The sequence below is a fragment of the Triticum aestivum genome, chromosome 2A (genome assembly GCF_018294505.1).
Source record: "Triticum aestivum cultivar Chinese Spring chromosome 2A, IWGSC CS RefSeq v2.1, whole genome shotgun sequence".
Lineage (NCBI taxonomy): Eukaryota > Viridiplantae > Streptophyta > Magnoliopsida > Poales > Poaceae > Triticum > Triticum aestivum.
The window spans coordinates 258,674,960-258,819,138 of NC_057797.1; positions in this window are offsets into that span (position 1 = coordinate 258,674,960).

The window sequence follows — 144,179 nt, forward strand, 5'->3', positions numbered from 1 at the left end:
GTCGTTGTCGCGACAGCGAAAGGATGAAACAAGGAGCCTGAACCCGCCTCATCCCTGCCTCTGCCAAAGGCGTGAGGAAGGTGGAGCGAAGTGGGGAGACGACAAGGCCTGTTGCCGGGAAAGGAAATGTTTATCTTGAAGATATGAAGGATTTACTCCTTGTTGTGGGTTCCACCAGCAAACAAATGACCCGGCAAGCATCCCTTTTTCATTAAAAAAACATTCCACTCAGGTACAGTCCATAGGGAATGAAAAACATGAATGATGGGATTACAAGTTTTGAATTCAACAAAGGTCTGAAGGCTTTCAAACTAAAAAGAGATAAGGTGCCCGTAATCCCTTTCTTGTCCCTCTCCTCAGGAGGCAGGTCAAGGAGGCGAAAGGGACAAAAGGAGCGCCTAGGCGAGCTACGGGTGGCAGAAGACATGAAGAGAACATCTTGGTGGCCGTCCAAAGGCTGGATGGTGATGGCGGCGCCGGAAGCAGAGCTCGAAGACGAGGCGGCAGGACGTCAGCACGCGTCGAAGGCATCGGTGCCCGCGTGCTCCGACTTGACGAACTTGCCGCCCGCCCTCTTCCTCTTCCGCAGCCTCCCAACGCCAGTCGCCCAAGGAGACGACCCCGAGAAGTTCAGGGAGCCGGCGATGCGGATGATGGGGTCGCCGGAGCCGCACGGAGCGGCACCCGACACCTAATCGGACCCGTCATCCTGCCGCCTACTACCCTCGTCATCGCTGCCGCTGTCCTCCTCATCACTCCCGCCCGAGGAGGAGTCTTCACTATCAGAAGAGCTCTCCACGCAGCACCTTGCACGGGTCCCAAAGCACCCGAAGACCTTGACGGAGAGAAGGCCACCCTCCATCAGCTTAAAATGGAGAGTGAGCCCCTCTGTCAAGCGGTGGATATGAGCAAACGTCTTCCATCCCCGACAGAGATACATCACGTGAGGGGCGGGGAAGTCGACGCGGACCCGCGTGCCCCTGATCTTGCAGCCCCTCATGTGCAGCCGCAACGATTCTGGCGGATCCAGCTCCATCTCCCACGCAAATGGAGTCGGGAGATGAAGGCGACGGCGCGGCAGCCAGCGCAGCCTGACGAAGACCTCACAAGGGTCATCCCCAATATGGCCCTCCATTGGAGGAGGCGCGCCACCCCGTCCTCCTCTTCCTCGAGCGCCCCGACCTCACCCACCGCCTCGCCCCCTCCCCCTTCCCCTCGCGGCTGGCTCTGCCACCGCAGGCGTAGGAGAAGGAGGGACGCATTCTCGAGCGGTGAGCCTCGCCACCACTGTTGAAGGACCGGGATTCCCTCTCTCCATGATGGATGGAAGGGAGAAGGAGAAGCTGAAGGAAGAAGAAGATGAAAGAATGTGGAACGCCATCCCCCTCCCTCTCTTTATAAAGGACCGGGGTTGGGGCTCGGCCGCCCCACTCGGCCAATCAATATACGGAAGGCGCAGGGAGCCAGGACCGACCCGCCGCCCCAACCAGCGACGGCCCGGTTTCCCGCCTCCATCGTTTGCCACCCCGGGCGCATGGGAGACACGTGGCGGATGTGCAGAACCGAGGGGATGGGTGAGACGACCACTCCCCACCCCGTGATCATGGGGAGTGGACGCCTTGAAGACCGCACCTCAGCCCCATTCAGTAAATGGGTCGCGCGTCCACACGTCCCTCCGTTTATGGGGAAGGCGCAAACCGCCCCTTTACTACGATGTGACGCATGCCTACGGGAACCAACCCCACGCATGCTGCCCACGTCACACGCACCTCCCCACGCCGCGCCACGCGCGAGGGTCATGGGAAGCGCAACGCGCGAAGAATCTTACCACCGTAAAAACCGCCCCGCCTGCCCGCACACCGTTTTTGGGCCTAGCCCAACAATGCATTGCGCTTATGTGTGGCCCAGGCCCGGGGGCTCCTCTCGGTGTACAAAAAGAGGGGTACACTATTTGTACCCCTATAACTATGCACGGGCAGTCTGAGCCACGGGCGCCACCACACCAAGCAAGGCAAGGGAGGTGAGACAGGGTAAGACCGAAGCTCAAGAGAACTACGACGCCAAGGCCAACACCGCGAAGAGCAAAGGGGACGAAGTGGAATCCCCCGGTAAGATCCTTGTTGGGAGACAGTTCTAGCTGCCCCGGCAAGACCCTTGCCACGGCGACTCGTCTCGCGCCTATGGAGCAAATCACCATTGAGTCCACTGCCCCCAAAGGGCAAGGATTTGGGAGACATCCTCGTGGCAGCATGCAGATCTTTGTGAAGACATTCAAGATCAGATACGCACTAAGGAGACGACAACCCTTGGTGGGATCCTAGCCGAGGAAGACCACAAGGCCCCCGGCAAGCGCCTTGCCGGGGATGACAGCAGGCGCCCCGGCAAGACCCTTGCCGGGGCCCTGGCAAGGCCCTTACCGAGGACACCCGCAGGGCCACCATCAGGCCCACGCTGACTAAACCTCCACCGCCGTTCGCATGCAGCTGCCGACCCAACCAGCTGGGCAGGCACCTACGTGGCAGCATGCAGATCTTCGTGAAGACCCACCACTGCGCCACCTCAGTTGCCTGCCTACCTACGTGGCATCGCAGGCGTCGCTGGCCAGGGCGCGTGTCGACACAAGAAGGAGCGGCGATGGACAAGACATGTTTCTCCCTCGTCCTCGATAAAGCAAGGACACATAAGCAAGACGCATTAAATGTGCCTTGTCATGTAATGCGAGGGATAACCTTGCATCACTGTACCCTTTCCACCTCCTATGTGCCACTGTGGCAACCCCTTTTTTCTATAAAAGGAGGCCCGAGGCGACCAGGAGAAGGATTTGGCTTTTTGGAGCTCCTCACACCCCATAGCAAGCTCAAGAACACAGATATACAGTCGACCAAAGTAGGAGTAGTGTTTTACGCATCCTCGCTGCCCGAACCTGGATAAACGAACCGTGTGCTACCTGTTAGATACGCTCTTCTCACGACCCCGCGCCCCGCTAACCATAGTAGGGATTCTTGTGATCCCATAGGTGTCGATCCCACCGACACACTGCATCATCTCTTTTGGGGCTCTCAATTTGTTCAACAATGCTGGGATTTCATTTTTCCAACAAGAACGCCAAACTTGTCTGTGTTAGAAGCGTTCCAATATCTTAAAGACAAACTAAGGTATCCATTTTACATGGAGATAATCATTCTTGGAGCATGGGCCATATGGATAGCCAGAAACAATAATATTTTTGAAAACATTGCACCTTCATTTCAAGGGTGGAAGTTCATTTTTTTGGAGGAACTGAAGCTTCTAATGTTTAGAATGAGGAAGAAGCATGAGAGACAATTTTTAGTTTGGCTTCAAGGCCTTTTGTAATTACTCTGTTCTTAGGCTAGTAAGTTGTTTGTTTTCTTAGTCTCTTTCTGCTCTTTGGGCTTACCTCAAGCCTTTCAGACTTTTTGTTACTTTGCTCTCTCTATTTATAAAAATTGCAGTGGGGTTTTACCCTACTGTTTATAGTCAAAAAAGCGTGTCGGCTGCTTAGATGAACGCCTGCACGAGTTCAGGTAGAGCCAAGAGCTAACGTAGGCAAGGGCTTCTAGTCATGGTCTCATGGACGCATTTTATTTTTTTTGAGTCATCTCGACATAGATAGCTATGTATTCACAGCAATCATAGTATTGCTTTATTTATTCTTTTGTTTCAATGTGTGTACTCTGTTTTCCTTTCTTATATGTAATGTTTCAATGTGTGTATATACGCTCTCCATCATGTATATGTGGATCATAACAGCTAGATTCAAATTAGCATACAAAAACAGATAGAAAATGGAATTCATAATATATATATATTAATTGTTCATTAGTTCATCACAGAATATATATATATATATATATATATATATATATATATATATATATAATATCATCACATATACGTGATGATACTTAACGACAAGCTACAATGCATAAAATTGAAAACGAACAATACTAAAACTAATAATCCCTCCTGGGGCCAGTATTCCGGCAGCCCCTCGCCAGCAGTTCCCTGGAGCGCGGCGTCTTCCTAGTGCGGAGGCAGTACTCCGCCTCCTCCGCCTCACAGCGCTTGATGTACCAATTTGCCTCTTGCTGGCGGATGCGCGCGAACTATCCTTCCATTTTGTTGGGCGCCCACAAGAGCTCCTCGTGGGTGGCACGCTAGAGCTTATCGGCCCACCTCCACGCAGCGACGAGGCGCCCAGCGCCCATGACCTTCAACGCAAAGTACCCGTCTTCGTACACCTCCTCGGCACGATGACGCGCCCGCCCCCAAAGCTCCGTCGCATCCTTTTACCAGGCGGCATCACGGGCTTCACAGGCCGCCTGGTACCTGGCTTCCTCCTCCGGCGTCTCCTTCTTGAATGCCACTTGCCTGGCTTTCTGAACCGGCCTCAGCGACTTCTACACACAAAGATTGTACTGGCCCCAAAACCAATCTGAAGTTGGGGGGTCTGGCGCAACCTCGTCCGGCGGCGCGTAGGGGTCCTCGTCGCTGCTATTCGAGTGAGCGTCCTCAGGGAGTGGCGACTCCTCGTCGGCGCGTGGGCAGACCGGTGGTGCCATGGAAGAGATTTGAGAGAGAGAAAGAGAGACAAAGGGCGAGTGAGGGGAGGATGTAGATGAGAATGCAGGGGGATGACATGAGCAAGGTAGTATTTATTGGCGGCCGGAATCTAGATCGATGGCGACAGTACACACGTCGGAATTTACGAGTACTGTAGTTTGAATTACACATTATTCCCGCAGCAAAATCCTTGTGTGAACATAATAGCTTTCGGTTTCCAAGACAGAACCCTGTCTGATTAATGATCCCCGCCACTCACCTACCAAATCTCGAGCCGCGAGAAAGAGTGCCAATGGTGTGGGGGTCGGTTGTTTTGCCAGATCTTTACATTTTCTTTTTTGAGCACCAGATATTTACATTGTCTGATGATTTTTTAACTCGCACACGAATACACAAAAATATGATTTTTCAAACCATTATAGTTAGGCGTTGCATGAAGATGTAGTTCAAATTTGAATTACGATCATTAAATGGCTAGAAAAAATCACTTAAATGTCTTTAAGATGTCAAATGACCCCTGAAATTTTCCAAATTTTCACATGACAGTTGTATTAGTGCATGTTAAACATAGAAAAAAATTTGAAGGCCATAACAGGAAGCTATCTCCCATTCGTCAACAAACATGCAATGTTCCCTCTCCGAACCACAAACCTTCTAGTGAGTTGCTCCGGATTGTGAGGGGTGTGTGTCCTAACTTTCATCAAATAGGCCAATTTTTTTACAACATCATCTTGGCGGCATGTCATTAAATCAAGCAAGGTTTCATGTTTTTCTAATCATTTTTTAATTTTTTGGAATTAAAATGCCATGTCACTCCATGCATACATATGCATGTGTCCATGTCGTGATACAAATATGTTTGAAAATTCCTTCTAATTTACTACACATGGAATTAACTCGCACACAAGAAACGGGCAGCTAGATGAAGGTGTGTGCGAGATACTGTATAAGGTTCACTCAGATGAATTGTTTGTGATTAGGCAACACAAAAGAAACAACAACTAGATGAAGGTGTGTCTATGTACAACATATGGTTCACTCGGATGAACTATTTGTGATTAAGCAACACAAAAGAAACGGTCAGCCAGATCAAGGTGTGTGTGATATACGGCATGCGGTTCATTCGGATGAACTGTTTGTGTTGAGACAAGAGATACGAAACGGTTCAATATAACAAGATCTATGTGATACGCGGAAAACAGCTCTACAATCAGAAATGTGTATGAAGACCGATAATAACACAGACGGTTGCTCCTAATAATATGTATGTCATATGCTCTGTCTCCACAACATCTGTTGGCCATTCGGGGATGGGCGGTCATCCGGATACGCCATAAGGATGCGAAGAGGCATCCTATATCAGCAAGGACTAGGTATTCCACCAGTAGCTCATGTAAGAGAACTCTCAAGTTAAGTGTGCTCAGGCTGGAGCAGCCATCAAATGGGTGACTGAATGGGAAGTTGTGTTGATGTTAAATTAACTGATGGGATGGGTCATATTTGTCAAATTAAATGACTGATACAATGCATCCCATGAGTTAATTTAACCTCGAGGTCCTTGTTTATTTTTATTTTTATTTTCATTTTTCAACACATGTTAAAGAAGGTCTACCGCATTACTTTTTAACAATGTGCGATACGTGGCATAGAGTTGATCCATCCGACCTATTTGGATGGAATAAGCCATGTGTGTTGTGGGCAAACGGTTGCTAGTATTCAACCGTTTTCGATTGATGAATTCATCACCGACGGGTTCCCTAGTGTGGTCCGTGTTCATCTGATCATCATCTACTTCTTGTGCTAGCACGATGTTCCTTCTAAGCTAAGTTTCCATTATTTGATGGAGTTTTATGAACACGCCACCATTTCCCGCCACCCAGCGATATTGCGCATAAACCTAGGCGGTGCGCTACGCACGGAGGCGACAAGAGTAGCCTGTAGCACATCCACCTTTTCCAAGCATGCCAACCCACCAAAGCGCTACCTCTGCCACCAACCTCGTCGACGTGGAAAACGAGCAGGCGCCATGGACAATCAAGGCCAAGGCTCTCCCCGGCAACGCGATGGACAACATGATCGATGGTTGAGCAGACCTTTCACGCATGGCGCTTGAGCACCGCGGATCAAGAAAGGCATGTCAGCACCGACAGGCTGTAGCTCGCCGCACAACATGATCGATGGTGCACCACAGAGCAAGCTAGGTGCATCCGCGCTGATAGGCCGCGGCTCGCCGCACGGCGATATCATTGGAGCGCCGCAGAGCGAGAGGCGCGGTGCGCCGCAGAGCAAGAGTGGATCTATCGGTGCTTTCCTGCTGTCAACATGGCGTCGCAGCTGGGTACACGTCCCATCTGTACCCCCATTCCTCGCCAGGAGTGGGTAGAGGCCCTCAGCACCGTACTTGCACCAGAGGCCGGTCGCGCCGTACATGCATCGGACGCCCGCCGCGCTGTTCCCATGGGTGGCGCCGTTCGCCTTTGTCCGCGGCCCGTTGGATGCCAACGCGCTGGTCCGTATGCTCGACCGCCTCCTTAGCCCAGATGTGCACCTGGGCGCAGTAGAGGAACATGGCTGTCGCATCCTCGAGTTAGTGATCTCCGATGAAATAGCCAACTTGGAGCTCGAGATCATGCTCCAAATGTACCACGAGCGTGTCGACCGCTTAGACGAACGCCTGCACGAGTTCAGGTAGAGCCAAGAGCTAACGTAGGCAAGGGCTGCTAGTCATGGTCTCATGGACGCGTTTTATTTTTTTTGGGTCATCTCGACGTGGATAGCTATGTATTCACAACAATCATAGTATTTCTTTGTTTATTCTTTTATTTCAATGTGTGTACTCTGTTTTCCTTTCTTATATGTAATGTTTCAATGTGTGTATATACGCTTTACATTCTGTATATGTGGATGATAACAGCTAGATTCAAATTAGCATACAAAAACAGATAGATAATTGAATTCATAATATATATATATATATATATATATATATATATTAATTGTTCATTAGTTCATCATAGAATATATATATATATATATAATATCATCACATATACGTGATGATACTTAACGACTAGGTACAATGCATAAAATTGAAAACGAACAATACTAAAACTAATAATCCCTCCTGGGGCCAGTATTCCGGCAGCCCCTCGCCAGCAGTTCCCTAGTGCGCGGCGTCTTCCCAGTGCGGAGGCAGAACTCCGCCTCCTCTGCCTCACAGCGCTTGACGTACCAATCTTCCTCTTGCTGGCGGACGCGTGCGAACTATCCTACCATTTTGTTGGGCGCCCACCGGAGCTCCTCGTCGGTGGCACACTGGAGCTTATCAGCCCACCTCCACGCAGCGACGAGGCACCCAGCACCCATGACCTTCATCGCAAAGTACCTGTCTTCGTACACCTCCTCGGCACGACGACGCACTCGCCCCCAAAGCTCCGCCGCCTCCTTTTTCCAGGCGGCATCACGGGCTTCACAGGCCGCCTGGTACCTGGCTTCCTCCTCCAGCGTCTCCTTCTTGAACGCCACTTTCCTTGCTTTTTGAGCCGGCCTCAGCGACTTCCACACACAAAGATTGTACTGGCCCAAAAACCAATCCAAAGTTGGGGGGTCTGGCGCAACCTCGTCCGGCGGCGTGTAGGGGTCCTCATCGCTGCTATTTGAGTTTCCTCGGGGAGCGGCGACTCCTCGTCGGCGCGTGGGCAGACTGGCGGCGCCATTGAAGAGATTTGACAGAGAGAGGGCGAGCGAGGGGAGGATGTAGATGAGAATGCAGGGGGATGACTTGAGCAAGGTAGTATTTATTGGCGGCTGAATCTAGATCGACGGCGACAGTACACACGCCGGTCGTCGGAATTTACGAGTACTGTAGTTTGAATTACACATGATTCCTGTAGCAAAATCCTTGTGTGAACATCATAGCTGACGGTTTCCAATACAGAAGAGATTTGAGAGAGAGTGGGCGGGCGAGGCGAGGATGTAGATGAGAATGCAGGGGGATGACATGACAAGGTAGTATTTATTGGCGGCCGAAATCTAGATTGACGGCGACAGTACACACGCCGGTCGTCGGAATTTACGAGTACTGTAGTTTGAATTACACATGATTCCCGCAGCAAAATCCTTTTGTGAACATAATAGCTGACGGTTTCCAATATAGAAGAGATTTGAGAGAGAGTGGGCGGGTGAGGGGAGGATGTAGATGAGAATGCAGGGGGCTGACATGAGCAAGGTAGTATTTATTGGCGGCCGGAATCTAGATCGACGGCGACAGTACACACGTCGGTCGTCGGAATTTACGAGTACTGTAGTTTGAATTACACATGATTCCCGCAGCAAAATCGTTCTGTGAACATAATAGCTGACGGTTTCCAATACAAAACCCTGTCTGATTAATGATCCCCACCACTCACCTACCAAACCTCGAGCCGCGAGATAGAGTGCCAATCATGTGGGGGTCGGTTGTCTTGTCAGATCTTGACATTTTCTTTTTTGAACACCAGATATTTACATCGTCTGATGATTTTTTAACTCGCACACGAATACACAAAAATATGATTTTTCAAACCGTTACAGTTAGGCGTTGCATGAAGATGTAGTTCAAATTTGAATTACGATCATTAAATGGCTAGAAACTCACTTAAATGTCTTTAAGAGGTCAAATGACCCCTGAAATTTTCCAAATTTTCACATGACAGTTGTATTAGTGCATGTTAAACATAGAAAAAAATTTGAAGGTTGTAACATGAAGCTATCTCCCGTTCGTCATCAAACATGCAATGTTCCCTCTCGGAACCACAAACCTTCTAGTGAGTTGCTCCGGTTTGTGAGGGGTGTGTGTCCTAACTTTCATCAAATAGGCCAATTTTTTTACCACATCATCTTGGCGGCATGTCATTAAATCAAGCAAGGTTTCATGTTTTTCCGATCATTTTTTAATTTTTTGGAATTAAAATGCCATGTCACTCCATGCATACATATGCATGTGTCCATGTCGTGAGACAAATATGTTTGAAAATTCCTTCTAATTTACTGCACATGGAATTAACTCACACACAAGTACACAAGTATGATTTTTCAAACCGTTATGGTTAGGCGTTCCATGTAGATGAAGTTCCAATTTGAATTACTGTCATTAAATGGCTAGAAAATTACTTAAATGTGTTTAAAAGGTCAAATGAACTGTAGAATTCTTCAAAATTTCACATTACAGTTATAGTTGTGCATGTTAGACGTAGAAAAAAATTGAAGGCCAAGAGAGGAAGCTATCTCCCGATTGTCGTCAAACATGCATTGTGCCCTCTTAGAACCACGAGCCTTCTAGTGAGTTGCTCCTGTTTGAGAGGGATGTGTGTCCAAACTTTTGTCAAAGATGCCAATTTTTCTTACCACATCATCTTTGTGGCATGACATTACATCAACCAATGTTTCATGTGCTTCTGATATTTTTTTAATTTTTAGGAATTAAAATGGTGTGTCACACCATGCATACATATGCTTGTGTCCATGACGTGAGACAAATATGTTTGAAAATTCCTTCTAATTTACTGCACATGGAATTAGCTCGCACACAAGTACACAAATATGATTTTTCAAACCGTTATGGTTAGATGTTGCATGTAGATGTAGTTTCAATTTGAATTACGGTCATTAAATGGCTAAAAATCACATAAATGTCCTTAAAAGGTCAAATGACCCCTAGAATTTTCCAAAATCTCATATTACAGTTGTAGTACTGCACGTTAGACGGAGAAAAATATTGAAGGCCTTAAGAGGAAGCTATCTCCCGTTCATCATCGAACATGCATTGTTCCCTCTCGGAATCACGAGCCTTCTACTGTGTTGCTCCAGTTTGTGAGGGGTGTGTGTCTAAACTTTCGTCAAACATGCCAAATTTTTTACCACATCATCTTGGTGGCATGACATTACATCAACCAAGGTTTCATGTGTTTCTGTTTTTTTTAATTTTTTGGAATCAAAATGCCATGTCACTCCATGCTTAATCGTGTCATAGCCTTTAGGCCAATATGTTTGAAAATTGCTTCCAATTTACTGCACATGGAATTAAATCTCACACAAGTACACAAAATGTTAGTTTTAAAACCGTTATGGTTACCTATTGAGTGTACATGTAGTTCAAATTTCAACTACGGTCATTAATTGGCTAGAAAATCACTTAAATGTCTTAAAAGGTCAAATGACCTCTGAAATTTTCCAAAATTTGACATGACAGTTGTATTAGTAGTACAAAATTTCTCGTACATTTAAAACACCATCCATTGTCACTTTACTCCAAATTCGTCTTTCACAGCTAATAAAAATATCACACACAGTTGTTATCTAATAATAATTTGTCATGAAAATATCTGGGTCTACTTAAGTCTTCCTCCTTAAGCTTCGCCGGCTCGTCTGCTCCAGTGCTGGCAACCCCTGAATCTATGAATCTTGATCCCCATTCTTGCACCCCTTCTAGCAAACATGACGTCGTGGAGACGCTTCGTGAATGCCCGTATGATGGTCGCGTCCCCCTTGAGCGCCGACGCCTGCACCGAGAGCGCGGCCTCCTACGCCGAGAGTGCCGCCGCATCCGCATTGAGCGTGGCCGCTTCCACCGAGAGGGCGTCTGCGACAGCCGACATGGCAACTGCAGCAGCCGAGACGGCTGGAGCTACTGCTGCGACGACGGCTGCAAACGCCAAGAGTGCTCGAGCTGCCGTCCATGCCGCCGATGTCACATTCGCCCAGGTTAAGGCCATCCATGCCAAAATCGAGGATGCACATGCCAAGATATTTCCAGGCCACCTCGGACTCCAGCATGCAACCCACGTCCGAAAAGGCAGAGGTGGCCATGGCGCACCTGCTTCCTCATGAGGTCACCGAGCAGGAGCTAGAGATGCAGGAGGCGGTGGAGATCGAGAAGCGAAGGGAGGAGGAGTTGCGCATGGCCAAGGACAAGGTAGAGAAGAGTTTGTCTGTCGAGGAATTGGTGGTGGAGTACCAACGCTAGCTCTGGCGCAACCACTACTGCGAGTACTACAACCTTGAGGGTTGTGCCGACGACGAAGACGAGCACGAGGATGCGGTCAACTTCAGCAATGGGGACGCGGAATTCATCGACGTCTCATCTCACACCGGCAATGCATAGGCTGGCACGGCGGCGGATTTGTTAAAATTATGCATACTTAGGCTTTAGTATTAATGTTGGTCTTTTGTTAGAGCAATGTTTAGGTCAACTGGCTCTGTTTAATTACTAAAATTGCTCAATTCACTATGTGTGGTCTATCTCCTGTATGCTCTTTTGTGTGCCCAAATTAGCAAGCGATGTTAAATTATTGAAATTTCCACCAAAATTTGAATTATCAAACTGATCCCATGTGCGTAAAGAAGAAGAATCATTTGCGATGCACACAATCTTTCAAAGTGAATGGTCCGGCGGCACCGCCGCAATGTTTCCCTCCACATTTCCAAAATTTTGGCCTACCACCAAAATATCTACCCCGCCCCCTCCCCCCTTCCCCACCCCCTTTTCTACCCGACCAAAAGTCACATTTCCCTTGTTTTCTCCTTCCTTCCTTCCATCCTTCCTACGAAATAGGTGGTTCCTCGGTCTCGCCGTCTCGCATCCTACCGTCGGGGTCGCCATAGTCTTCGTCAAAGACCTCTCCAACAATTCCTCCTCCGGCGACGACTCCTTCACCACCCGCGTATGCCTCTCTTCTCTCTCTCGGGCTATGACTTGGAATGAAATATTTTTACCTGGTGGTTAATTTGAGTCATTTCTTCCTCTTGTAGCTCCCTAGGACCATTAGTGGCAACAAATGGAGCGGGGTGGCTGAAGATCTATCTGCTCGTTGTCACCATCAATCTCCATGCGTGAAGCTAGTTGTGTTTGAATATGTGGACAGTGGGACAAAGTTTCTGGCACGTGCAGAGAAGTTTAGACCCTCTTTTGAAGTTACAAATCATTTGTTAGATGTGATTTAGACACTGTCACAGTCCCAACCCATTCATACCACACCTTCAACCAAACACATCCTAACATAGTGTCACAGTTTGAACCGAGTATCTTAAATTGTTGCCATCTCATCAGCGGTGCCATTAGAAAATTATTTGGCACCGCTTTAGTAGTTTGTGCAGCCAACTTTGGTCCACGCATCCGAGCAGCCAAGTAGTATAATACTAAATCTTTATGGCACGAAGGAACTAGGCATCGGAGCAAGTACGTGCTCCGGAGTCTGGGTCTCTGATTTTTTTCCGCTGCATCAGCTCGCCAGTGTAGGCCACCAGTGCGAGATGTAGCAACGGTTGTCCTTACCCAGTTTTGGCATACATAGTGGACGGCCTTAGTGCTGTTAGTTCTATGTTACTAAATTTGTGCATGTACATACCTGTTAGTATCAATTTCCCGTCATCCTAACACTGTCGTTATGCTGTTGTAGTTATATTTACCTTCCTCATAAAATGTTCAATTTGTTATTTATTGTACATGAGTATGAACTTGTAGCGTTGTTGTAGTTAATTATAGCTTCTGATTTTCCAGAATTTGGTTGTTTTCTTAGTAGCAATTAATACATTTGCACATTGATATTTTTGAGAAGATATGTCATAATTAAGTTGCTTCTTCAGTTTTTCAAAATAAGCATTGGTGATTATCTATGTTGCTATAAACCCATTTCCCCTAGAATTGTTATTGATCTAGTTTTAAATATTATAGGATGAACGACAGTGTTCTTACTTGGAGTGGGTTGATCAAGAGTGGCCATAGTCCTTGAAGATGTGCCTAGTGAAGCTCTGGAGCGTGAATAAGGAAGAGAACAGATGTTGGCTTAGAGAACCCGTCGTCAATGCTGAAGAATATTTGAAGATGCGGGATAAAAAGAGGAAGCTAGAGAATGACCTCATATTTTTTAAATCAGACTTTGCTAAGAAGGTGCGAAGGAGGAGGCACTTTCCCAGTTGGCCGGTACAAAATGGTTCTTACTGAACTAAAAGCAGAGGTGAATAAGACGAGCCTGGATATATTGTTCTTATGAAGTTGAACTAGCTATATGTTGTACTGTGTTGTTTTCATGTAGCTATCGTACTATGATGTTATAATATATTTATGTTCCTGATATGAAATTGGAAAATAGCTGTTAGATATGAAATGTGAATTTGCGTAATACTAGAATTATTAATTGTAAACTAATAAACCTGCTAATGTGTCATGGAACTTTGCAAATGGTTCTAGCAGTAAAAGCGCTTGCGATGGATAGCCCAATGCCACACAGTTTTCTTCATCAAATCATGTGTGATGTAGTTGATAAAAGAAAACAGTTAACCAAGGCAGACCATGTCTGATAGTTACACCTTTCGCACACGAGCATACACATAAAACTATGTGGGATGTACATACGAACGAAAACGTTTTCCCTCAATTGACTGTGTGGGATGTACATAAGAACGGACACATATTCCTTCGATTGACTATTTGTGATATACATACCTACATAAATGTTTTTCTGGGATTCACCATGTGGGATGTACATACCAACGGAAATGTTTTTCTAGGATTAACCGTGTGGGATGTACATACCTACGGAAATGATTGGGTTTCGATGCCTCGCCCGATTGCACAAGACCCCAGCCTTTGTCCATGGAGGGCCTATCCCTGACGATTTTTGGGTCATGTGGGAAGGACCCCCCTATCGCCCACACTCACTTGGCGACGGTTCCAAATGTCGTCGCGGAAAGGGGTTAAAACCCGTTTGTATAGCACCGATGCGTACTAGTGGCACATCAAGTTCACATGATTACTTGCAACAAGATTTCTCCCGTGACTTCAAGAACAAAAGTAACTACTAAAAATGATGATCATGCTCAAGATCAGAGGGGTATTAAATATCATAATGGATCTGGACATATAATCTTCCACCAAGTAAACCATATAGTAATCAACTACAAGATGTAATCAACACTACTAGTCACCCACAGGTACTGATCTGAGGTTCTGGTACAAAGATTGAACACAAGAGATGAACTATGGTGTGAGAGAGAGATGGTGCTCTTCAAGATGTTCATGGAGATTGGCCTCCCCAAGATGAGAGGGTTGTTGGTGATGACGATGGCTTCGATTTCCCTCTCCGGGAAGGAAGTTCCCTGGCGTAGCGAGGAATCGCTCCGCTAGGGGAAAAAGTGCTCTCGCCCAAGTTCCGCCTTGAGATGACAGCACTCCACCATGAAAGTCTTCCCCCTATTTTTTCTAGGTCAAAATGACTTATATACGAGAAGGTGGGCAGCGGAGGTGGGCTGGGCTGAGCACACCCCACAAGGGCGCGCCTGGGAGTCCTGGCGCGCCCTGTTGTCTTGTACTCACCAGGTGCCCCCCTGTAGTGGTTATTTTCTCCATTATTTTTTATATATTCCAAAACAATTCTCCATAAAGTTTTAGCTCATTTGGCAATGTGCAGGATAGGTAACTCTAACATAGCTTTTTTAGGTTTAGAATTCTAGCTGCCGGCATTCTCCCTCTTCATGTAAACCTTGTGTATTATCAGAGAAAAGACATTAGAATTACTCCATAAAGCATTATTATCCATAAAAACATTGTAAATAACAGTAGGAAAACTTGATACAGAATGGACGTATCACGAGACTGTCGCGTGGCAATATATCACCGCCGTCTCGCTCTTTCTCATACATTGCCACATGGCCCTCTCCATCCTCGAAATCTCCCACTCGTTGTCAAACCAAGTAAGGATCTCCTTCAACATGGCTAACTTTCTCTGGTCACCACCGGTGATCTGTCCGATTCGCTGTTGCATCCTCTCCATAGATGTGTTGTGAGAGGTCCGGTGCTAGCTTTGGAAGATGGGAGGAGAGATGGTGGTCTTGCAATGGATATGACGGCGAGGTGAGATGGTGGTTTTGCAATGGAGCAGATGGAGAGTAGAGTGGTGGTCTTGCAATGGAGAAGAGGGAGAGGCGAGATGGTGGTCTCGCAATGGATATGCAGATCCGTTGACTAAGACGCTTCCACAACCCGAGCATGAGGGGCACATTAGAGCTATGGGCATTCGATGTCTATTTGATTGACTCTAGTGCAAGTGGGAGACTGTTGGAGATATGCCCTAGAGGCAATCATGTATGATGATATTTCCTATGTGTCTATGAATAAAGTTACTCCTTGGACACTATCAATGATGTGTATTAGCAAGTATGTGACTTGTTTGTGGGACTATGCATTGTATGATGACTATCCTAAAAGGTCCCTAGTCGAAAGGGCTGTGTGGACGTGCAGCCAACTAGATTATCATATGACACGGTCGATGGTTTGGTCTCACTAGTCATGGAGCATTGGATGCTAACCGGATAATATGGACTTGAAAGGATCTGGTCGGATTCGACGTTGTCGGATCCTCCAAGTTGAGATAAGGTCCGAGTCGGAGAGACTCTACTATGAGACGTAGCGATATGTCATATATGAGTCTCTAGTACAACATATGTTCTATGTCCTAAGACCTGAGCTTACGCATGTACTCGGGATGGTGACAGACTTGCTTTGGGCCGACCAAATGCTACTCCGTAACTAGGTAGCTATAAACGTAGGTTTCGGGTTTGTCCAGAACCATGATGCGAGACGTGGTCGAGCAAGATGGGATTTGCCCCTCCAATCAGGAGAGATATACTCTGGGCCCCTCGTGTGATCCGACCAGGATAAGCATGGCCATGCGATAAGGATTATGAGATAATCAGGTTTGTGGTCGGTATCATTGGAACGATAAAGAGGTCGGGCTAGCACAAGGATGTACAGGTTCGCCTAACCAGTTTCATAGTCTGTTTGGTGTTCGGCATGCCTTGCTAGAGGCCGCTACCAACTGTGCAGTTCGGAGGTGATCCGAACTGCGACCAAGCCGGCTTGAACCTAAGGGGTTGCACGCTTAAGGGAAGGAACCTAAGAGGTCGGATCTGAAGACACTGGTCGGATGTGATCCGAGTTGTATTCAGATTGTGGCCGTGTAGACTTATGGGCCTTAGGGTCTGTGCGAGGCTCAAGGGTTGAGCCCGCGACGGACACCAATATAAAGTGGAGGTGCCACCCAATCACGCGGTTGATCACTTCGGCGCTGTCACTAGGGTTTGCATGTGTTGCGAACAAACACCACCACTCGCCGCCGACTGTGTGATCGGACCTAGCAGTCCACCACATGGTGTTCCTCCTGCACGTGCAGATACTGTTAGAGGCAGTGCACTTGCGCCGCTCTAGCGAACCTGTACGTGGGAACTGACTACCGGCTGTATGAGGGGGATCGGACGAGGAGGAGACAATTCACATGGACACGTTGCCCCAACTCTTCTTCCGCTGCACGGCACTGCGTGTATAGTGGTAACGAACTGTGATCCATCTCTCGTAGCATGTTCTTGGTTGTTCTGCGCATAGGAAAATTTTAAGTTGCAGTCGACGCACCCTACCATAGATCCCAACAGTGGTATCAGAGCCTCTGCTATAGGATTTGGATTCAAATTGTATACATATTAGATATGTGGAGGCGATAGATGAGATCTGTTGTCCTTGATGAGATCGGCTGTGTGCACGGTTGATGAGAGCAATTGCAATGGGAATCGATGTGGCTATGTTTTCTGATGATTGGAGTCGATGAGGTCATGACACAACCTATCCCTATCTGTCGGTATCTGCCATCGGGGTTAACAGTGAAACGTAAATCCGAATCAGGCTCGCGATGATCGATAAGATCGGTCAGATCAAAGAGTTCGACATGATCGGAGTTCAGATGTGATCTGTGATTTCCAAAAACGTCGGGCGCTGCCCGCACCCGCGAGGGACCGCCGTGTGCATAGCGCCTTGTATTTCATACACGATCACTCAAAACGGTAGAACGCGATTCTATGCGTAACTTTGTTTTGCAGGTTTGATGTGAATAGTATGGCTCATGTGTATGGTATGCATTTGTGTAAATTATACATGGCCTGTGTGTCATGTTTGTCAGCCGGCAGGAGCCAAAGTGTTGTCATTATATTGCATAACAACCTGCGTGTCGACTTGTGACTCTATGTAAAATTCATTACTAGTTGTAGTAGTTGGATAATAGAGATCAGGTTGGCGGCTTGGCCGCCCGACATGACAAACAAGATGGAGATTCTAGATGGTCATTGGAGTTGGAGCTGACCTGGAAGAACATCCATGTAGGAGCCATACTATTTCACAGTATATGTTTTATTTGTGATTGTTATGCTTGTTGTTTTCTATGCATGTTAGAATGATAGAAATATCCCTTGTTAATATTAAGAAATTTTCCATTCCTAATGTTGCACCTTCGCACGTCAAGTACGTCTAGTAGTGGGCTCTTAAAATTGGGGTGCTGCTAGGTGTCCTTGAACTGAAGGGTTCATGTCAGACATGGACATGCACTGCATTAGGTTAACTTGACAAGGCTATCAAAACGGTTTTGGGCCTTGTGGCAAAAGAGGTCGGGAGCCGAGGTATGAGATACCTACCCGACTGACAGGAGTCATATAGAGATACGATTACCAAGGAGTTGCTTACCGGATAGGCATGTTGTCTAGCAGTGATGCTAAAGCTCACTAGTCGCATGTGCTAGTCGGATCCTGAATCACCGAGAGTTTGCGGAGGGATGCTGACTTCAGTAGGAGTATTTTTGTTTAAGGCTAGAATTACTCTATGTAAACACAGTTCCTCTGGAAAGACATCCGGAAAGTCACGGACTACCGGGATATCTCCAAGGTCTGGAAGAGGGCTGGCATTAAGAGAATAGAGCTGACGCTTTGCAACTCTAGTGGAGACGGTGACTATCTTGCCAGATGGGTGTGTAAGTTGAACAGATCTTGTGTAACAATCAACCTTGGCATGATGAGCTGTCATCCAGTCCATACCCAAGATGATGTTAATATCTGAGGACTTGAGGGCTACAAGTGATGCAAGGAATACAAGTCTATCAACAAGGATTTTATTACCATGGCTGATTCTGGTGGTCTGCCATCTAGACCCTAGGGTTTGGATTTCAAGCGGAGTTGGCATATCACAAAATGACATGTCGTGCAAACGAGCATAGCCTTCAGAGATGAAGGAGTGAGATGCTCCAGTATCGAATAGAACTGATGCTGGGTGACAATTGACAAGGAGGGTACCAAGAACGACATCTGGATCATCATGAGCGTCTTTAGCTGAGACGTGATGCACACGTCCATGTTCAGTAGGAACTGACTTGACACTGATCATCTTGCATGATGGCTTAATACAGCCAACAGTCTTCTCGGGCTGGGGTGGAGCATAACTAGTCTGAGAGCAATCACGTGCATAGTGTCCTGGCTTCCCGCATGTGAAGCAAGTCCCTGAGGTTGGACGTGGACCCGCACTGACAAGCGGTCTACCAGTAGGCAAGGGTGGAACATACGACTGAGCTGCGGGAGGCACCATATGGAATGGCCTCGGTGTATATCCGGAAGGAAGAGCGGAGTTTGGAACCCAAATCCGGCGTTTCTGGGAACTAGAACCGGAGGAAGATCCCAAATCACGGGTGTGCTTACGAGACTCCTCGTAAGTGAGTTGAGCTGTCTCTGCATTAATGGCCTTGTTCACAAGGGCTTGGAATGTATCACAATGATGCAGGTGGAGATCACGACGCAACTTGGGGTTGAGACCCTTCCGGAACCTAGCCTGCTTCTTGGCGTCCGTGGACACTTCTTCTGTGGCATAACGAGCAAGGTTCTCGAACTCTCTGCTGTAGGCATCAACAGCCATCTTATTCTGAGTGAGACTACAGAACTCCTCTCTCTTGCGATCAAGGAGGGCTTGGGGAATGTGATGCTCGCGAAAAGCCTCAGTGAAATCCTTCCAGGTAGGAATCTGGCCAGCTGGAAGCATAGTCTCATAGTTCTGCCACCAAAGACTAGCAGGACCTTCCAGGTGATATGTGGCATAAGTGACTTTGTCATCTTCAGCTACGTTTGCGGAACGCAGCTTATGGGTGATGCTACGGAGCCAGTCATCTGCATCGAGTGGCTCGATGGAATGATGAAAGGTAGGTGGGTGCAAGCGAATGAAATCATGAATGGTAGCAGACCCTTTGAACTGATGTGCGGTGTTCTCCTCGATACGTGCCAACAAACGATTAGACTCACGCTTGTTCCTCTCCATCTCTAGCATGAACTCTGTCAACGAAGGCGGGTCGGGAGGATCCTCATCCCTACCATCCCCGTGGTTCTGGCTACGAGCAACGGAACTTCGCCTAGCTGATGACATCCTGAGAAAACGAACCAAGGACGGAGTCAACATTAACTATAGGCTATGGAATGTAGGACAAGGAATTAGTATCTCTCGAACTCCTAGGAAAATTTCGACAGCATAATGGCAGTAGAATGCTTAGAATGAGACATCCTACTAGAATGGGGTAATAACATACTCATCAACATTACTCAAGGTTCTGAGATCATGCTAAACAGACTACACCGGAAATACTTAAAACTGGGGTATGACTCTGATCAACCAATCCTATGGGACTACGGAGTAGTATCACGTGATCCTGATAGACGGAAGAGAAAGCCTAGTTCCTTAATCCCGTCGGAAAGATAGGACGACTCAGATCAGAAGGTCATGAGGTATAAGGAGTAAAAAGAGCCTTACGTTCCTTCCCACAATCAATTCCCTTACATAACTAAAGATTTTCTAGACTCAACTTCGACCAGTTTGGCTTGGTAATCCTGCAGGCAGTCAGGCTCTGATACCAAAACTGTCAGGACCCCGACTCAATGCCACATCGATCTAGCATGTAACGCCTCATATCACTTTGCAGCCTCACGCACGGTATTCCCACGGGTGTCGCCTTACCTTTGCCCGGGACCGTTTGCGCATTTTGGCACACGTATATGATGGTGTCGCTAGCATCCATATGATAAAGAGCCCGGGCTGACATGGCTAGTTGTAAACCCAAAGTGGCACTAACTTACAGGGACAGGCATCCATGACCCAGCATCGAACGTGTCGGTCATCAACGAGTGAATCCAGGCTGTAGCACTGGGCTAACAGGACTCCGGTGAACCGGGCTGTAGCGGGCTAGCAGGACTCCGGTATTCATCGCGTGACATTTCCCCGAAGGGACAGACACAGGATCGAAGAAGGACACATGCCGGCCTGCCTAAGTGTTCCGGAGCAGTAGCAAGCTACCAGGGCTCAGTGGAAGCACTAGGAGACATTTCCCGGTAAGAGAGGCTACTGAGAATAAACAACTAGATAGTCAGATCCCACACATAGCAATACACATTACACGTACGCATAACATGCAAGTATGTGCTGTACAACATGGCATCACAACATAACTTAACAATCATATAGATAAAGGCTCAGAAGAGCCATCACAACATTATTACAAGCAGGGGTCACATGACTCAACAGTCAGAGCAATCAAGCAACAAGCGGAAGCATTACATGTCTGAGTACAGACATCTACAAATGAAAAAGGCTGAAGAGCCTGACTATCTACACCATCCAATCAAGATCGTAGCTGAGGTACTAGCTACTAGTCGAAGTCCACGAGAACACTAGTAAGACCGAAGTCTCAGCTGCAAAAACATAAATAAAGCAACATGAGTACAAAGGTACTCAGCAAGACTTACATCAGGTCCTATCGTACATGCATTTGTATCAAGAGGGTAATGTGGGGTTTAGTTGCAGCAAGCCAGCTTTGACTCTGTGGCTATCCTATTCTACGACTACCAGAAACTCTGGAGGTGAAACAACGTACACGAGTCCACTAATCACCACACAATACACTACTATGGATTAATCCCCGTCTCCCTACGAGAAGGCCATCCATAGCACTCACACTTGTCTTGAGCATTTTAGAGTATCCACTTCAAGTTGTGTATGTACCATGTAAGCATCCAAGAAGTCCATAACCGCGGACCCGGCTATTCGAATAGATCATGTTAACCCTGCAGGGGTGTACTTCTTCACACACGCTCTCGCCACTTACCGCCATGTACACGTCATGTATCTCGGCAACCTTCAAGCGGAAGCCTGGCGAGCGTGTCGGCCACGACCTGACTAACCACACAAGACTCTAGTCCAGGTTTATCGCCTATTCGGGTTCCATCCGCAAGGAGATCCGGCCGGGGTGTCGCTTACGGCCCCAAACGATGTGTACAGGGTTCCCGAGCCCACCAACCGGGTGCCACTCGGTACACCAGGCCACGTGTGCCTAGTTTGTCCCAAGCCCACCCTGCCGGGTGCCACTTGGTAGAAAAATAGCACTACCTACAAACACTAGAAACTAGTTGCGACTCCTGGACAGAGATCAAGTTGGTTAATAAGTCGAGAGGGCTTGGAGCGCCCGGAGCCCAATGTGTGGTAGTATCGAGTCATTGGACAACATACACAGAACTCAGGGCTTAAGGACGGTTCCAGTGAGACAACCCACCATGTACTCCTACATGGCCCCTCACCGCTGCCTTTACCAAATCGTGTTCGCACACTTAACTCTCAGCAACAGAACATATCGTGACACTCCAATTCATTCCCAATGAACCAGACCTGACACACTCTAAGCAATAGCAGGCATAACATGGTAGGAACACATCAGTGGCTTCAATCAACTCCTACACATGCTAGTGGGTTTCAACTATTTACTGTGGCAATGACAGGTCATGCAGAGGAATGGGTTCAACTACCGTAGCACAAAGTAGCAGATGAACCGTTGTTGTCCTAATGCAGTAACTGAGAACAGGAGCGAGAGAGTAGGGTTTTATCGAAATGAACAAGGGGGTTTGCTTGCCTGGTAAAACAACAAGGGAGGCACTGCTTCACAGACAGGTACTCTGGAACGTCTCCGGAGCAGGACCTATCGAGAAGGAACGGTGCCGGCAATCAATTCACAATCATATGCAACAATATGATGCATGAACATGGTATGTAGATGTGATGCTGTTTGAGCTAATGCAACTAGTAAACATTTGGTTTGAAGTCCATTTGAACCAAAGGTTCAAATGCATTTCTAAATTAAGTCTCTTATATATGTCCTAATGTGCTTTCCCATATTCAGCATGTATAAGTTGGGTTTTCATGCATGAAACTAGTACAGATGGAAAGGTTGCATTTTTCTGATAATTTTTCATATATAAATTATTTTAATCTGAGCTACGGTTGAATTGTTATGAATTTTTGAAGTTTAAATCATTTTCTGGATTTTCTGAATTATTTTAATTCCAGAAATCATATTATAGCGCCAGCATGACGTTAGCACGACGTCAGCGGTCAACTGGGCTGGTCCGGGTCAAACCTGACGTGTGGGACCCACACGTCAGTGATAGGGGGGTTAACAGGGGTTAATTTAGTTTAATTAAAAGGTTAGGGGGCACCGGGGCCCACTGTCAGTGTCAGGGGGGGGTTAGTTAATGGTGATTAGCACTAAGCTAATCACCTGACTGGCCGGCCCCACATGGCAGGGCTCAGGCGATGGGGCTCGCCGCCGGCGACCTCTGGACACGGCGGAGTCCGCGCCACAGGCCACGGGGACGGCGTCTGAGAGCACCGGGGCGTAGCCCGGGCTCTCGCGCATCTGGTAGGGCAGGTGGAAGTAGCGGGGGAGGCCGGAGCTCGCCGGAGCGAAGCTCGGGGCGGCGGCCGGAGTTCGGGCGCGAGCGGGATCGGGCTGCGGGGCACGGGGAGGCCACCTGAGGGGCTCGGCGGCACCCTCGTGGCACCAGGAGCGCGAAGGGATGCTTGGTTTGGGTGGAGGCGGGCCGAGACGGCGACGGCGACATGGACGGTGGCGAGAGGCTTCGGCCGTGGTGGGGAGCGGCGCTACGGCACGGGAACGGGAGGGAGAAGAGAGGGGAACGGTGGAGGAGCTCACCGCGGATCCAGCGAGCGCGAGGACGAGGTCGGGGATGCCCGGAAGCTCCCGAATCGACGGCGAGTACCCACGGCGGCCGGAGGCGAGGATGGCGACGGCGATGGCTCCACGGGATGCTCCGTCTTGCTTGGCTCGACGAGGAGGTAGAGGGGGTCGCGGCGGAGCTCGGGGGCTCTACGGAGGGGCGAGGGGACGGCGGGGAGCGCGTCGGTGGCGAGCTGCGGCGGCGGCAGTGCTTCGGGTGAGAGGGAGAGAGAGCAGGGGGAGAGGAGGAGGGCGAGGGAGAGGGAGTGAGAGCGGTGCGGGGCAGCGCGTGGCGACGTTCCGGACGTCCAGGCGTCGGGGGGGGGGGGAGGACAGGCAGGCAGGTGCCGTGGCGGCACGGCGGTGCGCACGCGCCGGCCACACGCCTCTGGCCTCCTGGCGGGAGGTGGAGGACGACTGGCGCTAGCCAGTCGGCTGGGCCGGCCAGCTGGGCCGCACAGTGCCAGGCCTCAGGTGAGCACAGGTAGGCATTTTTTTTTAAATTTTGTTTTCTAAATTTTCTGACATTTGTTTTGATTTAATAAATATATCAAATCATTTAATTTTCTTATGCCAATTTTTGCAGGAACTAGATATATTATTCCAGAGCTCTTTTATAATTGGCATAATTTTTGGACCATATTTCATATATATAGAAATATATTTCCAATACAAATATTTATCGAATTAATCCAAATGGCCAAAATAAATATCCATGAGCTCCTAAAAATATTGTTTTGATTTTTATCTCTGTCCAATATTTTCAGAGGCAACATGAGCATTTTCTTGGACCCTTTTGGAGAAATCTTTATTTGGGTCATTTTAAAAAAAGATTCTGAGGGTTCCACCAATCCTCATTTCAAATTTAAATGAAATTTAAATATGATGCACAACTGACTAGCTAGTCTAGGTCATACCAGACTAGGGATGTGACAATGGACTCCTAACTTCGAACGACTTTGGGTCGTTCGAGACATGCGAATCATGCTTGCTCGGCAAGATGACTAAGTCTCATTTCGCAAAGAGTTGTGAGAGGGCATCCGAGCTGTTGGAACTGATACACAGTGATGTGTGTGGACCAATGAGCAAAACTGCCAGAGGTGGCTATCAGTACTTCATGAAATTTACCGATGACTTGAGTAGATATGGATATATCTATTTGATGAGGCACAAGTCGGAAACTTTTGAAAATTTCAAAGAGTTTTGAAACGAGGTTGAGAATCAGCTCGGCAAGACTACAAAACTTCTGCGATCTGATCGTGGAGGTGAGTACATGAGCCAGGACTTTGGTGATCATAAAAAAAGCAGAGGTATAGTACCTCATCTCACACCTCCGGGTATGCCACAGAGAAATGGTGTATCGGAACAGAAGAATCGTACCTTGTTGGACATGGTTCGAACTATGATGAGAAAATCGGATTTACCCTTGTCATTCTGGGGATACGCTCTAGAGACTGCAGCTTTCACACTTAATAGTGTACCATCAAAATCCGTAGACAAGACACCACATGAGATGTGGACCAGGAAGAGTCCCAGTTTGTCTTTTACAAAGATTTGGGGTTGTGAAGGATTTGTCAAGAAACTTATGTCAGACAAGCTTACACCCAAGTCGAATAAATGCATATTCGTGGGATATCCTAGGGAAACCTTGGGATATAGCTTCTACAACCGGGAAGAGAACAAAGTGTTTGTTGCTCGGAACGGGGTTTTCCTTGAGAAAGAGTTTCTCAGTCGGGCGGCTAGTGGGAGGACGGTCCGAATCAAAGAAATTCGAGGGCCACTCGGGGACGGCTCGACTAGTGATGAGATCATACCAGAGTCTGTCAGGGAACCCATAGTGGCAGCGTCACCGGAACCACAGAGGTCAGAGAGATTGCGCAGAGTCCGTGATGTATTGTCGTGATGTATTGTTGCTAAAAAGTGACGAGCCGACCACGTATGCGGAAGCGATGATGAGACCAGATTCCGAGGCATGGCTGGAGGCCATGAGATCCGATTTAAGGTCCATGGACGAGAATCAAGTCTGGGACTTGGTTGATCCGCCGCCTGGCGTAACGGGCATTGGTTGCAAATGGGTCTTTCAGAAGAAAACCGATGTGGATGGAAATGTTCATATCCACAAAGCTCGGCTTGTCGCTAAGGGTTATGGACAAGTTCAAGGAATTGACTATGACGAGACTTACTCGCTGGTAGCAATGTTGAAGTCGGTGAGGATCTTACTAGCTATAGCTGCATATTTCGATTACGAGATATGGCAGATGGATGTCAAGACGGCTTTCCTTCATGGAAATTTAACCGAGGACGTGTATATGTTACATCCCGAGGGTTTTGTCGATCCGACTAGCACTAGTAAGGTATGCAAGCTCAAGCGATCCATTTATGGGTTGAGGCAAGCATCTCGGAGATGGAACATTCGTTTTGATGAGGTCGTCACTGGTTTCGGTTTCATCAAAAGCAAAGAGGACTCTTGTTTATACAAGAAGTTAAGTGGGAGCTCGATAGTGTTTTTGATCTTGTATGTGGATGACATACTACTGACCGGAAATGATGTTTCGATGCTAAACTCGGTCAAGGAATCATTGAATGGCAAGTTTTCAATGAAGGACCTTGGTGAGGCAGTTTACATTTTAGGCATCAAGATCTATAGAGATAGATCGAGGAGGCTGCTTGGCTTGAGCCAAAGCACATACATAGATAATGTGTTGAAGTGGTTCAACATGAGTGAGGCCAAGAAAGGTTTCTTGCCTGTCTCACATGGTATAAGGCTAAGCGAGACCCAGAGTCCTTCGACATCTGATGAGCGAAGTAGGATGAGTAGGATTTCGTATGCCTCGGCAATCGGATCCATCATGTATGCCATGATATGTACGCGGCCCGATGTTGATTTTGCAATAATCCTAACAAGTAGATACCATGCCAACCCAGGTGAGAGTCACTGGGCAGCGGTAAATACTATTTTGAAGTACCTGAAAAGTACTAAAGAGATGCTCCTAGTTTATGGAGGTGAGGAAGAACTTGTCGTAAGGTGTTACACCGATGCCAGTTTCCAAATCGACAGAGATGATTTTCGATCACAGTCCGGATTCGTGTACGTCATGAACGGAGGAGCAATGAGCTGGGTGAGTTCGAAACAAGATACGGTGGCCGATTCTACTACAGAAGCCGAATACATTGCGGCTTGTGAAGCTGCAAAGGAAGGTGTTTAGATCTAGAACTTTCTGGATGATCTTGGTATTTTCCCAGCCTCGGTAAAACCGTTGGACCTTTATTGTGATAATTTTGGTGCCATCGCACAAGCCAAGGAGCCGAGGAATCACCACAAGGCCAGACACATAGATCGGAAATATCACCCGATACAAAAGACCGTAAAGAGTGGTGATGTAGAGTGATGCAAAATTCACACGGATGCAAATGTTGCGGATCCGTTGACTAAGCCGCTTCCACAACCCAAGCATGAGGGGCAGGTTAGAGCTATGGGCATTCGATGTCTATTTGATTGACTCTAGTGCAAGTGGCAGACTGTTGGAGATATGCCCTAGAGGAAATCATGTATGATGATATTTCCTATGTGTTTATGAATAAAGATAGTCCTTGGACATTATCAATGATGTGTATCAGCAAGCACGTGACTTGTTTGTGGGACTATGTATTGTATGCTGACTGTCCTAAAAGGTCCCTAGTCGAAAGGGCTGTGTGAACGTGCAACCATCTTGACTAGCTATGACACGGTCGATGGCTTGGTCTCACTAGGCATGGAGCATTGGATGCTAACCGGATAATACGGACTTGGAAGGATCTGGTCGGATTCAACGTAGTCGGATCCGAGTCGAGATAAGGTCCGAGTCGGACAGACCCAACTATGAGACGTAGCGATATGTCATCTGTGAGTCTCTAGTACAACATATGTTCTATGTCCTAAGACCTGAGCTGACACATGTACTCGGGATGGTGACAGACTTGCTTTGGGCCGAACAAACGCTACTCCATAACTGGGTAGTAATACAAGTAGGTTTCGGGTTTGTCCAGAACCATGCTGCGAGACGTGGTCGAGCAAGATGGGATTTGCCCCTCCGATCAGGAGATATATACTCTTGGCCCCTCGTGTGATCCGACCAGGATAAGCATGGCCATGCGACAAGGATTATGAGATAATCCGGTTTGTGGTCGGCATCATTGGAACGAGAAAGAGGTCGGGCTAGCACAAGGATGACAGACTCGCCTTGAACCCGACAACATATATCATGTGGCAAAACGAATGGAAGTATGATGTATAGGTTCGCCTAACCAGCTTCATAGTCTGTTTGGTGTTCGGCATGCCTTGCTAGAGGCCGCTACCAACTATGCAGTCCGGAGGTGATCCGAACTACGACCAAGCCGGCTTGAACCTAAGGGGTCGCGTGCTTAAGGGAAGGAACCTACGAGGTCGGATCCGAGGACACATGATTGGATGTGATCCGAGATGTATTCCGATTGTGGCCGAGTAGACTTATGGGCTTTAGGGTCCGTGCGAGGCCCAAGTGTTGAGCCCGTGACGGACGCCTATATAAAGTGGAGGTGCCGTTAACTCACGTGGTTGACCGCTTCAGTGCTATCACTAGGGTTTGCATGTGTTGCGAATAGACACCTCCACTCGTCGCTGACTTTGTGACCGGACCTAGCAGTCCATCGCACGGTGTTCCTCCTATATGTGCGGATACCGTTATGTTGGAAATATGCCCTAGAGGCAATAATAAAAGCATTATTATTATATTTCCTTGTTCATGATAATTGTCTTTATTCATGCTATAATTGTGTTATCCGGAAATCGTAATACATGTGTGAATAACAGACACCAACATGTCCCTAGTGAGCCTCTAGTTGACTAGCTCGTTGATCAACAGATAGTCATGGTTTCCTGACTATGGACACTGGATGTCATTGATAACGAGATCACATCATTGGGAGAATGATGTGATGGACAAGACCCAATCCTAAACATAGCACAAGATCGTATAGTTCGTTTGCTAGAGTTTTCCAATGTCAAGTATCTTTTCCTTAGACCATGAGATCGTGTAACTCCCGGATACCATAGGAGTGCTTTGGGTATGCCAAACGTCACAACGTAACTGGGTGACTATAAAGGTAGACTACGGGTATCTCCGAAAGTGTCCGTTGGGTGACATGGATCAAGACTGGGATTTGTCACTCCGTATGACGGAGAGGTATCGCTGGGCCCACTCGGTAATGCATCATCATAATGAGCTCAGAGTGACCAAGTGTCTGGTCACGGGATCATGCATTACGGTACGAGTAAAGTGACTTGCCGGTAACGAGATTGGACGAGGTATTATGATACCGACGATCGAATCTCGGGCAAGTAACATATCGATAGACAAAGGGAATAGCCTACGGGATTGATTAAATCCTCGACATCGTGGTTCATCCGATGAGATCATCGTGGAGCATGTGGGAGCCAACATGGGTATCCAGATCCCGCTGTTGGTTATTGACCGGAGAGTCGTCTCGGTCATGTCTGCTTGTCTCCCGAACCCGTAGGGTCTACACACTTAAGGTTCGGTGACGCTAGGGTTATGAAGATATGTATATGCAGAAACCCGAATGTTGTTCGGAGTCCCGGATGAGATCCCGGACGTCACGAGGAGTTCCGGAATGGTCCGGAGGTAAAGAATTATATATAGGAAATGCTATTTCGGGCATCGGGACAAGTTTCGGGGTTATCGGTATTGTACCGGGACCACCGGAAGGGTCCCGGGGGTCCACCGGGTGGGGCCACCTGTCCCGGGGGGCCACATGGGCTGTAGGGGGTGCGCCTTGGCCTAGATGGGACAAGGGCACCAGCCCCTATAGGCCCATGCGCCTAGGGTTTCCACCATGGAAGAGTCCATGTGGTGGAAGGCACCCTTAGGTGCCTTGGGGGGGAGGGAAACCTCCCCTTGGCCGCCGCCCCCCCAGTAGATGCCATCTACTAGGGCCGGCGCCCCCCTGGCACCCCTATATATAGTGGGGGGGAGAGGAGGGATTTTACACCAGCCCCTGGCGCCTCCATCTCTCCCCGTTACGTCTCTCCCTCGTAGTCTCGGCGAAGCCCTACTGCTGTGACGCCCTGCATCCACCACCACACCGTCGTGCTGTTGGATCTTCATCAACCTCTCCTCCCCCCTTGCTGGATCAAGAAGGAGGAGACGTCTCCCGTCCCGTACGTGTGTTGAACGCGGAGGTGCCGTCCGTTCGGCGCTGGTCATCGGTGATTTGGATCACGTCGAGTACGACTACATCATCACCGTTCTTTTGAACGCTTCCGTGCGCGATCTACAAAGGTATGTAGATGCATCTAATCACTTGTTGCTAGATGAACTCCTAGATGATCTTGGTGAAACGAGTAGGAAATTTTTTGTTTTCTGCAACGTTCCCCAACAGTGGCATCATGAGCTAGGTCTATGCGTAGTTCTTCTTGCGCGAGTAGAACACAATTTGTTGTGGGCGTAGATTTGTCAACTTTCTTGCCGTTACTAGTCCTTTCTTGCTTCAGCGGTATTGTGGGATGAAGCGGCCCGGACCAACCTTACACGTACGCTTACGTGAGACCGGTTCCACCGACTAACATGCACTAGTTGCATAAGGTGGCTGGCGGGTGTCTGTCTCTCCTACTTTAGTTGGAGCGGAATCGATGAACAGGGTCCTTATGAAGGGTAAATAGAAGTTGACAAATCACGTTGTGGCTTTAACGTAGGTAAGAAAACGTTCTTTCTAGAACCCTAATTCAGCCACGTAAAACTTGCAACAACAATTAGAGGACGTCTAACTTGTTTTTGCAGCAAGTGGTTTGTGATATGATATGGCCAAAGTTGTGATGAATGATGAATGATCTATATGTGATGTATGAGATGTTCATGCTATTGTAATAGGATTCACGACTTGCATGTCGATGACTATGACAACCGGCAGGAGCCATAGGAGTTGTCTTTATTCTTTTATATGACCTGCGTGTCATCAAGAAACGCCATGTAAATTACTTTACTTTATTGCTAAACGCGTTAGCCATAGTAGTAGAAGTAATAGTTGGCGAGCAATTTCATGGAGACACGATGATGGAGATCATGGTGTCAAGCCGGTGACAAGATGATCATGGAGCCCCAAGATGGAGATCAAAGGAGCTATGTGATAATGGCCATATCATGTCACGTTTATTATTTGATTGCATGTGATGTTTATCATGTTTTGCATCTTGTTTACTTAGAACGACGGTAGTAAATAAGATGATCCCTCACAATAATTTCAAGAAGTGTTCCCCCTAACTGTGCACCGTTGCGACAGTTCGCTGTTTCAAAACACCACGTGATGATCGGGTGTTTTATTCAGACGTTCACATACAACGGGTGTAAGATAGATTTACACATGCAAACACTTAGGTTGACTTGACGAGCCTAGCATGTACAGACATGGCCTCGGAACACAGAAGACCGAAAGGTCGAGCATGAGTCATATAGTAGATACGATCAACATGAAGATGTTCACCGACGTTGACTAGTCCGTCTCACGTGATGATCGGACACGGTCTAGTTAAACTCGGATCATGTAATACTTAGATGACTGGAGGGATGTCTAATCTAAGTAGGAGTTCATTAATAATTTGATTAGTTGAACTCAATTATCATGAACTTAGTCTAAAATATTTTACAATATGTCTTGTAGATCAAATGGCCAACGTAGTCCTCAACTTCAACACGTTCCTAGAGAAAACTAAGCTGAAAGACGATGGCAGCAACTATACGGACTGGGTCCGGAACCTGAGGATCATCCTCATAGCTGCCAAGAAAGATTATGTCCTACAAGCACCGCTTGGTGACGCACTCATTCTCCCTGCAGAACAAGATGTTATGAACGCTTGGCAGGCACGTTCCGATGACTACTCCCTCGTTCAGTGCGGCATGCTTTATAGCCTAGAGCCGGGGCTCCAAAAGCGTTTTGAGAGACATGGAGCATATGAGATGTTCGAAGAGCTGAAAATGGTTTTCCAAGCTCATGCCCGGGTCGAGAGATATGAAGTCTCCGACAAATTCTTCAGCTGTAAGATGGAGGAAAACAGTTCTGTCAGTGAGCACATACTCACTATGTCTGGGTTGCATAACCGCTTGACTCAGCTGGGAGTTAATCTCCCGGATGATGCGGTCATTGACAGAATCCTCCAGTCGCTTCCACCAAGCTACAAGAGCTTTGTGATGAACTTCAATATGCAGGGGATGGAAAAGACCATTCCTGAAGTATTTGCTATGCTGAAATCAGCAGAGGTAGAAGTCAGGAAGGAACATCAAGTGCTGATGGTCAATAAAACCATTAAGTTCAAGAAAGGCAAGGGTAAAAAGAACTTCAAGAAGGACGGCAAGGAGGTTGCCACGCTCGACAAGCAAGCTTCCGGGAAGAAACCAAAGAATGGACCCAAGCCCGAGACTGAGTGCTTTTATTGCAAGGGAAGCGGCCACTGGAAGCGGAACTGCCCTAAGTACTTAGCGGATAAGAAGGCCGGCAAAACAAAAGGTATATGTGATATACATGTAATTGATGTGTACCTTACTAGTGCCCGTAGTAGCTCCTGGGTATTTGATACCGGTGCAGTTGCTCACATTTGTAACTCAAAGCAGGGGCTGCGGAATAAGCGGAAACTGGCAAAGGACGAGGTGACGATGCGCGTCGGGAATGGTTCCAAGGTCAATGTGATCGCCGTCGGCACGCTACCTCTGCATCTCCCTTCGGGATTAGTTTTAAACCTTAATAATTGTTATTTAGTGCCAGCTTTGAGCATGAACATTGTATCGGGATCTCGTTTAATTCGAGATGGCTACTCTTTTAAATCTGAGAATAATGGTTGTTCCATTTTTATGAGAGATATGTTTTATGGTCATGCTCCTATGGTGAATGGTTTATTCTTTATGAATCTCGAACGTGATGCTACACATGTCCATAATGTGAGTACCAAAAGAAGTAAGGTTGATAATGATAGTCCCACATACCTGTGGCACTGCTGCCTTGGTCACATAAGTGTCAAACGCATGAAGAAGCTCCATGCTGATGGACTTTTAGAGTCTCTTGATTATGAATCATTTGACACATGCGAACCATGCCTTATGGGTAAAATGACCAAGACTCCGTTCTCAGGAACAATGGAGCGAGCAACCGACTTATTGGAAATCATACATACTGATGTGTGCGGTCCAATGAGTGTTGAGGCTCGCGGTGGCTATCGTTATGTTCTCACCCTCACTGATGATTTAAGTAGGTATGGGTATATCTACTTAATGAAACACAAGTCTGAAACCTTTGAAAAGTTCAAGGAATTTCGGAGTGAGGTTGAAAATCAACGTGACAGGAAAATCAAGTTTCTACGATCAGATCGTGGAGGAGAATACTTGAGTCACGAGTTTGGGGCACACTTAAGAAAATGTGGAATAGTTTCACAACTCACGCTGCCTGGAACACCTCAGCGTAATGGTGTGTCCGAACGTCGTAATCGCACTCTGTTAGATATGGTGCGATCTATGATGTCTCTTACCGATTTACCGCTTTCTTTTTGGGGCTATGCTTTAGAGACTGCCGCATTCACTTTAAATAGGGCTCCGTCGAAATCTATTGAGACGACACCGTATGAATTATGGTTTGGGAAGAAACCTAAGCTGTCGTTTCTAAAAGTTTGGGGATGCGATGCTTATGTCAAGAAACTTCAACCTGAAAAGCTCGAACCCAAGTCGGAAAAATGCATCTTCATAGGATACCCGAAAGAAACTATTGGGTACACCTTCTACCTCAGATCCGAAGGCAAGATCTTTGTTGCCAAGAATGGGTCCTTTCTGGAGAAAGAGTTTCTCTCGAAAGAAGTAAGTGGGAGGAAAGTAGAGCTTGATGAAGTATTACCTCTTGAACCGGAAAATGGCGCAACTCAAGAAAATGTTCCTGAGGTGCCTGCACCGACTAGAGAGGAAGTTAATGACAATGATCAAGATACTTCTGATCAAGCCCCTACTGAAATTTGAAGGTCCACAAGGACACGTTCCGCACCAGAATGGTATGGCAACCCTGTCTTGGAAATCATGCTGTTAGACAACGGTGAACCTTCGAACTATGAAGAAGTGATGGCGGGCCCGGATTCCGACAAATGGCTAGAAGCCATGAAATCCGAGATAGGATCCATGTATGAAAACAAAGTATGGACTTTGACTGACTTGCCCGTTGAGCGGCAAGCCATAGAAAATAAATGGATCTTTAAGAGGAAGACAGACGCGGATGGTAATGTGACCATCTATAAAGCTCGGCTTGTCGCTAAGGGTTATCGACAAGTTCAAGGGGTTGACTACGATGAGACTTTCTCACCGGTAGCGAAGCTGAAGTCCGTCCGAATCATGTTAGCAATTGCCGCATTCTATGATTACGAAATATGGCAAATGGACGTCAAAACGGCATTCCTTAATGGTTTCCTTAAGGAAGAATTGTATATGATACAGCCGGAAGGTTTTGTCGATCCTAAGAATGCTGACAAAGTGTGCAAGCTCCAACGCTCGATTTATGGGCTGGTGCAAGCATCTCGGAGTTGGAACATTCGCTTTGATGAGATGATCAAAGCGTTTGGGTTTACACAGACTTATGGAGAAGCCTGCGTTTACAAGAAAGTGAGTGGGAGCTCTGTAGCATTTCTCATATTATATGTAGATGACATACTTTTGATGGGAAATGATATAGAACTCTTGGACAGCATCAAGGCCTACTTGAATAAAAGTTTTTCAATGAAGGACCTTGGAAAAGCTGCTTATATATTAGGCATCAAAATCTATAGAGATAGATCGAGACGCCTCATAGGTCTTTCACAAAGCACATACCTTGATAAGATATTGAAGAAGTTCAATATGGATCAATCCAAGAAGGGGTTCTTGCCTGTGTTACAAGGTATGAAATTGAGCTCAGCTCAATGTCCGACCACGGCAGAAGATATAGAAGAGATGAGCGTCATCCCCTATGCCTCAGCCATAGGTTCTATTATGTATGCCATGCTGTGTACCAGACCTGATGCTAACCTTGCCGTCAGTTTGGTAGGAAGGTTCCAAAGTAATCCCGGCAAGGAACACTGGACAGCGGTCAAGAATATCCTGAAGTACCTGAAAAGGACTAAGGAAATGTTTCTCGTTTATGGAGGTGACGAAGAGCTCGTCGTAAAGGGTTACGTCGACGCTAGCTTCGACACGGATCTGGATGACTCTAAGTCACAAACTGGATACGTGTATATTTTGAATGGTGGGGCAGTAAGCTGGTGCAGTTGCAAGCAAAGCATCGTGGCGGGATCTACATGTGAAGCGGAGTACATGGCAGCCTCGGAGGCAGCACATGAAGCAATATGGGTGAAGGAGTTCATCACCGACCTAGGAGTCATACCCAATGCGTCGGGGCCAATCGAGCTCTTCTGTGACAACACTGGAGCTATTGCACTTGCCAAGGAGCCCAGGTTTCACAAGAAGACAAGGCACATCAAGCGTCGCTTCAACTCCATTCGTGAAAATGTTCAAGATGGAGACATAGAGATTTGTAAAGTACATACGGACCTGAATATAGCAGATCCGTTGACTAAACCTCTCCCTACAGCAAAACATGATCAACACCAGAATTCCATGGGTGTTCGATTCATCACAATGTAACTAGATTATTGACTCTAGTGCAAGTGGGAGACTGTTGGAAATATTCCCTAGAGGCAATAATAAAAGCATTATTATTATATTTCCTTGTTCATGATAATTGTCTTTATTCATGCTATAATTGTGTTATCCGGAAATCGTAATACATGTGTGAATAACAGACACCAACATGTCCCTAGTGAGCCTCTAGTTGACTAGCTCGTTGATCAACAGATAGTCATGGTTTCCTGACTATGGACACTGGATGTCATTGATAACGAGATCACATCATTGGGAGAATGATGTGATGGACAAGACCCAATCCTAAACATAGCACAAGATCGTATAGTTCGTTTGCTAGAGTTTTCCAATGTCAAGTATCTTTTCCTTAGACCATGAGATCGTCTAACTCCCGGATACCATAGGAGTGCTTTGGGTATGCCAAACGTCACAACGTAACTGGGTGACTATAAAGGTAGACTACGGGTATCTCCGAAAGTGTCTGTTGGGTGACATGGATCAAGACTGGGATTTGTCACTCCGTATGACGGAGAGGTATCACTGGGCCCACTCGGTAATGCATCATCATAATGAGCTCAGAGTGACCAAGTGTCTGGTCACGGGATCATGCATTACGGTACGAGTAAAGTGACTTGCCGGTAACGAGATTGAACGAGGTATTGGGATACCGACGATCGAATCTCGGGCAAGTAACATATCGATATACAAAGGGAATAGCGTACGGGATTGATTAAATCCTCAACATCGTGGTTCATCCGATGAGATCATCGTGGAGCATGTGGGAGCCAACATGGGTATCCAGATCCCGCTGTTGGTTATTGACTGGAGAGTCGTCTCGGTCATGTCTGCTTGTCTCCCGAACCCGTAGGGTCTACACACTTAAGGTTCGGTGACGCTAGGGTTATGAAGATATGTATATGCAGAAACCCGAATGTTGTTCGGAGTCCCGGATGAGATCCCGGACGTCACGAGGAGTTCCGGAATGGTCCGGAGGTAAAGAATTATATATAGGAAATGCTATTTCGGGCATCGGGACAAGTTTCAGGGTTATCGGTATTGTACCGGGACCACCGGAAGGGTCCCGGGGGTCCACCGGGTGGGGCCACCTGTCCCGGGGGGCCACATGGGCTGTAGGGGGTGCGCCTTGGCCTAGATGGGCCAAGGGCACCAGCCCCTATATGCCCATGCGCCTAGGGTTTCCACCATGGAAGAGTCCATGTGGTGGAAGGCACCCCTAGGTGCCTTGGGGGGGGGGGGAGGGAAACCTCCCCTTGGCCGCCGCCCCCCTAGTAGATGCCATCTACTAGGGCCGGCGCCCCCCTGGCACCCCTATATATAGTGGGGGGGAGAGGAGGGATTTTACACCAGCCCCTGGCGCCTCCATCTCTCCCCGTTACGTCTCTCCCTCGTAGTCTCGGCGAAGCCCTGCTGCTGTGACACCCTACATCCACCACCACGCCGTCGTGCTGCTGGATCTTCATCAACCTCTCCTCCCCCCTTGCTGGATCAAGAAGGAGGAGACGTCTCCCGTCCCGTACGTGTGTTGAACACGAAGGTGCCGTCCGTTCGGCGCTGGTCATCGGTGATTTGGATCACGTCGAGTACGACTACATCATCACCGTTCTTTTGAACGCTTCCGTGCGCGATCTACAAAGGTATGTAGATGCATCTAATCACTCGTTGCTAGATGAACTCCTAGATGATCTTGGTGAAACGAGTAGGAAAATTTTTGTTTTCTGCAACGTTCCCCAACACGTTAGAGGCGGTGCACTTGCGCCGCTCTGGCGAAACTGTACGTGGGAACCGACTACCGACTGTACGAGGGAGATCGGATGAGGTGGAGACGATAAATGCAGACGCTCTGCCCCAACTCTTCTTCCGTTGCATGACACTGCACGTCTAGTGGTGACAAACTGTGATCCATCTCCCATAGCATGTTCTTGGTTGTTCTGCGCGTAGCAAAATTTTAATTTGCAGTCAACGCACGCTACCATAGATCCCAACAAATAGTGACACTAGTGGAAGTCAACCTGCAGCTCCTCTTGATGATTTAATTCTTGCCACTTTTTCTGTAGTTCACATGAAATGAAGCAAAGACTGCATCATTCAGCTAGCAAGAAGTACTTGCTCTTGTTAGCTGACAAGTTCTTCTTTAGTACTTGCACAAAAATTGAGCAACATTAAGGTTGGGTGTCCTGCTCATGTAAGGTGAAACTATAATTTTGTTATGCTTTTCTGCAGTTCCACTAAAATAAAGTACCATTGTGGTGACAGTGATGGCTCATCTTGCAAAGGCTAATAAAATGTTGCACGAGATTACCCACAGAATTTGACGGAGATTTTGGAAACTCCAATCACCATTTTGTGCAGTTCCACAAAATTGAGAGATGTCCCCCACATGACATTTTAGTTGAACTGCACAAGGCACTCATTCCGAAAAATTGTTTTGTGCAGTTCACCAAAAGGTCACAATAGCAATAAGGTGAAATGGATATCCCTATCTGCACAAAAATATAGAAAGTAAACAGTTGTTGGTCAATAAGAAGATACGAAACATACACAAAATGAAAAGAAGCATCTTAATTATGTTCATGGCAATCATGCAAGGACAGTAGAAATTTTAAAACGTCATCAATGCTTCATGTTACCGGAAGCATTACGATCAACAATGACATTTCTCAAATATGGGATTACTTTAATGGTGGCATTGCTTGTTTACCAGATATAGTAAATCAACAACAGCTAAAGAGTTGGTTTAAGCGCATGGGACCATGGGGACACTAGGACACTCAGCAGCGTAAAGAAGCAAATTATTTATCATACTGGTGAAAATAGCAGGAGTGCCATTTGTAACACAATTTAATTGCATCATATCACTGGAGGCATTGGAATAACACTGGTTAGACATGTCCTTAAGGTAATAGTGTGATTGCTTCATTTTACATGCGCCCTTACATCAACAACAGGAAAAAGTTGGTATAAGGACATGCGACAGTGGATGCATCAGCACAATGTACCTACAAGGAGGCATAAAGTGGTGATGCCGAGTTTGTTCATGCTCAGTGAGGGCAGCAAATCTAATCCTAGAGACCTTTTACTATGTGAGGGCAGCAAATCTAATCCTGGAGACCTTTTACTATGTGAGGGTAGCAAATCTAATCCTGGACATACTCTATTTACTTGTCCACAAGCCGCCACTTTCTACCCTTTTTTCAACCAATAATAGATCTGCTCCTTAGCTAGTTTGTACTGTGTTTTTCCCATTATATCCCTTTTCAACCAAGCGACCAGTTGGGTATCCGGTCTCTACTACTTTCCCCATGTTATTTCCTCTTTGAATGAAGTCCTAGATTCATGGTACGACTTTCCCCCTTTCTTCATTGTTTGAACCAAGTCCTAGATTCGAATGCATGAAGTAGATTTACCCCTAATAATACTAAAAATTTAGCTGGCTTTGGAAGAGCTGATGGAAGTAGAAAAAGATGCACATGTAGACATGTGGGGAGCTGGGGCAGTATAGCAAGGCCACTTTCGAAGAACTTATACCCGAGGGTTGTCGGGATGTCGGCGGCGGCCGGTTGGATCTGCGCACAATATCGCAAGGAGGAAGAAGGGTCAGAGGACCTCCCGAGCCGGCGCTGTGTCTGAGAGAACGTCATGGTAGAGAATCGCGCCCCGCTGGTAGCTGTGGGTTTCCTCTGTCACCGACGATGACCGCGTGAACGATGCACCTAGTCATCTACACATACCGACCAGATTTGTGACCATCGGTGAGCAGAGAGAAAATGTCTCTACCACTGTCTTGTTTAGATCTGGAGAGGATGAGGGAATGAAGAGAGAAACCCTAGTAAAGCAAGCGCTCAGGCCCCTGCCTACATATATAGTGTTGTGATTAGCTTTCTCTCTCCACAACAAGCTAGCGTTTCAATTTGTGTTTGTGGCATTAAAGAAAACAAACTCTCTATTTAACGTGAGTAACTGTACGACTCCTACTTACTGGTAGTAGTATTGTTCACTTGTGCTCCCTGGCCCTCCATTCATTGAACAGCCCCACGGGTGAATAAACATACAGTACTAGTATTTATATAGAACGAACAAGCTCGAACTATTTTCACATAGTTAAGAGTTCAGTGCGGGGATTTTCCTGGGCAGTACGCGCGGCAGTTTTCACATAGGCGGTTTGACAGAGAGGCGAGGAGGGTGAGGGAGTAGCGAATTCAACTTACTTACTACTTGAAAGGTCGGGCTATGCGATTTGATGGCGCGTTACTGCTGGAAAGACTTGTGATATGACTACTCACTATAGTCATGAATTACTAGCGCTACGACCGGGGTGATGCCCCCCTTCTGTTCCCCACTCTAATCTGGTGCATAACATGTTGACCCGGATGCTGGCTCTCCCACATGTCGCCGAAGTACGTAAGAAGGAGCAAAGAATCATGTGGTATATATATTTTATATACTAGTACTAATACTCATGTCGGACGAGTGCGAACCACGACAGCGCATTGAACCAGCAGGCGATAGGCCATACTCCTCTTTGTTTGGATCCCTGAGTGAACTAGTAGTGCGAACCACGGCAACCCAGTGAACCAGCATTAGAAAGCAATGTGGTGATATGGCCATAAAAAACAATGTGCTATAGTCCAATCTGTAGCATGTACAGGACTACTCCTCTTTGTTAGGATCCCTAAGTTACAGCTAGTTTGGGTTGAAATAGCCTCAAAGTATCCGAACAGGAGGGGTTAGTTTGAGCTGGTTTGCTCTAACCCAGCTAAAAAAACTAGCCCGGTGGAGAGGTTCTAATTGGGTTAGTTCTCCTTAGGCCCACTAAAAGAGAACTAAAAAAATCTCTCCTGCCCGCACCAGATCGCTCCCTCCGCACCCCCCCCCCCTCACACGACTCCTCTCTGTTCTCCATCGCGCGGCCCTCCCAAGGAGCTGCTCCTCCACTCGCCCTCGCCCTCTCCCTCCGGCCTCCGACGCCCTCCTCCAGCCGCCCTCTCCCTCCGGCCTTCAATGCTCGCCCCACTCCCCCTTCACCGGTCGTTTTTCTCCATCTGTAGTACGCGGCCGCGGCGCATCTACCAGGGAGGTCGGGAGAAGGGTGTGTTTGTTCATTTCTTCTCTGTCTCGTAGCCATATCACTGATCTTGCTTACTCTAGTGCTAATTCTGATTTGGAAAAGTAGATCCTGATTAAACTTGGTATAGATTGTGGTGCATGCATGGAATTGTTTGATGTTGCTTGAGGAGGTAATAAATCTTTCTAGAGGCCCAAAGATTTAGTTCACCTTTCTTGGTATTTCAGTTTCATCCTAGCATTATTTCTAGAGGCCCAAAGATTCAGTTCACCTCTCTATGTATTTCAGTTTCAGGCTTGCGTTATCTCTAGTGGCCCAATGATTCGGTTCGCAGTTGTCGGCAAGCGGCCTGCTACCCATGACAGTCTCGACCTCAACTAGCAAGCGCCGACGTCGGAGGGGGTCCTGGGGCTTGGCTCTACAGAGCCTTCCTCTAGAGCGACGATGACGAGCTCCTCCCTGGGCACGTTAGGGGCTCTGGGCTCCCTCCCTATCGTGAATGACTTCTATGATGAGTTAGCTCATGCTTTGTTTCATGGAGTGTAATTTTTTTTGTGAAGCTTGATTAATGACTTGTATATTTAGGTGGGCTATCTCATTTGTATGGAAAAAATAAAATTTATCATGTTTTGTATGCTTGATTTGTAAATTGTGAGCGGGAGGAGGCCACACAACAGCCGGGCAAACCAAATCCGGCAGGAAATAGGGTCCAAAGTAGTGAAATGATTGAGAAAGAGCATTTATTGTCAATCTAACCCTGCCATCCAAACATCTCTTTGGTTAGAGTTAGTTTAGGGTTAGTTTAGGGTTAAAATGTAACTCTAACCTCTAACTCAGTTAGAGTTCTCCTCGTCTCGGTTCTTCGCCATCATAGTATCCCGCGAATCAAAGAGGCCCTTAGACTGGTTTAGGTCCGGTCATTTTTTTATAAACTTGTTATGTCCAAAATTTAATGAACATGCTTCAGTTTCTACGAGAATAATATGGTTTCATGTAGTAATTTATTTATTCTTCTGTAGGGGGTTTGCATGTAATTCGTGAGGTCTGAAATGTAAAGTACCCCGGCATCATTGCATATGCTCCGAGTCATGCATGCACTATGACCCACATGCTCTATGTCCCACATGTTGGCGAAAGGGAGCACGTGGAAATAGCCTAGGAGTACTTGTAGGAGGATAAATGTTTGAAAAAACATGTACTATGAAGCGTAGCTGCTGTTCAAAAAGGAGACCTAAAGTGAGAACAAGTATAGGTCGCACACACCCAACTAGTGGTACTATACGTATGACTACTTTTTTCCCTTAAAAAAGTGGTACGAGTGCTCAGTACTCCTATTCTACCAACACGAGTGACATCTGTGAATAGCGTCCGTGCTACAACTAGCTCTTATCCCTCGTTTCTCTCTTCTAATTCTTAGCTCAGCCGACGCGCGGTGGGCGGGGTGGGGATTTGCCGAGGGTCGGTTTGCTCAACTGCAGCCCCACCTCATAGTGAAAACATTATGACTGGAATAAAAATGCCATATAGTACTAATAAAACATTAAGGCCACGAGGCGATGCAGTGCCGGTTACAGGAGGCAAGAAGAAAGATGCATCTATCAACGATGTCCACCTCCTCGACTCAGGGCGCCGGCCCACCGAACGGCGGCTAAGTAGCAGCGGCTTTCGTGGCCACGTCGTAGTGCTTCTGAACAATGGCGTCCAAAGATTCCAGCCGCTGGAAGTAGGCCGATGTCTTTCTGTCCTTGCTGCCCTTATAGTGGCCTATGTAGATGGTTTCCTCTTAGACATGGATGTGCAGGTCGACGGTTTCTTGCGTGGCGAGGTGCTACACGGCGAGCGCGGCCTCGAGGTGCACATTCTTCATCGCGAACTCCGGCACCTGCAGGGCCACCAGGTCTTGAAAGAGTTTGTCACCATGGAGGCCGATGAGGATGGCAGGCAATAAGGAGCTTGGGCACGCGGGCTGGAGCAGTACGGCAAGGTCGTCCGCGCGCTTCTTGACACCAGTAAACTTGCGGATGGAGTCGACCATCATCTGGCACATGTGAGAGGCGAAGCCGGTGTCGACGAGGGTGGCGGGTTACAAGGAGTATACTACTACTTACTAGTCTCTTTTTGACACGCATTTACGTTGATACGGCTTGAATGCCAATGACGTAGAGGGTAGCGGTTCCCGAAACGTTGAACTGTCAATGATGCCTCCGCATTCAATTAGCATGCAGAGGTAGTAGTAAGTAATTGGAGAAGCAGAATGGAGCCAGCACGATGTGAGCGAAGAGGAAAATGAGCAAATGACGTATGTATTTTACGGTGTAGACTCACTCATTTTTCTCCATATGTACTCATTTAAGGTGTAGTCACTTGTTGAAATCTCACGAAAGGCAAATACTACTTCCAATTAAAGGGCTATACTAGCAAGTACTACAATAGTGGGCTTATAGCTTTCTTACATAGCAATTTTGTCTCATGCAAGAGCCTGGCTATATGTGTGCTCCAAGGCTCCGCACCATGCCCCAACCCTACACAAAGACTGCCACGCGAGCATTAACAACTGCCACATCTGGGTTGCGCTTGGCTCTTCGCCTCATCGAGAAGATGAACAATGATGTTACTACTTCTACGATATCGAATCAACTGTTGCATGCCCGTCCACCGCGTGCAGGAGGGATAGCTTGTTGTAGTAAGCAAATGTGTGTCCTCGTCAGCGAGGCACCATGTGCATGAGAGAGGGAGAAGGCGTGTAGTAGTAAGATCAAGCTTCTCCTCATTGTACGATTTGATGCGACACAGCATAGCACTGGCCCCACATGCTTGTCTCTAAACATGGCTTAAAGACCGGGAGTGTACAATATATTTGCTGCAACCTCTAACATTTCCCCAACCACAAATTAAAATATATATTCCTGTATTGACCAGATGAGCTTGGAATATACAATCACCAGGATGACAGGTATGGCCAGAAGATTATTTTAATCAAAAAATGCTTCGAGACGGCCTCATAGCATGGAGCTCACCCCAACGATTTTAAGCTTAGAGGCACGATACATGCTATCCTAGACTACTCTACACATGAAACTGCCACACCCCCGTACGGGTTGCGCTTGGCTCTTCGCCTCTTCGGGAAGTCGAACAATGATGGTACTACAGCAGTGGAGTACTACAGTATGCTTCTGGCCATCTGACCCCGAATGAACTGCTGCATGTCCAGTGCGTGCGGGAGGGAGAGCGTGTAGCGAAATCTCCTCCTAGTCCTGCGAGCCACCATGCTCATGGGCGAGGGAGAGGGCGTTGAATCAAACATCTTGTTGTTGTACGAGTTAAAGCGACACATCAAAGTAGTGCACTTGATATATTTCAATAATTTGCGTTTACTGATGCATTAATTACAACACATGCATGCATGTCATGACTTTCCTTTTGATACTTGCATGTGTTGAATTAATGCACCATGAAGTAGTATGAACATGTGAAGGTAAAGCTTTGTAATGCCCCGTCCCTAAAGCGAGAGATGGTTGTGCATGAGGAGGGCGAGATCATGCCAACGGAACAAGACCTGACGATGGAGGTCTATATGGTCTATATGGACCTCACCCTGCTCCACTGCCCCTTATGCCTCCGCCCCTTGAAGCCTCCAGTGTATGAGGTTCGAATACACCTCGTCCATTCGGCTGATCAAACAAGGTGCAGGTTTCTTGATTGATGTGTTGTTTGATTGATTTGTGTAGTGCAAGGGAGGGCACCTGGCCTACGTGTACTGCCGCATCGAGCACCCCGGGAACAAGCGGCAGTGCCAGAAGTGTGAGCGCAGCGGTGGCTTCGATGTGCAGAACACAGTGGTGGACGTTGTCCTCTCCTCACTGAGGTGGAGTATCGCACGAAGGTTGTGGGCTCTATGTCACTTACCACAAGCTCACCGATCACCAGAGCTTGTGTCCACTCGCGCCCTACAAATTCCCCGTGCCCGTCTGCGGCAACGAAGGCCCGCCACCGGCGATCTGCTACCACATTTGCACCATACATCCCATGCCCATTCACAGAATCCAATACGGCAAGGTGCTCCAGCTGCAAGTGCCACTATCTGAGCCTCGACTCCTGCTATTCATGAAGGAGGACAGTCGTGCATTTTTCTTGGTTGGCGACGTGCTCGACATTGGCGCGCCTATCGCCATGTCGTTCATCTGCATCAGAGCGGGGGTGTCCCCACTACTGCACTACGTGGCCAGGCTGTGGGCGAACGGCCCGTCGGGAGAGCCCAAAGGCAGGACCAACGCCATCAAGGTGGAAATGAAGGTGACAAGCAGCAAGCATCCCAGCGATGTCGCCGTGCAGCAGCTAACCTTCTTCATAGTTCCGCCTAAGGTACTGGCTGGGGCTGGGTTGTCGAGGAAGGTGTCCCTCCACATTCAGATTGACAAGCTCACCTCCCAAATTGTTCTACAGTGCCTTCTGTTTATCTTAGTAATATGCTAATATAGAGTTTAGCCCAGTCTACTTTAGCTTAAGAGATGGTGGGTTTTGGTGGCGATGCAACAATTACTTCGACATCAGGTCCACAATTAATGTAATTTCCAATAGTCAAACGGATATTTTGTGTCTGTTGGATATAAAGATCCTTTGGGTTAGAAGTATAACAGCTTAAATGCTTGTTTGTTCAGGAAGTGTTGCATGCTTGTGTGTGTTGACGCGACACATCAAAGTAATACTACTACTAGTAGTACTCCCTCCGATCCTAATTTTTCTGCGCTTAAGTCGAGGCACAAATACCAAGGAGGTCCTGGTTGTGTCTATACTTGGACAACTCAACGAACTGCGCACCAGGCAGACAAAGCTTGTGTCGTGTTCGTGCCGTGTGCAGCCCACACATTAACCAAAACCTTGCGCCTCCAGCTTAGCCTCCGCATTTTAAACTTCTCAATCTCAAGGCCGAGGAGCAACAGGAAACCTATGATAGATCCAATCGGATGGTTGAGAACACTACAATTCGTAGCTATAGATGCATGTTAGAGAGAGGACGTGTGCAAGTGTATGTGGGTTCACTCGAACTAGGGAGCTAGAAATGGTGCGTGCGAGAAGTCCCGAGAGATAGGTGTGTGCGTGGGAAAGAGGGAGAGAGATGATATGTGTCGATGTAGTGTGTGTGAAAAAAGGCTAGTCTATAGCTCGCCACAAGGCTATTCCTGTCGAACGCCCCAATAACCGTAGGATATGTATCCGACGATGCCAGTTATTGCACGTACACAACAGTAAAAAAAGAAGTACCATGCCATATGCTACACCACGGCCGAGAACATGTGCCCACGTTACGCCATCCGGGAATAGTGCCGCACTTTGAAACTAGAACCGTCAATAAATTTTGAGCTTGCGTCTCGTCACATTTTAAATTACTACCATGCTATATTTAATTGCAAACCTGTTCACACCGATCACAACCTAAACGGTATCCCACTTAGGAGCGTATTAGTACTCGGTTATAAATACTACTATGACAAGATGACTGCACATTCCTCCTCAACTCCACATCCACAAAAACAAACAAGTCATTCATCATCCTTCCCTTGCGTCTGCCATGGCCAGTGTGAGTTCTGAGTGATTACCACTAGGGAGAGGTGAGCATGGAAGCGGACGCATGAGAGATGTCCCACCTCACCGTGAAAGCAGCCAACATGTCCCGCCGCACGGAAGTAGAAGCACAGAGGTCCCGTTGTGCTGCCGAAGCAGCACAGAGGTCCCCCGCGTCGTCGATGTAGCAAACTGGTCCGGCTGCGCCGCGGAAGAAGCTGAGATGTCCCTCCGTTCCACGAATGTAGCAGAGATGTCCTGCCGCACCGCGGCGTCTTGGGAAAATGTCTCACGGGCAGGCGACGACTCATACAGGCGCATGCATGCGATCGTCCATAGCCAGATGGATCAGATCTCCGGTCGGGCAAGGATGCAGGACGACATGAAAGCCTCGTTAGAATAGGCTGCCTGCCTCATCCGGCAACTAAGGGAGGGCAATGAGAAGCTCCGGCCCAAGCGTGACCTGCTGAGGGCGAAGATCTTCGGAAGTGCAGAGTAGCAGGAGGAGACGAGTGCCTTGTTGAAGAGGACCGGCGTCATCGTAAAGAAACTTATGGACGAGAATGACATGCTCCGCATCGAGTGCCAAAGGCTGGTGGAGGAATCTGTGGATGCTCTCAAGCAACATCTTGACAACACGAAAGAGCTCATTGTCGCTTGCCGCGGAGACTAGTTCCCGCGGCCTGCAGCAACGCATCAAGAAAGTAGAGATCAGCGAGCCAGACCGTTGTCTTCCTTCTTCTTTTGCCCTTGTGTATTTCGGGCGTAGCCGCATGTGGCTTTTTAATTAATTTCCTAATTATTATCCACATGTGGCTTTCTATAAGTCACAGTAGATGCTATATAGGTCCGTCGGATCTTCCATCAAGATCCATGCAAAATTTTCTTTTCAGATTTTCTTTTTTTTCTCTTAAATCTCAGTCGAATGAGACATAGCCACGCCATTAAACAGGGGTTTGGGCTCCATTAATGGAAAACTTGGGAGAGAGGTGGGCGGCAGATGGAGGTCAAAGGGCTCTCCTCTTAATAAGCATGTGCAGGGGTTTGCTTGCACGCCTCCCATACTCAAATAGCTACCCTGTATGGTGCCTCCTAGCTAATAAAAAAAGGGGACACGTGGCAGCACATAAATTGTAAGTAGAACGCCCATGGTTTTAATAATACTTGTGTTTCCGGTTGTAACGTGACAACACTTGTTCCAAAATTACTTTGTTGATTGTTAATCTATGCGCCTTCACAAATCGGACAGCAAAATTACCACAACATGTTGGTGCCATGTCATGACACCAAGCCAAGTTTCATGATTTTCATGTGTGTTTTCGATTTACAGGAATTAAAAAACCAAGTTTCTCAATGTTTCTGGCCGAGCCATGATGCCCAGATGTTTGAATTTCATTCCCATTTCTTGCATGAGACCTAGAAATTTACCTAAGGACACACATGTGATTTTTCAACCAACTTTGGTGCACTAGAGCATGTGCTTGTAGTTCAAATTTGAATTATGCACATTAAATGACCAGAACGTTAATTAATGTATAAAAAGGCCAAACGAACCAAGAATAATTCCAAAATTTAACATGGCACTCATATAGTTCTATGTTCCCTCTGTAAAGAAAATCAGGGGGCAACCTATATCGTTTCGTACACAAAGGTGACACGTTCCCTCTCAGAATGACGAGCATTGTTGAGAGAAGCTACGGTTCATAAGAAGCTTATACCAAAATTTGTTCCAATTCGGCCAATTTTTTTACCACAACATGTTAGTACCATGACATGACACCATGCCAAGTTTCATGATTTTCAGGCGTGTTTTGGATTTACAAGAATTTTAAAACCAAGTTTCACAATGTTCTCAGCCGAGCCACGATGTCCAGATGTTTGAATTTCATTCCCATTTCTTGCATGGGAGATAGAAATTCAGGCATAGACACACGTGTTATATTTCAACCAACTTTGGTGCACTGGAGCATGTGCTTGTAGTTCAAAATTGAATTATGCACATTAAATGACCAGAAACTCAATTAATGTATTAAAAAGGTCAAACGAACCCGGCCTAATCCCAAAATTGAACATGACACTCATATTGTTCTATGTTGCCTCTGTAAAGCAAATGGGGGGGGGGGGGCAGCGTATATCGCTTCCCACACAAAGGTGACACGTTCCCTCTTAGAACCACGAGCCTTCTTGAGGGAAGCTCTGGTTTGTAAGAAGCTTATACCAAAAGTTATTCCAATTCGGCCAAGTTTTTTACCACAACATGTTAGTGCCATGACATGATACCAAACCAAGTTTCATGATTTCCAGGCGAGGTTTGGATTTACAGGAATTTGAAAACCAAGTTTCTCAATGTTCTCGACCGAGTCACAATGCCCAGATGGTTGAATTTCATTCCCATTTCTTGCATGGGACCTAGAAATTCACCCATGGACACACATGTGATTTTTCAACCAACTTTTATGCACCGGAGCATGTGCTTGCAGTTCAAATTTAAATTATGCATACTAAATGTCTAGAAACTCAATTAATATATAAAACGCCAAACAAACCCGAAATAATTCCAAATTTTAACAAAATGTAAACTTAATTAATATATTCTCTATGTTGGGCATTCAATAAATGTCTATTATATATGTTTTCTCCCTATTCAAATTTAGTAGATACGACAGTTTGATGCTCTCACATAATCTATTATTGGCCCTATAGGGGATGTTGATTCCAATAAACAACCATATCCTAAAGTTTAAAAAAGGTACATAATCATCATCTCTATTTTGCACAGTGCACTACCAACCCCTGTACGATGATGCACATTAAACTGTTGATACGGGTTTTATGTAAACTAGAGGCTTAAAGTTGATTTTCATATTGTTTGAAATTGTGTCAATAAAGATTTGTTTAAGAATATTGTTTGCTGATGTTTTGGGATGTGTGTATGAAAGATGTTTTTCCCTCCTGGTGCAACGCACGGGCATGTTTTGATAGTGTATAAAAAAGGCCTAATGAACCCGGAATAATTCCAAAATTTAACAGGGCAGTCATATAGTTCTATGTTGCCTCTGTAAAGAAAATCATGGGGGAGGCCGCGTATATGGTTTCACACACAAAGGTGACACGTTCCCTCTCGGAACCACGGGGCTTGTCGAGAGAATCTCCGGTTTCGCATGAAGCTTATACCAAAACTTGTCCCAATTCAGCCAAAAATTATACATATGAAAACAGGGTTTAGATTATGCCAAAGATCTCGCTACCTAGACCAATGTACTGTGATTTGAATTCAACATAAAAATAGATATAAATATTTGAATTGGAGATCGTATGGTACATGTAGTTCATAGTGAAATATGATTACTACTATATGCATGTTTTTTTGTTATCAAGATTATATTTCAATGATGGTATAACTTGACAACAATCATATTCAAATAAGGAAAATTGATTCAAATTTTGTCCATATGGTAGACGACAATATATATGTTCATCGGATGGAGTAAAATGTTCATATATGATGGAAGATCAAAATGTAGGACTACATCCATTATAAACCATAAGGTCACCTAACGATATATTCGAATTCAACATAACATGGATTCAAAAATCTGCGAAACCCCACGCTCCTCCCATACATACACCATACGTACACCAAGGCCGCCAAAACCTGCGAAACCCCACGCTCCTCCGTCGGCCTTCCGATCGCCGTCCAGGTGGAGATTCTTCCATGACGACGTCGTCCACTGCAAGAGCTCGCCGTCCCTCATCCATCGCAACGGGTGAGGATCCATCGTTGATCTCATCATCCCACCGGATCAGCCGCCTGGTCCTCCACCTCCAAGGAGCTTCTCCGACATTCGCCTCGTCTATCGCGCGACCTCCATCCCCAAACCGCCATCTTGACCTGCCCCACCGGAACCACAACACCCTCACCAATTCCTCCGATGAAGCCGAGACCTACTTGGCGCCACCAAGGAGGTTCTACACTCACTGATGCATTTTATCTTTTATTCGATCTCACGGGTCTGCCGGTGCTCGATTTCAAGCAGCCATGGCAGGTCTCCATCGATGGCGTTGTTGCCGGCCACTTCATCCACGGCGTCTCTCCCCCATGTCATTGCTTCGTCAGCGATGACTTCAAGAACGGCTCTAGCTGCAGCTACTCCAGATCTCACTCGCGCTGCTGCTGCTGCTCCTCCGGCTCTCACACGCTATGGCTCTGTTCTTGTTGTTGGTCACGCTGCTGCACTACTCTTGCTTTCGTTCATGCTGCTGCTCTGCTCTGCTATTGTTATCGGTCGCGCTACTGCTTCGCTCTTGCTCTCATTCATGCTACTGCTCTACTCTTGCTCTTGCTCGCGCTACTGCTACTGTTGCGTGACCTCCGACAGCTACAGGAGTTGTTGTTTAGCACTCGCTCACGGTGCTACTCAAGACTTTCTCCATTCTAGTGCGTTCCCTACTCGAGCTGTTGTTGATTTAGATCACTGCTTCTCTACTACTAGTGCTCGTAGTCCCTAAACATCTATTGCAATGCTCTGCTACTAGTTCAATCAATTTCAGCAATAAAATTTAGTTTTGACTATAAAGTTCAGTTTCTTCAGTTAAGTTCAGAGTGAACAATATTTTTTTGTAGTGATGGGTTTACCAGCATGTGTCCTTCTTTGCTCCTATGTTTGTCCCCTCGGGGAAATGTCATGTTGTGTTCACCGGAGTCCTGATAGATTGCTATAGCCCGGCTACACTCGCTGTTGATCGACATGTGCATTGTTGGGTCATGTATGCTTGTCCCTATAAGTTTCTGCCACCTTGGGTTTATGACTAGTCATGTCGGCCCGAGTTCTCTATCTTGTGGGTACTAGCAACGCAATCATATATGTGAGCCAAAAGGTGCAAACGGTCCCGGCCTAGTTAAGGCTGTAGCTGTGGGAATACTACGCGTGAGGCCAGAAAGTGATATGATGTGTCGCATGCTAGATCGGTGTGACTTAGCATCGGGGTCCTAACATCTTTGTATTAGAGCCTGGCTGCCTGTAGGATTACCAAGCCAAATTGGTTGAAGTCGAGTCTAGAAATGCTTTAGTTATATAAGGGAATTGATTGTCGAAGGGAACGTAAGGCTCTTTTTACTCCTTACACTTGTGCCTTCTGATTCTGAGTGACCATCATCTTTTCTACTGGGTTAAGAAGTTAGGCTTTCTCATCTATGTATTAGGATGACGAGTTACTAAGCTAGAGACTTGTAGGAATGATGGATTCATGCCTCAGTTCAGCTTCTAGTACTTCCATGTGTTTGCTGTTGGTTTCAGAACCTTGATATTGTGATGTTGAGTGGTTATCCAACCATTTTGCAGGATGTCTCAAAATCTTTTTTGAGCAATTACAGCCGTTATGCTGTCCATGTTGTCCCATGTTTCTAAATAATCTGATGCATTTGCAAATCTTTCCTCCCTGTTCCCGATGTGCTTTTGGGTCAGATTAAGAACACTAGCCGGTGTGTCGAGGCACTCCACTACCTCTACATATGTGTTGAAGCTATTATTATGAAACTAGGATATCATAGATACCCACCCAATAATCTAGCGATGTTTCATGTTCCCAGTGTGTTCATTCTGACCACCATTATTGAAAGCATCTCGTGATTTTTATTTAGTGTGTAGGTATTCTATATTTGGGTTCTTGAACCCAAGATTCACTCTACTTACCTTGTGTTGATAGTGTTTTCTCATTCCTTTAGGATATTAGTAACCTTTGTGATAGCCCTCGATGTTCCTAGTATATCATTCTTCCTAATACCATGAGCCATCGTTGGCGTAAGTTCTTTTGAACCAGAAGATCACAATAAGAGTGCTCTTCATGAGTTCTTGATACTATATTGTGAATCTGCCAGTCCTACCTTACTGCATGGGTTGTCCAGAAGAAATATGTTGAACTTGGTCGACATGCTAATCTATGCATCCACAAGTCAGAAAACCATATGTTCTTTGAGTTGTTCCTCTTCATATGTATTCCGACCATCATCTATTAGTTGATAGTTCAGAGTAGTTGTGGATTCATGTTCATCGATGCCTTTCACTCTAGTGGTCCGTCAAGCCATTCTATTCTAGAATGACTAGGAGAAACAACATCTAGCACCTCATCCATTTCTTGGATTGGGTCAAAGCGATTGTATTCCACAGATAAAATGCTAATCCAGCTTTTGTTTTGTTATACCTTGGAGTATTACCTTCTTTTGTCAGAAATATCATGGGAATTGCACACTATCCATCATTATTCATACCTCGGTCCCCGTGTTGTTGCAACCGGAATACTGACAAATGAAATGTGATGTGTGAAATTAACACTCCTAGCAACCCCATTACTTGGTATTTAGTGGACAATAAAATCTCATTCTTAGTGTGTTGGTGTTTGAATTATGATTCTAAGATTGATCGTGCCACCTAGTCTGTATTTTTGGTGCACTCTTTGATCAATGAGTTAGGATATTCCCTATCTCTATTGATCATATCCTCTTGTTCTGAAAAGCAAGATTGTTCTCAAGCTAAATAACATATACGCGGTTCATGATTTTCTGAATGTCTTCTTAGAAGTATTATCATGTTGTCCCCTGACCGTTATGTTGAGTTCGCGATCAAGTTGGTTTATCCCTATAAACCATCTCTTCTCCGAGAACCTGTGTTGGATACTCCTGAGCTAGTTGGTTAAGCTAAACAACAACTTCGAGAGCTGGAGGATAAAAGCTTTGCCTAACTTAGTTCACTTCGAAGGGATATCTTTGTGCTTGTGTCTCTATATTTAAGAAAGATAATATCTTCATCGACTGATCTTCATGATCACTTGTTGAATCTATTATCTTGTCCAAACTTTGATTTGAGTGTGGGCTATTATCAAATCAAATCAGACCCAATGATGTTTGTAATGTTGTCTTACTAGTGGATGTTTTCCTCGAGCATACACCATTATATCTTTTGGTCTCATCAATGGTATCACCTTGTTTACATAGTCTTAGCAATCCATCTTTATGGGAATTTTGATAAATTTTTGTTATGTCCATCAGCAACATCTCTATCTTTTCAATGATTCATGTTAAACATTAAACCTAGTATTGGAAACTTGTGTAAGCATTTTCTTCATGCTAGTTCGTGAGGGATATGTTTGATGTAAGAAGTGACTTTCTCTAGTTCACGTGTATCTAATGAAAGTTGCCGCCATGAATTCGAGCAAGCTTGTTTTTGCTTCCCAAGTTAGTCATGCATCTGTGAAGTATTATGTGGTTTGATATTCTGGTCATATCCATTCCATATGTATTCCCTAGCACACCAAGCCACTGATTGACTTGTTCAAGGAAAATAAGTTCAAGTGCTAATCACGGAGGGCACAAACGGACATGCATAAGGCTTCGTTATCTTCAATGATGATCCCCAACCAGAACTCGATAGTATTTTGTTGTAAGACTTCTATGAGGTCATGCCGTCTTCGACGGTGTGTTCATGTGTCTCTTGGGAACCAGCTCATGTTTTGGAGTTGTTGCTGTAGTTCATCTCCCAAGAATATCGCAACGTCTTCTCGCGATTTGTGTTCTAAACTTTCTTTCAAACATGCTGATTTTGAAGCATCTTGTCGCCAAGAAGATCTAAATCTCAAGCAGATATAATGGTTTGAACATTTTCTAAGAATTATGATATTGGTCTTTCTAAACCGGTAAAGTGGAAGTTGTGGCCAACAAACCTAGCCAGAAGACCTATTATTCTAGTATCTTGATTGAAACTTGGATGCTTCTCCCATGAGGATTTCATATGACTTATTCTAGAAGTTGTTCCTTATGGATCTTTCATGCTTCCAAAGTACGACTTTACTTGATGACCATATTGATGCTACTCTGAAGCGTGATCGTACTATCTAGTACGTCAAGGAGAACATTAGTAGCAAAGTGCTAAATGTCTCTCGGTCGATCGTCCAGATTTTATTCCTTGGCATTGCTAAGGTAAAATCTGAGAAGGTGTTTTTTCTTCCTTGCATCTGCATCCTCCATCACTATTCATCATGGTAGTATGATGTGTTGCCAGGATCCCTGGCATAGATGTTGGTAAAGCTCCGATGAATATGGAAATTCTCAAGTTCCTGAAAGCACGCCCGGTCATTGGGTTATATCCTCGGTATCAATGGTTATGTGCCATCCATTATTCGATTGTTCTGTAATCATAGTTTCCATTCCATGCTGAGTATGCCATTATTTCAAATTCCTTCAAACGATCGATTGTTAATTGCCTCAAGCTGGTATGAAGAGTTCCAATGATTTATGTATCAAAAGTTATTCTTTTTGCCACTTAAGGGAGTAGTTCGACGAGTCACCTTCCCTAAGGTGGCTATTTTGGAATCATGTTAATTATCTCCTTGCTACTTTGAGACCATGCACCATCTAACTCAAGTGTGGAATTGTTGCCTGTGAAATTGAACACTTGACATCCACTTCTTTCAATTGCTCCTGATGTCAGTTTTATGTCTCAACTCAGGAGGTGTTCTTATGTCTCACTCCATGAGTTGATCTTGAGTTGCTCGATCTTCAAGAAGATCGATTCTTGTAGAGTTCTTCCTGTTGTCATCATGTTGGACAAAGATCTCAAAGGCAAAGTCGTCAAGATCAATATGATGAAATGAATCAACATCTTCAAGAAGGGCAGCTGGATCATGAAGGTTGTGATAGTTAGTGTCCCCTTTTCCTCTTACCTCACGTCTTGAATCTCGGGATGAGATTCTTGTTTAGTCGGGTTGAGTTGTCATAGCCCTAGCTTAGTCCATGCCTATCATTGCATAAGCATCCATGCATCATGTTAATTTCAAATGAATTTGAAATGAGGATTGATCAAGCCCTAGCACTAAATCATTTCAAATAGGTTGAACTTAAAATATTTTCAACGAACCCAAAAGGCCCTTCAGAAAAGTTCATCATATTTGAATTGGTCCAAAACACCTGCCAAAATGGTGCAAATTTTCCTAGGTCACTTTGTATTTTTGAATTAAATCATATTTTATTTAACTTTGGGAATTTAAATATTATAAATAATTTCAATGCTCAAATAATGCTGGAACTATTTGTGGGCCACAAAAATAATTCAGCAAGTGTCCATGAATTTTTCAGGATTTTGGGAAATCCCTTGGTATTTTTCTTAAGCTCAAAACTATGGTAGAAAAAAAAAGAAATGAGAGACACAGAGAGAGAGAGATAACAGTACATGGGCCAACTTACTTGGCGGCCCAGTGGAGCCGGCCCAGCCCAGCCAGCACTGCCCGCTTCTTTAACCTTTTGCCAGAAGGAGAAACAAGTGTGTGGCGAGCGCACAGCCGAACGCTGCCACCTCATGCTTGCCACCTCCTACCTCCCCCTCAAGCCACAGACACACCCGATGCCTGCCCTCACTTTCCCCTCGCTCTCTGGCTCTCCGCCTCCTCTCTAGCTCTCGATCTCGAGTCCATCCGAGACCTCCCGCGTACGTGTAGCTACCATCCTCCTCTCGCCACATCATCATGCCTAGAGCGACCGCCTGATCGCTCTTGTCATATCCATCGACGGACTCAAGCGGAAGCGTCCTGAAGACGACGAGCACAACTGTCTTCCCCGACTATGGCCGTCGAACGCCACCCATCGATTTGCCTCCACCAGGATGTCCCCGAGTCTACCGAGTCGCTCTTCGTGACCGCTGTGAGCCCCCGGTCTTTTCCCTACTCGCCCAGTCGTCGATTTCTTCCTCTACCCGCGCTAACTACCAGAGCCACGAGCTCCTCCCTACCAGCGTTGACATCTTCGTGGCCACAACCACTCTAGCTCGTAGGCAAGCACACAAGTGTGGCCAGCGCTTCTCCACAAGCTCATAGCGCACGTCAGCTCGCCTTCTCATGCCCCATGGTGGTCGCTCGCATCACCACCTTACTTCGGTGCCGCACAAGTTGTCGCCATCGTGAAGCTATGCCATCCAAGTGGTTGCTACTTACACCGCTGGATGCGCATGAGCCTGTGCTCTACGACAATGCCTTCTGCAGCCCAAATGTGGTCGCTGGAGTAGTGTTTCAGATGATCACCGCCGCGTCTAGCCTGGCCGGCGGCCTAACTCCGTCTAAACCCAGATTAGCACTAAACTAACAGACCCCTTGGGTCACTCACGAATGGGCCCCAGCCCTACTAAATCACGTTAAAATTTTAATTAAACTTAACTAACCCCATGACTCAATGACATGTGTGTCCCGGCCCGACTGACATTTTAGTAAGCTTTGACTTAACACTAATTAACTATGGTAATTAGCTTGGACACTGACCAGTGGGTCCCGCTAGTCAGGTTTGACCTAGACGACCATGTTGACCTACTGACATCAGCATGCTATCATGCTGACGCAGTAAATCATTTACTAGATTTGATTAATTTCTGAATAACCATAAAAATCCAAAAAATGATTTAAACTTCAGAAATTCATAATAAAACAACCATAACTCGGATGGAAAAGATTCATGTATGAAAATTGACCCAAAAAATCCAATCTATCCAATGGCACTAGTTTCATGCATGAAAAAACAAGATAAGCTTGATGTCTTGTTCAAAACAACTAAATGGACTTTGAAAATTCACATATGGAGTTTGAATTTGAATCTTTGGTTCAACCCAACTTCATTGAATCTGGTTGCTAGTTGCATTAGCTCAAGCAACAAAATATTTTCATGTCAAAATCACGCATCATGTTGTTGCATTGTATTGATTGTAGTCCTTCTCTATTGCCGGTGTTTGTTCATTCTCTCTATACGTTGTTTTGGCGATGTGATCATTGACACTAATGAAGTGCAGTTTCCTCATCATAAGTGCCAGGCAAGAAAACCCCCATTGAGCATTCCGATACAAATCCCACTCTCTCTCTCTTGCTTTCTTTTGCTGCATTAGGCACTGGTACAGCTAGGTGCTATACAAGCGCTTTTTAACCCCTTTTAGTGATGGCATTTTGAATGGTGGCCTAGTGAGTGTGGGTGATAGGGGCCCACATGACCCAGAAACCATTGAGGATAGGCCCTCTGGTCAAACATGTCGGGCAAAATAAGGTCATGTGAGACGGGAAAGAGATCAAATACGGTTATGTGTACAATTGTGTTAAAAAAATACAATTATGGAAGCCTAATCGTTTCTAGTCATAAGTACATCCCACACATTCAGTCCCAGGAAAACGTTTCTGTTCATATGTACATTCCACACAGTCAATCCAAGGAATACGTTTCCATTCATATGTACATCCCACATAGTCAATCCAAGAAGTATATTTCCGTTAATATGTACATCCCACATAGATAATCCAGAGAAAACGTTTCCGTTCTTACATACAGCACACACAGTTTTCCCCATTAAACCGTTTGTGATAGCATTTCGATTGCATACAATATTAACAATTTTACCGTTTGCGTTATTGAATGCATCACACACGGTGCGTAGAAGAGACTATGTGGCTTAGGCTATCCATCACACACACTTTTTATGTGGTAAACATATGTGCATGGTGGCATAACGCAAATAGTTTTCAGGAGGAAGTCATGTGTAGTTCATTGATCCAACACATTTTATTCCTAGAAACTCTGTGTGTTGTCTGAGGTCATCGCCCACGGTGTTTTCTCAATAATCGTTTGCAATGTAAAACCTGATTAGCAAGCTAATTGTCCTATTATTAATAATCCATCTATTAATCTAATTGAAATTTCATATTAAGCACATGATATATTTCATTTTCGTATTAAGGAAGCAGGATTTCATAATTGAAATACATCATAGTACAAGATCATGTAGCTTCAGCACTCAGCTACCCCATTACACAAGTGCACCAGCACCAAGTTTCACATGCAACATCTATAACCTTTCGAAATTAGCATCATAGACGGTACATAGATAGATGAATCTCATCTAGAAAACTGCTAAAGTGGAAGGCGAATATTGAGCCTTCATTGATGTTGAAGGTCTTTGCAACTTCAGACCAGTGCCTGTGGATGACTAACCATCCATTCTTCATCCTCTTCCGGAAGATTTCAATATTGAACCGCTGGTGTTTCATGAATACCTTCCTCGCCTCCTGACCATACATGTGGTTTTAGAGATAATCATCAGTGAACTTCTTTGGAAAGGCCTGAAAACAAGAATATGCATAAATATCTTCTCTAGATTTGAAATGTCACAAAGGAATAAAAAAGACAAGGTATAACAATTAGTACAACATGTAGTGACCTGATGTCTTCTTCATTTTGCAGACAAAGATCTTGTTATTTTTTGTCACTAATTTCTTTATCCTAACAATCTTTCTAAGTTTCTTGACTTGACTAATATTCATCGACAACTCATTTCCCCATATGCAAAAAGGGTCAAATAGTGGGTCAAAACCTTGACAACAGGACCTACATGTGCAAGACCAAATTGTTAAAAACCTAATATTTTAAAACAAGAAGTGTAAAGGTGTGTTATGAACTCCAACAGGCCTAATATTTGAAACAAGAAAACATAATCATTCAAACTTGTATTGTGCAGGTCTAAGTACACTAGTTATTGTTAAATCAAATTGAAAGGCGTGTTAAATACTCCCTCCGGTCCTTTTTACTCTGCATATAAGAGATGTCTGAAGTCAGACTTCATAACATTTGACCTTATTTATATGAAAAAATATCAACATCTACCATGCTAAAGTTATACAATATGAAAATTTAAGTCATGACACATCTACTCATATTGATTTCATATTGTGAATGTTGGTATTTTTTGTATATAGTTGGACAAATCTTATATGCGAACTAAAAAGGACCGGAGGGAGTAAAACATGCTTAATAGGGTCATAGAGTTATTGCTAAAAAAATTATTGATGAAATTGAACTACACAGTTCATACTAGCACATTTAGAACATCACATTGTGAATAGCTGAAATAAAGATGGCATACTATGAATAACCAAAGATGGCAATAGAAACTGGACAACCAAAAACTGTAGAAATAAACAAGGTGTAATGCAAACAACCAAAATAAATACTGAACAGGTTCTCACTACAAAAGGGGTTTGAGAAAACAAATCATTGGATTCCCCCGGTGAAGAGTCACGGCAAAACAAATCATGGGTTTCCTCACTTGTCACAGATTGGCTCCTCCTCGTGGTCGCCATTAATGAGGTCTGACTTGGCAGCTGAGGATCCCAAGCCAGCGTCAAAGAACGTGTCCTTCAGAAATGACAAAAGGGGCTCCATGGCGATGAAGCATGGCAAATTGTTCATAACGAGCTGCAGGAGATCAGCGGTAGGGCCATTGATGCGATCGATGGCTGTCAAACCCAAGGGGTGGGCAAATTAACCTGTGACATGGCCCGCAACAAGCCATCTTTGTCGATGACCATGATGTCGTAGCCAGCGCCCGCGACATGCCAGAATACTCTTGCCCGCTGATTTATAGGCTGCGTCTAGTCATCATCGTCAGCTTCCTCGGAAACCACGTCGCTAACATTGGGTGAAGAGGCCGCAGTAAAGCTTTTTTGGGCCATTCACTCCTCGAGCTCCCCAGGAAGGGTAGCCGGGCTTAGTCTGCGACGCTCTTGAGTGGGGGAGGGGTGGGGATATGTGGGAAAGGGGGCGTTTCGCGGGAGTCATCTATGAAACTCAGGGAGGCGAGGGTATGTACATAGGTGGGTAACCAACACGGGCAGACCGACAGAGGTTGATGATGGAGGTGGCGGCAGTGACCTAGCTAGGTTAGGATCTAGGGAGGGGTGGTTTCTATGTGTGTGAGCGGGGGATTTGGGTTGAGCGAAGGATTTGGGGTGTGTGTGTGGAGGAGGTCCAAGGTGGTGTTTGAGGAAATACTGCAGGTACTGAAAATTTACTAGGCTGGAGTAAAATGGCGGGGCTACCGAAAATTTGGATCAAGGGATTGAAGCAGAGCGAGGCAGGAGTAATGACCATCACACATGTTTAACACATAATAATCATGTGCTATCAAACAGAAAAACACTCCATCCGAGATGATATTTTTGAGATTGCGAGGGATGCAGGCGGGAGTAAAATGACGGGGCTACTGAAAATTTTGATCAACTGATTGATGCAGAGCGGGAGGGAATCCTCGTGGAGCCTAATCTACTATGATGATGTGGGTGACACGGGCAGGGGCGCAGCACACACGTAGTCCTAGGGAGTTGTCTCTATTACGTACCCAATCGGAGACAGTTTTTGCATCTGACTTGTCTGTTGTTTATAAATTTGGAGAAAAACACCGGAAAGGGTCAGAACACAAACATACTTGCATGTGGACCAAATATATGTATGAAAAGGGTAGTTTCATGTCCAAATACACAATGCACAAGTTTGATGTGGTACCTGTCCCACAAAGCGCATGTTATTATTGCTAGCCTCCCGCCCTCGCTCCCCACACACACATAGACACAGACACTTCGTGTTGGCGGGAGGGGAATCCTAGCTATGAACACATGCCACCAAATAGCGAGGTCTGACATCTCACCCTATCGTAACACAAAACTGAAAGGAGTACCACATGGTTAACCTCCCTCCTTTTTGCTTCCGATCAAATGTGGACTGTGTGCAGGCACATATATGTGTTCTTCTGGCGTGAGATGGGTGAGACCACATACAAACCACACTTGCGGGTGGCCCCATGTGTGTGTGTGAAAATGATGTGGTGTGATATTTAAATAGCAAATCTCAAATTTGATGTGGCACATGTGCATCGCAAATTAACCGGACATCCCCGACCGCACCGAGGTTCATCTAGTGCGAAGTAGTACTGTGCCCCTCCCCCCACACACTTTGAGTCAATGGGAGGGGGTATCTCCCCAAGGCATATTGGAACACTGACCAAGAAAAATCACCACCTTGGTCATATAACCTCTCTCATTGTCGGCTGAAAGTCATGCATGGACGTCCACATGCGTCCCCCCAAATAGGCTAGCTTGTCGCCGATAACCACGCGAGGGAGTGCCTGAAGACAACCACTACGTGCATGTGGCCCAAACATATGTATGAAGTGTGATGTGGTGTTTGAATATACCCAATGCATAACTTTGATGTGGCACCGTGCTTTTGGAGCTAGAAAGTCCCCAAACGAGCGAGGGTTTACGACGCGTATATGGATTCATGTGTATGCAAGCCATCAAACTTTTGTCTCGAATCTCTCCATGATCGACGTATGACTATATGGTAACGTGAGCCAAGAGAAGAAGAATCCACACTAGTAACCTCTCTTGCGTTGTTGACTGAAGTGATGGACGTCCATGTGGGCCCATGAATATATAGGTCATTGATGATAACCTAGCGAGGGAGAGTGTCCAAAGACAACCATTGCATTCATGTGCCCCAAACATATGTATTGACATGCGTGATGTGATAACCCACAAGTATAGGGGATCAATTGTAGCCTCTTTCGATAAGTAAGAGTGTCGAACCCTACGAGGAGCTAAAGGTAGAACAAATATTTCCTCAAGTTCTATCGACCACCGATACAACTCTATGCAGGCTTGACGTTTGCTTTACCTAGAACAAGTATAAAACAAGAAGTACTTTGTAGGTGTTGTTGGATAGGTTTGCAAGAATATAAAGAGCACGTAAATAAAAACTAGGGGCTGTTTAGATAAAGACACAATAAAGTTAGTATAGCGAGTGTGGAAAAGTTGTGGTAGGAGTTGTGAAATTATCCCTAAGCAATTGGCTACTTTACTAGACCAATAGCAAGTTTTATGTGGGAGAGGCCACTGCTATCATGCCATCCCTGACTTGGAATTCTATGCACTTATGAATGGAACTATTAGCAAGCATCCGCAACTACTAATGTTCATTAAGGTAAAACCCAACCATAGCATTCAGGTATATTGGTCCCCCTTCAATCCCGTATGCATGAATTTCTATGCTAGGTTGAAGCTTCTTTCACTCTTGCCCTTCAATACATAGTCCTATCAACATACAACTAACCCTATGGTGTGATCCACACACGCGCTCATATGATGGGCACCAAAGGACAACAACATAACCACAAGGAAATTAAACCAATCATAGAAATTCACCAATTCCTGATAGGATAACAAAAATCTACTCATACATCATAGGATGGCAACACATCATTGGATAATAATATGAAGCATAAAGCACCATGTTCAAGTAGAGGGTACAGCGGGTTGCGGGAGAGTGGACTGCTATAGATAGAGGGGGGAAGGTGATGGAGATGTTGGTGAAGATGGCGTAGGTGTTGGTGAAGATCGCGGTGATGATGGCCCCGGCGGCGTTCCGGCGCCATCCGAAGCAAGGGGGGCGTGCGCCCCCTCCTCCTTCTTCTTCTTTGACCTTCATGGCATGGGAGGGGCGAGAGCCCCTCCGAGATTGGATCTGTCTCTCTATCTCTCTCTGTTTCTGCGTCCTGGGATTCTGCCCTTTCATCGTTTCTTATATATCTGGAGAGTCGTAACTCCAATTGGATTGAAAACTTCGCCCAGATTTTTCTCTGAAAATTAGCTTTCTTGCGGCCAAAGAAGAGCACCCACCGCCTTACAGGGGGCCCACGAGAGTCAGGAGCGTGCCCCTACCTCGTGGCCCCCTTGGGCACCTTCTCACATTGATTCTTCTTCCCATATTTCATAAGTATTCCAAAAATATTCTCCGTTCGTTTTTATTCCTTTTGGACTTCGTTTGGTATGGGGTTTCTGTGAAACATAAAACATGCAACAAACAGGAAGTGGCACTGGGCACTGGATCAATATGTTAGTCCCAAAAAAAGTATAAAAAGTTGCCAAAAGTATATGAAAATTGTATAATATTGGCATGGAACAATCAAAAATTATAGATACGACGGAGACTAACATGATGCATGCATATATGTGTGAATAACAAAAGCACAACATTCTGATGTGGCGCATGCATGCGTCGAAAATCGCACAATTCCTACACAAATCTGGTTCATGACGCGTCACGTGCCCCCCCCCCAGTTCGACCCAGTGGGAGGGATCCATGCATACACATGAGGTCAAAGTATAAATGTTATCTTTCACATCATGACATGCATGTAACGTACTGTATAAGACAAACCAAAATTTAATCCCCTCCTAATTATAAGTCAAATTAACTTCTATCGCTGTTGGTCAAAGTGATTTACGAAGGGGGCACACACAGGTGGACGAAGCATCTCGCCGACAACCCTGTGAGTGAGTGCTGGAGGACAACTGCCATCGCTTGCATGAGGGCCAAACACATGTATGGAGATGTGTGGTTGTGATGTTTGAATACCTAATATATATGTAGAACTTTGATGTGGCACCTTCCTTAGAAAACTTTAAGTCCCCAACATGAACCAAGGTTCATGACACGCAGTATATGCTGCCCCCTCCCCTCTTCGACGTGTAATATATACTCCTACGTACCATAACACAACCCGAAAATAATCCTCCTTGTTCGTCAAATTACCTTTCTCATTGTGTCAAATATTAGATGGACAACAAACTCATGGGTCCATGGAGGGAAGCGTCACACGAGAATGAGTGACAACCATCATCTGTACATGGCCCAAGGTGTTGGTGCTATTTTAATACCCAATATGCACAAATTCTTTTGGCACGTGCCTCGAAAACGGAAAAGTCCCCACACAGAGCGAGATCGTTCATGATGTGTGTGTGTAGTATGAGCTGCCCTGGCCCCCTCCTCCCCTCTTCGACGCGTACTATATACTCCTACCACAACACAACCCAAAAAGAAATCTCCTTGTTGGGTCAAAGTGATGGAGGACAACCTTGTGGGCCAACGGATTGAAGCATCACATGCTATTGACTGTCCTATATGACGCGTAGTATATGTTGCCACTGGACACCCTCTTTGACGCGTACTATATATACTCCTACTATATGTAGCAAAAACCAAAAAATGACCATCCTTGTTAGTCAAATTAACCTCTCTCATCGCAGGTCATAGTGTTGGACGATGACCTCACGGGGCCATAGAGAGAGTCACACACGAGTGAGTGTCCTAGAACCACCACGTGCATGTGGCCCAAAGATGCATGTCAAACTTTTTCTGTAGCAAAGATGATACCAAATTAGTTTAGTGTTAAAAATTGAAAAAAATAACATTTGTCGATTATTATACATTCACTACTGCAGGATACTGCTAATGCGACACTACGATCAGAGACCCTTTGCCGAAAATGTGCGCGATGCAATAATCGCAAACGGTGGTGTAAAAAACTATCAAAAAAGGTGCAAAACATTTGCGATGGAGGATCCATCAAACACGGTTCAAATTTTTGTTGCGTGTGCGATGCAGGGCACACGGTTAATCCATTCGAACTGTTTGTGGTGAGGCAGAACAACAAAATCGGGCAGCCATATCAATGTGTGTGTGATGCAAGACACACGGTTAATCCATTCGAACTATTTGCGACGAGGTAGAACAATAGAAATGGGCAGCCATATCAATGTGTGTGTGATATACGGCATACGATTCACTCGGACAAACAATTTTCGATTAGGGAACAAAACAAAAACGGTTCAACTTGACAAGATGTGTGTGATATGCGGCATACAGTTCACATGGATGAACTATTTGCGATGAGCCAAAAGAACACAAACGAGTCGTGTAAACTAGATGTATGTGATACGTGGCAAGCAGCTGACTCGGATGAACTATTTGCGATGAGAAATTACAACACAGACGGTCAATACAGTTACTTCATGTGTGATTTTGTGTGTACAAAAAACTTTAAAAAATACAAACAAGTTGCTTGCGGTGGCTAGGAGTATCGCACACGATGCATCTGCGAGTACTCGTGTGCGTTGATTAGTATGTTACACATATGTTTCCTTATGTTAACATGTTTGTGAATTTGAAATATGGATAGTTAATATGCAAATTCCTTCTGGACATCGGGCACACGCTTAAACACAATGAAGTGTGTAGGATACTAATACTTTCCATGAAAATTTACGAACTTTGGTAACAACATTTGAGTAACATATATATATAGTGGTTACACTATTTGAGAAAAGGAGGATCTTCGTAAGATGGTTTTAACAACCATATGGTCCATATCTACATACTTAACATATATAGTAACAACTAGCACATTTTAAGAGGCTGAGGGCCAACAGCTAGAACTATGCACTGGAAGCAGCTTGATCAGGGCGACTCGGCATCTCATCACTGAAAAGGAAGAGCCCTCCTGTGCTTTGGCAGAGCATGTGTAGAACAGTGTCTCCAATTTTCCAATATGGATGCATTTCCATGAGAAGCGAGAACTTGCTAATTTGAATGGTTCCATTTCTGCGGGAAATGCAGTACCTTGCAATCACTTTCGCGTTATTAGCAGGCACAAGTGTAATTCGACCATGTCGGGAAATCGATCCAGGAACTGCTATAGGGGGCAATTTCTGTTGACATGTAGAATAAAAACCAATTGTAACATATTGTTGAAGATATATATAGTTTATGAGCATCAACATTAAAATAAGACTTTTTACCTGCGTTTTGTGCACACGATTGGTCTTGTTCAGTGTGTGCACCATAGGTCTAATTAATCTCTTCCAAAATCCAGCGTTCCTACGCTGCGCTATCTCTGTCAGATTATCAAGTCCTTCCAGTGCAATTTGGTATGCTTAGTAACATACAGATCGTTTACTATGCATCCAACATATCTTGCTTAAAAGGTGGAAAGGTATTATTTATTCAGAACGTGGCAGAAGAATATATAGTGCACATAAATTGTTAAATAGAATTTGTTACTGCCTAGGAACGGAGTCAGAATATGATATCACAATTTGTTGTTTAAATAGTGATCAATTACTCAGAACAAATACCCCGATTTTGCTAAGTAATATGACAGCATGGAGAAAGTTGAAAGGACACTAACCTCGATCATACTTTGATCGGCTGATGACATTGGGGAAGTAAACATCCATGTTAATTAGACTAGGCTATGGTGCATGCACTAGAACTTTATTGCCAGCTTTCAGTTCAGAACACTTAGACATTTTTCTCCAAAGGTCCGCATTAAAATAGGAGTGACCATCTTTATCAAGTTTTACACTAATCGTCATTGTAAATCCACGTTGCATTGTCAATATGACGTCCTGGGAGTCATCAACAAATTAAAGCCCAAGATTTCCATCTACTCCTGTTCTTGCAAAGCAAGGGACGTACTGCTTGAAATGAAATTAAGATCATAAATTAGATATATTGAAATAACAGAGCAAGATGCAAATATGGGAGTAACTGATAGAATAGATCAATATATAGAAGAAAGCAAAGTATGAAAATATAGAATTAAAAATAGATAACGTAACAAAGATTTGATGCAAATATATAGATAATGTAGCAATAGAGGGTATATGTTCACAAGTTTAGGCCATGCCGACCGTGGTAGGTTGACATTGAACATACCGAGTGCTCCCTGAAGTCATCCAGAATGGTGAGATAGAACTTCGTTTCTGACTGGCCACGACCACAGTTGCCCGATTTGTGTTTGCACTTTGTACACATGAATGAACAAACACGAATCAGCTAGAACAAAAATGATTCCACGACCCTTCTCAATAACAGCGATGGACGGACTGCGATAAGATAGGAGTGAATATTTCGCTAAGTTGATTACCTTCTCCATGAGAAAAATCCCTGGCCCAATCCCGTAGAAAACCCCAGTCGACCTGATTCTAGAAGGTCGGTGCACATAGGCGGTGGCAAGCGGTAGGGGCAAAATCTCGTGGCGTTTGGAGCGCAACCTACACCTGCCGCCAACAGCCGTCGAGCTTAGGGTGCAGAGTGGCGGAGGAGTCTGCGGCGAGTTAGTGGGGATGAAGTGGGCGAGGGTTTTCTTTTTCCTTTTGCATGTGGGAGTGAACACACACGGTTCACAGAGGCGACGAAAATGAATCGTGTGCGATAGTAAATCACCGAGATTGAATGGGAAACCAAATTTCCTTTGTCCTTCATCCATGAGTTTTTTTTCTACAATGAACATAAACCCTAATAATCACTGTGTTCAAATTTAACACTTTTCCAGGTTAATTTACAATATTTAGGGGATCATGTGCATTTTGTAGGCATTAATGCATGTAATTCAAATTCAAACAATTGGTGGTTGAAAAGGTGCACAAGAATGGTCTGGAAAAACCATACTCATGGTATTTAGTAATTTCTCCAACCTTTTATAAGGAATGGGCAGAGATTTCAATGCAAGGTGTGCCAATAGTCAACCACAAATGCGTCATTTACTGGGTTATCAACTATCGAACAATTAAATATGTGCTTGAAAAACTTGACGCCTTGCATGGTGCCATGGTATGGCCTCACCATGCCCTGGTAAAAAGCTGAGAAGGTTTGATTTATGTCGTCATCCACACCCTTCATAAATCGAACCATCACCGAGGAAGTTCAATGCTCTTGAGAGGGAAATCACCAAGATTGAAGGGGAATCCAAATTTCCATCCTAGTTTGTCGTTCAGTTTTTTTCGAATGGTCAACATACCGCCTCAAATGCAACGTGTTTAAATTTGACATTTTTCGAAACTCATTTACCTTATTTAGGGGATTATGTGCATTTTCTAGGGATTAATTATGCACATAATTCAACTTCGAACAATCGGTGCATGAAAAGGTGCACAAGAATAGTCTGGAAAACCATGGTCGTGCTATTTAGTACATTCTCATGCCTTTTACAAGGAATGGGAAGATATTTCAAGGAAATGTGTGGCAATAGTCAACCATAAACACTTCATTTAGTTGGTTAACAACTATACAAAAATGAAATACATGCTTGGAAAACATGATGCCTGGTGTGGTGCCATGGTATGGCCTTACCGTGCCCTAGTAAAAATATCGTCATGCACGCCTTTCATAAATTGAACCATCGCCGAGGAAGTTTCATGGTTTCGAGGGGGAATCACCAAGATTGAAGGGGGGGTCCAAATTACCTTTGTCCTTTGCCCACGAGTTTTTTTCTACGATGAACATACAACCTGCAAATCACCATGTTTAAATTAGGCACTTTTCCGGGTTCACTTGCCATATTTAGGGGATTATGTGGATTTCCTAGGCATTAATGCACATAATTCAAGTTCAAACAATTGGTGTGTGAAAGGGTGCACAAGAACGGCCTGGAAAAGCATGCTGGTGCCATTTAGTAAATTCTCATGCCTTTCACAAGGAATGGACAGATATTTTGATGAAATGTGTGGCAATAGTCAATAACAAATGTTTGTTTGTTGGGTTTCCTCTCCCCCACCAGCTCAAGAACACGCCTCCTCCCACTATACTAGTTCTTCCTCGGCCGCTCTGTAACGGCCCGAGACCGATGCTCCAGATGCCTTTCATGTTTTGCATCTTAGCTGTGTTAATTATTTGTTTGTTGCATTCATCATGTCATCATTCGCATTGCATCGGCACTCTGTTGCCATCATGTTTTCAAAACTTGCATCCACTCATAGTTGCCGCTTCTTCCTTGTCTTTGTTGACCTCCTCTCATATCAACCGGACGGCTCTCTTCTCTCTTCTTCTCCATGGCCTTTTGTTAGGCACCTTGTCTTTGTCGACCTCTCTTAGATCCCCTCACGCAATGTCCGAAAACCTCTCCCGAACCCGACCCGCACGATCATGACCGATGGGTCCGGATCATCCCCAAACATCTCTAAAATATCTCCAGTTTTTTTGTTGGACTCTCCTAGCCTAAATTTCCCGAGCCGTCTGATTACGATCGTAAGGTTGATACAGCCCCTACCCTAATCTCACTCACTATATAAATGAGCCTAACCCTAGAATTTAGGGAGATGTCCCATCAGTCCCGGCGCTCTGCCACCCACACCCTCGCACCTTTTTCCTCGGGATCCTCCCAGATTAGTCCCTCCCCAACCAGCTCCCGCCACCCCGCTTGATCCAGCGCCTCCCCTGTCCCTCCTCGATTCCCACAGAACCACCCAATCCATCCATCGATCAAACCAGTGTTGATCCCTCGATCCAGGAGCTCTTGCCCGAGGCTCCAAGCTCCTCTGCCTCCACGAACTAGATCGCCATGGCCTTGTGCCCCTGCCATCCTAGTAGTAGCAGCAACAACCTCGCCGGAGTTTCCACCCATGGTATCTTACCTGCCGTCCCTCTCCTTTCTCTTCGTTTTGAGATTCCTCTCTCAACTCCCTATTTCTTCGGCCCCATCAGGAGTCAAGCCACCGTCCAAGGCCCTTGCCGTTGTGCCCTGTTTCTTCCTCATCCTCGATGAGATGCCCTCGCCTCGAGCACCAGAACTCCAAGGCTCGCCTTCTGCAGTCCGTCGTCGCCCAAGCTCCCCACCACCAGCAGGTTGCCGCACCTTCTCCTCCGTCCCCTCCTTCCTATCGATCTCTCTAATCGGACTCCCTCTGTCTCCTATGTAATAGAGAACATCACTGACCGCCGCTAGGTCCGACAGGGTCCGAGGGCCTCCGTCCATTCGCTGGCATTCCCCTTCGGATCCCGTCCCCAGAGCCCCATCCCCGCTGCTCCTCGCTGTCGTCTTCTTCCTATGCGCCGCCAACACCAGGTCCGGCCTCTGCTTTGAGAAGAGGAGGAGGACGCCCGCGTCCCGCCGCGCATGTGTCGTCGCTGCCGTCGTTTTGAACACTTCCCTATTTCCTGCTTCTCTTCCGGCAGCGCCGCCGCGCCTGCACCCAGCTTCTCACGCGGGGCGGCCCCGTCTCCGCGCCGCATGAACCTTCTGCATCGACCACCATCGCCGAGGCCGCTTCGTGCTTCTCCATGGTCCGACATCGCTGCCGGCATGCTCCGCTAGGATCCGCTGGGTCTCCGCTTCCCCTACAACGCGGCCTCCCTGCCATGTTCTCGGAGCCGCAGTGCCCTGCTTGCGTTGAGCCGCTGCCTCCGCCGCTGCAGTCCCGCCGCGCTGCGCCCTCTGCTTCGCTCGCCTAGATGTAGCCGCTCACGCCGTTGACCATGCGAGCATCGTCATCGCCTCTCTACCTCGCTGGCCAAGGCCCAGCCTGCTACCTCCTACACCGACTTGGGCCGATGCCCTTCGTGAGCGCCCGCTTATTCCTCTCCCCATGCGACTCCTGTTATGCTACGCCCATGTTCCTGTATAGCCCAGTTTTAGATGTGGCCTGCTATGTTTTTTTTCTGCTCTCGCGAATTCAGCTATTTATCCAGAGTGTGCAGATTTGCAGAAAAACCCATTTAGTTCATGCATTTAATAACTCTTCAACCATGCATCAGATCAAAATGATTTAAACATGTAAAATGCTTAGAATTTCATCTAGTTTCATAATATGCCACTTTCATCTCTGTTTAAAATGTTGTTTGATTAAATTTGCTGAAATTTAATGCTAAAATGATTTATTTCATAACTAAATAACCGTAGCTCCGAATGAAATAAATTTATATGTAAATGGGGTAGAAAAATGCATAGTTTAACATGGTGGCATTACTTTGCGTGTTTAACAACATTAAAATATGTTTTAGGTCAGAACAGTACCAAATTCAAAATATGCATATGGGGATTTTCTGGAATTGTTGTTTGTTGTTTCCGGCCTCATTTAAATTGGCTAAAATGTGTAGTTTACTTATGCCTCACCTCTTGCCATGTTAACCAACATTTAATGTTGTTGGGTACATAACCGAGAGTGAACTATATAATTGATGTGGTGTTTCGTTAATATGCAACTCGTTGCATATTGAGCTCAACTTACTTTGTAGTATTGTTTGTTGCACTTTGCCATGCCATGCCATGCTATTTAAACCAGACATGTATCATACTTGTTTGTGCATCGTGCCATGTTTATGCTTGTGTGTTTACCATGATGTTTGCTTCTTTCTGGTTGCGCTTGTCCAGGAAAGTTCCGGTTACATTGCGATTGTGAGGATCCATTCGACTATGTTGGTTCATCTTCTTCTTCACGGACTCGATCTTCCTCCTAGCGGGATTCAGGCAAGATGACCGTCACCTTGGATCTCACTACTATCTTTGTTATGCTAGTTGTCTCGAGGCTATCGCTATGTCGCGCTACCTACCACTTGTTTATCAAGCCTCCCAAATTGCCATGATAGCCTCTAACCTTTTCCACCATCCCAGCAAAACCGTTGTTTGGCTATGTTACCGCTTTGCTCAGCCCCTCTTATAGCGTTGCTTGTTGCAGGTTGATCCATGTTGGGACATGGATTGTAGGATATGATGGGATATCACAATATATCTTATTTAATTAATGCATCTATATACTTGGTAAAAGGAGGAAGGCTTAGCCTTTTGCTTGGTGTTTTGTTCAACTCTTGCCGCCCTAGTTCCCATCATATCGGTGTTATGTTCCTTGATTTTGCGTCTCTAACACGGTGAGGGTTTATGGGCCCCTCTTGGTAGTTCGCTTTGAATAAAACTCCTCCAGCAAGGCCCAACATTGGTTTTACCATTTGCCTAATAACAACTAAAAACTTGCATAGGGACCGGCTAGCACCCGAGGCCTCTTAATCAACCCCCGGGCCATTGCTCCTCATGAGTGTTGGTCCAAACCAGGCAGACTGGGGGGCCGCCTCGAGGAAATTCGAGGTATTTGGTATATACCTATAGGCTGACCAATCTGATCATGGCCTTAGACGAGATACATGCAGCTCCTATCAGGGTGTCGGCACGTCAGGAGGTCTTGCTGTGCTTGTTTTACCATTGTTGAAATATCTTGTGCACCGGGATTCCAAGTCTGATCGGAGGGTCCCGCGATGGAGGATTGTCTCTGCGGATTGTGAGCTTGTCATGGGCTAAGTTGGGACACCCTTGAGGGTTTAAAATTTCGAGAGCCATGCCCGAGGTTATGTGGCAGATGGGAATTTGTTAATATCCGGTTGTAGTGGATTTGAACTAAACTCAACTAAAATACACAAACCACGTGCGTAACTGTGACTATCTCTTTTTGGTTGCATTCGAGAAGAGAACACGGTTTGGTTATGTCTGAACGTAAGTAGTTCAGGATCACTACTTGATCATTACTAGTTTGCGACCGTTTGCGTAGTTTCTCATCTTACTCTTGTACTTGGAAGTTAGCCCCCACATAATGCTTAGTGCTACTGCAACCTCACCACTTATCCTTTCCATACACATTAAGCTTTGCTAGTCTTGATACCCATGGTAATGGAATTGCTGAGTCCTCGTGGCTCAATGTCACAGCCCTAGAATTGTTTGGAGATAGTTGCATCAGTGAGCATCATGCATCCTGTTAATTTCAAGAAACTTGAAATGAGGAAAGTGAAAGCCTCAGAAATCAATTTAAAAGAAGGGCAAGAACCCTTTAAATTGCATTCATTGTTTCCAAAATGCCTTCATAAATGGTTGTTAATTTTGGCAAGGCTTTGAGACCAAACCAAAATAGGGAACATTTTTGTAGAATATTTTGGGCACTGAATTTAAATCACTATCCTATTTGAATTTGGAAATATACCCAAATATATAGGATATATCTTCAAATACCTCTGATATATTTTATGTGCATTTGGAAAAGTCCATTTTGCAACATGAAATTATTAGAGGATAATTGACACTGTTTTTGAAACTGTTTTGAATTTTAAAAAAACAGTGGCAAAGATAAAATAAAAACAAACAAAATAAAAAAACAGAAACAGAGATAGGAGAAAGGAATCTACCTGGCCCAACTGGACCAGCCCAGCCCACCTACCTCGTTGCTCGTCGTCTTCCTCAGCCAGTAGGCAGAGGTGAAGACGCACGCATGCGCCGGGAGCCCTCCACCTCCTGCTTCGCGCTGGCAGCGTCCCTGCGAGTCCAGCCGCATGCCTGGAGACGCCATGCTGCCCCCCCCCCCCCCCGCCTCTCTCTCACTCTCTCTCGTCCCCATCCCCTCCCCTGGCTCTCTCGCTCGCACGCACCAAACGCAGCCCCGCCGCTCGCCGTTGCTGCGCCCACTGCCATCCCCTCGCCCCCTCGACGCATCCAGAAGCTTCACTACAACGCCCGACGTCCCCAAGCTGACGCGCTCGAGCTTGTAGGCACTGCACCACCGGCATCGGCTTCATCTTCTTCCTCGGGCTCCGAGGAATGCCATCGCCGCTCCGCCGTCTGCAGGCCTTCCCCGAGCCCCTCGAGCCATCCGTCCAAAGCACTGTGAGCTCCTGCGTCTAACCCCCCTCTTCCCGAGCTCGATTATGCCCCGTAGCCGTCGCCCCCATGCCGACCGAATCGCCATGCCACCTGGTCTCGTCACCGACGTGGCTCCGGTGACCAATTGGTCCTGTGTGTGTGCCGTTGCGCTCGTAGCAACGCCTAGTGCCTCTCTAGCCTGCTACTTTTCCCGAACGCAAGCCGTAGCGCCAAACCCGCCACCACCCGAACTCCGACCACCGCCCAAGTGGTCGCCGCCGTCGACCCCGGCCTCCGTGCGCCCAGCTGCGAGCACCCCTGGATGCGGCCGAGCGAGGGCTTCCTTGTGGTGCCCGCAGCACGTCCAACCGCCGCCCGTAGCGCGTTCCCGAGCATCGCCGACGCGTTCGCGTGCTCGCCGATGTTCAATTCCGGCGTGCTGACGTGGCACCGTTGTTAGGATCTAATTACCCTGCTAATTAACCTGCTCTCTCACTGACATATGGGCCCCGCGCCCAAGTTAACCCTGGGTTTATTCCCTTTTTATTTTAGATTAATCCAGTGGCCCCACACGTCATCTTTGACCCGGCTGACGTGGCCATTGACCAGGCCCACATGTCTGTGACCCTAACCAGCCCTAAGACACTGACTATTGGGTCCCATGCGTCAGGTTTGACCTGGGTCAACCCAGTTGACCTGCTGACGCAATGCTGTTGTCATGCTGACGCGGTAATGGTTTTCTGGATTTATAATAATTCAGAAAATTCCAGAAAATTTGCAAAACTTCTAAAATTAATAGTTAATCAACCGTAGCTCCAAATCAAATAAATTATATATGAAAAATGATCAGAAAAATCCAAGGAATCTGAATATGGCATTTTCATGCATGTTTGAACAACTTAACCTTGCTGTTTAGTCCAAAACATGATAATGCACTATTTGAATTCATATTTGAATTTGAATTTGAACCTAGTGTTCAAACCAACTCCATTTAACTTGTTGCTAGTTGCATTAGCTCAATCAATAGCATATTGCCATGTCATGATCATGCATCATATTGTTGCATCGCATTGATTGTGTTCTTCCTTGTTTGCCGGTAATTGTCCCCTCTCGGTAGACGCTGCTCCGACGCTGTGATCGTTGACACTGATGAAGACTCAATGTTATCTTCAGAAGTGCCAGGCAAGCACTACCCCCTTGTTCATTCCGATACAAGCCCACTCTCTCGCTCCTGCTCTCTTTTACTGCATTAGGACACCAACGATTCATTTGTTACTTGTTTGTGTAGTTGAACCCCTTATCCTCTGCATGACCTGTCATTGCCACAGTAAATAGATGAAACCCACTAGCATCAGTAGGAGTTGTTTGAGCCCTAATGTGCCTACTCATTCATGCTTGTTTGTCATTCCTTCTACTGATTAGAGTTGAGTCAGGTCTGATTCATCGGGGATGGATCGGAGGTGTGTAAACATGTCCTACTGTTGAGAGCTAAGTTTGTGAACACGATTTGGTAAAGGTAGCGGTGAGAGGGCATGTAGGAGTACATGGTGGGTTGTCTCATTGAAGCCGTCCTTAGGCACTGAGTTCTGTGTTTGTGATCCATGAAACAGTTACTACCACGCATTGGGCCTGAAACCAATGGACCCTCTCGGCTTCTTGATCACCCTTGTCCTCTGTCCAGGAGTTGCACCTAGTTTCTGGTGTTTATAGAATATGTGTTACCCGCCGTTCGTAGCGCTGACCCTAGGGGTGGGCTATGATGCGGTAGATACACCATGGCACGGTGTACCGGGCGCCCGTTTGGTGTCTCGGGAACCCTGTTCACATAGTTCGGGGCCGTATGTGGAAACCTCGGCCGGACTCCCTATGGATGGAACCTGGATAGGCGATAAACCTGGACTAGAGACTTGAGTGTTTAGGTAGGCCGTGCCCGACACCCTCGTTGGGCTTCCGCTTGAAGGTTGTTGAGTACATGTCGTGTAAACGGCGGTAAGTGGTGAGAGCATGTGTGAAGAAGTACACCCCTGCAGGGTTAACATCATCTATTCGAATAGCCGTGTCCGCGGTAAAGGACTTCTGGGTTGCCTATAACAGTTCATAGAAAAGTGAAAGTGGATACTATAAAACTCGCAAGATAAGTGTGAGTGCTATGGATGGCCTTCTCGTAGGGAGACGGGAGCGGATCCATAGTGGTGTATATAACAGTTCATAGACAAGTGAAAGTGGATACTAGAAAACTCGCAAGATAAGTGTGAGTGCTATGGATGGCCTTCTCGTAGGGAGACGGGAGCGGCTCCATAGTGGTGTATTGATATGGTGAATATGTGGACTCGTGTGCGCCACCTCAAAAGAGTTGCTTGCAGTCGTAGTTCAGGTTAGCCACTGAGTCAAAGCTGGCTTGCTATAGTCAAACTCCACCACCACCCCCTTTGTTGATACCGATGCATATGTAGTTAGTTCTGACGTAAGTCTTGGTGAGTACAATTGTACTCACGTTTGCTTAATTTATGTTTTGCAGAGAGATTTCAGTCTCGCTAGTAGTTTCACGTGGACTTCGACGTTTAGCTTGATACATCAGCTACGATCTTGTGCCCTCGGCAGGATCTGGTAGATAGTCAGGCTTCTTAGCCTTTTTCCATTTGTAGATGTCTGTACTCAGACATGTTTAGCTTCCGCATGTGCTTTGCATTGTATGCTATGATTGTTGGGTCATGAGACCCATGTTTGTAATATCTCGCTCCTCGGAGCCTAATGAATAAATACTTAAGTTTTAGAGTTATGTGGTGATGCCATGTTGTATTTACACATATCAAGCATATTGTGTGTATGATTGAAATGCTTGGTATGTGTGGGATCCGACAAACTAGTTGTTTATCCTTGGCAGCCTCTCTTATGGGGAAATGTAGTCTAGTGCTTCCATGAGTCATAGTAGTCCGCTACAGCCCGGTTCACCGGAGTCCTGTTAGCCCAGCACTACTGCTCAGGACACTTGACTGGCCGGCATGTGTTTCACTTCATTCCTGTGTCTTTCCCTTCGGGGAAATATCACGCAGTGACATCCTGAGTCGTGCCTAGCCTGCTACAGCCCGGGTTCCCGGAGTCCTGTTAGCCCAGTGCTATAGCCCGGGTTCACACGCTGCGGACCGAAACGCTCGATGTGATTCATGTATGCCTGTCCCCATAGGTTAGTGCCGCTTTGGGTTCACGACTAGCCATGTCGGCCCGGGTTCTCTGTCATATGGATGCTAGCGACACTATCATATATGTGAGCCAAAAGGTGCAAACGGTCCCGGACCATGGTAAGGCGACACCCATGGGAATACCGTGCGTGAGGCCGCAAAGTGATATGAGGTGTTACCGGCTAGATTGATGTGACATGGAATCGGGGTCCTGCCTGACTGACTGTAGGAGTACCAAGCCAAGCTGGTCAAAGTCGTGTCTAGAAATGCTTTAGTTATATAAGGGAATTGATTGTGGATGGGAACGTAAGGCTCTTTTTACTCCTTATCCTCATGACCTCCTGATCTGAGTCATCTTATCTTTTCTACGGGCTTAAGAACTAGGCTTCTCTTCTATCTCTCAGGATGACGTGTTACTAAACCGTAGTTCCCTAGGATTGTTGAGTTCAAGCCTTAGTTCAGTTCCTACTACTTCCATATGACATAGCTGGCCTCAGAACTTTGATATTGTGATGTTGAGTGGTTATGCCACCATTTTGCAGGATGTCTAAAATCATTTTGAGCATTTACAACTGTTATGATGTCCGAGTCATTCCAGGTGTCCAAATATTCTGATGCATTTGCAAATCCCTTCTTTCTGTTCCCGATGTCCCTTTGGGCCAGTTCAACCACACTAATCGGTGAGTTGAGGTACTCTATTGCCTCAACATATATGTTGGAGCTATTATTATGACCCTAGGTGTTTTAGGGAGTCACCTAGTAATCTAGCCATGTTTGGTATTATCAGTGTGATGATTATGGCCATCATTCTCGAAAGCATCCCGTGATGCCATTTAGTTAGTAGGCCTTCTATTTCTGGGTTTTGAACCCGAGATTCACCCTACTTACTTCATGTTGATAGTGTTTGCTCGTTCCTTTAGGTCCTCGGGGTCTGTGGTATCTCCTTCTTCTAAATACTATGAACTGCTTATGGCGGAAGTTCTTTGAACCAAAAGATCGCAACCAGATTGCTCTTGATGAGTTCTCCATTCTATTGTGACTCTGCCAATTCTATTTTCTGCATGGGTTATCTGGAAGAAACATGTTGGACTTTGTTCGACATACTAATCCATGCATCCACAACTCAGAAAATTATATGTTCTTTGAGTTGTCCCCCTTTAGTTGTATTCCAACCATAGCCTATCAATTGATAGTCAAGAGTAGGCGTGCATTCACTGTAGATGCCAATTATTCTTGTGGTTTGTCAAGCCATTCTATTCCAGAATGACTAGGAGAAACAAACTCCAGTACCTCATCCATATCCGGGATTGGGTCAAAGCAGTTGTAATCCGCAAATCAAATGCCAATCCAGCTTTTGATTCTGTTCTACCTTGGAGCATTACCATCTTTATATCAAGAATGTCATGGAAATTGCACACCATCCTATGAACTCTTGATATAGTGATACTTCCTGCCATCATTATTCATTCCTCGGTCCCCGTGTTATTGTAACCGGATCACCGACAAGTGAACCGTGATGCGTGAAATCTATACTCCGGAGTTGCTTGGTAGTTAAATGGAGATTAACCTCATTCTTAGCGTGTTGATTTTGATTCATCACCCTAAGGTTGAGCATGCTACCAAGTCCATTTTCCCTGGTGCACACATCGATCAATGAATTAGGATTGTGCCAATCCCTCGCTTATTTGATCATATCGTCTTGCCCTGAAAAGCAGGGTTATTCCCGAGCTTAATAACATATCGGTGGTTCATGATTTTCTGAATATCCTCTCAGAAGTATCACCAGGTTGTCCCCTGACCGCTATGTTGAGCTCGCGATCAAGTTGGTTTTCTTATAAAACACCCCTTCTCCAAGAATCTGTGTTGGATATGCCTGAGCTAGTTGGTTGAGCTAGAGAACAACTTGGAGAGTTGGAAGATAAAAGCTTTTCTGACTTACTTCATTTTAAGGGATATCTTTTTGTGTGTGTGTGCTGAAGAAAGATGATATCTTCATCGATTGGTCCATGTGATCAGTTGTTGGACCTATTGTCTTATCAATCCTTTGATTTGAGTGTGGGCTATCGTCAAATCAAATCAGTACCAATGATGTTCGAAATGTTGTCTTACTCGTGGTTGATCCCTCGAGCATACACCATTACATCTTTAGGTCTGACCAATACTAACACATTGTTCACATGATGGTGCAAGTCTAGTGATATGGAAATTCCGATGAGTTGTTGTTGAGTCCATCAGCAACATTTTGTCTCCTCCATGATTCATGTTGAACATCCAGCTAGCATTGGAAACTTGTGTAAGCATTTTTCTTCGTGCTCTGTTCATGAAGTATCTGTCTAGATGAAAGAAGTGACTTCCTCTAGTTCACGTGCAATCGATGCAAGTTGCCTCCGTGAATTCGAGAAAGAATGTTTTTGTTTCCTCTGGAATCTTCCCAAGTTAGTCACGCATATGTGCGGAGTACTCTATGGTTTGATAGGTTGGCCGCCTCCATTCTATATGTGTTTCCTAGCACACCAAGCCACTGACTGATTTGTTCAAGGAGAAGAAGTTCCTTCTTAAGAATCATGACTTATGTCAGGACTTCGTTATCCTCGATGATGGTTCCCCAACCTGAACTTGGTAGTATTTTTATAAGACTACCACATGGTCACGCTTGTCTGGGACAACGTGTTCACATGTTGTAGCAGAACTAGCTCATGTTTTGGAGCTTGCTATCGCAGTTCATTCCCCGAGAATCTCGCAACATCGTCTCGTCGATTTGTGTTGCAAACTTTCATTCTCCTTTCTAGACTCAATGAGTCTGGAATATCCTGACACCAACCAGATCTGAATCTCAGGTAGATATTATGGTTGGAGCATTTTCCAAGAACTATAATATTGGTCCCTCGATAACCGGTAAAGTGGATGTCGTGGCCAACACATCCAGCCGGAAGACCTATTATTGTAGTATCTCGATTGAAGAAAGTTGGCCACCTCCCCATGAGGAATTTGTAGGATTTACCTCCGTAGTTAATCCTTACGGATTCTTGTGCTCCCGAAGTCCGACTTTTTACTTGATGTCCTAGATACCAAATCGTATTAATAAATTGGTTATCCTAGCACATCAAGGAGAACATTAGAAGTGGAGTGCTAAATGTCTCTCGGTCGATCATCCAGATTTTGTTCCCTTGGCCTCGCTAAGGTGAAATCTGAGAAAGTGTTATCTTCCTTTGTATCCGCATCATCCATCACTAGTCATCATGGTAGTAAGTCGTGTTGCCAGGATCCTTGACACGGATATTGGTAAAACCTTGATGAATACGGAAATGCTCAAGTTCTTGAGAGCACGCGCAAGCACTAGGATTTATCGTCGTCATTAATTGGGATCCATTCTCAGTTTCTTCGATTATGCCATAACCTTTCAAATAGTGGAATCTCTCTCTACTGTTGGGTTTCTCCCCAATTACTAGAATCATTCCTAGCATTTGCATTTTGTTCCCAGCTTGCACCGCCATTGTGTCATCCTACTATGGACTACCCTTCTCAGTAATTACTAACCAAGATCATCCTCAAAGTGGTCCTACCACGGGTCCCATCCATCTCCGGTGATAAGCAAAAATCATCCATTGCGTTGTCTTCAACAAGGTAGTCCACGTCATCCATCCTAGTCCGAGTTTGCCATTTCTTCGAGCTCTTTCAAACGATCAATTGTAAATTGCCTTAAGTTGGTATGAAGAGTTTCAATGATCTATGGATCAAAAGTAATTCTTTTTGCCACTTAAGGGAACAATCCATTGAGTCACTTTTCCCAAGGTGCCCCGTTATGGGATCATGGCAATTATTTCCTCGCCACCTTGACACCATCCACCATCTTTCTAAGCGTGGAATTACTGCCCACAAATCAAACCCCGTCGTTTGTTCTTCCATCCCTCTCGATGTGTTTTGTGTCTCAACTCGAGATGTTTCAACATCTCATTCCGTGAGTTGAGATTGTATAGTTCGATCTTTGGGAAGATCAATCCTAGTAGAGTTTCTTTCCGTCGTCATCTCGTGGACGAAGATCTCAAAAGCAAGGATGTCAAGATCAACGTATGCTATGAATCAACAACCTTATGAGGTGCAACTTGGATCGTGAAGATTGTGTCGGTCTTGTGCCCCTCTGTCTTCTTACCTCACGCTTGAATCTTGGGACGAGATTCTTGTTTAGTGGGGGTGAGTTGTCACATCCTTAGAATTGTTTGGAGATAGTTGCATCAGTGAGCATCATGCATCCTGTTAATTTCAAGAAACTTGAAATGAGGAAAGTGAAAGCCTCAGAAATCAATTTAAAAGAAGGGCAAGAACCCTTTAAATTGCATTCATTGTTTCCAAAATGCCTTCATAAATGTTTGTTAATTTTGGCAAGGCTTTGAGACCAAACCAAAAATAGGGAACATTTTTGTAGAATATTTTGGGCACTAAATTTAAATCACTATCCTATTTGAATTTGGAAATATACCCAAATATATATAGGATATATCTTCAAATACCTCTGATATATTTTATGTGCATTTGGAAAAGTCCATTTTGCAACATGAAATTATTAGAGGATAATTAACACTGTTTTTGAAACTGTTTTGAATTTTTTAAAAAAAGTGGCAAAGATAAAATAAAAACAAACAGAACAAAAAAAACAGAAATAGAGAGAGGAGAAAGGAATCTACCTGGCCCACTTACCTGTAGCTGGCCCAACTTGACCAGCCCAGCCCACCTACCTCGTCGCTCGTCGTCTTCCTCAGCCAGTAGGCAGAGGTGAAGACGCATGCTTGCGCCGGGAGGCCTCCACCTCCTGCTTCGCACTGGCAGCGTCCCTGCGAGTCCAGCTGCTTGCCTGGAGACGCCACGCTGCCCCCCCCCGACTCTCTCTCACTCTCTCTCGTCCCCATCCCCTCCCCTGGCTCTCTCACTTGCATGCACCGAACGCAGCCCTGCCGCTCGCCGTTGCTGCACCCATTGCCATCCCCTCGCCCCCTTGACGCATCCTGAAGCTTCACTACAATGCCCGACGTCTCCAAGCTGACGCGCTCGAGCCCGTAGGCGCTGCACCGCCGGCATCAGCTTCATCTTCTTCCTCGGGCTTCGACGAACGCCATCGCCGCTCCGCCATCTGCAGGCCTTCCCCGAGCCCCTCGAGCCTTCCGTCTGAAGCGCTGTGAGCTCCTGCGTCTAACCCCCCTCTTCCCGAGCTCGATTATGCCCCGTAGTCGTCGCCCCCTTGCCGACCGAATCGCGCTGCCACCTGGCCTCATCGCCGACGTGGCTCCGTTGACCAATTGGTCCTGTGCGTGTGCCGTTGCGCTTGTAGCAACGCCTAGTGCCTCTCTAGCCTGCTACTTTTCTCGAACGCAAGCCGAAGCGTCAAACCCGCCACCACCTGAACTCCGGCCGCTGCCCAAGTGGTCGCCGTCGTCGACCCCGGCCTCCCTGCGCCCAACTGCGAGCACCCCTGCATGTGGGCGAGCGAGGGCTTCCTCGTGGTGCCCGCATCATGTCCAACCGCCGCCCGTAGCGTGTTCCCAAGCATCACCGACGTGTTCGCATGCTCGCCGACGTTCAACTCCGGCGTGCTGACGTGGCACTGTCGTTAGGGACTAATTACCCCACTAATTTACCCCCTCTCTCACTGACATATGGGCCCCGCACCCAAGTTAACCTTGGGTTTATTCCCTGTTTATTTTAGATTAATCAAGTGGCCCCACGCGTCATCTTTGACCCGGCTGACGTGGCCGTTGACCAGGCCCACATGTATGTGCCCCTAACCAGCCCTAAGACACTGACTGTTGGGTCCCATGCGTCAGGTTTAACCTGGGTCAACCTAGTTGACCTGCTGACGCAATGCTGTTGTCATGCTGACGCGGTAATGGTTTTCTGGATTTATAATAATTCAGAAAATTCCAGAAAATTTGCAAAACTTCTAAAATTCATAGTAAATCAACCGTAGCTCCAAATCAAATAAATTATATATGAAAAATGATCAGAAAAATCCAAGGAATCTGAATATGGCATATTCATGCATGTTTGAACAACTTAACCTCACTGTTTAGTCCAAAACATGATAATGCACTATTAGAATTCACAGTTTGAATTTGAATTTGAACCTACTGTTCAAACCAACTCCATTTAACTTGTTGCTAGTTGCATTAGCTCAATCAATAGCATATTTCCATGTCATGATCATGCATCATATTGTTGCATCGCATTGATTGTGTTCTTCCTTGTTTGCCGGTAATTGTCCCCTCTCGGTAGACGCTGCTCTGACGCTGTGATCGTTGACACTGATGAAGACTCAATGTTATCTTCAGAAGTGCCAGCTAAGCACAACCCCCTTGTTCATTCCGATACAAGCCCACTCTCTCGCTCCTGCTCTCTTTTACTGCATTAGGACAACAACGATTCATCTGTTACTTGTTGCGGTAGTTGAACCCCTTATCCTCTGCATGACCTGTCATTGCCACAGTAAATAGCTGAAACCCACTAGCATGAGTAGGGTTGTTTGAGCCCTGATGTGCCTACTCATTCATGCTTGTTTGTCATGCCTGCTACTGCTTAGAGTTGAGTTAGGTCTGATTCATCGGGGATGGATCGGAGGTGTGTAAACATGTCCTACTGTTGAGAGCTAAGTGTGTGAACACGATTTGGTAAAGGTAGCGGTGAGAGGCCATGTAGGAGTACATGGTGGGTTGTGTCATTGAAGCCATCCTTAGGAACTGAGTTCTATGTTTGTGATCCATGAAACAGTTACTACCACGAATTGGGCCCGAAACCAATGGACCCTCTCGGCTTCTTGATCACCCTTGTCCTCTATCCAGGATTTGCAACTAGGTTCTGGTGTTTATAGGATATGTGTTGGCGGCCGTGCATAGTGCTGACCCTAGGGGTGGGCTATGATGCGGTAGATACACCATGGCACGGTGTACCGGGTGCCCGTTTGGTGTCTCGGGAACCCTATTCACATCGTTCGGGGCCGTATGTGGAAACCTCGGCCGGACTCCCTGCGGATGGAACCTGGATAGGCGATAAACCTGGACTAGAGACTTGAGTGTTTAGGTAGGCCGTGGCCGACACCCTCGTTGGGCTTCCGCTTGAAGGATGCCGAGTACATGTCCTGTAAACGGCGGTAAGTGGTGAGAGGGTGTGTGAAGAAGTACACCCCTGCAGGGTTAACATCATCTATTCGAATAGTCGTGTCCGCGGTAAAGGACTTCTGAGTTGCCTATAATAGTTCATACACAAGTGAAAGTGGATACTATAAAACTCGCAAGATAAGTGTGAGTGCTATGGATGGCCTTCTCATAGGGAGACGGGAGCGATCCATAGTGGTGTATTGATATGGTGAATATGTGGACTCGTGTGCGCCACCTCAAAAGTGTTGCGTGCAGTCGTAGTTCAGGTTAGCCACTGAGTCAAAGCTGGCTTGCTGCAGTCAAACTCCACCACCCCCCCCCCTTTGTTGATACCGATGCATATGTAGTTAGTTCTGATGTAAGTCTTGCTGAGTACAATTGTACTCACGTTTGCTTAATTTATGTTTTGCAGAGAGATTTCAGTCTCGCTAGTAGTTTCGCGTGGACTTCGGCGTTTAGCTTGATACCTCAACTACGATCTTGTGCCCTCGGCAGGATCTGCTGGATAGTCAGGCTTCTTAGCCTTTTTCCATTTGTAGATGTCTGTACTCAGACATGTTAAGCTTCCGCATGTGCTTTGCATTGTATGCTATGACTGTTGGGTCATGAGACCCATGTTTGTAATATCTCGCTCCTCGGAGCCTAATGAATAAATATTTAAGTTGTAGAGTTATGCTGTGATGCCATGTTGTATTTACACATATCAAGCATATTGTGTGTATGATTGAAATGCTTGGTATGTGTGGGATCTGACAAACTAGTTGTTTATCCTTGGCAACCTCTCTTATGGGGAAATGTAGTCTAGTGCTTCCATGAGCCATAGTAGTCCGCTACAGCCCGGTTCACCGGAGTCCTGTTAGCCCAGCACTACTGCTCAGGACACTTGACTGGCCAGCATGTGTTTCACTTCGTTCCTGTGTCTGTCCCTTCAGGGAAATGTCACGCGGTGACATCCGGAGTCCTGCCTAGCCTGCTACAGCCCGGGTTCCCGGAGTCCTATTAGCCCAGTGCTACAGCCCGGATTCACGCGCTGCTGACTGACACGCTCGATGTGATTCATGTATGCCTGTCCCCATAGGTTAGTGCCGCTTTGGGTTCACGACTAGCCATGTCGGCCCGGGTTCTCTGTCATATGGATGCTAGCGACACTATCATATACGTGAGCCAAAAGGCGCAAACGGTCCCGGACCATGGTAAGGCGACACCCGTGGGAATACCATGCGTGAGGCCGCAAAGTGATATGAGGTGTTACCGGCTAGATCGATGTGACTTGGAATCGGGGTCCTGACACTCAAAGATTACTACAACAATAGTTGCAGGTGCAGGTTATGCGAAGCTTTGACATGAGAGCGATGCTTGCTTGCTTTTGGAGTTCTTGTTCTTCTTCGATCAAGGGATAGGTTCCGGGCCAAGGAGCCTGGGATTAGCAGGGTGGATGTTGTTCTTCTTTTTCGTTTGATTTCACCCGTGGTCAGATCATGCTCTTCTGTATCATGATTGCTATGTATTGATGTATTGTTGTATGAATGTTGTAACTTGTGGCGAGTATAAGCGTTTATCTTGTATTCTCATCTATCCAGTACATGGTATGTTGTAATGATATCCACCTTGCTATGCGCTCGAGATGCGGTTGTTCCCTAGTCATGAGTTCATCACGTGATTGGTATAGAATCGCATCTTGGGCACTGTAAGTTGGTATCAGAGCCTTACCGACCTTAGGATCCCCCTTGATTGGTCGAACCGCTGCCGTTGTTGAGTCTAGAGGAAAATTGTTTTGAGTCTTAGTTATATCGGAGAGTAGGAATTATTTTTACACCTCAGCCCCTTCGTCACTCTGGTGAGGACTCCTGACGTAGATGTTTTGACTTCACCCTCCTCTTTTTCACTCAATTTTTTTAGGATCACGCGGGTATTGTTGGATTGTTGCCATATCATTGTGACGACGGTTCTGTCTTGTTGCCTCCTGACATTTAGGGGTTGTGGCAGTGTCCCGGGGAGTTGAGCTCCAAGGTGTTTTTGTCCCAGTGCTTATCGTTTCAGTTCTTAAATACCATAGGTCGCTGACATAAAAAACGCTTCTATACTCTTTGTGGTGAGAGTAGTTTGACGACACCCAGTACTGGGGAGAGTGATCAGATGTATTACCACATCTAGTATATTGGATGTTTTCGAAGGTCTGAAGTACATCATTTTCGATGGTTTCTTGGTTTTGTGTTGATGGATGGATATAGTTGGAGCACAAGGCTTGTTATTTGTGTGATATATTGTGCCTCCCTGTATCCCCAACACCAGATTGTATAACCAGAAAGTTTCGGGAGATCATAGGTGGGAATTCAAGTAGTTACCTAGGATATCTTTCCCACAGATGCATGATATGAGATTGGGGTTCGACGTCCAGTGGTCCGCCTGTCCACAGTTGGTTTTACAGTGGTCTCGTTGTGTCTTATAGAGTCCTTGGCTATGCGGACTCGGGGATGCTTCGTATGTCATGTGCACTGCCTTGTACATGATGGTGCTGTACGATCGAGCCCGTGTGGAACCCAACACGAAAATTTTAGACGAAATCTCTATCATATGTTTGTTTCTGGCTTATTCTGCAAGCCTAATCCTTTGTTTTGTTTTGGGTTATGGTATTTGAGTTGCTTCAATGTCAAGTGTTGATTCCATACCTTTTCCAAGTGGTGTTCTCATGTTTCTATGGGAGTGCTAATCCTTCTTGGTCATCAAGATTGTCATCCCAATTCTATTTCCAACCTGTGCGCTTCTGTTCGAGATGATCCCATCATTCTCCCCATTCGCAAGATCACCTCTCTCTTGGTAATCAAGATTGTCATCCCAATTCTATTTCCAACCGGTGTGCTTCTCTTCGAGATGATCCCATCATTTTCCCCATTCGCAAGATCACCTCTTAGTTTTCCCAACGTTGTTCCTTTCATTCGTCCCCAAGTTGCCTTTGTTTTCCCGCCCTCCCACCCTTTTTCTTCAAGGACTCAGAGATATCAAATCAACTATCTAGTTTATTCATGTGAAGTCTCTTCAAGTTTGTTCAATCAATGTTCTTACCCGGTGATTATCATGAAGATGGTCAGGAGTTTCAAGTTCATCATTCTTCGTTCTTTTTCTTCTCCGATGGATTCAATTCAAGCTTTCGGTGTTGATAATATTACTTTCCTTATTTCAAATGCTTTTCCATACTGGTGCACCCCATAATCATTCACCTCTCGCTATTCATTTGTTCCGAAGCACTGAAGATATCTCAAAAGATTCGTGTTTTGATTCTTATTTTGTTCAAGGCTATTTTGAGGTTACTATCTCATTCAAGCCATTTAATTCAACCTATGCAATCTCTCTTTCAAGCAACCATTTCCAACGGTGTTTATTTTGAGTGGGCCCTAACCCACAGGTCTTTTCCCAGGATCTTACCTGACTTTTCTATTTTGCTGGAGCTATTCTCTAATTCTTTTTAGAGTTTGACGTAAGAATGAGTTGTCATCAGTCATATGTCTTTCTCTAAGATCTTTCAAATTATTTTCATCATTGGTTCAACAATTCTATTCTCCATTCCGGAGTGTCTCAACAATTTTAGTGGTGGTTCTCGTCGTCGCTGAAGAAGAGTTTCTCTTAAATCTTGTCCATTCTCTTGAAGATTCATGGTTCTAGCTTGATGCCATCCTCTAAAATTGTTCTGATCATTAGGAATTCTTTTCATACCCATCCGGAGCATTTCACGAGTTGTTTTCATTTCTTGATCATCCAGAAGCTATCATTTCACAAGATTTAATTTTTCTCAACATTCTGCTCTTGTTCACCAATTCTCCTAAATTGTTATTTCTTCAGGTGCATTATTCAAGTACTCTAATCAGTGGGTGATCTCTTTGTTATCTTGTATCCAAATTCCCTCAAGTATCTTTGCTCGTTCTCTAATTCTTCTTGGTGTTTCGTTCTCTTTCTTCGTTCATTTCAGATGCTTACGGTGGTTCATTCAAGAGTTCTCTCACTTTCTTATCATACCATTTCATCCGTTCTTTCAATCATACTGGTGGTTCGTTGAAGACCTTCCTCAAGTTTGCGCTATATCCCTCTTAATCCTTTCAACGAGAATAAGTAGTATGCCAAATCCATTGCTTTCCATCAATTTAAGATGATGAAGGATAAGCATAACATAATTCTTATTCTTCTTTCACCCAAGTGATTACTCCCTTCCTTCGGAGTTTGTCCATGATGAGGAAATTCTCAGTTTCAAGTTGTTCATCTTCCTCTTCCGGAGTACCAAGCTTTCTCGGTTATCTAGTCATGAAGCTCCATGTAAATCATTGCAAGGCTTCACCTTGTGTCTTCAACTTCTCTTTCATTTCGTTTGATCATTCGTTTGTTACCCGTGTTCTCACAAAAGCTCAACATGGTGGTTCGTTAAGGATCTAATTCATTCTCGAAATGTTCCTCAAGATTCTTGTTGGGGGAGTTCAAGCATGCTTCATCTTGCATTCCAAAGTGCAATTGTTTCCAACTTATCTATTCAAGTGGTGCTATGTCATTCTCGTTAATTTCCGTTTGTGTTTCATGATTCACAAGTTGTCGGGAATGAGATATTTATATCCATCAATTTCTTTGCTGGAGTATGTTGGTATAAATTTCACCTAATGCCTTCCCTATGGAATGTTGCTATTTTGGTGCTTATCAATGAACCAAGTTTTCTCCTATCCTCTCGACGAAAGGAGTTTTCACTTCTTCCTTGCTCTCAAGCAAGCAATTGATTCCGTTACTGGCAGAATTTCAGCTCGTCTTTTGAGATGTTTTCCATAAGCCTGCGACAAGCTGATTCTTTTCTTTGTTGATTTTCCATCAACTCCGTTCAACCCTTCGACGTATGAAGGATCCGTCATGTTCATTCATGGTGGAAGTTGATGTTCTCTTCTTCGTTCTTTTCATTCCACTATTATGTTCCGGAGGCATTGTGATGTTGCTCTCTTCACCCATCATCTTGTTTTGTCAAGATCATGTTCTTTCAATGCTTATCCATTTAACCGGGGTGTTGTGTCATCTCCTAAAGTTCCTTTTATCTTATCAAGTATTGCCCCTCTTTCAGTCAGAGTGCGGTCGTATTCTTCCTTTCTCATCTCGGTTTAAATGGAGTGGTTTCAAATCTATCTTCTCCCTTGAGCCCTTGGTTCTCGTAGTATTCCTTTGCTCCTCTTCCTAACAAGATGTTTTCCATTTCGTTCATCTCTTTTCTATCATTCATTCAAGTTTCAAACCTCTCAAGGTTCTTTGGTTTCACTCGTTTGTCAAAGAAGAAACTTTGTTTTAGCTCTTGCTCTTCCGCCTCTCTCTGGTGCCATCCCTAGATCTCGGGGCGAGATCTCTTGTAAGTGGAGGAGAGTTGTAATGACCCGAGACCGATGCTCAAGATGTCTTTCATGTTTTGCGTGTCAGCTGTGTTAATTATTTTTTTGTTGCATTCATGATATCATCATTCACATTGCATCAGCACTTTGTTGCCGTCATGTTTTCAAAACTTGCATCCGCTCATAGTTACCACTTCTTCCTTGTCTTTGTTGACCTCCTCTCATATCAACCGGACCACTCTCTTCTATCTTCTTCTCCATGGCCTTTTGTCAGGCACCTTGTCTTTGTCGACCTCTCTTAGATACCCTCATGCAATGTCCGAAAACCTCTCCCGAACCCGACCTGCACGGTCATGACTGATGGGTCCGGATCATGCCCAAACATCCCTAAAATATCTTCAGTTTTTTTGTTGGACTCTCCTGGCATATATCTCCCTAGCCATCCGATTACAATCGTACGGATTAGATAGCACCTACCCTAGTCTCAATCGCTACATATATGAGCCTAACCCTAGAATTTAGCAAGATGTCCCGTCAGTCCTGTCACGCCGCCACCCACACCCTCTCACCTTCCTCCTTAGGGTCCTCCCTGATCCGTCCCTCCCCAACCAGCTCTCGCCACCATGCTCGATCCAGCGCCTCCCCTGTCCCTCCTCGATTCCCACTGAACCACCTAATCCATCCATCCATCCAACCAGTGTTGATCCCTCAATCCAGGAGCTCTTGCCCGAGGCTCCAAGCTCCCCTGCCACCACGAACACGAGCGCCATGGCACTGTGCCCCTGCCGTCCTAGTAGCAGCAACAACAGCCTCGCCAGAGTCGCCACCCATGGTATTTCCCTGCCGTCCCTCTCCTTTCTCTTCGTTTTGCCCATCCTATCTCAACTCTCTGCTTTTGCAGGAATAGAGTTAACTGGAAGGTTACCCATGATCACTTCTGAAGAGTCCTCTGCCTCAGCTGCGTTCATCATGTTGACATTAGCATGCTTGCGATTATGCTTGACCACTGCATTGCTGGCAGATCTCACAGGAGGAGGAGGCGGAAGGCGCCTTTGGTTGAAGCATTTGTTCGCATAGTGCCCTTTCTACTGACACTTGTTGCAAGTAACCTCTAAGAGTGGACGGTGATTAGGATCACTTGACCTTGGAGCATGAGACGGAGCTTTGTTCTGATAGCCTGGGTTGGGTGGGTGGGAAGATCCATTGCCACCCTTACTCTTCTGCTGATAAGGCTGACAGAACAGAGGAGGAGGAGGAGGAAACCAGAACTTCTGTTGCTTAGCTACCACTTGAGTTGAAGAAGAAGATGGAGTTGCATCCCTGACTCTCTTCTTAGACGCATCGCACTTAGCTGAGCAGCTTCTTGCTTTAGTGCCATGTTGTAGAATTCATCTTACTCGGTCGGCTCAGAAAGCACGAGAGCTAGTTGCAGATCTTCTCTGAGGCCACCTCTGAATTGATATATCATGCTCTTTTGATCAGGGACGTCTTGTTTAGCGAAGCGAGCGAGCCTCTGAAACAGAATGTTGTATTGGTAAACAGACATGCTGCCTTGCTTGAGATTGCGGAACTCCTCGCGCTTACTCTCAGCAACACTTTGAGGAATGTGGAGAGCTTTGAAGTCTCGGCGGAAATCATCCCAGGTAATCACACGACCTCCTCTGGAATCTTTGTATTGTTGATACCACTCAGCAGCTTGGTCTTTGAGTTGGAACGAAGCAAACTTGACAAAGTCCTCAGGCCTGACATTGCTACACTCAAAATGTCTGCAGATATCCATGAGCCAATCATCAGCGTCTGTGGCCTCGACACAGTTACTGAAGGACTTTGGCTGGTTTGTGAGGAACTGATTGAGGGTAGCACATTGAGCTTGTTTGTTGCCATGGCCTTGATTTCCTTGGTTGCGCTCTTGCAAGAGTTGCAAAAGAATCTGCGTGTTGGCGTTGGTGGCGGCCATGATAGCTTGCCATGCCTCCGGAGGTGGAGGTGGTGGTGGAGGTTCTGGATTTTGACGAGTTGGAGGAGCCATCCTAAAGAGGTTGACATCCGTTAGCATCTGGAAAGACATATATTCAAGTTGAATCAATGGATCAAAATTGCAACATATAGCCTTAACATTCGAACAAGAATGAACGAATGAATTCCAAAGTAAATCATCACACTTCCATAAGTTGAGAAGCCACTTAGAGAGAGATAGAAGAATAAAACAACAAGGTACGGATATGAGCAAATAATTGGTAAGGATTACCCAATCACAAACCAAATATCTGCGGGAAGAAATACTAGCGGTACATGAATTCCCACCTATGAAACTCCCGAAACTTTCTGGTTATGCAATCAGGTGTTGGGAATACAGGGGAAGCATAATATCTCACCCAAAACTAGCAAATCCTACATCCAGCTGTATCCATCCTTCAACACATAACCAAGAAACCCTCGGAAATCATTTACCTCAACCTTCGAAAAGCATCCATTATACGAGTTATGGCGATACTCCCGAACTCCCGCCCTAGTACAGGGTGGCGTCGAGGTTATCTCACCGACAACTCCATAAAGGAGATTTTCGATGTCGGCGAACTTAGGTATTCCATAATTGCAACAATAAAATTGTGACGACAACACCTCGGAGCTCAACTCCCGGGGACACTGCCATAACCCCTAAATGTCAGGAGGCACCAAGAACAATGTTCTCGTCACAAAACCACCGGAACGATTCCAAGATACCCGTGTGATCCTAAATTTTTTTAGTGAAATTTGAGAAGAGAAGAGTCAAAACTCTATGTCAGGAGGCCTCACCAGAGCAACGAAGGGATTGAGGAGTAAACAGAATCCTAGTCTCCAATATATATAACCCTATAAGACTCAAAACATTTTTTTCTGACTCAACAACGCCAGCGATTCGATCAAGCAGGGGGCTCCTAAGTCGGGGAAGGCTCTGATTACCAACTTGTAACACCCACGATGCGACTATATCTCCCACGTGTCAGAGCATGACTTAGACGCATAACCGCATAGTAGGCATGTCGCAAGAGGGGAAATCTTTACACATCCCATGTACTGAATAAGAAAGGGATAAAGAGTTGGCTTACAATCGCCACTTCACACAATACATAAATATAGCATTACATCATCCAGAATACAATCAAGGTCTGACTACGGAACCAACATAAATACAGACAACCCCAAATGCATAGATCCCCGATCACCCCAACTGGGCTCCTCTACTGCTCATCCGGAAAGGAAGCATAGTAATGTCCTGAATCCTCATCGAACTCCCACTTGAGTTCGGTCGCATCCCCTGCACTGGCATCATCGGCACATGCATCTGGTTTTGGAAGTAATCTGTGAGTCACGGGGACTCAACAATCTCACACCCTCGCGATCAAAACTATTTAAGCTTATGGGTAGGAAAAGGTAGTGAGGTGGATCTGCAGCAAGCACTAGCATGTATGGTGGCTAACTTACGCAAAAGAGAGCGAGAAGATAAGCAAAGCACGGTCGAGAAGCTATAAAGATCAAGAAGTGACCTTGAAACTACTTACGTTCAAGCATAACACGAGACCATGTTCTCTTCCCGGACTCCGCCTAAAAGAGACCATCACGGCTACACACGCGGTTGATTCATTTTAATTAAGTTAAGTGTCTAGTTTTCTACAACTGGATATTAACAAATTCCCATCTGCCCATAACCGCGGGCATGGCTTTTGAAAGTTCAAAACCTTGCAGGGGTGTCCAACTTAGCCCATCACAAGCTCTCACGGTCAACAAAGGATATTGCTTCTAGCGGGAAGACCCAATCAATTTCGGAATCCCGGTTACAAGACATTTCGACAATGGTAAAACAAGACCAGCAAAGCCGCCCGATGTGCCGACAAATCCCGATAGGAGTCGCACGTATCTCGTTCTCAGGGCACACCGGATAGGTAAAGCTACGAGTAAAACCAACCCTCAAGTTGCCCCGAGGTTGCCCCACGGGTCGCCCGTTTCGGACCAACACTCAGAGGAGCACTGGCCCGGGGGGGGATTAAAATAAAGATGACCCTTGAGTCTGTAGAACCCAAGGGAAGGTATATGGTGGTAGGTAGGCAAATGGTAAAACCAAGGTTGGGCCTTGCTAGAGGAGTTTTATTCAAAACGAACCGTCAAGGGGTTCCCATAACACCCAAACACGTAAGGAACACAAAATCAAGGAACATAACACCGATATGATGGAAACTAGGGCGGCAAGAGTGGAACAAAGCACCGGGCATACGGCCGAGCCTTCCACCCTTTACCAAGTATATTGATGCATTAAAGTAAACAAGATATAATAATGATATCCCAACAATATCCATGTTCCAACAAGGAACAAACTCCATCTTCACCTGCAACTAGCAACGCTATAAGAGGGGCTGAGCAAAGCGGTAACATAGACAAACAACGGTTTGCGGGTAAAGGTGGGTTAGAGGCTTAACATGGAAATATGGGAGGCATGATATATCAAGTGGTACATATCGCGGCATAGAAAAAAAGCAAGCAACTAGCAAGCAAAGATATAATTGATTTTGAGGGTATGGTCATCTTGCCTGCAAAGTTCTCCGAGTTGATGAAAGTTTGATGCTTGTAAGAGTACTCAACGAGTTCTTCCATCACGTACTTGTCTCCCGGCTCTACCCAAAGCAAGAACACAAACAAAAGTACCAACAATCAAACACGGTGCAATGCGCAAGCAACATGATGCAAAACATGGCATGGCATGCGAGATGTGATATGCAATGCATATGTGTGCTTCGGAAAGGAAAGATTGAACCAGGCATCAACTTGCCAAACCAAGTGTGCCGCTGGAAAGATGAGTTGATTTCAATTGAAATCGATATAAAGATCACCGGAATCGGATGCACGGTTTGCAAATGGCAAGCAAAACAATAATGGCACAATTGTGCGATTAACAACACGATGCCATCTAAAATGCAACAAGAAACTAAGCTACTGCACTCCAACATAGCAACAAAGCACATGGCAGTGATCTACTCAAGATGGTTGACAAAATATGAACACTGAGTTATACACACAAGAACATGTTCAAACAAGCATGGCAAAAGTGCAAAAGATATCAGCTTCACAAACTTAGTGAAAATACTAACATGTCATGAATTAACATCAGGAAGCAATGTTTAGAGCAAGATAACAACATGCTACAGGAACAGAACATAGTAATGCAAGTCATGGCATGAATCTACTCAAAGCATAGAACCAAAGTCCCCTACTTACCATAATTAAAAAGTATCATAAGATATGATGGCACCCATGTAAACATAGCAAGTTTCGATAACAGATTCAGACTTAGCAGAAAACTAGACATGGTAAAAACAGAATTATGAAGGCCTCTTTGCGAGCTCGATTCACTCAGCACAAGGCATTTTATGACAAGATAATCATAGAAATAGAAAGAATACATGTTCATGAAGCTAACCATGGCAAGAACACTCTCATAGCATGCATGGATCAACTACAACAACCCTGGCAAAATTCATTAACACGTAAACAATCTGCCAGGAACATTTTATAGCAAAAGTAGAGCAAGATTGAGTCATGCTAGGTCACTCCATAAATGCAAATAGGGACATGGATGCATAGAGCATGAACATATGTCTAAAACATCCTTACTGAACATACTCAAAAGAAGCATGGATCTCGTTGTAGAATCAAGGATACCTGGCATAAAAATAATAGCAGGGCAAAGACTTGGTGAAATTCTAAATCCCTAAAATCAGCAATATTATGAGAGCTACTTTGCATGCTTGTGTTATTCACCACAATGATCACAAAAATACAAGGCATACACCCCTGTAAAGATGGCATGGCATAGCCCAAAACACATGTAGAGCTCATGACCATATGCAGCACACAATAAATGTAGCAAAAATGACAAATGCTCATACTCTACTAAGAATCAACACCTAACATTTTATAGCACTCTTGCATTAGTCATTTGGGCATCAAGATGGACTCAAACAAGCATGGCACAATAGAACAAATTGAACAACACATCATGGTGAACATTTAGATATATCATGCATGCAAAACGGAGCTACGGTGACCAAGTTATGGCATGTTGAACAGGGCTTGAAAATAATAGAGAAAACGACTTAGGAAAAATTTCAACCTCCAGATCTAGGGTTGACTTTGGCACGCGAACCGAGGCAGGGTCTGGATCTCTCGCCGGAGATGTGGGACGCGCTGGAGTAGACGGGGAGCTCGCCGGCGAGGTCGTGGTAGGGCGGATCCGGCCGCGGCTCGCCGGACCCGACCGGTCACCGGCGAAGGGCGGCGGCGCGGGACGACCGAAGCCGGGTGGCTGGGAGCTCGACGCGGAGGCGGGGAGGGTCGGCGGCGGTCGGAGAAGTTGGCGGCGAGGAGAGGAGGCGCGAGGCGGCGGCAGGCGGAACGGGCCGCGGGGGCTGGAGGCGCGCTTCGGCAGGGAAGTGGGTGCGACGCCACTTGGCACTCCTTGATTGACCGGGCGGCGGCGAGAGGACGCGTCCGGTGGACGCGGACGTGTCCGGTGGCGCGGGAGGAGCGGGGTTAGGGTTTTAGACCTGAAAATTGGACAGGGAGGACATATTTATAGGAAGGAGGAGTTTGGAGAGTCCAAATGAGGTGCGTTTTTCAGCCACGCGATCATGATCGAACGGTCGAGAGGATGGAGGGGGTTTGGATGGGTTATTGGGCCACTTTAGAGGGGTGTTGCGTTGCAACACACACAAGGCCTTTACGGTTCCCCGGTTAACCGTTGGAGTATCAAACGGCCTCCAAATGGCACGAAACTTGACAGGCGTTCTACCGGTGTTGTACCAAGGCCGCTTGGAAAATATCGGTCCATTCCAAGGAAGTTTAACACCCGCACAAGAAAACAGACAAAAAGGGGGCGCTGGAGGACGTGTGAGTGCCGGATTGCAAAACAAACAACGGGGAAAATGCTCGGATGCATGATACGAACACGTATGCAAAGGCGATGCACATGATGACATGATATGAAATGCATGACATGGACAAAATGCAAAACGGAGACAAAACCCAACCGTGAGGGAATCTCATAACTTGGAGCCGGGAATTGCAGAGTCGGAGTTACAAATATGGTAAGTTACATCAGGGGCGTTACAGTGCTTCTCTACGGAACAACGTTGCCGCCGGCGTGCTCCGCTAGGATCCGGCGGATCTCTGTTTCCCCTGCGCCGCTGCCGCACCGCCATGTTCCCGGAGCCGCGGCGCCCTGCTTGCGTCGAGCCGCTGCCTTCGCCGCTGCAGTCCCATCGCGCTGCCCTCTGCTTGGCTCGCCTGGATGCAGCCGCTCGCTCCATTGACCGCACGAGCATCGTCAGCGCCTCTCTTCCTGGCTGGCCAAGGCCCAGCCTGCTACGTGCTCCACCGACATGGGTCGAGGCCCTTGGTGAGCTCCCGCTTATTCCACCGCCCCATGCGATACCTGTTATGATGTGCCCATGTTCATGTATAGCCCAGTTTTAGATGAGGCTTGTTATGTTTTTTTCTTCTGCTCTGACGAATTTAGCTATTTATCCGGAGTGTGCAGATTTGCAGAAAAACCCTTTTAGTTCATGTATTTAATAACTCTTCAATGATGCATCAGATCAAAATGATTTAAACATGTAAAATGCTTAGAATTTCATCTAGTTTCATAATATTCCACTTTCATCTATGTTTAAATGCTTAAAATGTTGTTTGATTAAATTTGTCAAATGCCATGCTAAAATGATTTATTTCACAACTAAATAACCGTAGATCCGAATTAAATTAACTTTATATGTAATTGGGGTAGAAAATGCATAGTTTAACATGGTCGCATTACTTTGCATGTTTAAGAACATTAAAATATGTTTTAGGGCAGAACAGTACCAAATTCAAAATATGTATATGGGGATTTTCCAGAATTATTGTTTGTTGTTTCCGACCTCATTTAAATTGCCTAAAATGTGTAGTTTACTTATGCCTCACTTCTTGCCATGTTAACCAACATTTAATATTGTTGAGTACATAACCGAGAGTGAACTATATAGTTGATGTGGTGTTTCTTCATTATGCAACTCGTTGCATATTGAGCTCCACTTAATTTGGAGTATTGTTTGTTGCACTTTGCCATGCCATGCCATGCTATTTATACTAGACATGCATCATGCCATGTTTATGCTTGTGTGTTTACCATGATGTTTGCTTCTTTCTGGTTGCACTTCTCCTGGAAAGTTCCTGTTACCTTGCGATTGTGAGGACCATTCGACTATGTTGGTTCATCTTCTTCATCATGGACTCGATCTTCTTCCTAGAGGGATTTCAGGAAAGATGACCATCTCCTTGGATCTCACTATTATCTTTGCTATGCTAGTTGTTTTGATGCTATTGCTATGTCGCGCTACCTACCACTTGTTTATCAAGCATCCCAAATTGTCGTGATAGCGTCAAATCTTTTCCACCATCCCAGCAAACCTTTGTTTGGCTATGTTACCACTTTTCTAAGCCCCTCTTATACCGTTGCTAGTTGCATGTGCAGTTGCAGGTTGTTCCATGTTGGGACATGGATTCTTGGATATCATGGGATATCACAATATCTCTTATTTAATTAATGCATCTATATACTTGGTAAAGGGTGGAAGGCTTAGCCTTTTTCTTTGTTGTTTTGTTCCACTCTTGCCGCCCTAGTTTCTATCATACTGGTGTTATGTTCCTTGATTTTGCGTCCCTAACATGGTGAGGGTTTATGGGCCCCTCTTGATAATTCGCTTTGAATAAAACTCCTCTAGCAAGGCCCAACATTGGTTTTACCATTTGCCTAATAACAACTAAAAACTTACATAGGGACCGGCCAGCAGACAAGGACTCTTAATCAACCCCCCGGCCAGTGATCCTCAGTGTTGGTCCAAACCAGGCATACTGCGGGGCCGCCTCGGGGAAACCCAAGGTATTTGGTATACACCTGTAGGCTGACCTATCTGATCGTGGCCTAAGATGAGATACGCGTGGCTCCTATTGGGGTGTCGGCACGTCGGGAGGTCTTGCTGGACTTGTTTTACTTTTTTCGAAATATCTTGTGCACCGGGATTCCGAGTCTGATCAGAGGGTACTGCGATGGAGGATTGTTTCTGTGGATGGTGACCTTGTCATGGGCTAAGTTGGGATGCCCCTACAGGGCTTAAACTTTCGAGAGCCATGCCTGCGGTTATGTGGTAGATGGGAATTTGTTAATATCTGGTTGTAGTGGACTTGCAGTAAACTCAATTACAATTCACCAACCTCGTGCGTAACTGTGACTGTCTCTTTTCGGGTGCATTCGATAAGAGAACACACTTGGGTTATGTATGAACATAATTAGTTCTGGATCACTTCTTGATCATTACTAGTTTGCGACCGTTTGCGTAGTTTCTCATCTTACTCTTGTACTCGTAAGTTAGCCCCACATAATGCTTAGTTCCGCTGCAACCTCACCTCTTATCCTTTCCATACCCGTTAAGCTTTGCTAGTCTTGATATCCATGGTAATGGGATTGCTGAGTCCTTGTGTCTCACAGATTACTACAACAACAGTTGCAGGTGCATGTTTTGCAAAACTTTGTCGTGAGAGCGCTGCTTGCTTGCTTTTGGAGTTATTCTTATTCTTCGATCAAGGGATAGGTTCCAGGTCGGGGAGCCTAGGATTAGCAGGGTGGATGTCGTTCTTCTTTTTTATTTGATTTCATCCGTAGTCGGATCCTGCTCTTCTGTATGATGATTGCTATGTATTGATGTATTGTCGCATGAATGTTGTAACTTGTGGCGATTGTAAGCCTTTATCTTGTATTCTCATCTATTCAGTACATGGTATGTTGTAATGATATCCACCTTGCTATGCACTCGAAATGTGGTTGTGCCCCAATGATGAGTTCATCACGTGATTGGGATATAATCGCATCTTGGGCGCTACACCCTCAAGGCCAATACACCACAAAGCAGGAGAAGGGTTTCACACCGCAAGGTGGCCCGAACCTAGGTAAACTGCTATGTCCTGTTTCCTTCCTGTTCATCGAGATACCCGTGAGATCGCTGAATGAAATATGCCCTAGAGGCAATAATAAAGTTGTTATTTATATTTCCTTATATCATGATGAATGTTTATTATTCATGATAGAATTGTATTAACCAGAAACTTAGTACATGTGTCAATACATAGACAAACAGAGTGTCACTAGTATGCCTCTACTTGACTAGCTCGTTAATCAATGATGGTTAAAGTTTCCTAACCATAGACATGAGTTGTCATTTGATAAACGGGATCACATCATTAGAGAATGATGTGCTTGACATGACCCATCCGTTAGCTTAGCACTATGATCGTTTAGTTTATTGCTATTGCTTTCTTCATAACTTATACATGTTCCTATGACTATGAGATTATGCAACTCCCGAATACCGTAGGAATACCTTGTCTGCTATCAAACGTCACAACGTAACTGGGTGATTATAAAGATGCTCTACAGGTGTCTCCAATGGTGTTTGTTGAGTTGTCATAGATCGAGATTAGGATTTGTCACTCCGATTGTCCGAGAGGTATCTCTGGGCCCTCTCAGTAAGGCATATCACTATAAGCCTGGCAAGCAGTGTGACTGATGAGTTAGTTGCGGGAAGATGCATTACGAAACGATTAAAGAGACTTGCTGGTGACGATATTGAACTAGGTTTGATGATACTAACGATCGAATCTCGGGCAAGTAACATATCTATGACAAAGGGAACGACATATATTGTTATGCGGTTTGACCGATAAAGATCTTCGTTGAATATGTAGGAGCCAATATGAGCATCCAGGTTCCGCTATTGGTTATTGACCGTAGTTGCGTCTTGGTCATGTGTATATGGTTCTCGAACCCGTGGGGTCCGCACGCTTAACATTCGATAACGATTTGTATTATGAGTTATGTAATTTGATGTACCAAAGTTTGTTCGGAGTCCGGGATGAGATCACGGACATGACGAGGAGTCTCGAAATGGTCAAGAAGTAAAGATCGACATATTGGAAGGCTATATTCGGACATCGGAAAGGTCCTGAGTTATTCGAGTATTTTTCGGAGTACCGAAGAGTTACACGAATTCGCCGGGGGAAGTAGTGGGCCTTAATGGGCCATACGGGAAAGGACAGAAGGGCCTCAAGGGGTGGCCGCACGCCCCCCATGGCAAGTCCAAATTGGACTAGGGAGGGGGCAGTGCCCCCTCTCTTTCCTTCTCCCTCTCCTACTCCTTCCCTCTCTCCTCTCTTGGAAAAGCAAGGGGACTCCAACTAGGATTGGGAATCCTAGTTGGACTCCCCCTATAGGCGTGCCCCTATAGACAAAGAAGTTGATTTCTTAGCCTTGTGTGGTGCCCCCCTCCATAGTTTTCCACCTCGTTCATATTGTCATAGTGCTTAGGTGAAGCACTGCATCGGTAACTTCATCATCACCTTCACCACGCCGTCGTGCTCACGAAACTCTCAATCAGCCTCAGCTAGATCTAGAGTTCGAGGGACATCACCCAGCTGAACATGTGCAGATCGCGGAGATGGCGTGCGTTCGGTACTTGATTGGTTGTATAATGAAGACATTCGACTACATCAACCGCGTTACTAAACGCATCCGCTTTCGGTCTACGAGGGTATGTGGACACACTCTCCCCGCTCGTTGATATGCTTCTCCTAGATAGATGTTGCGTTATCGTCGGATTTTTTTTGAAATACTACGTTCCCCAACAGTGGCATCCGTGCCTGGTCTATGTGTATATGTTATATGCACGAGTAGAACACAAAGAATTGTGGGCGGTAATAGTCATACTGCTTACCAGCATGTTATACTTTGATTCGGCGGCATTGTTGGATGAAGCGGCCCAGACCGACATTACATGACCACATTCATGAGACTGGTTCTACCGCCGTGCTTCGCACACAGGTGGCTAGTGGGTGTCTGGTTCTCCAAGTTTAGTTCAAACAAGTGTGACTACACCCGGTCCTTGTTGAAGGTTAAAACAGCACACTTGACAAAAATTCATTGTGGTTTTGATGCGTAGGTAAGAACGGTTCTTGCTAAGCCCGTAGCAGCCACGTAAAACTTGCAACAACAAAGTAGAGGACGTCTAAGTTGTTTTTGCAGGGCATGTTGTGATGTGATATGGTCAAGACGTGATGAGATATAAATTTTTGTATGAGATTATCATGTTTTGTTAAAGTTATCGGCAACTGGTAGGAGCCTTATGGTTGTCTCTTTATTGCATAAGATGCAAGTGCCATATAATTGCTTTACTTTATCGCTATGTGACAGCAATAGTTGCAAAAGAAATAGTTGGCGAGACGACCATGTGATGACACATTGATAAAGATCAAGATGATGGAGATCATGGTGTCATGCCGGTTACGATGGAGATCATGATGGTACTTTGGAGATGAAGATCAAAGGCACAAGACGATGATGGACATATCATGTCACCTATTTTGGTTGCATGTGATGTTTATCTTTTATGCATATTATTTTGCTCAGTACGATGGTAGTATTACGAGATGACCCCTTACTAAAATTTCAAGGTATAAGTGTTCTCCCTGAGTATTTACCGTTGCGACTATTCTTCGTGCTGAGACACCACATGATGATCGGGTGTGATAATCTCTACGTTCACATACAACGGTTGCAAGCCAGTTTTGCACATGCCGAATAATTGGGTTAAACTTAACGAGGCTAGCATCTGCCGATATGGCCTCGGAACACTAAGACCGAAAGGTCGAGCATGAATCATATAGTAGATATGATCAAAGTAGTGATGTTCACCATTGAAAACTACTCCATCTCACATGATGATCAGACATGGTTTAGTTGATGTGGATCACGTGATCACTTAGGTGATTAGAGGGATGTCTATCTAAGTGGGAGTTCTTAAGTAATATGATTAATTGAACTTTAATTTATCATGAACTAAGTACCTGATAGTATTTTGCATATCTATGTTGTAGATCAATAGCTTGCGTATAGCTCCCTGCTTTATTTTTTGATATGTTCCTACAGAAAAATAAGTTGAAAGATGATAGTAGCAATGATGTGGACTAGGTCCGTCATCTGAGGATTATCCTCATTGCTGCACAAAAGAATTATGTCGTTGATGCACCGCTAGGTGACGGACCTATTGCAGGAGCAGATGCAAACGTTATGAACGTTTGGCAAAGCTCGGTATGATGACTACTTGATAGTTTAGTGCACCATGCTTTATGGCTTAGAAACAGGACTTCAAATACGTTTTGAACGATACAGAACATATAAGATGTTTCAAGAGCTGAAATTTGTATTTCAAACTCATGCCCGAGTCGAGAGGTATGAGACCTCTGACAAATACTTTGGCTACAAGATGGAGGAGAATAGCTCAACCAATGAGCATGTGCTCAGAATGTATGAGCACTACAATTGCTTGAATCAAGTGGGAGTTAATCTTCCAAATAAGATCACTAGTCACTATCACCAAGTTACTTGAACTTCACGATGAACTATAATATGCAAGGGAAGACATAAACGATTCCCCGAGCTCTTCGCGATGCTGAAATAGGCAAAGGTAGAAATCAAGAAAAGAATCAAGTGTTAATGGTTGACACGACCACTAGTTTCAAGTAAATGGGCAAGGGAAAGAAAGGGAACTTCAAGAAGAATGACAAGCAAGTTGCCACTCCCATGAAGAAGCCCAAAGCTAGACCCAAGCCTGAAACTGAGTGCTTCTACTGCAAAGGAAATGGTCACAGGAAGCGGAACTACCCCAAATACTTGGCGGATAAGAAGGATGGAAAAGTGAACAAAGGTATATTTGATATACATGTTATTGATGTGCATTTTACTAGTGTTCATAGTAACATCTAGGTATTTGTTACCGATTTAGTTGCTAAGATTAGTTACTAGAAACAGGATTTACAAAATGAACAAAGACTAGTTGAGGGAAAAATGACTATGTGTGTTGGAAGGGATTCCAAGGTTGATAAGATCACCATCGCATACTCCCTCTACCTTCGGGATTAGTGTTGAACCTAAATAAACGTTATTTGGTGTTTGCGTTGAGCATAATATGATTGACTCATGTTTATTGCAATACGGTTATTCATTTAAGTCAAAGAATAATTGTTGTTCTGTTTACATGAATAAAACCTTGATGGGGTAATTCTACCTTCTCCCGAATTGGAAAGTGCTTCATCACAGAAATCAGTTCCAGTGATTCCTACACCAATTAGTGAGGAAGCTAATGATGATGATCATGAAATTTCATATCAAGTTACTACCATACCTCGAAGGTCAACCAGAGTATGGTCTGCATCAGAGTGGTACGGTAATCCTGTTCTGGAAGTCATGTTACTAGACCATGACGAACCTATGAAATATGAGGAAGCGATGATGAGCCCGGATTCCATGAAATGGCTTGAGGCCATGAAATCTGAGATAGGATCCATGTATGAAAACAAAGTATGGACTTTGATTGACTTGCCCGATGATCGGCGAGCCATAGAGAATAAATGGATCTTCAAGAAGAAGACTGACGCTGACGGTAATGTTACTCTCTACAAAGCTCGAGTTGTTGTGAAAGGTTTTTCACAAGTTCAAGGAGTTGACTATGATGTGACCTTCTCACCCGTAGTGATGCTTAAGTCTGTCCAAATCATGTTAGAAATTGCCGCATTTTATGATTTTGAAATTTGGCAAATGGATGTCAATACTGCATTCCTTAATGGATATCTTAAAGAAGAGTTGTATATGATGCAACCAGAAGGTTTTGTTAATCCAAGAGGTACTAACAAAGTGTGCAACCTCCAGTGATCCATTTATGGACTGGTGCAAGCCTCTCGGACTTGGAATATATGCTTTGATAGTGTGATCAAAGCATATGGTTTTATACAGACTTTTGGAGAAGCCTGTATTTTTAAGAAAGTGAGTGGGAGCTCTGTAGCATTTCTGATATTATACGTGGATGACATATTATTGATCAGAAATGATGCAGAATTTTCTAGAAAGCATAAAGGAGTGTTTGAAAGGAGTTTTTCAAAGAAAGACCTTGGTGAAGCTGCGTACATATTGGGCATCAAGATCTATAGAGATAGATCAAGATGCTTGATAAGAATTTTCAATGAGTACATACCTTGACAAGATTTTGAAGTAGTTAAAAATGGAATAGTCAAAGAATGAGTTCTTGCCTGTATTGTAAGGTGTAAAGTTGAGTAAGACTCAAAACATGACCACGGTAGAAAATAGAAAGAGAATGAAAGTCATTCCCTATGCCTGGGCCATAGGTTCTATAAAGTATGCTATGCTATGTACCAAACCTATTGTGTACCTTTCCATGAGTTTGGCAAGGGGGTACGATATTGATCCAGGAGTGGATCACTTGACAGCGGTCAAAATTATCCTAGAAGACTAAGGAGATATTTCTCAGTATTGAGGTGATAAAGAGTTCATCATAAAGCGTTACGCCGATGCAAGCTTTTACACCGATCTGGATGACTCTGAGTCTCAATCTGGATATATATTGAAAGTGGGAGCACTTAGCTAGAGTAGCTCCATGTAGAGCATTGTAGACATCACTACTAGGAAAAGACTAATTAGTGGCGCACCTGTTTTGGCCATTAATGGCGCACTACATGTGTGCCACTATTAACACGCCACTAGTAACAAGTACTAATGGCGCTCCCCTGGTGCACCACTAGTATCCTAGATAATAGTGGCGCACCTGGTAGTGCGCCATTAATATGTCCCCTGGTGCGCCATTACTATGGCTCCCAGGGGGCCATATTTACCTTGTGCTTTCGGTTACTAATGGCGCACCTCTAGATAATGCGCCACTAGTATGTTTATTGCAGCGCACCACTAAAGTGTAGTATGGTGCGCCACTAGTATGAATATTAGGAATTTTTTTTCTTTTCTGATATTTACACAGGTTACAAAATATATTACTGCACAGAATATAGACAGCACAACATATAAACAGCAGATTTATCGAATACAATAGAAGATTAGTCTCCGAATACAATTCATCATATTAGTCTCCGAATTCAAAAGACCAAACAAAGTTAGAACATTACAAGTCTCAAGACCACGAGTAGCGAGTTTGTCTTCACATTACAAGTCGATATAGATCATCTAAACTACCATCACATAGAAGAGAGCTGCGGTCATCATGATGAGCATCATCGTGATGAAACTAGTCTTCATCTGGTTCCTCCTCCGCTCCCTCCTCTCTCCCGCTAGATAGCACGCGTATCTAGCTTCCGCATCAACCCTAGTGGTGTACCCTTTGTAACTATTACCGCTGAAATGGTGAACCTGTCTCCGACACTCCTCCCAATCGCCGTAGACTCCGGGAACCTTACCCTTGTACACGACATACGACGGAATCTCTATGCACTAGACAAACAAAACGTTAGTACGAATTCATAGACAATACATAAGTAGTATATAAGTATGCAACAAAAGGATCAGAAGAGAAAAGCAACACATTAATTGCACGATTCATGGTCCTCCTAATAAATAGCATCGATTACATATAAGTTGAACGACTGTCCAAACCAAAGAGACATACAAGTTCATTAAAGTTTAATTACAACATGAGCTACTCGATATTTCAGAACTACATAGCATCACTACTTTCAACTCGACCCAGGGACCGAAGCGTGGATGAAGCCACCGTCTTTTGTGATGGTCATGAAATCGCGATCGTTATCAGCCTGCATTTGTAGCGTTGTTTCTATATCGCTGTTGGACGGTTGATATCTAAGGTAGAACTGCCCCGAGGTACGAAGGACATCTTGATGGATGATTTCCGCGAGCTCCGACTGGATGCGAAAGAATTCTTGTCTGAGGTCCGCGTCCTGGATTGCCGACAAGCGTCCGGCCCAATCTTTGAGACTATTTGGTAGCAGAAGGTGATTATGGTCCCGTACGATTGCCTGCATGTGATGGAGGGCGTAGTATGAATCCTTCTAACCGCCAGGTGGCTGCTTGATGCGGGGGAACATCGTTACGTGGGTGAACACGTGCTTGCCGTACTTAAAAATTGGCCTCCTGAACGTGCCTCCAGATTTGGTGTATCCGGGGAGAACATCATCATGAACTTTCTTGATATTTGTGTAGTCCTTATTCGACTGACGGTCCGAGTCGAAATACGTGGCCATGGAATAGTTTGGGCTTAAGAGGATGAGTGTACAACGTGTGTCACTGCACAAAACACGGAATGTTAGAGAGAAAATTGAACGATCGAAATCTAAGAAATCATATGTTACGGGGCGCTGAGGGGATGACTTACTCGGGAAAGTAAGGCACGAGGAAGTTATCCTTATCTGGGTTCGCCAGAATGACGCCTTCGAGGTATGAACTCGCGACTTGCCGGTCCCCAATGTCACCTAAGAGCTTGGCACGCGTGTAGAATGGGTCGACTATCACGATGTCCGGGGTCTTGTCTCTAATGATCCGCATCTCCATACTTAGCGAAAATAGCCGAATGAAGGTGTAGTGCAGCGGATGAAGGTTAAACATAGTGAAGATGTCATCAAACTGCAGGATGATCATACCCCCGATGGCGCTATCGACAAAGCCCTTGCCCTCTGGCACCTTGGCCATGAAAACCGGGTATGCCACATCATTCTCGAAGAGACGCCGCTTCTCCAAACAAAGAACACTGTCATGCGCATAACACCGTTGCAGCATTGAACAGATTAGTCGGTAGCATCGGCCTACCCGCCACATGCACCCTCCTTGAGATATCCTTAGATGAAGGTGGCCCGTCTTGAGCACGGATCATACTCGGGGCCGGTTGGCTCGCACCCTTGTTATTCTTTCTTTTCCATCCCTTCTTATTCTGCTGTAATGGGATTGAGTTCTTCTCAGAGACAACCTTCTTGACTGTGTTGGGGCTGATAATATTTCGCACCTCGGCTATCTGAGGCTAGGTGAAGGCGGCAACTGGAGGCGTCTCCTAAATGCCAGATGACGCCTGTTGCAACTGAACGCCAGACGACGCCTGTTGCAATTGGGTTTCTCCGTGGTACCATCTAGATCGCGATCATCTTTTGCAGGGTTGGGTTCTTGAGAAGGAGGCCCCAAGAATTTGGAACATCCCTAATTTTCAATTTGGAATGTTATACATAGTCATCCATGCATATCATATTTCATTTGCTTTTCGTCTCGCGATCCTCGAAAATCCTAAGCAACTCAAGGACCCTCGGAGAGAGTTGGGGATTTCCCTGTTCTCATATTTGATTTTTATCAAATATTGAAACGAGGATTTTTGATTTTAATTATTTTTCTCTCTAGAAAACATTTCACATTAAAATAAGTGAGAGGAGATAATAGGACTTCTCCAAAATAATTGAAATATTCCAGGAAAAATATTAAAATCATTTATTTGATTTTATTTGATTTTATTCAGATTTTATTTGCATGAGAAAAATTGCAGGTTTTCAAAATTGCATTTTAGGGCCAAGAAAATGTTCATCCCGTTCTAAATATTTTATTTAGACGGTGAAAATTTGTTTTGGCATTTTTAGATTTTTATTTATTTTTCTATGATTTTATTTCGGTCGGCGAATTTTTTTAAATAAAGTTCCCGCGCCCGACTGGGCCTAAGGCCCAGCCGAGCCAGGCCAGCCCGCCCGTGCCACCGCCTCCCTCGCCCGCGCCGCCGTGCCCGGCATGGACACCGATGAGTGTCCGGCTCGGACTCCTCCCCGGGCGCCCCCTCGCTGAAGCAAGCTGCCCCCCCTTTTAAAAGCCCGCCACCAAGCCCCCCACCACCACCACCGCAGCCGCCCCACAGCCACCACCACCGCCCGCAGTCGTCCGCGCCGCCGCAGCCACGAGCCGCCGCCCCGCCTCCGCCCTCGCCTCGCCGGAGCCCCGCCGGAGGTAGCCACCGGATCCGCCGTCGGTTTTTCTTTCTAAAACCGTTCGATTTTTTAGAAAACCCTAGATTCGTTTTTTTCGGATCGCCGGTTTTTCTCGGTTCTTCTAGTCAGCGGACGTTCGTCCGTACGTTCGTTTTAAAGAACGGTTTTTCGCCCGTTAGTTACAGCTAACGAACGCTCGTTCGTTAGTCTATTCGTCGGATTTCTTTTATCTGATTTATTCCACGAGTTTTTCTCGATTGCGATTTCTGATCCGATCTTAGTTTCTGTTATCTTTTCGCTCGTTAGTCGGAATCAGGCGATTCAAGCACCTAGATCTTCGTCTCGAAACCCTCTTTCTGTTTAACCAAGTAAAATAAGTTTTTGCTACTATAAAATTTGACCTAGGTTTAGATTAGTAAATGAAGCTTCTCTTTTTCGCCGTTTGAGTTTCGTTGCTCCATTTGATTTGATTCTTTTTGGGAACCGGAGTTCTTCAGTTGAACCTTCTGGTCAATCTCTTTTATTTGAGTTCTCCTTGTGCATCTCTTGCTTGTTGCTTATGTATGTTATTGTTTGTTTGGGATAGAACACCCGGAGTGCGAAGCGTTCTACTACGAGTCCCTAGGTTTCGCAGACCGTCAGCAAGGGAAGTAACACTTTGATCATATCCCTTTTATCACCCAGTTTTTATGCATTAGTTCCAATCCTCACACATTGCATGATTAGGATGTAGTTGTTGTTGAGCTAGAACCTATTACCCTGTTGCAGTCAAACCCTGGGAGTTACTTCTATGCTGCTTATATTACTATGCTATGCTATGCTCGTAGACGTGGTTTGGGTTTGAGTGAAATCCATGACAGCTGTGGGATTGTTAATTATGGGTTCAACTTAAGGTGGCAACTTAATTTAACATCTGGGTGGATTGAGGCACCTGGGGAACCCAGTGTTGCCTGTAATTTTTGGAAATCCCGGAGTACCCGTGTGATCTTCCTATGGACCGCCACCCAGGCTCAAAGGGAACTTAGGTGATTCATGCTAGAAACTTCCGTGTGCAGCCACAAGCTATTATGGGCTCTAGGATAGTTGAGTAAGTTACGTGAAGCTCTTGAAGAGGCAGATCAGCAGGTAGTGGGATGTTGGTTTGGTATGGTCTGTCCAGAGTAGAGAGTTAATGTTTCTGGAAGACTGTGTCTTGGTCATCCGTTTCTCAAACACCGTGTAGTGCGAGAAATCCAATGGAGGTGATCAATTCTTGCGGGGAAAAGTGCGCAAACCTCTGCAGAGTGTATAATCTAATCATGGTTAGCCGTGTCCCCGGTTATGGACAATTCTTGAGTATCTAGTATTTGGATTGTCACATGTATCTCACCATTCTTAATTAATACTGTTGGGATGTTAATCACTTTAATTGGGATTGAGTTGGAGGAACCTTCTCAATGATGTTTCAACTACCATGATAGTTAAAGTTAAAATCTATTCCTTTGTTGTAGGGAAAATTGGCTTTTCGCAAAAACTATAACCATAGAGCTTTCCACCAGCCAAATATGCATGTTGTGATAGCATTATTCTGTTCTTGCTCTATAGTGTTACATTGCCAGCATATTCCATGTGCTGACCTATTTTCCGGCTGCAACGTATGATGTTGCAAACTTTTCAGACAAGGAGTAAGGTTCCTTAGGTCGTTGCCGTGTAGCTCAGCTATGCTGTTGGAGTTGATGGACTCACTTTATCTTCCAAGCCTTCTGCTGTTATCGTATTAGATGGCCTTAAGCCATGTTATTGTAATAAGTTCTCTCTTGGGACATTCGATGTAATAGGTGTGTGATTGCCACTCTGTTATAAATCCTTCGAGTACTGTGTGTCAGCATTACCGATCCAGGGATGACACTGAAGCACAGAGACTTGACCATCTGAGGTCGGGTCGCTACAAGATGGTATCAGAGCACACGCTGAGTGTAGGACATGACCACTAAGATAAACCCTAGGCCACACTTCTATTCTCATTTCTGACTTTTCTCCATTTTCTACTCTTTAGGATGGCGGAGATGAAGAACAAGTTTGCGCAACCGGATGAAGAAACACCTTTTGGACGCCACTTGAAGGAAGTCAGTAGGTATTTGAACATTGGAATACCAAGCTTCACCGGAACGTACAACGCCACTTTACCTGAAGAGGAGCGCTGGATGGTTCAAGTACAACTTCGAGGAAGGACGTTCTCGCCAACTTCTAAACCCATAGAGTTTTCTTTTGAAGCACCCAGCTGGAGTCTAGGCAAGAGCATGGCAGCCCACATTACCATGGGACGCATTGGAGAAGTCTACAACAGGGAACTCAAGGACACTATCTACCAAATATGTGGGCGTCGAGACGAGCAATGGGAAGTAATCAGCACCAAGAAGGATAGATCCATTGCCGCTTTCATCCAGGAGTTACACCAGCACATTCGATGTCAGGAGAACCAGATGTGCGCGAACATGATGGACTTGAAGAAGGCGAAGACTAGAATCATCGAACTAGAGGAAGAACTCAAGTTTACACGCGATGGATATGAGGAGGAAATCAAGACACTACTGGAGCAGAATGACGACTTAGTCAAGAAGATCGGAGTATTCATGGGAGGACCAGCACCAGTGGAAGAAGACGAAGAAGAACCCAAGGATATACGCCCCGAGGATTACATCATCATTGACGACACCGATTCCGATCCTAGTGATGATGACTTTGAAGACGAAGCTGGAGCAGACATCATAGAGTCTTCCACCGATCAAAATTTCTAGATGACCACCAAATATTAGTAGCATTCCCCCATCTAATTAGTGTTAGATGAGCACTTTGCGATAGTCCTAGACCGTTTGTATGCCCTTGCTTGATTGATTGAGTGAAATGTTTGTCTTTGTCTCATGTGCATATGGGTAGTGTTTTATCATTAGACCCCTTTTCTATTCTGATCTCTTCCGTCTAAACCCATCAGATGCCTTCGAGACGTGACCCCAGTTTTGTTTTCCCTTCGGAGCTCACCCAGTTGATCCAGCAGCAGAATACATGGCTAGCCGATGGTGCGACCAGGTACCCTTAACCATTGGCACATATGTTTTTCCGTCCGACCTAATTATCTTTGAGTCACAAGGATTGGATGTGATATTAGGTATGGACTGGATGTCAAAGTTTGGAGGGAATATTGACTGTGCTAGTAAGTCGATTTATCTTACCACCCTGGAGGGGAAAAGGATTACGTATGTGTCTAGGCATGTGCCTAGGAGGAGCCAAGTGAATACCCTCACGAGAGTTGTTCAGGAGGAAGTGCCTGTAGTAAAGGATTATCCGGATGACTTTCCAGAGGAGTTACTAGGCATGCCACCAGATAGAGACATTGAGTTTTTGAAAGAGCTGTTGCCAGGAACAAGACCAATATCCAAGAGACCATATCGGATGCCTGCAAATGGTCTGGAGGAAATTAAGAAATAGATCAAGGAGTTATTGGAGAAAGCATACATTCGAAGAAGTTCATCACCTTGGGGAGCCCCAGTGCTTTTGGTTGAGAAGAAGGATAAATCCCTAAGGATGGTTGTTGATTATCAAGCCTTGAATGAAGTGATGATCAAGAACAACTACCCACTGCCGATGATCAACTATCTGTTTGATCAGTTGCAAGGAGCTAAGGTGTTTTCGAAGATCGATCTGCGATCAGGATACCATCAGTTGAACATACGGGAGAAGGATATACCAAAGACAACATTCACGACGCGGAATGGATTATACGAGTACACGGTCATGTCATTTGGACTGACTAATGCCCCTGCTTATTTCATGAGCATGATGAACAAGGTGTTCATGGAATATTTGGACAAGTTTGTGGTGGTGTTTATTGATGATATTATGCTATACTCGAAGAACGAGGAGGAGCACAAGGAGCATTTGCGCTTAGTTCTTGAGAAACTCAGGGAACACCAGCTGTATGCTAAGTTTAGCAAATGCGAGTTTTGGTTGAAGGAAGTCGGATTCCTTGGACATGTTATATCGGAAGAAGGTATAGCAGTAGACCCCAGCAAAATTCAATCAGTCACTGAATGGTTGGCACCCACCTTAGTTAGCGAGATCCGCAGTTTCCTTGTACTCGCGGGTTACTCTTGGAGATTCATTGAGAATTTTTCCAAGATTCTGAAGCCAATGACTGAACTGTTAAATAAGGATGCTAAGTTTAAATGGACAGAAGATTGTGAGGCAAGTTTCCAGGAGTTAAAGAAATGGTTGACTACAGCACCAGTGCTAACACTGCCGGATATACATAAGAAATTCCAAGTGTATTGCGACGCCTCTCGCTTAGGGCTTGGATGTGTACTTATGCAGGATGGAAGAGTTGTTTCGTATGCCTCACGAAAACTAAAACCTCATGAGTTGAACTATGCCACACATGATTTGGAATTAGCAGTCGTAGTGCATGCATTGGAGACCTGGAGACATTACCTTATTGGAAACCGATGTGATGTATACACGGACCATAAGCGTTTGAAGTACATTTTCACCCAGAAGGAACTGAACCTTAGACAGAGGAGATGGTTGGATCTTATAAATTATTATGACATGAAGCTACACTATCATCCAGGAAAGGCCAATGTTGTAGCAGATGCCTTGAGCAGGAAGAGTTATGCTAATATCCTTGAAAATAAGGGATTGCCAAAGAGTTAGCAGAGAATATCATGGAACTTTGATTGGAGATTGTTCCTAGAGGATCCGTTGCAACAATGGAAGTCCAGTCGACATTGCTGGACAAGATTCGGGAAGCTCGGAAGGAGGACAAGGCAATTGCCGAGATAAAGGAGAAGATGAGCAAAGGAAAGGCCAAAGGTTTTTGTGAAGATGAGCATGATACCCTATGGTTTGAGGACCGAGTCTATGTGCCCAATAACCAGGAAATCAGGAAGTTAATACTTCAAGAGGCTCATGACTCACCATACTCGATACACCCCGGAAACACCAAGATGTATCTAGATTTGAAGGAATGTTTCTGGTGGACCGGTATGTAGAAGGATATTGCCGAGTATGTAGCTGTATGTGATGTATGTCAGAGAGTGAAGGCAGAACATTAGAAGCCAGCAGGACTGTTACAGCCTATGCCGATACCAGAATGGAAGTGGGATAAACTTGGCATGGACTTTATCACCGGATTGTCCAGGACTAAAGCAGGATATGATTCCATATGGGTAGTAGTTGATCGCTTAACCAAACTGGCTCACTTCATCCCAGTGAAGACCACTTATACCAGTGCAAAGTTGGCCAAGATTTATATGTCCAGGATCATATGTGTGCATGGAGTTCCGAGGACCATCGTATCAGATAGAGGAACACAATTTACTTCAAAGTTCTGGCATCAGTTAGATCAGACTTTGGGAACAAGGTTAGAGTTCAGTACAACTTTTCACCCACAGACAGATGGACAAACCGAGAGAGTGAACCAAATTTTGGAGGACATGTTGAGAGCCTGTGCGCTAAACTATGGATCTAGTTGGGATGACAATTTGCCTTACACAGAGTTCTCGTTCAACAATAGCTACCAAGCCAGTTTGAAGATGGCACCGTTTGAAGCCCTGTATGGACGCAGGTGCAGAACACCTTTGATGTGGGACGAGGTAGGAGACCGACAGTTGTTTGGACCAGACTTGATCAAGGAGTCTGAATAGAAGGTCAAATTGATTCGTGATAGATTGAAGATTGCTCAGTCCAGACAAAAGAGTTATGCGGACTCCAAACGCAAAGAGGTAACCTACGAAATTGGAGATAGAGTATATCTACGAGTATCTCCCTTGCAAGGAGTGAAACATTTTGGAGTTAAGGGAAAATTAGCTCCGAGATTAGTAGCACCGTATCGTGTTTTGGAACGGATGGGAGAAGTTGCCTACAAGTTGGAATTACCCGAAGGATTGTCCAGAGTTCATGATGTGTTTCACATTTCACAGCTGAAGAAGTATCATGCTGAGATGGCCGATATACTGTTAAGAGATACAATACCCTTGGAGGCAATTCAGTTGGACATTGATTTGACCTACGAGGAAAAGCTAGTAAAGATTCTTGAGTCTGCCAGCAGAGTCACCCACAGTAAGGTTATCAAGTTTTGCAAGGTTCAGTGGAGCCACCACACCGAGGATGAAGCCACCTTGGAACGAGAGGATGATCTTCGCAAAGACCACCCACACCTATTTTCTAGCCAACCCGAATCTCGAGGGCGAGATTCATCTTAAGGGGGGTAGGTTTGTAACATCCCAAATTTTCAATTTGGAATGTTATACATAGTCATCCATGCATATCATATTTCATTTGCTTTTCGTCTCGCCATCCTCGAAAATCCTAAGCAACTCAAGGACCCTCGGAGAGAGTTGGGGATTTTCCTATTTTCCTATTTGATTTTTATCAAATATTGAAACGAGGATGTTTGATTTTAATTATTTTTCTCTCCGGAAAATATTTCACATTAAAATAAATGAGAGGAGATAATATGACTTCTACAAAATAATTGAAATATTCGAGGAAAAATATTAAAATCATTTATTTGATTTTATTCAGATTTTATTTGCATTAGAAAAATTACATGTTTTCAAAATTGCATTTTAGGGCCAAGAAAATGTTCATCCCGTTCTAAATATTTTATTTAGACGGTGAAAATTTGTTTTGGCATTTTTAGATTTTTATTTATTTTTCTAGGATTTTATTTCGGTCGGCGAAATTTTTGTTTTAAAAAAAAGTCCCCTCGCCCGACTAGGCCTAAGGCCCAGCCGAGCGAGGCCGACCCGCCCGTGCCACCGCCTCCCTCGCCCGCGCCGCCGTGCCCGGCACGAACGCCAAGGAGAGTCCGGGTCGGCCTCCTCCCCGGGCGCCCCCTCGCCCGAGCAAGCCGCCCCCCTTTTAAAAGCCTGCCACCGAGCCCCCCCACCACCACCACTGCAGCAGCCCCGCAACCACCACCGCCGCCCAGCAGCCGCCTGCTGCCGCAGCCGCCTGCGCCGTCTGCCGCCGCCCCGCCGCCGCCCTCGCCTCGCCGGAGCCCCGCCGGGGGTAGCCACCGGATCCGCCGCCGGTTTTCCTTTCTAAAACCGTTCGGTTTTTTTAGAGAACCCTAGATTCGTTTTTTTCGGATCGCCGGTTTTTCTCGGTTCTTCTAGTCAGCGGACGTTTGTCGGATCGCCGGTTTTTCTCGGTTCGTTTTTCTCGGATCGCCGGTTTTAACGAACGGGTTTTCGCCCGTTAGTTACAGCTAACGAACACTCATTCGTTAGTCTGTTCGTCAGATTTCTTTTATGGGATTTATTCCACGAGTTTTTCTCGATCGTGATTTCTGATCCGATCTTAGCTTCTGTTTATGTTTTCGCTCGTTAGTCGGAATCAGGCGATTCAAGCGCCTAGATCTTCGTCTCGAAACCCTCATTCCGTTTAACCAACTCAAATAAGTTTTTGCTACTGTAAAATTTGACCTAGGTTCAGATTAGTAAACGAAGCTTCTCTTTTTCGCCGTTTGTGTTTCGTTGATCCGTTTGATTTGATTATTTTTGCGAACCGGAGTTCTCAAGTTGAACCTTCTAGTCAATCTCTTTTATTTGAATTTTGCTTGTGCATCTCTTGCTTGTTGCTTATGTATGTTATTGTTTGTTTGCGATAGAACACCCGGAGTGCGAAGCGTGCTACTACGAGTCCCTAGGTTTCGCAGACCATCAGCAAGGCAAGTAACACTTTGATCATATCCCTTTTATCACCCAGTTTTTATGCATTATTTCCAATCCTCACACATTGCATGATTAGGATGTCATTAACATGTGGGTTGGGAAGTAGTTGTTGAGGTAGAACCTATTACCCTGTTACATTCAAACCCTGGGAGTTACTTCTACGCTGCTTATATTACTATGCTATGCTATGCTCGTAGACGTGGTTTGGGTTTGAGTGAAATCCATGACAGCTGTGAGATTGTTAATTAATGGTTCAACTTAAGGTGGCAACTTAATTTAACATCTGGGTGGATTGAGGCACCTGGGGAACCCAGTGTTGCCTGTATTTTTTGGAAATCCCGGAGTACCCGTGTGATCTTCCTATGGACCACCACCCAGGCTCAAAGGGAACTGAGGTGATTCATGCTAGAAACTTCCGTGTGCAGCCACAAGCTATTATGGGCTCTAGCATAGTTGAGTAAGTTACATGAAGCTCTTGAAGAGGCAGATCAATAGGTAGTGGGATGTAGGTTTGGTATGGTCTGTCCGGGGTCGAGAGTTAATGTTTCTGAAAGACTGTGTCTTGGTCATCCGTTTCTCAAACACCGTGTAGTGCGAGAAATCCAATGGAAGAGATCGAGTCTTGTGGGGAAAAGTGCGCAATCCTCTGCAGAGTGTATAATCTAATCATGGTTAGCCGTGTCCCCGGTTATGGACAATTCTTGAGTATCTAGTATTTGGATTATCACATGTATCTCATCATTCTTAATTAATACTGTCGGGATGTTAATCACTTTAATTGGGATTGAGTTGGAGGAACCTTCTCAATGATGTTTCAACTACCATGATAGTTAAAATTAAAATATATTCCTTTCTTGTAGGGAAAAATTGGCTTTTCGCAAAAACTATAACCATAGAGCTTTCCACCAGCCAAATATGCATGTAGTAATAGCATTATTCTGTTCTTGCTCTACTGTGTTACATTGCCAGCATATTCCATGTGCTGACCCGTTTTCGGGCTGCAAAATATGATGTTGCAGACTTTTCAGATGAGGAGTAAGGTTCGTTAGGTCGTTGCCGTGCAGCTTAGCTATGCCGTTGGAGTTGATGGACTCACTTTATCTTCCAAGCCTTCTGCCGTTATCGTATTAGACGGCCTTAAGCCATGTTATTGTAATAAGTTCTCTCTTGAGACATTCGATTTAATAGGTGTGTGATTGCCATTCTGTTATAAATCCTTCGAGTACTGTGTGTGTCAGCATTACCGATCCAGGGATGACACTAAAGCACAGAGACTTGACCATCTGAGGTCTGGTCGCTACAGAATTCATCATCGTACCCATGTTCGTTGAAGTTCTTATCGACCCTAGTAAATGTACCGTCGTCATCGTTCGGATCCTGTGGCATATGCATGTCCGGATCGGCCATATGTTCGCCGTCGTCGTCCGGTAGCGTTCCGGTGGTCTTGCCATGGCTTGGCGCCGGCACGACTGGCGGTGTTGTTTGTGGGGTGGTGTCCCCTGCCCCAAATGAATCTGGCTCTTCGGACAAAGCATGGACCAGCCTATGCAGGTGCTGAGGGTCATCACATCATCTTCGCCGGCCCGAGGGGGTCGATACGGAGGTAACAAGTTGTTGCAGCCCCGCAGCACCCAAACTAGTTGAACCCTATACACGTTGCGTGGCTTCGGATTACCATGGAACAGGCGGTTGCCCGGTTGAATGATTCTGGCCTTGGCGACATCGATCAAATCGCCGTTCACGAAGTGCAGGAGAGTGCATGGGATGTCGGCGGCGACCTGCGAAAACATGTAGGGCGTCAGGTATGCCCAGTCAAAGGCAAGGAGATGAAGTAATCGACCGAGAGGCTTAGTTACCGTGATGGCGTCGAGCTCGGCAAATGTCGAGGCACCGCCAACGGCGAGCATGCAAGTGACGGAGGGGCGGCTAGCTAATGAGGTGCCGGCTGGCGTATTCTTCCCACACCCGGGAGCATTAAGCTCCAATGCCGGCACCGACGCCGGAGACACCAATGTCGCCTCCGCCGGAGACACCAATGGTGCCGCCAGCGCGTTGTGCGAGTTGCTGCCCGTGAAACGGGGAATCAGGGGCGGCCCCTATTGGCCGCCCGCAATCCACGCCTGTAGCCCCTCAAGCAAGGCAGGCATAATGGCGGTGATCGACGCTCCCAGTTGGTCTCGCACTTGCTCTTCGACTATCTCCAGAATCCGCGCCACTTGTGCCTTGAGTTCTTGAACCTCGCGCTCCTGGCTTTCCGAGCTGGTCTTTCTCTCGTTTCGCCCAGCGGTATAGTATTCCGACCATTTCATGGACAAGCCTTTGCCGGCCACACGACCAGCTGACGTCGGCTTACTGAGCTTATCCTCGTGTTTCATTACGTTCAACGCCCTATTTAAAGTGGTGTCCCGAGGGGAGCTCTGAGACAACCCGTGCTACTGCTTTCAGTTTCCTGCGGAAGGAACGTTAACCATTTAGAAAATTGGCTTCATTAATTAGAATGCAACCATATGGAGCTAATTACGCGGGGGTGTATTCCGTACCAGAACAAGCTCAAGCGCCTTGGTCTTCGGATCCGTGGTAAGCTCCTTGGTTACCGGGTCAATCTTGTACCGGGCCCTGACATAGTTCCTGGTCTGCTTGTCACGGTATTTATCGAAGAGGGGCGGTAGTCCTTGCTCGACATGCTCCGCGTCCTCCTTGTCCCATATAGGTTCCGCCACTCTATCACCACCGGGACCAAGTTTGTGGACCCCTATGTTCAAGTCCGCATATCTTTCCCCCACTGACTTGATTCCGCGGTTGCGTTGCTCTCACACTTGATCTTGAACTCCAGGTTGTCAGCTTCGCTGATCGAAGGATTTTTCTCCTTGATCTTCTCATAACTGTCACCTTTTTCAATCATTCTCTTCACTGCGGCTCTCCAAGTAGCCAGGGCCGTGCTCATCTTCGTGAAAAGGAGGTTGCGCAAATTCCCTCGGTCATGATGCCTCAGGATCTCGGTGTTGATCCAGATGGTGCTCCGGAGAATGCACCCGAGCTGTCCTGCGTACCCCTTGACTAATTCTGGGGGCGCCGTTGGCTGCCCACTGGAGACACTTTAGTAAATTCCTTCATCATGGTGCCGAGCATGTTCGGGCGCTGGTCCTTCCCTTGCCTCTTTGGTTGGCTGCCATATGTGCGTGCGCTGCCATCATCAGTGGTGGCATCCTCGGTGGCACCATTAGTGGTGTCATCCCCGACGCCACTAGGGGCTGTGTAGTCGGGATCGGTGTCTTCAGCGGCGTCCTCATAGCGGTGAGGTTCTTACTCCATCTCCTGGGACGGGTTCGCAGAATGCCTTGCCCGAACCGCCGGCCTCATCATTGTGGGCCATGTTTCTCTCTAAATAGGAAAAAAGTTTGGTCAAAAAGTTAGTTATTGTCAAGGAACAAGATCTCTAAGTTGACCAAATAACCTAATTCTTGAGGAATGTCGCCAAAAAGTTGGCTTTGGTGTGCGGTACAAAACTGAATTTTGGAAATCTACAGAATGAACAAGCTATGGGCTGCAAATGCCCGGAAAGCTTGAAGGGTGATGGCATAATGGCTCAGTGTTATTTAACGGTTGGTCGACACTGAGGAATTATCATGGTCTCATCATTTAGGGTTTGTCGACACTAAGGCATCCTAAAAGCTATGTTTTTATCATTTAGGGTTTATCGATGCCGAGGCACCCTAAAAGCCTAAGCTTTCATCATTTAGTTTTTTATCGACCCCGAGGCATCCTAAAGGCCAAGGTTTTATCATTTAGGGTTTGTCGATGCTGAGGCACCCTAAATGCTAAGTTAAGTTTTCATCATTTAGGGTTTATCGATGCCGAGGCACCCTAGGTTGACTGATATATATGGGTATCTTCTAATAATGTACCCTATCAAGTATGGCGCAATAGTTAAAAAAATAGCCAACAGTGACATGCAAGTGCTGTCAGAAAAGGGAAGGAGAATTCTAAGTTGGGCCTAATCACTTGGCTCTATTGGCACCAATGGCAGTTGCTTATTAGTTGTGCAAAAAAATTTAAGAGCAAGCAGTAATGAATAATATTTAATGGGATACTTCAAAAAGCTAATCTAGTATCTCCATTTAACAGTTTTCAACTTGAAAGTGCACAAAGTGCAACAAATAGATTATTTTAACTCCCCAAACAATAATGATAACATTCTTTTCCTGAACTATAAACAACTCATGGTTTCATCTGTCCACACATGAATTCAGCATATGTGTTTAATGCAGCAAGAATAAAGGGACACCACATGTCAAAAATCTCACATCCAAAATTTCACAATTGAGCCTAACATGATAGTGCATATATAACCAGGCTTATGGTGAATTCTACTTTCTACCTGTCCAAACTGTATTTGTCAGACTTAACTAAGTTATGTTATCTGCACACCTAATCTTTTTCCTCTGATTAACACAAAATAGACATCTCAACACTTGCATTTGCAAATATAACACCATGAGACACTTCAACTAGGTACTTCTCGAAGGACGAACACCAAGAGACAGTAGACATATCAGCCGTTGATAGAAGATTCAGAACTAGTCCTTAGCTTGAGCTTCTGAACTAGTACTGGCAAACCTAGAATAATGGCTCAAAAGCTGAACTGTTTGAGCTTCTGCACTAGTACTGGCAAACCTAGGATAATGGCTCAAATGCTGAACCTAGAATAGATTTTACCATTAGTAATAACTATGCATTGCTCATGCTGTAAAAAGGCACAGAAAGAGAGCAACTGACATTAGTAATAACTATGAGTTGATATCACACTTCTATATGTATAACACAAGAGGCAGTTGATCCTACTTAATTAAGTACTAAGATACCACGGCCCATGCATTAGTCGCAAGTACACCATATGTCCTAACTTTAGCAAAGTCATGCTTAAATTCACGGAAAATTTCAGCATGACCTTTGCTGAAAATAGGACAAATGGAGTACCCGAATTTGCCAGAACGGAAGTTAATTGACATTCCGGCAAACTCAAGGGCCTCCCAGGGTACCGGCAAAATCATCACGACACGATGGTCGGAGACAAAACCACATAAATTGTTTTCTGTACAAGATGATCATCATCTTTACAAGTCTTTCTCAATGTGATAAATTGATGAATCAACACGCAAAACATGTCCAATAGGAGCATATAATTCAACAACTCCACTAAAAATGAGAGCTGAAAGATGCAGGGAGCACAAAAAGCTCAGAAAAATGAACCTCATAAATGCCATAAAAGTAGTCTTGCAAACACTTCATATAAGAAAGCATTTCACTTTTTTGAGGGAAGAAAGCATTTCTCTTTCATAATGAAATAAATCATTAGATATGTTCAGAAATAAATGTTCCCCAGAAACACTGATTTGATATATAAATGAGCAACACAGATCAACACTGAAAATCAATTGAGGCTGCTACAGCCTATAGGTGACCCAATATTCATATGTCCTTGACAAACATGAAGATCATGCTAAAGCAAAGTGTCCAAGCCAACAACTCCAACGAGTAGAAGTTCACAAACACCTTTATCAACAATTGAGTTAGGTGGGTGATATTGTTCTTGCAACTTGTTAGCACTGTTCAAGCAAGCATAAAAAAACATGTCTACAACTATGAGACCATCACAAGTATCAACAGAACATGTCTACAACTATGTAACAAATCATGTCTAGTAGATCTGATGTAACAAATCTAACCATCACAAAAATCAAAAGATCATCTCTACACCATCATTCAGGCCATCACAAGCATAATAGAGCAATGGTGTTTTCTTCAGTTACCTTTGATCTGGCTGCTCGGAATCCACTGACCTTCAGATCCGCTGACTAATCCACTAACATGTTGTTCATCAAAAGGAAAAATAAATAAGCATCTGACGGAGGCTCCAGTCCCGTGACATCTGACGGAGGCTCCAGTCCCGTGACGTCCGGCGATGGACACTCACTTTGCTAGCTAGTAACTGCATTTTGTTTTCAGCAACTACATATTGTGCACTACTTAGTCACAAATTGCAGTCATGAAATTAGGATATCCATCTATCTATGACATCTAGCTAGTTGTATCACTGACTAAAATTTTGGTTCAACTTTTCTGGACATGCATGCTATTTGCGGTTCAGTTCATGATACTGCTAGTGAAACAAACTTCCAAAATTATTTTTTCATTCTTGAATGCAACATTTTTCTTCTGACCTACGTGGTCACCTTCAAAACCATCTACAAATAATCTGCAGTTTCATTTGCAAACATCTTTACCCACGTAAATCTAACTCATTTTCCTTACAGAATCTTTGCTCTGAAGCACCTACAAACAATCTGCAGTTATATAGTTTTAACTTCTTTAGCTGCATAATCTATCTATAGTCACAAATCTGAATCATTTTTTAGCTTCTTGAACCACAGAGTCTTTTTGCAATCATACAGCTTAAATTAACAATGATTCACTTTTTGCAATGGCTGTCAGTACAGCTAGACAAATGGTTCACCAGTGCTCCTTCTATATATCAGAGACTTAAGATGTGTGTTTAGTGTGATCGTTGCCCCAGAAGAATAAAACACAACAACATTTGGGGAGCAACAAGCCACCATGGCGAAAGAGAAGAACAGAGGGATTTGTCGCCCCTGCGTACGTACCCAATGTTTGCGGTGCGGAGAAGCTGGCATTCCTCAGTGGAGCGGGAGCCCCGCCGTGCATGGCGTGGACGGTTGGCTGGTTGCTTCCCCCAACCTCCGATGGAGCAGCCCTTGGGAACGACGGCCTTGGCAATCCAATTGTAGGATAAGAGGAAGGTGAGGACAAGGGAAGAGGAGGCGCAAGAACCGAGAGAGGAGGAGAAGGCAATACCGAATCGAATTGGGGCGGAATCAGGCCGGAGCGGTGCCGGCATCGGAGTAGATAGACAGCGACGTCGCCTAGCCGCCGTGTCGTGTCGCTGCGCAGGCCAAGGGGGGTTTTTCCATGGATGGCCCTCTTGTGGATGAGGGGGCAGTGGTGGGGCGGCTCCGAGGGTCCAAGTCTCCGGCGGCGCAGTGGGTCTAGGCTCTGCGGTTTTCTAGGGTTTCGAGGGCTGGGAAAGCGAGGGAGGTGGTGGGTGGGTGCGGCGAAGGCGAGGCAGGGGGTGGGTAGGGGCGGCGGAGCTTGGGAGCAAGGTCGCCGGTGGTGGAAGGGGATCGGCGGCGGTGGCGAGAGGCGAGGGGCGAGATGGGAGAAGGGCGAGATGGACAGGTACACACCTACATACATAGGGGGGAACGTTAGCAATGGCGCACCTTCTAGGGGTGCGCCATAAACCCCGTGATAGCAATGGCGCACCTTCCCCCAGTGCGCCATTACTAACTTTTTTTTGGATTTTTAGAAAATATTTATCAAATTTGTTATTTGAAAATATTTATGAATATGAAAAAATATCATCAAATTTATGAATGTGAATAATTTTTTAGAAAACATTTATGAATATGAAAAATATCATCAAATTTGTTATTTGAAAATATTTATGAATATGAAAAAATATCACCAAATATATGAATGTGAATAATTTTTTTAGAAAACGTTTATGAATATGAAAAAATATCGTCGAATTTGTTATTTGAAAATATTTATGTATATGAAAAAATATCATCAAATTTATGAATGTGAATAATTTTTTAGAAAACATTTATGAATATGAAAAAATATCATCGAATTTTTTATTTGAAAATATTTATGAATATGAAAAAATAACATCAAATTTATGAATGTGAATAATTTTTTAGAAAACATTTATGAATATGAACTATAAAAATATTAAAGAATTAAACATTTATCATGAATTTAAAAATATTCATGAGTTCAAAAAATATTAAAAAATATTGAAAATTTGGTATACCAATGGCGCACTGCCTAGGGGTGCGCCATAAGTACCCTAATAGCAATGGCGCACCTTCTCCTCGTGCGCCATTAGTAACTTTTTTTTGGATTTTTAGTTGCATTCATTTGTGAATTGGTAAAACATTTATGAATATGAAAAAATATCATCAAATTTGAAATAATATTCATGAATTCAAAAAGTTCTCATGAAATTTAAAAATATTCATGAGTTCAAAAAATATTCTTGAGTTTAAAAATATTCATGAGTTCAAAAAGTATTAAAAAATCTTCCTGAGTTCAAAAATTTAACATAGAAATATTAACAAATATTATCAAATAAACATAAATAAAAATGGGTATACCAGAATAAACATAAATACTAGAATAAACATATATAAATATTCATGAGGACTAGAACAGAAGAAATATCATTTCAATACGTCGAAATACAATCGAGAAATGAAGAGTACAATTTAAATACGATCGATCTTAGCTAGCTATCTTTTCACAATCTTCTTGCACTTCTTTTTTGTAAATGGAGTTCTTCTGTTGAACGGACGTCCTTTAGGTAGGGTGGTCCTGCTTCTTCTTGTGGTGTATGGCACTGCATCGTCGTCGTCATGTTCCATCTTCGTGTCGCCGTACTTGTCGATGTCTTTCTCATTGGCGACTCCATCCATTCCGATGATCTTCCTTTTGCCTCTCCTCATGACAACACGACTAGGCTTCAACGGGTCGGTAATGAAGAAGCATTGGTCCACTTGGGAAGCCAGGACCCATGGCTCATTTTTCGCGGGGACGTTTGCGCCCGCGGTCTTGGATTTGGCTTCGGGTATAACCATGGTGGTGAAATATCGGCCTTCTTTTAGGACGCTCTTGGCCCATCTAACACGGAACATCGGGACCTTCTCTCCAGCGCAGCTCTGCCCCCACATCTCCGCGCTCCTTCCATAGTATCTGTCCGTGTCGTTACCGGTTTAGGATTCCATTGTTACCCCGGAGTTCGGATAACCATCGCTCTTCATTTCCTTCTCCTCGGTGTAGAATGTGTAGCCATTGATATCATACGCCTCATAGGTCATCAGGTTGTACTCGGCCCTGTGACAAGGCGAATATGAGTTTTTCTTCTGTGGAAGAATCCTCATGTAAAGGGTATGACAGAAGCTTCTCCTTGAACCAACACGTGAAACATGAGTTGTGCTCTTTGATTATATGTTCGTCCGTCCTCTGTTGGCCTCGGTCATTGTACGTCCTCTCAATAATGGTTTTGTGCTCTACCACCCAAGGATCGACCACGTCTATGTGTTGTAGCGCGACTAGGTTTGCTCTTTCAAAGTCGGCGAGTCGACCCTCGAAGTCGACATGCATTTCGCGGCGGCCATCGCGGTGACCCCATCCAGCGAGCCTGCCGAGGTGCCTGTTGATGGGCAGACCAATGAGGTTCTCGATGCCTAGATAATTCGTGCAGTAGGAGATGTACTCTACGGTCAGAAAGCCCATGGCTATGTTTCCCTCTTGACGTGACATGTTGCAAACGTATCTTTGATGACACCATTCATCCTTTCGAACGGCATCATGTTATGCAGGAACATCAGCCCGAGTTGGATGATATCCTCCACGATATGGACTAGCAGATGCACCATAACATCGAAGAATGCGGGCGGGAAGTACACCTCAAGCTCGGATAGTATCACCATGATCTCTTCATGTAGCCTTCTCAGTTGCCTCACGCCAACCGACTTCCGAGAGATGACGTCGAAAAAGTTACATAGGCCAAATAGCGCTTCACGGACGTGCGCGTCCATGATCCCACGGATTGCAACTGGAAGTATCTATGTCATCAGCACATGACAGTCGTGAGACTTCATCCCACTGAAATTCTGCTTCGCTGAGTCTAGGTATCTGCTTATCTTCCCCGCGTAACCATAAGGAAGTTTTACTCCTACGAGGCAGGTGAAAAACTTCTCGATCTCCTCCTGACTTAGAGTGAAGCACGTGGGAGGGTAGTCATTTCCGATCTTCTTGCCCTTTTTGCCTTTGCGATATCTTTCCGTGTCCTACTTCGCCTCATCATCATCATCATTAGCGTGAAGCTCCTCCCTGATGCCCATTGATTTCAAGTCTACCCTTGATTTCGGCCCATCTTTGGTCCTCTCTGGCATGTTGAGCAGGGTACTAAGCAGACTCTCGCACACGTTCTTCGTGATATGCATGACATCAAGGCTATGAGGCACATGGAGGATCTTCCAGTATGGCAAGTCCCAGAAAATAGACCTCGTTTTCCATACCTTCAGCAGCGGCTCTGGCGCCTTTCGCTTCATTCCCGGCTAAGGCGCTTTTTGCTTCTATCCCGGAAGTGGGCAATCTTTCTAATTTTTCAACAGCTCGTCTATTTCCTCGCCGCTCCTCGTACGCGGGCTTCTTCGGGGTTTGGTTTCACCATCGAACAGATCCTTGTGTTTTCTCCATGAGTCATCATCGAGAAGCCACATTCAATGTCCCATGAACACGGTTTTCGAAGACCCGGGATCTCTATCTAGCTGGCGATACTTTGTGTCATCGATGCACCTGAAGCATCTAGAAAATGCATGGACCACATGCCCCGCGACATACCCGTAATCGAGATAGTCGTGCACCGTCGTGAGCAGTGCGGCTCTCATAGGGAAATATTCTTTCTCTGCGGCATCCCACGTATTGGCTGGCATTTTCCACAGCGTGTCTAGCTCCTCTTTCAGCAGCCCCAGATACAGATTGATGCCGTTCCTTGGTTGTTTCGGCATTTCAATTAGCATACTCATGTGAATGTACTTCCTGTTCATGCACAACCAGGGGGGAAGGTTGTACATCCACATAAACATAGGCCAGGTGCTATGTGTGTTTCTCTGGCAGCCAAATGGATTGATTCCATCGGTGCTCGCTCCCAGCATGATGTTCCATGGATCGTCCCCAAATTCTGGGTGTTCGAAGTTCAACGCTTGCCACTCGCTCGCATCCTTAGGGTGACTCAGCATCTTGTCTGTTTTATTTATCTCCGGATCATTTCCGTCATCTTCTCGCTTCTTCTCCTCCCTATCCGCGTGCCAACGCAGGAGCTTTGCTAGCTTAGGGTCCATGAAACACCGCTGCAGACAAGGAGTGATCGGAAAGTAACACACCATTTTTTGAGGAGCTTTCTTCCTCTTCTTGAATCGAGTGACGCCACACACCGGACATATGGTAGACTCCGCGTGCTCGTCCTAATAATGATGTAATTGTTCATACACACATGGTATTTCACGTGTGGTAAATCCAGAGGACACACGATTTTCTTTGCCTCCTCGAAACTGGTCGGGCACTTGTTCCCCTTGGGAAGACGTTCGTGCCAGAATGACATGTTATTGTCGAAGCATGCGTCGGTCATTTTGTGTTTTACCTTCATCTCTAGAGCCATGAGCGTTACTTTCAGGCGGGTATCCTCGGGCCTGCATCCTTCATACAATGGAGTAACCGCGTCCAGCTCTAGTTGATCCAGCTTGGCTTTCTCTCAGGCGGTAGCTCTTGCTTTATCCGTCTGCTTGAGAAGCAGGAATATGAGGGTCCTACCCCAGCCCATCAATGGTCCATCGTCGTCTGCTCTGGCATCTTCATCTTCATGCCCTTTGTCTACTACGGCATCTTCTACCTGATGACTGTGTACCACATCTACTTCGTGATCATATCCTGGAGATTCTTCGTCTTCTCGCCCGCCCTCGCCGCGGTTGTCTTGCTGCCCTTCCTCATTTCTTGCTCGGCCCCCATGGATCACTTCATAATCATCTTCATCACCTTGCCACCGATAGCCATCCATGAAACCACGCAAGAGTAGGTGCTCCCGCACCTGTACGGAATCCGGGTCCATAAGGCTCTTCAGCTTGCATCTTCGACACGGACATCTTATCTTCGTCTCGTTCTTTTGAAGCATCTTGGCCTTTGCGGAGCTCAATAACCTATTCACGATGCCTTCGGTCATCGTGCGGACCATGGTCGCCTGCGGGGTAGAGCAAAATGATATTTTAGAACAAAAAAAATTGGCATGACTTTGCCAAAAAATAGGACCAAAAAGAATGCATAGTGCCAAATTCTCGCCGAAACGGAAATGAATCAACATTCCGGCAAAATATTGGCAACTATCGCATTTCAAATACCGGTACCTGCAAACACAAACATATGCAACACCACAAACATACGTAGATCTAGGCCATAAAAAGTGCATGTGCGCGTTGTTGGAGGGAGAAAAAAAGTAGATCTTCAACATAAAGAAAGCTTTCCCTTTACTTACCTATCAAAAAAAGGAAATTTAACCACTTAATTTGGGTGAATCTATGGTGCAAAAGAGGTGAGGACGAGGAGGCAGCCGAGACAAGCTTGGAAGAGGTGGAGATAAGGAAGTGGGGAAAGTGAGTGTGGTAGGTGGCTGTCCAAAATATCTAGCTGCTCTTAGGCTACCAATGGCACACCACATAACAATGCGCCATTAGTAACCCTGGCTACTAATGGCGCACCTGTTACGTGGTGCGCCATTACTAGTTTTGCAAAAACAAATGAAAAAATAATTGTTAGTAGTGGCGCACTGTGGTTGTGGTGCGCCATTACTAGTTTGAACTAGTAATGGCGCACTATAAACTAGTGCGCCATTACTAGTTTTGAAGAAAAGAAAAAAATTGTTAGTAGTGGCGCACAGAGTGTGTGGTGTGCCATTACTAGTTGAAACTAGTAATGGTGCACTATGCCCTGGTACGCCATTATTAGTTTTGGAAAAATTAAAAAAAATTGTTAGTAGTGGCGCATCGTGGGTGTGGTGCGCCATTAGTGATATGGACACTAATGGCGCACCTACACAAGGTGCGCCCCAAGGTGCGCCATTAATGTCCATATTAGCTATAGCCCTTTTCCTAGTAGTGCATAGAAAAATTGCAAAATACATACAGCTCTGAATGTGATAGACCCATTGACTAAGCTTCTCTCAAAAGCAAAACATAATCACACCTTAGTACTCTTTGGGTGTCAATCACATAGCAATTAGAACTAGATTATTGACTCTAGTAAAACCCTTTTGGTATTAGTCACATGGCGGTGTGAACTAATCACATGGCGATGTGAACTAGATTATTGACACTTGTGCAAGTGGGAGAATGAAGGAAATATGCCCTAGAGGCAATAATAAAGTTGTTATTTATATTTCCTTATATCATGATGAATGTTTATTATTCATGCTAGAATTGTATTAATCGGAAACTTAGTACATGTGTGAATACATAGACAAATAGAGTGTCACTAGTATGCCTCTACTTGACTAGCTCGTTAATCAAAGATGGTTAAAGTTTCCTAACCATAGACATGAGTTGTCATTTGATAAACGGGATCACATCATTAGAGAATGATGTGCTTGACATGACCCATCCGTTAGGTTAGCACTATGATCGTTTAGTTTATTGCTATTGCTGTCTTCATAACTTATACATGTTCCTATGACTATGAGATTATGCAACTCCCGAATACCGGAGGAACACCTTGTGTGCTATCAAACGTCATAACGTAACTGGATGATTATAAAGATGCTCTACAGGTATCTTCAATGGTGTTTGTTGAGTTGGCATAGATCGAGATTAGGATTTGTCACTCCGATTGTCGGACAGGTATCTCTGGGCCCTCTCGGTAATGCACATCACTAGTCACCTTGCAAGCAATGTGACTAATGAGTTAGTTGTGGGATGATGCATTATGGAATGAGTAAAGAGACTTGCTGGAACAAGATTGAACTAGGTATGAGGATACCGACGATCGAATCTCAGGCAAGTAACATATCAATGACAAAGAGAACAATGTCTATTGTTATGCGGTTTGACCAATAAAGATATTCGTAGAATATGTAGGAGCCAATATGAGCATCCAGGTCCCGCTAATGGTTATTGACCGGATATGTGTCTCGGTCATGTGTACATGGTTCTCTAACCCGTAGGGTCCGCACGCTTAACGTTCAATGATGATTTGTATTATGAGTTATGTGATTTGATGTACCTAAGGTTGTTCAAAGTCCTGGATAAGATCACGCACATGAAGAGGAGTCTCGAAATGGTCAAGATGTAAAGATCGATATATTGGAAGGCTATACTCGGACATCGGAAATGTCCTGAGTGATTCGGGTATTTTTCAGAGTACTGGAGAGTTACGGGAATTCACCGGGGGAAATAGTGGGCCTTAATGGGCCTTACGGGAAAGGAGAGAGGGGCCTCAAGGGGTGGCCGTGCACCCCCCATGGCAAGTCCGAATTGGACTAGGGAGGGAGTGGTGCCCCCCTCTCTTTCCTTCTCCCTCTCCTACTCCTTCCCTCTCTCCTCTCTTGGAAAAGGAAGGGGACTCCAACTAGGATTGGGAATCCTATTTGTACTCCCCCTATAGGCGTGCCCCTCCTTGGCCAGCCTCCTCTTCCTCCCTCCTTTATATACGTGGGCTGGGGGGCACCCATAGACACACAAGTTGTTTTCTTAGCCATGTGCGGTGCACCCCTCCACAGTTTTCCACCGCGATCATATTGCCGTAGTGCTTAGGCGAAGCCCTCTGCCGGTAACTTCATCATCACCATCACCATGCCGTCGTGCTAACCAAACTCTCCCTCGGCCTCAGCTGGATCTAGATTTCGAGGGACATCACCGAGCTGAACGTGTGCAGATCACGGAGATGCCGTGCGTTCGGTACTTGATCGGTTGGATCGCGAAGATGTTTGACTACATCAACCGCGTTACTAAACGCTTCCGCTTTTAGTCTACGAGGGTACATGGACAGACTCTCACCGCTCATTGCTATGTTTATCCTAGATAGATCTTGCGTGATCGTAAGAATTTTGTTGAAATACTACGTTCCCCAACAATTGGCAAGTAGGAAGACTGGGGAGGTTGAGTTCTTCGCATGCACCCCATAGTTCGATCCTCTCAAGGGTATGCGGAACCTGAAATCCGACATTTGTCGACGTTCTGAGAACGAGGGTACCCAGACTTGCCTGCCTGCGGCCCATGGCATGGCTTCATCAAGTCAAACTCTCCCTCGGCCTCAGCAACTCAAGACCCTCGTGAGGGGCCAAGCATCGCTAGTCGGGAAACTCCAATACCCCCACGAGGAGTGGCCTCCTCACGCTGGCTCCTGAGGAGCGGAGATTTCTATGCAAGCTTCACCACGCGATGTTCGGGTGACGTGAGCCATGATGACCAACGCCAGGACGGCGCCAGCGGGTGCAGTGCACCAGTTTCCTCTTTGGTGCTGAAGAGGCAAGCGCAGGCGCGGAGTCCCGAGGAATCAGCAAATGGTTTCCATTCCCGTGCAACAAGACTATGACCGCCAGAATAGCAGGACGGAGGTCATCACCGAGCACACCACGGCATCCCGACCAGAGGCTTTTGCAGGCGAAGACTACTTTTTGTTAGGATACCATGTTCTAATTGTCTCCTTAGAATTTGCCCGTTGTGGGGTCTCTGCCCGCCTTCATTTGGGAAGAGGACCAAGGCCACTATAAATAGGGCCTAGCCACCACCGTAGACGAGATCCGATTCGTGGAGATCCTCTCCCCCACCAGCTCAAGAACTCGCCTCCTCCGGAGGTTGTTCTCCCACTATAATTGTTCATCCTCAGCACCTTGAGGCCAATCCACCATAAATCAGGAGTAGAGTTTTACATCGCAAGGTGGCCCGAACCTCGCTAAACTGATGTGTCATGTTTCCTTCCTGTTCATCGAGCTAGGACATGAGATTGGCGAGTAGGAAAAATGGGGAGGTTGAGTTCGTCGCATGCACCCCAGAGTTTGAACCTCTCTAGGGTCTGCGGAACCCAAAATCCGACATTTTGTCGGTGTCCTGCGAACAGGGGTACCCAGACTTGCCAGCTTGCGGCCCACAGTGTGGCTTCATCGACGGCCTGGTACGGCCGGCCCACCGTCTGCATCAGCAACTCAAGAACATCGCGGGGGGCCAAGCCTCGCGAGGCGGGCGACAACAAGACCCCCACGATGAGCGGTCTCCTCAGGCTGGCTCCTGAGGAGCGGAGATTTCTATGCAAGCTTCACCTCACGAGGTTCGGGTGACGTGAGCCATGACGACGAAGGCCAGGCGGGCGCCAGCGGGCGCAGTGCACCAGTTTCCTCTTTGGTGCTAAATAGGCAAGCCAGGCGCAGAGTCCTAAGGAATTAGCCAAAGGATTCCATTTCCGTGCAACAAGACCAAGACCGCTAGGATGGCAGGACAAAGGTCATCACCGAGCCCACCATGTCGTCACAACTAGAGGATTTTGCAGGTGAAGACTGATTTTGTCGGGATAACATGTACTAGTTGTCTTCCTTCGAATTTGGCCGTTGTGGGATCCCTTCCAGCCTTCATTTGGGAAGAGGACCAAGGCCACTATAAATAGGGCTAGCCACCACCATAGACGGGATACTAATCCTAGAGATCATCCTCTCCCCCAAAAGATCAAATCACGCCTCCTCCTGTGGTTGTTCTCCCAATGTACTAGCTCATCCTCAGCCCCTCGAGGCCAATCCACCACAAAGCAGGAGTAGGGTTTTACACCACTAGGTGGCCCAGACATGGGTAAACTGTTGTCTCCCGTTTCATTGATGTACATCGAGCTAGGTCAAGAGATTGGCGAGTAGGCAGACTAGGGAGGTTGAGTTCTTCGCACCGACTCTAGAGTTCGAACCTCTCAAGAGTCTGCAGAACCTGAAATCCTATATTTTATCGGTGTTCTAGGAAACGGGGTACCCAGACTTTGCTGCCTACGGCCCACGGTGTGGCTTCATCGACGGCCTGGTACGACCCATCTTTAGCATCAACAACTAAAGACCCTCGCGAGGGGCCAATCCTCACGAGGCGGACGACACCAGACCCCCACGATACCTCCTCAGGAGCGAAGATTTCTATGCAAGCTTCACCTCGCGAGCTTTGGGTGATGTGAGCCACGACGACCAAGACCAGGTAGGCGCGAGCGGGCGCAGTGCACCAGTTTCCTCTTTGGTGCTAAATAGGCAAGCCCAGGCACAGAGTCCCGAGGAATCTGCCAAAGGATTGCATTCCCACGCAACAAGACAAAGACCGCTAGGACAGCAGGACGGGGGTCATCACCGAGCCCACCGCAGCGTCACAACTAGTGGCTTTTGCAGGAGAAGGCTACTTTTGTCAGGATAGCATGTACTAGTTGTCTCCCTTAGAATTTGTCCATTGTGGGATCCCTTCCCGCCTTCATTTGGTAAGAGGACCAAGGCCACTATAAATAGGGCCTACCCACCACCATAGATAGGATCCTAATCCTAGAGATCATCCACTCCCCCACCAGCTCAAGAACACGCCTCCTCCGGAGGTTGTTCTCCCACCGTACTAGTTCATCCTCAGCCTCTTGAGGCCAATCCACCACAAAGCAGGAGTAGGGTTTTACACCACAAGGTGGCCTGAACATGGGTAAGCTACTGTGTCTCGTTTCATTCATGTTCATCGAGCTAGGTCGTTAGATTGGCGAGTAGGCAGACTAGGGAGGTTGAGTTCTTCGCAGCCACCCTAGAGTTTGAACCTCTCAATGGTCTAAGGAACCCGAAATCTAACATTTGTCGGCATTCTGGGAATGGGGGCACCCAGACATGCCTGCATGCGGCCCACGAAATGGCTTCATCGACGGCCTGGTACGGCCCATCTTCGGCATCAGGAACTCAAGACCCTCGAGAGGGGCCAAGCCTCGCGAGGCGGGCCACACCAATACCCCGACTAGGAGCTGCCTCATTAGGCCGACTCCTGGGGAGCGGTGATTTCTATGCAAGCTTCACCTCATGAGGTTCGGGTGCGTGAGCCATGACGACCAAGGCCAGGTGGCCACCAGCGGGCGCAGTGCCCCAGTTTCATCCTTGGTGCTAAAGAGCCAAGCGCAGGCGCCGAGTCCCGAGGAATTATACAATGGTTTCCATTCCCGTGCAATAATACAAAGACCACCAGGACGACATCACGGAGGTCATCACCGAGCCCACCACAGTGTCATGACCAGAGGTAGTTGCAGGCGAAGACTACTTTCGTCACGATACCATGTACTAGTTGTCTCCCTTCAAATTTGGCCGGTGTGGGATCCCTTCCCACCGTCATTTGAGAAGCGGACCAAGGCCACTATAAATAGGGCCTAGCCACCACTGTAGATGGGATCCGAATCCTGGAGATCATCCTCTCCCCCACGAGCTCAAGAACACGCCTCCTTTGGAGGTTGTTCTCCCACTGTACTAGTTCATCCTCAGCCCCTCGAGGCCAATCCACCACAAAGCAGGAGTAGGGTTTTACATCGCAAGGTGGCCCGAACCTTGGTAAACTGTCGTGTCTCGTTTCCTTCATGTTCCCGAGCTAAGCCGTGAGATTGGCGAGTGGGCAGACTAGGGAGGTTGAGTCCTTCGCACGCACCCCAGAGTTCGAACCTCTCAAGGGTCTGCGGAAACTGAAATCTGACATTTTGACTTCATTCTGGGAACTGGGGTACCCAAAGATGCCTGACTGTGGCCCATAGTGTGGCTTCATCGACGGCCGGGTACAGCCCATCTTCAGCATCAACAACTCAAGACCCTCGTGAGGGGCCAAGCCTCGCGAGGTGGGCGACACCAAGATCCCCACGAGGAGCGGCCTCCTCAGGCTGGCTCTTGAGGAGTAGAGATTTCTATGCAAGCTTCACCTCACGAGGTTCGGGTGACGTGAGCCATGACGACCAAGGCAAGGTGGGCGCCAGCAGGCGCATTGCACCAGTTTCCTCTTTGGTACTAAAGAGGAAAGTGTAGGCGCGGAGTCCCGAGGAATCAACCAAGGTTGCCATTCCTGTGCAACAAGACCAAGACCGCTAGGACGGTAGGACGGAGGTCATCACCGAGCCCACCATGATGTAACGAGCAGAGGCTTTTGTAGGAGAAGACTACTTTCACTACTGTAGGATACTGCTAACGCGACACTACGATCAGAGACCCTTTGCCGAAACTGTGTGCGATGCACTAATCGCAAACGGTGGTGTAAAAAACCGTCAAAGAAGGTGCAAAATGGTTGCAAGGGCGGAGCCATCAAACACGGTTCAGATTTTAGTTGCATGTGCGATGCAGGACACATGGTTAATCCATTCAAACTGTCTGCAATGAGGCAGAATAACATAAACGAGCATCCATAACAATGTGTGTGCGATGCAGGACACACGGTTAATCCATTCGAACTGTATGTGATGAGGTACAACAATAGAAACGAACAGCCATGTCAATGTGTGTGTGATATATGGCATACGATTAACTTGGACGAACTGTTTTTGATTAGAGAAGACAATAGAAATGGTTCAAGTTAACAGGATGTGTGTGATGTGCGGCATACAGTTCACATGGATGAACTGTTTGCGATGAGCCAAAAGTACGCAAACGAGTCATGTAAACAAGATGTGTGTGATATGTGGCAAACAGCCGATTCGGATGAACAGTTTGCGATGATAAATTACAACACAGACGGTCAACACAGTTACTTCGTGTGCGATTCTGTGTGCACAAAAACTTTGAAAAATACAAACTAGTTGCTTGCGGTGGCGGAGTATCACACACGATGCGTCTGCGAGTACTCGTGTGCGATGATTAGTACGTTACACATATGTTTCCTTATGTTAACATGTGTATGAATTTGCAATATGGACAGTTAATATGCAAGTGCCTTCTGGACATCGGGCACACGCTTAAACTCAATGAACTGTGTACGATACTAATACTTTCCATGAAAATTTATGAACTTGGGTAACAACATTTGAGTAACATATATATAGTGATTGCACTATTCAACAAAAGGAGGATCTTCGTAACACGGTTTTGAGAACCATATCCATATCTACATAATTAACATAGTAACTACTATCACATTTTAAGAGTCTAAGGGCCAACAACCATATGGTCCATATCTACATACTTAACATATATAGTAACAACTAGCAGATTTTAAGAGGCTGAGGGCCAACAACCACAACTATCCATTGGAAGCAGCTTCATCACAGCGACTCGGCATCTTGTTAATGAAAAGGAAGAGACCTCCTATGCCTTGGTAGAGCATGTGTAGAACAGTGTCTCAAATTTTCCAATATGGATGCATTGCCATGACAAGCGAGAACTTGTTAATTTGAATAGTTCCATTTTTGTGGGAAATGCAGTACCTTGTAATCACTTTGGCGTTATAAGCAGGCACAAATGTAATTCGACCATGTCAGGAAATCGGTCCAGGAACTGCTACAGGGGGCAATTTCTTTTGACATGTGGAATAAAAAACAATTATAACATATCGTTGAAGATCTATATAGTTTATGAGCATAAACATTAAAATAAGACTTTTTACCAGTGTTTTGTGCACACAATTGGTCTTTTTCAGTGTGTGCACCATAGGTCTAATTAACCCCATCCAAAATCCAGCGTTCATATGTTGTGCTATCTCTGTCAGATTATCAACAAATTTTATGACATGATTCAAGTCCTTCCAGTGAAATTTTCTATGCTTAGTAACATACAAATCGTTCACTATGCTTCCAACATATCCTGCTTAAAAGATGGAAAGGTATTAGTTATGCAGAACATGGCAGAAGAATATATGGTGCGCATAAATTGGTAAATAGAATTTGTTACTGCCTAGGAACGAATTCAGAATATGATATCACAATTGGTTGCTTTAATAGTGATCAATTGGTTGCTTAAATAGTAATATGATAGCATGGAGAAAGTTGAGAGGACACTAACCTCGATCACACTTTGATCGGTTGATGACGTTGGGGAAGTAAACATCCATGTTGATTAGACCAGGCTGTGGTGCACGCACTAGAATTTTATTGCCAACTTTCAGTTCATAACACTTAGACATTTTTCTCCGAAGGTCCGCATTAAAATAGGAGTGACCATCTTTATCAAGTTTTATGCTAATCGTCATTGTAAATCCATGTTGCATTGTCAATATGACATCCTGGGAGTCATCAGCAAAGTAAAGCCCAAGATTTCCTTCTACTCCTATTCTTGCAAAGCAAGGGATGTACTGCTTGAAATCAAAATTAAGATCATAAATTAGATATATTGAAATTATAGAACAAGATGCAAATATGGGAGTAACTAATAGAACAGATCCATATATATAGATGAAAGCAAAGTACAAAAACAAATAATTAAAAATAGATAATGTAACAAAGATTTGATGCAAATATATAGATAATGTAGCAACATACGGTATATGTTCACAAATTTAGGCCATGCCGACCGTGGTAGGTTGAGATTGAACATACCGAGAGCTCCCTGAAGTTATTCGGAATAGTGAGATAGAACTTCGTTTCCGACTAGCCATGACCACCATTGCCCGATTTGTGCTTGCACTGTGGACACATGAATGAGCACCCACGAATCAGCTAGAACAAAAATGATTCCACGATGATTTCCACTGGTTGATTTACAGCGACGGATGGACTGCGATGATAGCTGAGTGAATATTTGGCTAATTAAGTTGATTACCTTCTATGTGAGAAAAATCCCTGGCCCAATCCCGCAGAAAAAGCCAGTCGACCAGAGTCTAGAATGTCGATGCAGATAGGCGTCGGAAAGCGGTAGGGGCGAAATCCGGTGCCATTTGGTGGGCGACCTACGCCCGCCACCAACAGCCATCGAGCTTAAGGTGCAGAGTTGCGGAGGAGTCCACGACGAGTGAGTGGGGACAAAGTAGGCAAGGGATTTCTTTTTCCTTTTGCATGTGTGAGTGACCACACGTGGTTCACAGAGGTGACAGGGATGAATCGTGTGCGATAGTAAATCACCGAGATTGAATGGGAATCCAAATTTCCTTTGTCCTACATCCATGAGCTTTTTTTTCTATGATGAACATAAACCCTACTAATCACTGTGTCAAATTTGACACTTTTCCGGGTTCATTTACAATATTTAGGGGATTATGTGCATTTTGTAGGCATTAATGCACATAATTCAAATTCAAACAATCGGTAGATGAAAGGGTGCAAAAGAATGGTCTGGAAAAACCATACTCGTGGTATTTAGTAATTTCTCAATCATTTTACAAGGAATAGGAAGAGATTTCAATGGAGTGTGTGGCAATAGTCAACCACAAACGCGTCATTTAATGGGTTATCAACTATAGAACAATGAAATATGTGCTTGAAAAACATGACGGCTGGCATGGTGCCATGGTATGGCCTCACCGAGCCCACGTTAAATGCTGAGAAGGTTTGATTTATGTCGTCATGCACGCCCTTCAGAAATCGAACCATCACCTAGGAAGTTCAATGCTTTCGAGAGGGAAATAACCAAGATTGAAGGGGAATCCAAATTGCCGTCCTAGTTAGCCATTCAGTTTTTTCCAACAATGAACATACCACCTCAATTGCAACATGTTCAAATTTGTTATTTTTCCGAACTCATTTACTGTATTTAGGGTATTATGTGCATTTTCTAGGCATTAATTATGCACATAATTCAAATTCGAACAATCGGTGCATGAAAAGGTCCACAAGAATGGTCTGGAAAACCATGCTCGTGCTATTTAGTACATTCTCATGCCTTCTACAAGGAATGGGCAGATATTTCATGGAAATTTGCGGCAATAGTCAACCATAAATGCGTCGTTTACTGGGTTAACAACTATACAAAAATGAAATACATCCATGGAAAACAAGACGCCTGGTGTGGTGCCATGGTATGACCTCATCGTGCCCTGGTAAACATGTCGTCATGCACGCCTTTCATAAAACGAACCATCACCGAGGAAGTTCATGGTTTCAAGGGGGAAATCACAAAGATTGAAGGGGGATCCAAATTTCCTTCGTCCTTTGTCCACGAGTTTTTTCTATGATGAACATACAACCTGCAAATCACCGTGTTCCAATTTGGCACTTTTCCGAGTTGATTTGCCATATTTAGGGGATTATGTGCATTTCCTAGGCATTAATGCACACAATTCAAGTCAAACAATCGATGCATGAAAGAGTCCACAAGAACGGCCTAGAAAACCATGCTCGTTCCATTTAGTAAATTATCATGCCTTTTACATGGAATGGACAGATATTTCAATGAAATGTGTGGCAATAGTAAACCACAAATGTTTGTTTGTTGGGTTTTTAAGTATAGAAAAATTGAAATAAATGCTTAAAAAACATGACGCCTGGTATGGTGCCATGGTATGACCTCACAATGCCTTGGTAAAAATTTGACAAGTGTCGGCGTACTAGATTAGGGGTACCCTAGTACCCCGAACTTGTGCACGGGCAGTTGCAGCACCCCGCGGCAAAGGCTTGCTGGGTGATAGCCAAGATCCCCCAAGGTTCCCTTGGAGCCATCCAAGAACAAAGTATTTAAGCTAAGGAGACAAGACCCAGGCAAGGGGAGCTTGCCGGGAAGGCCAACCAAGGCGCTCCAATGAATTTGCCGCGACGCGCCACGCGCTCCGGCAAGACAACAAGGCCCCGGCAAGAGGAGCTTGCCGGGAAGACAAACCAAGGTACCTCGAAGCCCGGTGAGCGACAAGTTTCCAGAACCGACAAGATAACAACAGCGGCAAGGCGCTTGCCGCGGCAGGCGGCCACTCTGCGTCCGCGCTCCAGCGCATCCACCAACGTGTCGCTCTAGGGGCCTCTCTGGACGTGCGTGGCGGGAGGCTGTGCAGCCAGCGGTGCACAGTGGCGTGCGAAGCTGACAAGATCGCCATCATGGCGAACGGTGGCGCCCCTAACGGTCCTTTTCTGCACTGTTCGGGCGACTCAGGCGGGCATTTAATGCCCTTGTCCCCTGCCGTCAGAGTTAGGTATTGTGCACTGTACAAGCAACTTTATCAACTACCTCGCTTTTTACGTTTTTACCCTCCTCTGCATTGCCACCTGTCGGTGACCCCTTTAGTGTATAAAAGGAGGCCCATGCGCAACGTAACGGGGGTTCGGCTCATAGGTTCGGGGCCTCAGACAGTTTGCTTCGATCCAGCCGTAGCCCAGAGAACATCACACTCTCGCTTTGGAGAGCAAGAACACCAGATAATACAACCAGACAAGCAGCAGTAGGAGTGTTATCTCTCCGGAGAGCTCCGAAGCTGGGTAAACTGCTCGTCTGCCTCGCCTCGATCTGCTCTTCGTGCGATCTCCGCCCCCCGCCGAACCAAAAGGGGCCCGGTCCGCCGGCCCCATAGGTGTTCGAGGATCAGTTTCCGCGACATCTTTGGCGCGCCAGGTAGGGGGCGTTGAGATTGTGTGAACCTGATCCGGTGTTCACACGAGCTAGATCTTCTTTCCCTTCATCAACATGCCACCGAAGAAGAAGACTTCGGCGGCAGCCGCTCCGTCCACGTCATTTCCGCCACCGTTGGAGCAAACGGGTGTTGGAGTGGACGCCGGCGGAAGAACAGCCGTCGATGAGGGTGCTCACAGTGCTGCCAAGTCCAAGGACAAGGCTGCACAAACCTCGGCGACTGTACATGTTCCGTGCCACTCTCAAGATCTCGGGGCGCTCAAGACCAGCATGCACGCCAGCATGCTGGCACGAGCGGGGCACGGTCGCCTGGACGGGATACTGCTCCTTCTAACATAGTTAGAAGTTCGAGCACGTCCCGCTCCTCGCGGCGTCTGCCACTGCCACCCACCACTCCGACAGAAGCTTTGGCACGAGCTCAACTTCTCTTAGATTACCCTCCAACGTCGGACAAGATCGACGAATGGAGGGCCACCATTCAGAGTCTCATCGGCTACGCCAACGGCGACACTCCACGGAGGCCGAGCGCGTCGCCGCCACTGCGGGACCGCCGGACGCGAGCCGGTGGTGATGAAACGGGCGGAGGTGCAACTACCATGCAATCACCGCCCCGAAGGCCAAGATCGTCGACTCGCCGGATCCACCTCAACAGCGACTCCACTACATCGTCGGATCCACGAGCTCGTCGCGATCAGCGCCAAGTTCTTCATGATCGACAACAAGAAGACGCTCGAACCCGCATCGAGCGCCGAAGAGAAGCGCGACGTCAATCCGACAAGCGCGCTGGGCCCTCTGTTGACATGCATGCGCCAGGGGAACCAGGCGATCTACCGTACGCGGTAGGTTGTCCTGCGTTCACTCGTGAGCTGCGGCAAGTCCAGTGGCCCAGTACAAAGAACTTCAAGCCAGATGTACCGGAGAAGTACGACGGCAAGACGCATCCGTCAGAGTTCCTCAGCATCTACACCATTGCGGTGCAAGCTGCCGGGGGACGAGATGACAAGATCCTTGCCAACTACTTCCCGCTGGTGCTCAAGCCCAATGTCAGATCCTGGCTCATGCACTTGCCGGACAACTTCATATCCTCTTGGGCTGATCTGTGCCATCAGTTTGTCGGTGCCTTTACCGGTGGACACAAGCCTCATGGCCAAGAGAGTGATCTTCATTTGCTTGCCCAGAAGGAAGGAGAGCCCCTGCGCAAGTACATTCAGAGATTCAGTAGCGTGCAGCACAACATCGCAGACGTCCACCCTGCCGCGGTGATCAGCGCGTTCCATCAGAACGTGCGGAACCGCAGGATGCGGGAGGAAATGGCGATGTGCAAGATCAGGGACATTGGTGAGTTATATGCACTGGCCGACAAGTGCGCGCGTGTTGAGGAAGGGAGGAGACTCCCTGGAGAAAATATAGGAGCGGGAGGATCTGACAGCGAAGATGCCGCCCCGACAAGAAAAAACCGGCGGCGGAACAACAAAAGGAGGAAAGGCAAAGAAGTGCTACTTGTTGAGCAGTCCGGCAACGGTGGCGGCGCCAAGGAAGCCAAAGCTGGTGACTCCGGCAAGTAGGTTGCCGCAGAGGTGGCGGTCGCCGACAAGCAGGACGGCACCAACAAGCAGTATTGCAAGATTCACCGCACCAAGGGCCATGATCTTCAGAACTGCAAGAGGGTCGAGCAGCTCGTTGAGCAACAGAAAGCTGAATACGAGCGGCGCGACAAGGAGAAGGCCCAGGAAGGAGCTGTTGGATCCGGCAAGAAACGTCCCGGCCGAGGAGGACGCCACGGCAAGGCCAAGCAGCGGCAAGGAGACAGACCTCCTCGCGGCCGCGACAAGGATGAAGATGACGGCGACGATGAAGATATGGATGATGAGGAGACTGATGAGCAGGAGTTCCAGAAAGCCACAGAGGTCCTGTGCGTTGATGGTGGTGCTTCTCTGCATGCCTCGCACCGCCAGCTCAAGCAGTGGGTGCAGGAGGTTAATGCAGCAGAACCACCCGTCGAGTCACGCAGGCCTCTGAAATGGTCCAGCACGCCTATCATCTTTGATATTGAGGACCACCCGGATCGCATAACTGCGGTCGGGTGCTTGCCGATGTTGGTTTCACCAACAATCCGCAACCTCAAGGTCACTAAGATGCTCGTTGACGGCGGGGCCGACTTGAATCTAATCTCCTCCGCGGTGCTCCAGAAGCTCCAGATCCCTGACAACGAGCTCGAAGAGACCGGCACATTTCAAGGAATCAACCCGGGAAGGAGCAAGCCAAAGGGAAAGATCACGTTGCCGGTAACATTTGGCAGTGAGCTGAACTTCAGGACTGAGAGGGTCACGTTTGACGTTGCCGATTTCCATTACCTTACAATGGAATCCTTGGCCGTCCGGCACTCGCCAAGTTCATGGCAGCCTCTCACTATGCGTACAACATACTGAAAATGCCAGGCCCAATAAGTGTCATCTCTGTCCCTGGCGACAAGAAGGATGCTCTTATCTGTGCCGACAAGATCTACCGGGAAGCAGCAGCCGCAGCAGAACGAAGGACACTTGCCGCTGAAGCTCCCGGGGGGAAGAAGAAGACCAAGTCCGGCAAGAGCTCTGATGCCACTCCGGCAAGCGCACCTCTTCGGAGTGCTGCGCTACCGTCGAGGACGCACCATCGAGCTCCACCGGCAAGTGCAAGAAGGCAATGGCAGCTCCACCTGAGACTAAGAAGGTGTCCGCCAAGGAGGATGGCACTGGTGGTACCTTCACCATCAGCGCCACTCTTGACCCCAAATAGGAAAGCGCGCTCGTTGCTTTCCTGCGGGCGAATGTCGACGTGTTTGCGTGGCAACCGTCTGATATCCCCGGTGTTCCCAGGAAAGTGATTGAGCACCACCTTGCCGTCTGTCCTCATGCGCGGCCCGTCAAGCAGAGAGTCAGGAAGCAGGCAGTAGAGCGCCAAGAATTCATCGCAGAAGAAATCAAGAAGTTGGAAGCAGCAGGCCTTGTCAGAGGAGTACTCCATCCCACGTGGTTGGCCAATCCTGTTGTTGTGCGCAAGGCTAATGGGAAATGGAGACTTTGTATTGACTTCACTGATGTTAATAAAGCTTGTCCCAAAGACCCATTTCCCTTGCCGCGTATTGACCAGATTGTTGACTCCACAGCCGGATGTGATTTGCTTTCGTTTCTTGATGCATACTCAGGATATCATCAGATCTTCATGGCAGAAGAAGATGAAGAGAAAACCGCATTTATCACCCCGTGTGGCACGTACTGCTTCGTACGGATGCCTTTCGGTTTGAAGAATGCTGGTTCAACATTCGCAAGGGTAGTCCACCATGCTTTTGAGCCACAAATACACAGAAATGTGGAAGCTTACATGGATGACATAGTGGTCAAGAGCAAGACAAAGCGACCTTGATTCAAGATTTAGACGAAACATTTGCAAACCTGCGCAAGATCAACCTCAAGCTTAACCCCGAGAAGTGCGTGTTTGGAGTCCCTTCCGGCAAGCTTCTCGGGTTCTTCGTGTCTCAGCGGGGAATTGAAGCCAATCCCGACAAGATCAAAGCCATCGAGCAGATCGAAGCACCAAAGCGCGTCAAGGATGTACGAAGGCTTGCCGGTTGCGTGGCTGCTCTCAGCAGGTTTATCTCTAGATCTGCTGAGCGCGCCCTGCCATTTTTCAAAATTTTGAAAAAGGCAGGTCCAATGAAATGGACTCCGGAAGCGGAGGCTGCGCTGCAGGACTTGAAGAGATACCTGTCCTCCACTCCAACGCTTGTCGCACCTAAGCCGCAAGAGAAGTTGCTGCTGTATATAGCAGCAACCAATCAAGTGGTTAGTGCTGCGTTAGTGGCGGAGAGGGAGGCGGATGATGAGCCAGCAACCACGGCAGATCCATCCAGCGACAAGCAGGGGGCTTCGCCGACAAGCTCTGGTCCCGACAAACATGGGTTTGCGCAGGAACATGATGAGATGCCAAGGAGAATGGTGCAGCGCCCAGTTTACTTTGTCAGTTCTCTTCTGCAGGGGGCTAGATCAAGGTACTCTGGTGTGCAGAAGTTGCTTTTCGGCCTCCTCATGGCCTCGAGAAAGCTGCGCCATTACTTCCAAGCACATGAGATCACAGTCGTCACTCGCTTTCCGCTGAAGAGGATACTGCAAAATCCAGAAGCAACAGGCAGGATTGTCGAGTGGGCGCTGGAACTGTCAAGCTTTGGCCTCAAGTTTGAGAGCACCTCAACTATCCAAAGCAGAGCATTGGCAGAGTTCATAGCAGAGTGGACGCCAACCCCAGATGAAGAAATTCCAGAAACGAGCATCCCCGTCAAAGAGGCAAGCAAAGAGTGGCTGATGTACTTTGATGGTGCCTTCTCGCTGCAAGGCGCCGGTGCAGGCGTGCTGCTTGTCGCACCCACCGGAGAGCACCTCAAGTACATAGTCCAGATGCACTTTCCCAAAGAGCAAGCAACCAACAATACTGCAGAGTATGAAGGATTGCTTGCCGGTCTCAGAATCGCAGCAGACCTTGGGATTAAGAAGCTCATTGTCAGGGGTGACTCACAGCTTGTCGTCCGACAAGTGAACAAGAACTACCAGAGTCCGTTGATGGAAGCGTATGTCGATGAAGTGAGGAAGCTAGAAGAGCACTTTGACGGCCTACAAATGGAGCATATCCCAAGAGCTCAGAATGATATTGCTGATGGCCTGTCAAAGTACGCCGCACTAACGTTACCTGTGGAACCAGGGATCTTTGTGCTTAAGTTGACTCAACCATCCGTAACACCATCAACTGGACAAAGCAAGAAGAGGAAGTTGGTTTCTGGTGACTACTTTCCGGCAGAGCTCCCCGAAGCCGCCGCCAAGAAAGTCCCCAAGATCAACACCAAGATGCTGAGGGGCAGTCTGCTCCGGCAAGCCTTATGGTTTGTTCCGTTGAAGCA